Source organism: Colossoma macropomum, unplaced genomic scaffold (genome assembly GCF_904425465.1).
Source record: "Colossoma macropomum unplaced genomic scaffold, Colossoma_macropomum, whole genome shotgun sequence".
Lineage (NCBI taxonomy): Eukaryota > Metazoa > Chordata > Actinopteri > Characiformes > Serrasalmidae > Colossoma > Colossoma macropomum.
In genome coordinates, this window is record NW_023494790.1 from 36062934 (window position 1) to 36176318 (window position 113385).

Consider the following 113385-nt stretch of genomic DNA (forward strand, 5'->3'; position numbering starts at 1 on the left):
ACTTTAAACTTGGTCTTGTGCTTTAGGTATAGTACATATAAAACCTACGCAGTGGACAGAAACCTCTGTTCAAACATAATAGAGTGGAAAAACGGCTATAAAAGCGACTAAAAGAAATGACCCAGCATTTCAATGTAATCTCTATCTGCTGCAATGACTGCCTAGTGGCTTCTATTATGTTTGCTGAAGCGAGTGCCCATTGACTTCCATTATGAGTGAGATTCCAGTCACCTTAGTCTTCTGTTTTTCTCCAAATACAGGAAAATATCAAAAATATTATCCTTGGTATTTGATTGTGTGTTATACAAGCAGCAGTTAGAGATCAGGTTGAAAAACTCTGGGCTTTTCCTTTAACATGCCAGCTGTAGATTACAAGCTGATGAATCCTCCTCTTCATTTCCTGTTTCTTTTTGGACGCAGCACCCTCCTCCATCATGCTCGAAGTCTCTGCCTCGGGGCGACAAATAAGTCTCTCTTTCACGCGTTCCAATAATGGCCCAGCTGCTCTGGCTCGGCCTTTGATTGTGCCATTAGGTCACAGTGGATTATTCCATCTTGCCTGGAAATTCTAGTGTTGACGTCTCTAGGCTAGCTTCCCTGTCCGGAAGACTTGAACGACATAAGGTGATTGGACGTGAGAGGTAACAGGAGAAAAAAAACAGAAAGAAAATTAAATCTTTATAAAAAAGAAAAACAGGAATTATTCCCAGATACATCGTCCTGTCCAGTGTCGTTTGTTTGTTTTTTTTGTTTGTTTTTTTTTACATTCTTGTTCGTTTCGTTAAGGCTGAAACGTCTTTAAACATTCCTGTTCGCTCGTACCATGTTCGGCTTGCCTCCCGACGGTTTCCGTCCATTTTTTTGGAGAGTTCAAGCAGTTTCTCCAAGGTTTAGTGTTAAAAATCAAAATCTGAGTTCAAATGAAAGGCTGCCTCATTGTTTAAGTCCACGATAAAAGGATGCTACATTGGATTGTGGGCATGATTTGGAAGGAAATCGAGGAAATTGTGAGAGGTTTCCCTGTTAGGGTGGAACTTCCATCACCAAGAGTGTGCCCTTGAACAGTAAAGCACCAAATACTTGTCACTCAAATCATTCATACATTCATTTAAAAGCACTCATTCATACAGTAATGTACACACTCGAGCTGTCCTTCTCCTCAGGTGTATTCTCTCTGGCCGCTCCAGGTCTCCGCCAGCCCCAGATATTCGGGGTTTTCCGCCGTTGGGGTGACGTAGCCATTCAGCTGCCTATGATGTGGTGCACCGCCGCTTGCTGAAGCTCCGCCCACCGCCATGGCTTTAGCCACCATGTCCAGGTAATATGGATTGTCGAAGGCCGGTGATGCAGGTGAGGTGTTTACCATGGGCACCAGGTACTCCGGGTTCTCCACGCTGCGTCCGGCGCCGAGGCCGTTAGGAAGGCGCCTCTCGCCTGCCTTACGGGGCAGCGTGCTGGGCCGCTCAGGCTGGACCTCCTGATTCACATACTCTGAAAAGAGAAGAGAGAACATCTTTGGAAAACCTAGTGATAAACGTTACATACTGTTGGTTTATCGGCACAAATATCTTTGACATGACTTGAGGACGCCCCATAAAAGGACCCCAGTTAGGCTGGGGTCTTAGGCACATATATGGACAATTTTACCGAATTAGCCCAAACTGTGGTCCCACAGTTTTATTTTTTTTTAAGTTTTTTTTTAATCTTTTTTTTCTTTCATTTTTTCCTTCTGTTACGTGTCCCGCCTGGATAAGGGGTGTCTGGCCGGTGTTTCTCTCTCTCTCTCTCGCTTGCTCGCTCGTTCTCTCTCTTTCCCTCTGTCTGTACCGTATGTCTCTTTCCTCATTTGCTCCTCGTCTCTGCTATAGGTTGGTTGCGGCATCGGTCGTCATTAGAGGCTTGACGCTTACCATCTGACGACCAATCATCGCCCCTGGAGAAGGGACCTGAACTTTAAAAGCAGCCTGGCAACGTTTGTTGAGAGGCCTGCGTTCTCCCTGTGCTCCAAGCTGTTTTGTGTGCTTCTGGCTGTTGTTACTGTCATAGACACATAAGCTTTGTGTTCTTTTTGCTCATGCAGTTTTGTGTGTATCTGCGCTAGCTTTGTCTTCTCAGATGGAGTTTTGTCTAGTCCATGTCAGCTTGTGTTTTCATGCCTCACATTGTTAACGCTAGCTTTATTGCCTTGCTGTTTTACGGCTGTTTATGCTCTCTTCCTCTCTCTCTCTCTCTCATACGCTGCTGTGCTTTCTTGGGGTTCTGGACAGGTTAGATGGGTGCGCTCATACATTTTTACACCACGTAGCAGCCCAATGTATAGACACCTTAGGTAAGGGGGGGCGCCAACCTTTGTATTTATGTTCTGGAATAGGAAAGACCAGTGTAGATAGCTATTTTGTTTTGCTGGTAGGTGAGAACTTAAAATAAAGAGCTAGGGTAGTGTTTTTTTTTTCTTTCCGTTTGTTTTGATTATTTCTTTCCTTTAACGCCGTCCAGGTCCAGAATCAACAAGCATATTTGCCATTTTGTAAATATTGTAAATAGTCATGTTTTGGAGGTCTCAGTTTGGTCCTAGAGTGAGCGTACTTTACCCCTAGCGTGCAATAAATGAAAAAAAAAGCAGAATCCGATTCGTGTCCTGTTCCTTCCCGGTTTGTGCTCCAAACATCATATTTTAAACCATATGTTACTGACCCCATTATCCAGTAGGCTTTCCTGTGGGGTCATAACACATTTTTATAAATAAATAAAATGCACTCACCTGGCTGAGTATGTGTTTTCCGCGGTAGTGTGTGAGACAGGTATCCGACTGGCCCGTCCGTCTCCATGTCTCCGTCGATGCCGGTGGGGAAGGTGGGGTCTTTGCTGTAGCGGTCCGGGCTGGAGGGAGGGCCGCTCTCCTCTGCGCCACCGTCCAGAAACACTGAGTCTGAGTGGCCGCCAGCTGAGTGACGAGAGATGCTACGGACCAGAGAGGGGTACCCGGACCCTCCCCACATTCCGTTAGCAGTGGCCCCTACAGGAAGCGTGGGGTACTGGCTCCGCCCCAAAGTGCTGACTGACGAGTGCATGCTCCGCCCACTCGGCAGGCCGTCCACCTCCAGGCCCAGGTCTGTGCTCTGCTTGGGGGGTGGGAGGGGAGGGATAAGCAGATGTTTGCGAAAATAGCTTTGACTGTGGAAGGCTAGGGGTAACATTTTAATTGGAGTGGTGCTTTGTAGATGATTAATAAACTCTTAACAGGTCATCAGTAACACATCAACAACATAGTATCAGTAGTGAAGCATCTGAATACACTGACGTAAATATCTTGTAGATGTCCTGTTGATACATTACTTACGTTAAGTAGATGTGTTGTTGATATGTTACTCCCATTACGCAAAACCTAACCTTACCAACTTTACCCAACACCTAACCCTCACCCTGGCCCTAATCCTAACCTTAACCTCAATTAAAAACCTAATCCTAACCCTCACCCTGGCCCTAATCCTAACCTTAACCTCAATTAAAAACCTAATCCTAACCCTCACCCTGGCCCTAATCCTAACCCTAACCTTAACCTCAATTCAAAACCTAATCCTAACCCTCACCCTGGCCCCTAATCCCAACCCTAACTTTAACCTCAACCCACAACCTAATCCTAACCCTAACCCTGGCTCTAATCCTAATCCTAACCTTAACCTCAGCCCAAAATCTAGCCCTCATCCTGGAAAGTCTCCTGAAAAGAATGGAAGCTGGAATAAAGGTAAAGAGTGACTCACTAAATACTGAAAACATTGATAGTATATTTTATTTTTATAATTGTCAACAACAAGTTATTACTCATATTGTATATCGCTGTTGTCGGAAGAAAACCTCGTATCTCCAAAATGGTAACTTTACAGGAGAGGGAAAAAAACATACTTTACTTTTAATGTAAGTCAAAGGAATCAGACTCCCCTCCCCAAGTCATTTTGGGTCGTTTCTGTTAGTCCATTCATCATGAAATTAACATACACTGTAAAGATAAGTCATTTTCAGATTATGTCAAAAACTGAAAAACGACAAAAAATTGAGATACAAGGTTTTGTTCTGACAACAGCAATATGTTACTTATATCGCTTATTTATATTACTACTATCATTATATTATTTTACTACTTATATTGCTCATATTATACTTATGTAGTATAACTACTTAGAGGCCGTTTTGACTGAACACAAAATAACCGAAGGGTCGCCTCTGAGCTCTGCAGAGTACTGTAATAGTGCTTGCTATAGAAAAGAAGTGTGCTTTCCCTTTAACAGTCCTCCTTCAGCTCTTGTTAAATAGCTAATGTATTGACTTAAGCATGCTGTCGCAGTGTGGCGGAGTGTGGAGAGAGTAAAGAAAGAGAGAATGAGACAGAAGGACAGTAGAAAGGGACTGACCCTGTGGGAGTGGTGTCTGCTGGGCCCGTTGGCTGAACTCTCAGCCTGCGGGCTGAAAAAGCCTGGCTGGGGGACCAGATACTCCTCAGCGTCCAAAAGCTCTTTCACGTTTCCCCCCTCCTCTGCCAGCAGGGTGCGGAAAAACTGGCTGTCCACTGGACTCGAAAGACTCATCTTATCATCGTTCTGAAAGGTGCAGACAAAAAAAAAGAACAGGGTATTTGTACGAAGAGTACCAGTCAAAAGTTTGGACACACATACTCCTAGAAGTGGTTTTCCATATTTTTTATTATTTTCAATATAAAAACTATGGAGTAACACACAGAATTATGCAGTGACCCATAAAAGTGTGAACAAATCCAAGCTATGTTCTATTCTACGTTCTTTAAAGTAAGCCTGCTTTGTCTTGAAGCTGCTTTCCCCACTCTAGGCTTTGTCCTAAGCAGCTTCTTGAGGAGCTATCTGGAATGCTTTTCCAACAGGCTTAAAAAAGATTCAGGCGATACAGCCCTTGACCGCTCAAAATCACTTGTTTAGAGAATTTATTTTTGCTTTCCAAATACATCCATACATACACTATATGTTGATAAAGGTATTGGGACACCCCCGACATAAAGCACTCCGCCTCTGGACTCTGGAGCAGTGGAAACGTATTCTGTGGAGTGACGAATCACACTTCTCTATCTGTCAGTCTGATGGAGAGTCTGGGTTTGGCGAATGCCTTTAGTTACCTGCCTGACTGCACTGTGCCAGCTGTAGAGTTTGGTGGAGGAGGGATAATGATATGGTTTGTTATTCAGGGGTTGGTCTAGAACCCTCAGTTCCAGTGAAGGGAAATCTTAATGCGTCAGCACCAAGACATTCTGGACAATTCTTTGCTTCCAACTTTGTGGGAACAGTTTGGGGAAGAACCTTTTCTGTTCCAGCCTGACTGAGCCCCAGTGCACAAAGCAGCTCCATAAAGGCCTGGCTGGGTGAGTTTGGAGTGGAAGAACTTGACTGGCCCTCACAGAGCCCTGACCTCAACCCCATCAAACACCTTTGGGATGAACTAGAACGGAGATTGTGAGCCAGACCCTCTCGTCCAACATCAGCGTCTGACCTCACAAATGCTCTTCTGGATGAATGGGCAAAAATTCCCACAGACACTCTCCAACATCTTGTAGAAAGCTTCCCAGAAGAGTGGGAAGAATGGGATTCATAAAAGCTCCTGTAGGTGTGATGTGAAGGTGTCCCAATACCTTTGTCCATATAGTGTATGTACCACTATCTGTAACTCAGTCTGATGTGTTACAGGTGCTGTGCAACTTCCTGGACCTCAATTCTGTGCGGTCACTCTACAGTATACCGATCATGACCGTTTTCCAGCATGTGACTGAAGTTTTGGCATGAACGTGTACCTGGATGACCACGTAGCGTGTTGGATCTCGCGCCATGCCGCTGAAGTTAGTTACCAGCTCCTTAAACTTGGGTCGACTCTCAGGATCAATCATCCAACCTGTCAGTCAATCAATCAGATCAATTTTCCATCTTTTCAGTCAACCAGAACAATCAATTCTCCAACCTGTCAATCATTCAGATCAAGCAATCATCCAACCACTCAATCAGATCATGACCCATCCTGCTAATCAGCTTCATCTATCATCCAACTTCTCAAGCGATCAGATCAATTAATCATCCAAACTTTTGATCAGATATCATCGAACATTTCAATCATTCAATCTGACAAGCACCTCAATCATCAAGCATGTCAATCAGATCAATCATCCAACCACTCAATCAGATCAATGAATCATTCAACCTTTAGTCAGATCAATCTATCATATAAATCATTTAACCTTTTAATCAATGCAATCAATCAATCAATCATCCAACCTCAAGCTCAATTATCATGACCTCATTACTCAAATAGACATTACAGTGTTTTCAGTAGATGACGTGCTTTAAAATTACATATTCATATTAGACCATAATAATGCCGACGTCTGTGATACTTTCTACTGTAACCATTCAAAAACACTGAAGACTTACATTTGACCATGATCATGTAGACATCTATGGTGCAGATGATGGGCTGAGGGAGCCTCTCTCCGCCCTCTAGCAGCTCCGGGATATCCCGCGCCGGGATGAGGTCATACGGCTTCATGCCAAAGGTCATCAGCTCCCACACGGTCACTCCTGCGCAGTACACACGCGAGTCACACAGCTTATTTTAAACGCAAAGGCTTAAGACTGACCACAGTGTAATCTTAAACGCATACAGAAATACTGAGGCACGTACAGTCACAGAGAAAAGTTTGGACACGCCTTTAATAAGCAGTTTTTTTTTACTATTTTTAATCTATGAACGAACACAGATGAAGTCAGAAATACTGACCACTAACTACCTTTTAACGAGGCAGTAAATATGATATAATGACTGGTGTTCTTTTGTTTGTAAACAGAATGTAAATTTTATTAAAGTTCAAAATAAAAAAAAACTCTTGTAGGAGGAGAATTTCAAAATATTTTTTTTTTATTTTGTGATAAGGAAGTCCACAAACGTCGGTTTTGGAAATAATTTCATATACAGGTATTTCTATGTGTCTTGGCAACAAATTTCAAGCATTTAAGCATATTTCTTTAGACCAAAAGATTATGAAAAACATACATTCAGTAAAGAATGTCCAACCTTTAGACTGGTACTGACCGAACCTTCACATATACACATACAGTACTGAGCACAAGTCAGAGACCACCCTGCTTTTCCTTGATTTCCAGTAAAAACAGGTATTAAGTACAAGTTATTCATTTTAAAAATCAGGGAAAAAAAATTAGAAAAAATATTTAACAGAATTACACAGAAGCATCAACAACTACAGTATTTACTGTATATATTATATACAAATGCACTTACATAGATGTACAAATGTGTGTATATATATATATATATATATATATATATATATATATATATATATATATATACATATATATATATATAGTACTAAATGATTGTATCAGTACTTCAATTAGCACAAAAATTAGTATTAATAGCAAAGCAGTTAGCATTAATGATTCTATTCAGTGCCTTCACTTTAGATGCTTGTATCATATATATACACTTTCTTATGACAAAAAACATATTTGTATATTTGTATAAATCATATACATTATGAACAAAAATACTATGAATTAAATTACTTTAGAACTTAAACAAAAAAGGACATTACAAACTAAACACAAAACTGAAATAAATATTATTTATAAACTAAATCATCAAAATTTCTGACTTTCCCTTAAAATTAAGATGCCAAATTCTCCCTAAAAACTATTTACATCACAAGTGGGAAAGTATACTCTTTAACAGAAAGCAGAGGAAATAAAAAAGGCAATCATAAAAAAACTACATAAGGTCTGGTCATCGGTGTCTTATATAAACTAGCTATTTTGACCAAATCTGACAGAATTTGTCAGTCTGAATTCCCATCCCTCTATTGTATGCTCATTTTTCCCACTTTACAATGACATGATATGTATTGACTGATCATGAAAGGGTTAATACTTAAGGGAGGAGTTTGAACAAACCAATAAAAAGTCTGTACTTGGTCACATTATAATCTTTTTGGACACTTTGAGATAGCTGAAGCTTTTTTTTTTGGGATGGTGCAGCTTTTGGACGACACGCGTTACTGCACCAGACAATTTCCCTAGTAGAAATAGTAGAAATATGTTTGTTGCCTAAAAGCAACATTGCGCAGTGGATCTAGCTAGTCGTAAACAAAGCGTCACAGTTGCAAACAAAACAGTGCAGTCATTATATATTTTTTCTATTTAGAATTCCACCGCGACCCAGAAGGATAAGCGGTTTAGATGATGTATGTATTTAGAATTCTGTTTTATTTAGAATAATTTTGGGGGTTGTACTTATTTAGGAAACTGAAAAGGAAATTTGTATCATTTTTAGTATTTAAAGAAGTGTAGCTTTTCATTCTCATTCTAAATATTTACACAAAAAAAAAATTCTTGACACACTTTTTTTTCCATTGTTGCACAATGTTGCTTCAAGGCAACATATCCCAAAAAGATCCATTCACACATTATTATTATTATTTTTGTTGTTATTTTAATAATCAGGTCCATTTTATGCAAAAAAGGGAATAAAACATTTTTTAAACATTGCTCTCATAATACATGCAATAGAGGGTTAAGGAATAAGTTAGCTTTTCTATAGTCTACATTTCATGAACAACGTCATACCAATTGTTGAGTTTAAGGGGCTCAACAGACGGTCATTTTCTAGTGATTGATTTCTTACTTGCAGCTAGAAAGGCCTTCAACAATCTCTTATCGTTTTGACCTAAGTCTAAAGAATGATTTCCCAGATAAAGAGAACCAAAGTCAAAAAGGGTATATTCATCTGAAATATAGTACAGAGAGCCAGATGGACAGCCTTCCAATACCCAGACAGAACAGTACATTCCCAAAAGATTTGGAAATGATTTGCATTGGCTGAGTTACACATTCTCCAGCAGCTGGATCCTGAACCTTGGTGTCATTTCTGCTCAGGTGTAATAAAGAATCGAAGGGTTATCTTACATCTCCCCAGGAAATACCTCCGGAAAACATGAATAACTTGTATTTAATGGCTGTTCTGACTGGTAAATGAATAAATGAATGGTGGTCTCTGACTGTGCATGGTAACGTACATGCTAAGTAAACATGCTTCTACTGACCGTAACTCCATACATCACTCTGGTGAGTGAACCTCCTGTGTAGGATGGACTCCAACGCCATCCATTTAATGGGAACCTGTGATTTATAATCATTCATGGTTTGAGCTTTCATGAAAATGCATGCTTGACTAAAAAACTATGCTAAATATTATAATGAAAAAGGTAATGGTCCCAAAATAGTGTGGCACTATGAGTGTTGGTGAGTCTTAATGTTCCTCAATAAAGCCAGATACACAAACACAGACCTTCCCCCCGTCTGCGTGGTACTCTGTCTCGTCTATGTCCAGCAATCGAGCCAGGCCAAAATCTGTGATCTTCACGTGGTTCGGGCTTTTCACCAGAACGTTCCGGGCTGCAAGATCTCTGTGGACCAGTCTAACATCTTCAAGGTAACTCATACCCTGAGGATATTAAATCAAACACAGATAATGGTGAAGTACACTACATGTCCAAAAGTTTGTAGACACCAGCTCATCAGTGTTTCTTTTGAAATGAAGGGAATTAATAGGGAGTTTGTCCCTCTTTGCTGCAGTAACAGCCTCTACTCTTCTGGAAGGGTCTCATCTAGACTATGTTTTACAGTTTGGGGAGACTAATTATTTTTTCCATCCATTTTTTCAGGTTTGAGGTTTGAATGCTGAATGTAGTACGCCACAATGCCAGTTCACGAGTATATAGGCTGTATCTAACACTCCATCTCTTTCAATATATAAAACCAATTAACTATTCAGCCCTATGAAATTTCATTAACTTCTAGATCCTGATGAAATTCCACTTTGCGAGTAGTTCAGGTTTCTGGGTCCTTACTTGAGCTCGCTCAGATTTTGGTTCAATCATATATAACATCAGATGTACAGTCATATGCAAAACTTTGAACATCCCTAGTCAGATGAGATGCTCTGTTGATTTTCTAAGTGAAAATAAGTGAACACAGCCTGTACAGAGAACTTAAATCTGGAATTTTTCTACAGATTTTAGCGCATAATTTCTATTTATTTGAGTTTAACACATTGGAAAATAATAAAATACAGTGCCATAACTTTTGCACAGGCAACATTTTATGTTTTATTTTTTCCCCAATATGCTAAACTCAGCTATTAAACAGTAACTGTGCTTTAAAATGTGCAGCAGGTGTGAAGACGTGTTAACTTAGAACTTTTTCACAACAGAAATATGGCATTTGACCGGGGAGCCAAAACTTTTTCACACGGCCGCATGTGTGTTAAAATGCTGATGTTTAAAAATGATGGATGCATATAGAATTTCATGCTACTAAAAGTAGTTAAGGTCTCATTACCGAATTCTCGAGCGGTTTTTCAAATGCTATGTAGCCTCCAATGAAATTTACAAAACAATTTCCATTATTTACTTTTCTGCTATTTTCTAAAGCTGTTTATGTACAAAGAGCATTACTTAGTCAATAAGTGTGGCATAAGTGTGATGATTTAAACATGCAGCTTGCTGACCGGAGGGGTTCCATCTGTTGTGGCCTGTAAATATACTCACTTACAGCACCTCACGGTCATTTGTGGTTTAAGCCACACCCACTTTCAGCTTGTAATTTAAAAAAAAGGTATTGAAAAAAGTGTCAGTTGGACATCAAGGTCATATTATCTGTATTGGTATCGGTAAGTCCTGAACGATAGTCGGCTCTAGGTATAAGCTTCCATTACCCAGCTATATTAGCCTCATAGCTCCAGCGCAAAAATAAGAAGCAATTTTAGACGTCAAACATGGCTTGTCTGACTGACCACATTTGAGGTCAGAGGGAAAATAAATCGATTCACATGGTATGATGCAGTGCTGGTGCTATTAACTTACCTTAGCGATCTGCACACACCAGTTAAGCAGGTACTGGGAGCCGATGTGGTCCTTGTTCTCGCGGACGTAGTCCAGCAGGCAGCCATACGGCATCAGCTGAGTGACCAGCTGCACCGTGGAGGTCAGGCAGATACCCAGCAAGCGGCACACGTACGGACTAGCAACTCCTGCCATCACATAGGCCTCCTACACATACACAGAGATGTTAACATGTAAGCAAATGGACAGGACGTGATGGATTAGACCAGACCTTTTTCTCAATTTGATGATCTGAGACTCGACTCGAGAAAATCGAGAAAGACTTGCAACTCAACTCTGAGTTCAGCCTTATGACTCAGAAAGGCTCAAAATCCAAAGTGGAAGAAACACGGAGAGTCTGACTGCAGACTTCAGATTAACAGAGAATGTGCTGTAGATGGTTCTATTTAGCACCCAAAAGGGTTCTTCTATTGTTACAAGCTCTTTTTAAAAAGGTTCTATATAGAACCATCTACAGCACATTCTCCATCAATTAGCAGAACAATTTCATGATGCAAAGAACCCTTTAATCATGCAACTGGTTCTTTAAGTGTTCGTGGTTTGTTGTAGAAGAAACATCCTTTTTAAGAGTGTGGTTATCTGTGTCTCATGGATTTTGTATTTTAGTTGGAAGGGTAAAAACAATGTGTGTGTATATATATATATATATATATATATATATATATATATATATATATATATATATATATATATATATATATACACACATACACACAGCCACACACTACCAACATTAAAAGCTGTATTACTGTTTCCATTATTCAGTGTTATGGCCTTAAATTAGCTGAAGAATGCAGACTGACTTGTTTAGGACTCTTAGATATTGCCTTGGGACTCGACTTGGGACTCGTACTGACTCAGGACTTGAATTGAGACTCGACTCTCTTGACTTGGGACTTGACTCGGGACTTGAGTGTCAAGGCCTGAGACTTACTTGTTACTTGCTATGTTCACATTACCAGGCTGAAGTGGCACAAATCTGATTTTTTGCCCTAATGTGACTCAGATCTGATCTTTTCAGGGCTGTGTGGACACGCAAATCTGATCTTTTCAAATCCGACCTGAGCCACTTTCTAATGTGGTCCTAGATCCGACTGATGGCCATGCAATCTTAATGTGACGCTCAGATCAGAATTCATGTGCTTTTTTTCCACTGCGCCATCATTCAGCGTTACCATGGCAGCAGCGCCGAACAGAAGTTAAAGCCTGTAAACGGTGGAAAAGCAGCTCATCTCACCTTTTTCTCCTTCGTCTCGCTCTAATAATGAAGCTGAGAGCTGATCAGAGTTAATGATCTTCTCAGCGAAGCTCGTTCTGCTCGTTGGTTTGTGCTGATGATGAACGTGATTTATTCACGTGACGTTACTGAGTAGGATGAGCTCATGAGGGTCATTTTAGGACGCCGGTTCATCACATTAATGACAGATTTGAGTCACTTACCTAAACGAGTGTGAACCATCCTATCAGAGAGATCGGATCTGAGCAAAAAATTTAATTTGGGCAATGAGGCTTGTAATGTGAACGTAGCTTTAGTGACTTGTTCCCACCACTGGATTATACAGATAAAGATGCAACAGGTAGAAAGTATATATCAGCTAAATTACAGCCCCTGGCTCTGCTTAGGCTTTTAAAACAAAGATAAAGCCAGCATGGAGGACAGCAGGTAGGGTATAAATTCACTGCTCATGATTCTCAAAGACAAGCCCAATGTCCCCATTTGCTGGTTCCTGTAAATGATCACTTGCTACACAGAATCAGTTCTGTTCTTAGAACTTGCTTGAACAGCTGATACCAAATCTGACTCACATCCAGAATCTCTTTGTTGGCTTTGGGGGACGTGTTCTCACGCAAGACCTTGATGGCTACTGGAATCTTCACGTTTTCTCCATCAGGAGCCCAGATGCCCTATAGATGCAGAGACCAAAACACAGAGTGAGGGAACAGCACTGTTAGCCCTTGATTACGTTCTGTAGCGACACTTAACTTTTCCATATTTAAACCTTTCATTGCTCATTGCTAACAGTAATATCTAATATTGCAGTTTTCATCATGTTGCAATTTTGTAATAAACATTTCTTACTCATACTCATCAAAACAAACGGAATTTCAGTAGAAAGTGTCAATTCTAAACTTTTCTAAACTGTCAATCTTTATTACATCTCTGACTGTAAGTCAAAGAGAAGGTATTTAATGATGTTAATGTGATAACGGCATTGTTGTTGTTTATAATCTTGCTTTGTGTCCTTAATTATGTAACGCATTTCAAAGCAACAATAACTCTAGCTTTCTAAACAAAAACAATATTCTATTATCCACTAGCTAAACTCTTAGTAATTTCACCAGCAGTGCTTTTTCAGAAATTTCTGCATGGTTCAATCTTTATAATGTAATTAAAGTCATTCTGAGTGGTCTGATGTGGAATAGTGCACTGCAGAGAAACTTACCAGCATGCATTTCTTTAAAGTGTTGGTAATGGGAACCAGAAGTCGCAATGTGTAATACAACCATGACGCAAATATAGTCATTTTACTTGTTATCCAAAAACCTACACTTATCTTCTTAGTTTTAATATGTTAATGCTGATAATAGTGAAACTGTAATTAAAAGAAAATTTGCTTTGGGTTCTATTTTGCCTTAGTTCCTGTAATGTAGCATTTAGAGCGACTAAGGTGCTTCTGACGTCTGGTTCCTATCACCACCACTGTGAATTTCAACCCACTCTGGACGACTTTGTTTACATCTTAATGATTTAATCACGGAGAAAATGAGAAAAATCGGTGGAGTTCCCCTTAAACACTTATGCTGACCTTATAGACAGTGCCGAACGCTCCAGAGCCGAGCACTCTGAGCTTCTTGAGCTCCGTCTCCTTCAGGATGCGCATCTGAGCCTGGTTTGGCATAGCTCCACTCGGAGTCAGCGGCTCCACCAACTGCAGTACAAATAAATATGAAAACAACAGAAAAAATGAAAGCGAAAGTAGAACTTGTTATTCCTTAAGAGCATATCCAGTTCAACCAGTTTGTAAATTATGTTCAGAGAATGATGTTTACCCTCCTAGCAAAGTATAACTATATCCATGTATGAATGCATAATCAGCCATAGTATATAGAATCAGTGCTAAATATTGTGTTGACAGTGTACAGAGTTGTCAGCGTCGCTCAGATAAATCATCATAGTCATTTTTACTTGATACATTTTGATTACAAACAGCATATTATATGCAGTTTCCATGCACAATGTAGTCTACTGCTCCCAAATGTCTGCTTGGGGATTAATCAATCAAATTTTTAGAGGTATTATTAATATTATCATGATATTATTATAATATATTTAATATTGTTATTAGGTATTTGAGATACATCACAGCAGACAGTCCAGCTCAGGTGGATGAGCTGAGATTAACTTAAAATGGCTTATGATTTTGAAGCTAACTACTCAGAATCCAATGGCACAGTCACAACCACAGCCCCCATGATGCTTTGCATGTCTGACCTCGTGCTCCTGCAGGATCCTTCTCATGGTTTCCTTCTTCTTCAGGTGTTTCTGCCGACGCAGGTAGAAGACCAGTAGAGCGAGCAGGATGAGGAAGAGGACAACGCCACCCATCACGGCTGCTATGGTTGTGCCAGGTCTGCAGGATTAGCATGATGACAAGAACAACGACCTTTTCAGTCATGATAAACTGGGTAGAATATGCATTATGAGCAATGTCCAGGGGCGTCGGCGGGGCATGTAAAGATCTGGGGCTCAGCCCAGTTCACTGTACAACTGTTTCAGGATACGTTTTTCCCAGATTTTTTTTGATTAACCTGTAAAATGAGCAGTTGCTATTTTTTTATTCAATGTTGTCAACAAATCAAAACAATGTGCCTCCAATACTGATAGGTGTGTCTTATAAACGAAATCATAGAACAGCAAAAGCAAAAAAAAAAGTCAACATAACAGGAAATAAAAATGTGTCAAAAACACGTTTCCTCTATAATGCATTTCTTTAACGTTTGCTCCTCTTCTCCTCCTTTTTCATTTGTCCTGAATATTTTATCTGTAGCTTTACGTTTTAAAAGTTAAATAGTTATTCATGCAACACTTCTTGTTGAAAACCAAACAAGAGACAATATTTTCAATATATAACAAAGTATTCAGTCTGGGTAAATTTATGTCCCGATAATCACTGTTAGAGCTCTGAGTTCTGCTACCTGACCCAGTGACCCACTGAGCCCTACAAAATATCAGGTGCATAAATGTTTTCGTATAAACAGCATCGGGTGCGGCTCGGCTTCAAATGAGTGACTTATATGGACAATGTAAAACCTTTTTTTGGATTTTTTCCCAATTTTCTCCCCAATTTAGATGTTTTCAATTCCACCCACTAGTTAGGACCCCCCCCCGCCCCCATCACATGCCTTTAAATTCTAATGTTGTACTTCAAATAATGAGTTAACAGGATGTCATCGACATGGGGATTAATTAACTGTCATGTTAACTGATTATTTGATGTTCAGTGAGCTTGAATTTTTAAAACTGCCAGTTTAAACATTTATTTATACATTAATTTACATACAAGTTAAAATGATCATTGTTTCCCACTGGAGTAGATTTGCCTTTTTTATGGAAATTTCACTCTCATTTTTCCTCTTGTACTCTCATCGCGCGTTCTCTCTCTCTCTCTCTCTCTCTCCCTCTTCCTTTCTCTCCCTCTCCCTCTCCCTCTCTCTCCCTCTCCCTTCCACTCTCTCTCTCTCTCTCTCTCTCTCTCTCTCTCTCTAGGACTGGGTGAACGTGCCCCTGTGAAACATTTTAAGGTTTGGGGCTGGTTAAAGAAGCCCAGGCCAGGCAGCGTCCCTGGCAACGTCCAAGGTGCTGATTAAAAAAATGACCTAAAGTGACCTCATTCACACCCATGTCATGCTCATATTAAGAGTGTTTGAGCAATCTTACCCAGCTTTCTGGTGAATTGGACACCCTCTCTCATCCAGTGGACACCTGTGAAAAAAACAAACTTAATCAACACTAATGATAAGATCTGGAGTGTGAAATAAACACCTCTTCAACTCCTCACCTGCTTTAAAGTTCCCGCATGTTCATATTTAACATCCTGATGTTCCCTTCTTTTCTAACATCTTCTAGCATTTCATACGTCAACACCGAGTCTGAATGTCTGCAGTATTTTAAGGTGAAAACTTCTATTATCTGCAGTACCAGCAGTTAAGCTACTGGGCAACAGTTCAGACACAGTTAAACAATACAAAAGACTTCTGTTAAAGTCTGTATCGCTATGCATATGTCTGCAAATTGAGCGAATTTACTGCCAAATAGGCGGTAAAGTGATCAGATCGATCAAAATCTGTTTTTAACACTTTAAAACAATCATTTAAAGCTACACTATGAATGATTTTTTTATTTGAAAGAATGATCATTACTGAGTCGGGAAAAAGAACATGCTAAAATATGGTGTCCTGTAAAGTCTGAAATAATCATGTAAAAGTCAGCGGTGTAGGGTTGGGAGTATTCCGGACCACATCATACATCTTTATGTATTAGCATCACACTCACAAACTCAAAAAGAAGGTGCGGCTCGATGTTTAGGTCTCAAACGCAAAACCAACATTATACTGATGAAGATTATCACTGCAGTAGATAATTCACTCACAAAGTCTTGACTGGAGTTCCTTAAATACTCTTTCACTCAAAAACTGTATTTTCACATATTGAGTGCAATTACACATTTCTACCAGAGAGGTCTCCAAATCCCCAAAACTTACTCAGTGCAGCTTTAAAATAAGTATCTAGCCAATTAATCTTGTGGCCAGAATTAAGAATGTGTCACCAGAATTATAGAAACCTTTGCCGTATATAACAAACATGCTTCAGTTCCAGAAAGCAGTCGCGTGTGGCTTTGTTTTAAAATATTTGAAACTGTACATTAATAAGAACATTGCTGTGAAACTGTGAATTCCGGCAAAATCTGATTTGACGCGTTTAGTGTAGTTCATGACCAAAGTGTCTGGATCTCGTGGGGGAGGGTGAAAGGTTGTGGTTTTGAATGTGTAAAAATCGGACTGGTCTGGTTTGTTAAAAGGGAAAAAAATGTAAAAAAACTTCCAAGGCAAGTGACCACTTGGGCCACAGGCTCTGCATTTTTAGCGGCCAAGATGTGAAGTGCTGTGGTCAGAGGCACGCTGCCAAAACTTCAGCTTTAAGGACACCATATGTACATGTGTTACAGATACATTTTGGACCGTATTATTTGTTTTTATTTAAAATCTGAACAAAGTATTTGCTCCATTCAGGCTGTTGTATTTTAGAGCTGAAACTCAGTTACTGATGCTTACGACACAGAGCAGTTGTTGGGACATGGTATGCAGTGTCCACTCTCATTGCTGTATTTCCACACAGTGTGCTGGTCCTCCTTCACGCCGCTGGGACAACGCTCCACGCACACGTCTCCGTCCTGGAAGTGCAGGCACTCCATACACTGATCTGGACCCTGCCAGAAATAAAGGTCAATTCAGATCTTCGCTCGTGTATGACAGGATCCTCCACTGTGGGGTATATGATATATGACATATACATACAAATATATGATCTGTTTTTGTTATTGACCACAACTACGCAGCCAAACTGAACGAGTGAATAAAAAATAGTGAAAAGTGTGACGAATTAACAAGAAGCATGTGTGAAGATTCTTACTGGGCCAGAGCAGGACTCGGAGCCATTGACTGGTCGGCACTCAGGGTGACAGGGAACGCAGGAGAGGTCATCACTGAACTCCCTGATCAAACTACGAACACAGAAAGCTGAGTTTGACTCTCGGACCTTTTTAGCTCCATCAGTCATCTACCATCTACCTGATCTACCATCTGCAAAAGCACTGCAGCTTGAAATGTTTATCCCAGTCAAGCTTGGACAGGAGTTCGTCAGGCTACAGTTGAATTCAGACAGAATTGTATTGGGTTGCAGCTGGGTTCAAACAGAACTTTTTCAGGCTTTATTAGTTCTTGGTTAAGATTCAGGGCCGATTATTAAAGCACATCCTGCAGTCAAAACCAAAACGGTTCTAGCTGAACCCTCTGAGTTGCTCCACATTCACACAAGCTGAGAAGAAACCTGTATAAGCACATAAACAGCTTATGTAGAACATTAAACAGGACACTGTGCTGTCTACACAAGCTCACCCGTTCCTGATGTTGCACTCCTTCACACACTCTTTGCCACGCCGATAGGAAACGCACGACACGCACTGGCTCGGCCCGGGACCCCAGCAGGATCCATTCTTGCAAAGAGGGTCACAGACGTGCCCATCCGCCTCTGAAAAACACAGAGAGACGCTTCAGACACTATAAAGTTTAAGAGACATACACAGCACACATTTTCCCCCTTAATCCAAAGGTTGATCAGCCAAAACATGTTTAGATTTGCAGTAGAGCTTCAAGGCTAATGTGGCTAACAACTCATGGAAGCTTATAGCTCAACAGTTAGCACTGTGCTAATTGTGTACCTCAAACTGAGTCCATCAGATTCTCACTTTTAACCCCATGCATGAATGCGCAGCTCTTACCGCAGGCTTGTGGGTCTCGGTTGTTGTTGCTGATGAGGTTGGGCTCTTGGCTGAGGTACAGCAGGGAGGACCAGGGCAGTGAGGAGGTGTAACACAGCCGCGAGTTATTGTGGACCAGCACCAACCCGCCACTCACACTGCGCAGAGAACGCAGGCCCAGAGACTCAATCTGCAGAGACTGGATGCCCAGAGAGTATACACCTCTATGGAGAGAGAGAGAGAGAGAGAGAGTCATAAGGATTACAGACCACTTCCCTGAACCCTTTGGGTGTTACCATCCAGACTAGCAACCTTGTACTTCCACTCACTGCCCACTGTATAAGCCCCACTTTCCTTATAGGTCAGGGGTCGCAACCCAAATGTTAAGAAGAGCCATTTTGTCCTTTCAACAAAAATCAAACCACCATGAAAGCCACAACAGTTCATGTCCATTTTACCATATTGGCTGTAAATATGTCTCAGTATGTGCTGATGTGCTAGAATAGGCTAGAAAATATAATATAAATGATGCTCTGCTTTAAGCTTTAGCTCAGCTATAGCTGCTTTTCTCGCATCTCCAACAGGAAACTTTTCCACAAAAATTGGAATAATTGAAGAGATGGAAGAGATGGATGGATACAGTCAGAGGAGTAATAATGAAGCAGGCATGCAGAAGCCAGGATATTCTGGAGAAACCCTACAGGAGTCAGAATCAACTTGACAAGCGGTGTTGCTAGGTTTTTACACACATCAGCATCACTGCTACATTGAGAGTGGTCCACCACCCAAAAGTACATAGCCAAGAGCGGCTCTGAGCTCAGAAACTGACCACTGATGAAGGATTAGACACAAATAATGCATTAATAGACAGGCTACAGTCTCTAACTGTACACCAGCAGGGTGAGATTGTTAATAAAGTGGACAGTGAGTGGACCTCATCTGTGTGAGGTAAACATAACAGCTCATAGCGTTGTGTCATTCTGGCTAAACGCTGTTGGGTTAAACAGAAGGCAACCGTACAGGTGCAGAAGGATAATCATTAACTTTAATGACCGGTGGGTTTGATAAGCCTGACTGAGTCAGACAAACAGACAGACACAAATATCACAGGCTGAGGGAGACGGATGAAGGAAGAGATAAAGAAAAATACGCACGCTAAAGGAAGAAGGAAGAGGGCGGCAGGCTGAGAAATGTGTCTGGGGAAGAATAAAGTAATGAAGGGAAATAAAGAGACAGAGAGAGACGACAGGACTGGCTTACTTGTACAGCATCCGCCCTCGGATCACCTTCAGGTTTTCAAACACACCCAGGTCTGGGCTGTTTTCTGGCCATGCCTCAATGTACAGGTAACCTGGGGGCACACGCACAATTAATCAGACTATTGCGGTGAACTGGCTGACCTACGGAGCTGGCTGGACGGCCATGTTACCTGTGATTTCCTCCAACGTCCTGAACACCTCAAGGTCAGCGGCCTGCAGACTTGTCAAATTGGTCAGCGGGTCGCTGCAGGAGGAACACAGCAGTTGTTTGTAGTGAGAAAAGATAAAAAATTAAAAATGCACTACTTTGTAGTCAGTTAGACAAGAACGTTTGGTGTCTGGAGTTTCTGTTTAGCCCTGTATGCTAATGTAGCCACCAAGTCCACCCCAACAATTAGCATCATACAAACTGCAAGTCTAAGTCATCACACGCTCCTCAAACCGTGTGGAGCTGTTAAGTCATCACCCAATTATGTGGTTTGACACTGTATGACTATAAGCTTCCATTGTTAGCTCCATTAGCTATTCAGTCTAGGTTTTGGCCCAATCCCATTTCACCCCTCGCCCCCACCACTTAGCTCTTAGCCCTCTGTTTCACACGTTCACGTCTAGGGGTAGGGTGTACTGATTCTTGTTCAGATAGAGGGGGAGGGCAAAGTGTTAGGACTACATGACCCTCCAAACAGGGTTTTTTCAGAGACTCCAAATAGAGTGTTATGAGAAAACCAGCAAGGTGGCTGAGCAAGCGACCAAAGAAACACACAAATGTGAGAATTTTTTCAGGTAAAAAAAAATTACGATAACCATTGGATTATCTTACCTTATGGTCCTTTTCTGCATAATAAGCATAAAAAAATCACTAGTAGTATGCTAAGGTCTCAGTAGCTCGCTAAATTTCCCGTTCCACCTTAAATGGTGCAGCAGTTACATACCATTTAAGGTGGAACGGGAAAAATTCTAACAAGAAGCTGGCGAATATCTGACTTCAGCTTCATATCACTGAAGAATTAGGGGTGGGTGATTATAAATAATTGCCCCCCTCTTTGAAGTCATATGATTCCCTAAATGTAACTAAAGCCCAGCAGTGAGGAGCTGAACTTTACCCTCCTCTGCTGTCACTGCAGACTGGCAGCGTCGCCTACAGAGCAGCGCTGGTAGCTGTTAATGAAGTAATGCTCTTTTTATTTGAGGGTCCCATTTCAGAGGGAAGATTTCAACTACTACAACTTGCAACTCAGTTTCAAGGGGCAAGGAGACACTCGAAAACAAGGGGTAGGGGTAAAAACAAGAAATGGGATTGGGCCTTCGTCTGTATTCTTTTCCTTCATTTTTATAGATGTAAAAATGTCAAAAAAACACAAACAAGTCTATTCAACATGACCCTGTTTTAAAACTCCATTACTTGTTAGCCACATTAGCCTTGCAGTTCCAGTGCAAAACTAAAGAAGCAAACCTCAGTCACCAAACATGTCTTGGCTGATTGACCACATCTGGGGTAATTTGGGAGAGAAATTGTGTACATTTATTTTTTTTGCATAACTCTTCTTTTAGATCTCAGTGAATGCAGTGAGACTCAGTCTTACTCTTTAAAGGACTGGGGGAGGAAGGCCAGACTGCCGTAGATCTTCTTGCAACCTTCGAAGAAGCCGATGTTGGAGGAGTTCACCGCAGACACGCCCTGTAGATTCCCCATGCCTAAACCGTAACACACTGACAGAAAAACGAAGAGGAAATCCATAAACACACGTGCAAGTAGGATCACCGCTATCATGAAATTTTAGTTGATGATTAACTGCTACACTCAGAAATAAAGGTAATAAACTGTCACTGGGGCAGTTCCCCTCTTGTCACTGGGGTGGAACCCTCAAGGGTTCATCTCAGTACCTTTAGTCAGGGAACATAACTGAACCATAATCCACTGAAATGATATGTTCTAAGCTGTACTGACTCCACACACCCCGTCTCGTCTCCAGGCTTTTATCTTACTGTTCTGTTTAAAACATTTGGTTATGAAAAGGTACAAATACGAACTTTTCACCTGGAAAAACTTATTTAAGGTTCACAGTCAGACCTTAAAACCACTGTTGTACCTTTGAGGGAATATTTACATTGTTTGTACCTTGATGAACGAAAAATGTACCTGTACAGAACCTTTATTACTAACAGTGTATTTAAATAATAGACCTTGTTAATTGTATGCAACTATAAAAGTACAAGCCCAAAGCCTAAACATTACTGAACAGTGAAAACCTCTGTAGTATAAAATTTCATAAGACTGATGAAATCTCCATAAATGCGTTTTCTGCTTTCTTTTATTTCCATTATTTGTCTCAGTTCAATGGATTATAACGCACCTGATTCACACTGTTGTGATGTAAACACATCAATTTGAAGGAGAACAAATGTGTGAAATAACTGTGATCAGACAGTTATCCAGTAACTGTGACGGGCAATGTAGAACAGTTTTGGTCAAGTGTGCATCATACGTCTCACAAGTCCTCGCCCACCTCTCACTGTCACGTTTCACAGAGGTGTTCCACCGACCAAACGTACAAAACCAATACTACCTTTGTAAAAGGGTCATTCTACAGAAACGACATGTTTGTGTCCCCAGCGTTTACAGATATATTAATCTTGAAAAACACGCCAGGGATATAATTTATTTATATTTTAAAATAAAACAATAAGTTACTTTAACAATTACACCTTCTTGATCCATCAATTTAGCAATATTGGTTTTTAAATCAATTATAAAGAAATCCAGTTTCCAAAGAACGTGTAAAGGCTGAGGCCATATTTTGAAGTAAAAAACACGTTTTTCTGCTATTTTAACTGCTATAATCTAAACATGACTATGGAATATATAAATTAAAATGACAAAGAAAACAAACGGCAAATGAAATATTATAAAATTTATAATGAAAGTTCCCCAGTACTTCCTTTTCCCTGTTTTCTGAGGATCTATGAAGAAAAGCACATGGTGAGTCCACTGTGTCTTTCAGTTATCAGAGATTTTCTCATTCAGCTCATGGTTTCATATGAAGCTTTTAGCTGAAGTCACTAGTGTGACCGACTTTATTCTGAGGTAACTGTGAAAAAATAGAATAGAAATGGATTAAATTACATATTTTAGTGGACATTCCATTATTGATGATATGTGGTTTGATGCTCTGCAGAAGCCGTTGTGTAAAATGCATTTTTCATTATAAACGTCTCTGGTGTTCCCTTTATTATGTGTAACACCAATGAGGATCAGTAACACCAGGGACTCCCATGGAGAGATAGAAAAGTGGACGTTTCTGTAGAATGACCCAAAAACAAGCATGAGGTTGAGGTTAAATAATGAAGACTTGTGCGTCCCCAGCTACTCTTGAGAAAATCAACAACCTCCCTTTAGCTGCAGCAGATCGTGCTAAAGAGGCAAGTCTGCTCTTGAACCTCCTGTCGATAAACTCTCCACACTCAGAACAACACCCACCTTTAGGACACTCTCCTTCACACTTTTCACATTTCTGCGTCTCCTGTCCATCCGGTTGGACGGTGATGACTTCCTGGTTTGCTTTGGGGCAGACCATCGTGCATGCCACATCCATGGCCAGATAGTTATCTACAGATGGAGGGAGGGAGGGAGGAAGGGAGAGGGGGAGAGGGAGAGAGGGAGAGAGAGAGAGACAGGGAGAGAGAGAGAGTGAATATAAGGAAGAAAAAGAAATGTGTGGTTGTCTAGGAGAATTTTCTAGAATATTACAAAACATGTTTGCTTATTTGAGACATAAAAGGGCATGGCTGGACAAACGAGCTTGGCAGGCTTGATAAGGTCTGTGCAACTAACAGGCTATAACTTATTATAACTTATTTATAACTTATTTATAACTTATTATTTTTCAATTAATCAATAATTAAACAACGCTCCATAAATAATGCTGTCAGTGACTAATTGAGTACGTCACATAATCCCTGCGATCCTATTTGTGCCAGAAAATCCTCTGTAATTTGTATTTTTTCCTCAATTCTTCTTCTGCTCACTCGTCTCTTCAGGTTACTGCTGCCAGTTTCCAACTGCTGATCACCTTATTCGTCACGAGTACTGCAGCACTGCTAAATCAATGTCAAAGCTTGTTTTCAATTGTTTTTAAATTTGTTTTATTCTCTTAAAATGACACCAACAGGAACCTTTCAGTAGAGACCACTGTAGAGAGAAAGTCTAACTTTTCATTTCAGAACCATCTGAAGTGCCCAAACAACACAACCTGCAGTTAAAGTCAAACCAAAACTGACCTTTTTAACCTTGTTCATTCATGTTGAGTCGTATTCAGCACTATCCATCATGCCATTTTCATTCTCCTGTAATTGTTGAGCAACTTCTGAAAACACTTAGCTAATGTTTTATTTAGAAATAGGTCACCTTACAGAAGGAAAAAGAGTCACATTTTCCGATCCACACTGACTGTAAACTTTTATCTCCTCGTTAAACACTGCAAAGGCTAAAAATGATTCTTTTTAGCTATTTATTTCTATTTTTAACCCCATTCCAAGAAGTTGGAGCAGCAGATAAAAGCAAATGCGAACAGAACACTTATAAACTTTCATTATCGTGATATAATAATACTATACAATATGCTTTTCTAAAAATATCTTAAATATTGCATGTATTCATATAACACTGTCTGTGTTTACATGCAAAGATTTTTGCCAATCCGATTGAATACATTCCAATTAAGACTGAGGTGTTTATTCTCAATCTACTCAACAATCTGATGGAAATCTCTGTCTACATGCTCACTACAAGTAATCAGATCCAAAATTACACGCATGTGTAGAGAACCACTTAGTGTAGACGTTACCATGACAACCAGCATCACGTGAGTCCAGTGAGAGTGAGATGAGCAGCAGTGAGCAGTGCTTGTGTTTTAATAGCTTTAAAATGATGTCAGACTCAGGAAAACGTCCTTCACATGTCCTTATTAAAGAAGGCCGAGAGGAAGACGTCGTGTTCTGAGACACATAAGCTGGACGTCCGTCCCACCGCCGTCTTTTAAAGATCAGAGCATAAACTTCGTCTCCTCTGCAGACCAGTTTCTGCTCCGCCATGTTGAACGGTGTAAACTTTCACTATGACGTGACGAACATGATCAGAACGGACTTAAACTTTCCGATAGGGAATGTAATCAGATACAGGCGTTTACACGGATACTATTCTTCTATTTAACAGATTATTTACAGGATTACCCACCTCGTTCAATCAGATAGAAACTGTTTTCCGAATGGCCTCAGTCGGACTAGTCTATTCCGATTGAGCTATTAGTCAGATTATTAACAGATTATTAGGCTGCATGTAAACGTGGCTACTGACCAACTGCACGTTTAATTACAAAGAGAGTAAAGTTAGTCCTGTTTAACTGGATTTAGTGCAACATAGTGTGGCAAATATTCTATAAAAGTCATTTTCACAGTTTTTCATAGTATTTTTTTAAATGTGGCACTACTGATTCTTTCTTCTCTGTTCCAACTGATTAGATGTCTGCAGAAATAAATATTATGACATAATGTGTATGATAAAGTACTGTAGTACTGTGTTGTGTTTTGCCATCTATTTTTGCTGTATTTACAATTTAATCCATGTCTAACACGATTTTCTAATCACTCCTTTCTGTTTTCATAGGCATTTCAAACACTGTCCCAACTTTTTCGGAATCGTGTTTGTACATAAATCCAGGCACTAGATAAATATATTCGTCCAAAAATCATACCAGGTGTTCAACTGATACTAAAGTGGACGTACGTGGACACTGTTTTACACAGGTGGCTCCAAAGCTGAACTTCTTGTTGGGGTTGGGTTTGGACTGAAAGACCATGGAATCGTAGATGCTGGGTGGGGGGCAGTTTTCTTTACACGTCCCACTGTCGTTAAAGTGACGGCAAGCCTGTGTAGAACAAAGACACGTAAATACACTTTCAGAAATCAACACTTTCTGACCAAAGACGTATATACACCAATCAGGCATAACATTCTGACCACCTCCTTGTTTCTACGCTCATTGTCCATTTTATCAGCTCCACTTACTATATAGGTGCACTTTGTAGTTCTACAGTTACAGACTGTAGTCCATCTGTTTCTCTGCATACTTTGTTAGCCCCCTTTTACCCTGTTCTTCAGTGGTCAGGACCCCCATGGACCCTCACAGAGCAGGTACTATTTGGGTGGTGGATCATTCTCAGCACTGCAGTAACACTGACGTGGTGGTGGTGTGTTAGTGTGTGTTGTGCTGGTCTGAGTAGATCAGACACAGCAGTGCTGCTGGAGTTTTTAAACACCTCAGTGTCACTGTCCACTCACTGTCCACTCTATTAGACACTCCCACCTAACAAAGTATGCAGAGAAACAGATGGACTACAGTCTGTAACTGTAGAACTACAAAGTGCACCTATATAGTAAGTGGAGCTGATAAAATGGACAATGAGCGTAGAAACAAGGAGGTGGTCAGAATGTTATGACAGATCGGTGTATTTCACAACGCTGACATATAGTGAGCAAAACAGATAAGACTTTCTATTTATAACACAAACATAACTCACTCATAAATCATATGGACTGTTATGAATGCTTATGTCAACAAATGCAGGCTTCATCCTGCCTGCGTTTATCTCTATTGCCTGTGTTTGCCTTCAGTGAGCAACAACAAATGTCTACATGACTTATTATATTGTACGTATGAGTTATGTAAGTGTTACCTAAAATACATAGAAAACATAATTACATTCTACCAACTCATAATACGTGAGAACTGGAACAAACCTTAATCTGAATGGAAATATCAGATGATATTTTGTTTATTAATTGCAGTATAATTTGGAAATGAAAATTAATCTGAAAATCCATCCATTTATATTTATATATGGTTTTTGAATATAATTTCTCAGCTTTTGTATGGTTCTATAGTTACAGTCACAAAACCTACATAACGTCAACCCATGTCCATATCTAAAACTTTTTCATTTCTTCGTACCAAATGTTCTCCGAGTTAGCCTGAGCACAAATCTGAGGCTGTAAAGTGTGATTTTTTTTATCAATTCATAAATGTATCAAATACATATTTGGGTCATTCTACAGAAACGTCCACTTTTGTTTATCTCTCCATCCCTGGTGTTACCGATCTTCATTGGTGTTACACATAATAAAGGAACACCAGAGACATTTTTAATGAAAAATGCATTTTACTAAACGGCTGCTACAGAGCATCAAACCACATGTCAATCATGGAATATCCACTAAAATATGGAATTTAATCCATTTCTATTCTATTTTTTCACAATTACCTCAGAATAAAGTCGGTCACACCAGTGACTTCAGCTAAAAGCTTCATATGAAATCATGAGCTGAATGAGAAAATCTCTGATAACTGAAAGACACAGTGGACTCACCATGTGCTTTTCGTCATAGATCCTCAGAAAACAGGTAAAAGGAAGTCAAGTGATGTCATCAGTGTGACTTTTATTTCAAAATAAGAGATTTTTTTGTTACGCGGTAACACCAGTGACACGACTCCTGGAGAACTTTAATTATATATTTTATAATATTTATTTGCCATTTGTTTTCTTTATGTCATGTAAATCATATATTTCATAGTCATGTATAGATTATAGCAGATAAAATGGCAGAAAAACAAGTTTTTTTACCTCAAAATATGGCCTCAGCCTTTACACATGACTGAGGACGAGCTCCACTGTGGTGCTTGGAATTCTATACAATTTATTTAAAAACCAATATTGCTAAATTGATGGATCAAGAAGGTGAAATATGAATAAAAGTATGTAAACTACAATTAATACAAAAATGGATCCTGTTATATGTTCATTCATTACTTTGTCAATCAGAACAGGTCCGGTGGCATTTGTCATTGTTCTACTAAAGGACTAGCTGGACATGAACGGGTCCGAACACATCAGCAACAACAGACTGAAAGAAATCACACACCAGACAGTCCGAGTCTTTGGGTCCGGAACATCCTGCGGCGCACTGGACATGACAGCAGTCACTGGCCTGAGAACCCTTACAGCGCGAACAGCCAGACGTACACTGGACGTGGGTCACTGCACACACACACACAATCACAGTCATGACTAAATCTGACTGACTGTCTGAACTGTAACTTGTTCTGTCTGTTTTGTAAAAATGACAGTAGCTGAAAACACAAGCGCTGCTCACGTGTTTGGCAGTCGTCCTCAGTTTGTCCCCAGCATCCTCTGGAGCGACAGGCTGCTGGACAAGGTCGACCTGAAGCAGCGACAAAAACATCACACTGCAGAACGAGCTATACACACATTAAGCCTCAGAGGCTGCAGTTACTGCTTCCTGTAACAAATTTATTATTTTATATGACTCATTTCTCACTCGTAGCTCATTAAAACAAGCTGAGTAAATCAGCTGAAACTGCAGGAATCCATACCACATTTATGTTTGTAAGCAGAAAAGGAGATATTTCATTATGATTTAAATTTATAGTGAAGTTATTGTTCTGTACAGTCCTGTTTTGAGAAAAGGAAAAAAAAATCCATTTTTGACATCAAAACAATGCAAAAAGTCGTAAGTGCAGACTCAAAACTTTCTATACTGAATATGAACTGAACATCTATCATTTATACATGTTTTACATGATATTAATATGGACTACTATGTCATTTTACCAAGATACATTTTTTTCAAATTAAAAGTCCTCATTTTTATTTAGAAAAAGTATATTATTTTCAGTAAAACGCCTCATTACTGGACAGCCTAAATAAAAGTGACCTTGACATAGACAGTAAATTACTCATAAATATGCTTAGGAACAATCATTCGACTGAACCTTAGTGTGATGGTGTGCATAAGTGTCAAAGCACTTAATGACCAAAGGGGTAAAGCGAGGTCATTTTTATTTCGGCTGTCCAGAAATGAGGCGTTTCACTGAAAATAATATAGATTTCCAAAATAAAAAATGAGAACTTTTATTTTGAAAACTGTCTCACAGTAAAATGGCATAGTAGTCCATATTAATATCATGTAAAACGTGTATGCTTTATGAATGTTGATTTAAACATTCATGAACATGTTATGAAGTGTTTATATAAGACGTTATGAACATGTTATGTAGACACCCTTTAAGTAAAGTGTTACCGAGGTTTTTGAGTAAAATAACGTTGGACCGAACCCCTGTTTCAATATCAGGTTTAGTAAGCCGTCGTCCACCTCACCTCACCATTTCCCCTCTCGGGATCCCAACACCTTCATAACGGCCGTCCCATTAGTGTACTACCTCAAATGATGAAACATGGTAATCAAAGCTGTTTATAAGCCAATTATCTACCAATTAAACATTTTAAAATACTGAATATTTCCAATCTATAACATTCAACTTGCTGTGCTTGCGGCTGCAAACGACTCCATCTGTCCTACACGACTGTTGACCCTTCATCACATTACTCAGCAGACTGAAGGCTACACAGGTAGTAACAACAAAGATAAAGGCACTACACTATGACTGTAAAACAAAGCTCACAGCCAATTATTCACAAAATGTATGTATATTATGTTCAAACTTCTCAAACAAACGTTGGCACCCGAGGCTAACTTAGCTGAGCGGCGAATGCATTCAGCTCGTATGATTTGCTCCTCGCTGTACCCCCCCCTGTCTTGTCCTGTGAATGACCACTTAAGTGGTGAACTGAAGTTAGAGAGCATGTTAAAACAGGACTGAACCGTGGCCCCTAGTCCACTGCTTTGACCCAGCTCGTCACGGTTGTACTTACAGTAAGGTGCTGCCGACTGCAGGCGTGTTAACTTGCCGTCTGTTTGTTGTTCACCCAGAACGTCCTTCCAGTTGATCTTCTGCGGGTCGGGGTAACAGAGCTGGGGGTTCCCCGAAATATATACGCCACCCAGCAAAATCTCTGAGACAGAGCGACATAGCAGCAGTTAGCGACGTACGCTTTAGTAATTCTTCAGTATAACCTGTATACATCGGAATGAAATACCATTCTTCAGGCCCCAAACACACAACAGCAGCACATCACGCAGGAGTACGTAGAGTGCAGATATACAACAGTGTGAAACAGTGCAAACACACACACACACACACACATATATATATGTGTGTGTGTGTGTGTGTGTGTGTGTGTGTGTGTGTATGTATATATATCACTGTTGTTGAAAGAAAGATACCTCGTATCTCCAAAATGGTAACTTTACAGGAGAAGGGAAAAATCTACTCTACTTTTAATGTAAGTCAATGGAACCAGACTTCTTTCCAAGTCATTTTGGGTTGTTTCTTTTGGTCCATTCATCATGAAATTAACAAACAATGTAAAGGACAACAGGCATTTTCAAATTATGTCAAAAACTAAAAAATTGCAAAAGTGGAGATATGAGGTATAGATTTGAAAGAGAAAATCATTAAATTAAAAAAATCAAAGTAGAAATTAAATTAGGATATTTAAAAATATAATTTAAATTTCAATTAGCACAATAAACTGCGCGCACACACACACACACACACACACACACACACACACACACACACATACACATTATATATATATATATAAGCTTTTTAAAGTGCATGAGGTAGGTGGGTGTGTATGGTAAATGGATCAGTCTATAGCGGACATTAGAAAGCCACACACATATTCAATACTGATTTAAAGACAGATGTTAAAGTTGAGTCTGGGTGTCAAGCTCATGTTGACGGCAGCACCACATTCCGGTTTCAAGGCATTTGAAATGACGGACCGTTTTCATATGCATAGGTCTTCACCTGTGAGGCTCCTGAGCTGGAGCTCCTTGACGCCGGTGTTTTCCAGAACAGCCAGCGCGTAGCTGGAGTTGTACAGCTGGCTGCCTCTGATGATGCGCAGGTTCTTCAGGGGTATCACAGACACGGAGACGCGGGCAATCAGCACATAGCCCTGAACCTCCACTATACCCTGCAGAGCCAGAGAGATTCTCCATATTTTGCATTTGTCTTGCATTTTTAATTCCATTCACAAAAACAGTTCATTCAAAACGGGCTGCAGCTTAGTTTCCACAAACGGCACGTTCTGAAACAATGTTTACAAAGGCCGCTTTTCCACTATGGAGGCAAATGGTTCTCAGGGCCGTTCTGGGCCAGTCTCTCTCTCGGCATAACCTCAGATTCTTTTTCCTCTAAATGGGTGTTATTTGATCATCTGTTACTGAAACAGCCTGTACTGTGGTGGGTTCACCTGCAGCCAGATAACAAGCTGCATTAGCATTAGCGTTGCCTGTAGGGGTACAACTCAAAACACCACAGAACAAGTCTATTTCTAAATTTCTGTCACTTCAACATTGGTCATTCGAATTTGTGCTCTCAGATACGAGTCTTTATCCTCTAAACAGGTGTTTTTAATCATCAGTTCTCTAGAACCGAGCCCGTTCTGCAGTGGTAGGACCCTGCACTCGCGTTAGCTTAGCCTAGCAGGCTACAGCTTAAAGCTCTAACAGTACAGGTCTGATTTCAGCTCTCTGTCACTCCAACACCGATCAGTCGACTTTGCTCTCGCTGTTATACGTTTTTTATCACCTATACTTGTGACAGCAGAGCAGGTATTTGAATCGAACCTGCACTGAGGTGTTTGGATCTCTTTAGCTAAGTTAGCTAGGAGAGAGGAGCCGGCTAGCATTAGCTTAGCTAGGAGACACCACAGAAGAGGTTAATTTCAGCTTTCTGTCCCTCTAATATCAGCTGCTTGACTTCAGTTCGTCAAATATGAGTCGTTATCATCTAAATTTGTGTCAGTAAAGCTTTTGTTAGTCAGAACTGAACCTGTTCTGTGGCGAGCGGAGCTGGCAGCATGCTAGCTAAGCTAACGCTAAACAATCACGCTCTCCTGGTTATCAGCGCTGTTTAATATTTAGAAATTAGTGTTAGAACTTATTTGATTGTCTCTGGGTTTGAAATAGCGCAGCAGGATGCGGCGGCACAATAACGACATGAACACAGAACCAAGCAGTGAACAGCTACATCATCATTTCATCCCACAAACGGTTCTGTGGCCCCGAGTACAGGTAGCTAACCGTGCCGAAAAAGCCAGGCTGAGCCCGGTTTTTTAAGAGTTCCGTGTCGAACCGTGTCCGTGTGGAAACGCCACTGGAACGGTTACCCTCCGTGCTCAGAACCGTTCAGCCCTGCAGTGGAAAAGAGGCCAATATCTACTACACCAAACTGTTGTATTGCAAAAAAACATGGGAAATTTGGCTTTTCACAGCTCTTCCAGGTCCATTTGTTGTCAGAGGCAGTAACGGTGGAGGACGTTGAGACGACAACACAGTGAAATCCTCTTAAAATACCTACAATCACAGCCACACTGACCTGCAGGAAGGAAAGGTCCGGCGTCCCTTGTAAGTGTGTGATTTCCAGGTTGCCGTGGACGACCTGGCAGCCGGTGTAAAGGAGTCGGAGCATTTCATAGTGGTTCTCCAGACTGGAGGGCAAGGCCAGCTTCATATCCGTCCCCAGACACACTGCAGAACACACAAACAATAATCATCAGAACGAGTGAGCAACTATATGTCGCTGCTGACGGAACAAAACCTCCTATCTCCAAAATGGTGACTTTACAGGAGAAGGAAAAAACATACTTTACTTTTAATGGAAGTCAATGGAACCAGACGTCTTTTCACGTCATTTTGGGCCGTTTCTTTTGGTCCATTCATCATGAAATTTACACACAGTGTAAAGAGCAACAGGCATTTTCAGATTATGTCAAAAAGTGAAAAACGACAAAAATGGAGATACGAGGTTTTGTTCCGACAGCAGCGATATATTTGTGTAATAAACTTTTTTTATATCTTTGGAACTTTTTGGACATTGTTAGTACAAACACATGCATTCGTTACAACGAAACAACGAAATCATTATACTTTTATAATTTAAAAGCATAAATAAAACAGCAAAATACATATAAAATAACTCTCTTTCGGTTTCTGGTTTGTCCTGAATTTCGCTTTAGGTTTTGGCTGAGGATTTTCATTTTGGTGCATCACTAATAGTAACACAGCTACTGCTTCACACCCTCCGGCATGACATCCAGAGACTGTTTGAACTGCACTGAATCAGCATTGAAATTGTACTGACAAATTCTTCATTTCGGCCACAAGACTCTCCGGCCTGCTGGACTGAGTGGCTGGAGTAAATGTTAGATCTGTCTAACAGCTTTAAGCAACATAATCACCCCACACACTGTGGGGAAACTGCTCCAGTGCAGGGAGGCAGGAGTCGGGACTTATCAAGCAGACGTTTCAGACCCTCTTACAGCCCTGAGACCACAATGCACAAGAAGATACGACGCCACTCTTATCATGAGAGTGTGTGGGTGGGTTTTTGTGCACGTATGCATGCTTGTCCTTCCTAAGAGCCGTGAACTGATTATCGTCAGAAGGAGGCTGAGAGCCAGACCTGCCTCTGTCTGTGCTCCTTTAGTACCACCCCATATTCACCATGGACATGAATGACCTGTTTTAGGGCCATTTTGCTGGAGGAGACTGAAACAGCTTAGCAGTTTAAGCCTAATATTGCCCAGTATCGAAACATCAATAGTGGCTCTAAAGTGGCTCTGAAGTTCTAGATCTTCTGTACATTTGCACAGCATTTGAAATTTCTATTATATATCATAAATAACAATAATAATAATAATTAATACACACTATTAAATATTAAGTCTGACATTTTACCCAGGAAAGTGTCATGACAATCTAACGCCACCTGTCATAGAACGTCAACTTGACATTAAATGCAGCCTTTATGACAGATGATGTCTACTGGAATAAGTGTTTATAAATGTTCATGCAGGTTTATGTCAGTTGTCATAAAGTTGTCACGTAGGTGCCAAGTAGCCTTATGAACGCTGCCACACAGTAAAACAAATCCAGCTCGAGCAGGGTTTTAGAACTGTGAACCTTAGGGCTGGGCAATATGACAACATTTTATCGTTATCGTGATAAATAATGTCACAATACGCTTTTCTGAAAGTATCGTGGACATCATCATTACACTGACTAACTACACGTTTCACTGCAAAGTGAGCATAATTAGGCCTGTTTAACTGGATTTAGTGCAGTGAAGTTTGTAGGAGACTGAATAAAAATCTATGTATTTGTAGGTTTATTATTATTATTATTATTATTACTGTATATGTGGCAGGTTCAATTTTGTCTGTTCTAACTTGTCAAATTTCAGAAAAACTAAATATCGTGACACATATTGTGTATCGTGAAAACGTATTCTGATATATATTTTTTGGCCATATCGCCCACCCCTAGCGAACATACCAAAGGCAGGGCTGGGTGATATGACACTATGTATCATTATTGAGATACATTTTGTCAAAAAACAGTACAAAATGCTTTTCTGAGCGTCTTGTGGACCTCGTCAGTACTTGTAGACACTGACCAACTGCATGTTTTATTATAAAGAGAGCAAAATTAGAATTTAGTGCAGCACAGTATACCAAATATTAAATAAAAATCACTGTGTTCAGTTTTTTATTTTATTTTTTTTTAATGTAGCTCCACTGGGTTTATGTTCTCTATGTTCCAACTAATCAGATATCTGAAAAAATAAATATTGTGACATACTGTTTCTTGTGAAAATTACTTGGAAGTATTGCAAGATTATATTTTTGCCACCTTTAATCGCCCACCTTTAATCAAAAGTAATGTCCTTCTGAGGGATTTAGACCTGCCCTACCAAACTCATTAAAGAAGACACACGATCTATTAATTAACTTCTAACGAGGCACACAGAGTAATCAAGATGTTATAATGACTACCATTCAACATTTTCCAGCTCTAAAGTTGAAAACTACTTCTTGGGTGTTTTTTTAATGAAATTGTTTTGGAAATAAATGCATTGATAAGCATTAATTCCACTTTATTTGCATTAGGAACAAATTGCCAGCATTTAAGTTCTTATATCTAATTATTATTAGTTATTAGATCAGATCCACGTTTATGAAGGACACCCACTCAGGACAAGCGTCTGGTTTTCGTGCATCAGCTTCACTAAAATGAAAGTGCAGCATTTGAATTTTTACCAAGTTCTTAGAGAAGTTTAACATTGTCTTGTGAGCGTTGGACCAGCTGTCTGAGAGAAAAGAAAAAGTGTCTGTGCTCCCTCCTGTCCACACTTCCTGTCCAATATCCACCCCCCACCCCTCCTTTCTGTCCTGCATGAATTCCCTCACAGGCCTATCTGTGAGTGTGTGTGAAGGGGCCGGCTGGTGGCCTTGAATAGAATCCAGCTTACTTCCTCTCTCGCTCTTTGTCTCTCTCTTTTTCTGTCCACCCCTCCATCTCATTTCACTCTCTCTTTCCATCCGTCTCTCTCTGAGACAAAGAAGCATTGGTATCGATATTACATAGGTTATACATGTGCAATCTGTATTATAAGTCAGTACCTACATATAACTGTAGTAATAACAATAATATTAATAACAATATTGTCCTATATGTCCTGTATATTATATACAGTGCTGTACATAAGTCAGAGACCACCCTTCACTTATTTCTAGTCGAAACAACCACTCAGTAAAAGTTTATTTGCTCCTGAAATTAATTTTATTTCTGAGAAGATTAGATATAAGATAATCCACTTCCATAATGAGGGAAAGTCAAAAGAATATAAGTGAAAAAACAGGAGTGTTGTGCTGGTACGAGTGGATCAGACACAGTGCTGCTGGAGCTCGATAGCTCATCTGCTGCTGCAGAGTTTGTGTTGGTCATCCTCCAGTCCTTCATCAGTGGTCACAGGACGCTGTTGGCTGGATATTTTTGGTTGGTGGACTATTCTCAGTCCAGCAGTGACACTGAGGTGTTTAAAAACTCCAGCAGCACTGCTGTGTCTGATCCACTCAGACCAGCGCAACACACACTAACACACCACCACCACGTCAGTGTTACTGCAGTGCTGAGAATGACCCACCACCCAAATAATACCGGGCTCTGTGGGGGTCCTGTGGGGGTCCTGACCACTGAAGAACAGGGTAACAAAGTATGCAGAGAAACAGATGGACTACAGTCTGTAACTGTAGAACTACAGAGTGCCCCTATATGGTCAGTGGAGCTGATGAAATGGACAGAGTAGAAACAAGTAGGCGTACCTAATAAAGTGCTCAGTATTTTTTCCCTGAAATTGTGTGAAAACACACACACATGCACACACACACACACAACCATACACACACACTCACACACACACACACACACACACACACACACACACACACACAACCATGCACACACACACACTCAGTTCGACTCTGGTACATTCCACATCTGATATGGAAAATAATTAGTACATTCACAGTCACTGCAGTTCTGTTCTCAAACACACGCGCACACACACACACACACACACACACACATACACACACACATACACACACACGTTTGTCTTGCTATACATATGAGGACGTCCATAGGTTTCTACTGATTTTTGTGTTACTGTAGCTAAATAATACTACACCTAAACCTAAACCTAACCTTAACCGTAACCTCAGCACGCAAAAGGCCATTTCTCTGCTCTTTTAGTTTTCCAAAAAAAGATATTGTGGTGAAAACAACACATGCTCAAGTAAGGACCAGCAAAATATCCTCACCTGAGCAAAAATTTCATTTAGTCCTATCATAGCGAGGACATGGGGTCCTCACAAGTATAGCAATGCAAGAACAGACACACACACACACACACACACACACAGCTTGTTACTAAAACTTTATTATGTCTAGTTCGCTGAATCTGCAACAGAGAGTAAAAGTCTGAGAGAGAACTCAGGACCAGCAGCTGAACCAGCAGCTCCAATCAGACTCATCTTTAACCCTTATGAGTCTTAGGTTAGTGTTGTTTCGCCATAAATTCAGCATGTGTCCAGTAACGGCTAACCAAGTTACTACAGCAACAGCCCCCAGTGATGGTAAAAATACACTGACCACCTGTTTAAACCTGTCATTCATTTATCAGTTTAATTCACGCAAATCACAGCAAGACACTAGTTTTCCCACACAAACTTAAATGGAGATTTTGGGAATATTTTACCCAATTTTCTCCTCAATTTACTCTCTGCCAGCTCCACCCATTAGCTCAGTCTCCCCCTTTCACACAAATCTGCCAGGCTGGGAGGGTGAAGGCTGGCATGTGCTCCCACCAAGAGAAGTGAAGAACCACTGCATGATTCAGAACTGCTGAGAGTCACCGAACAGCTCAACACGCTTGGAGGAGAACACTAACTGCCAGTTCTGTTATCGGCTAACAGACGTCCACAGGAGTGATGGGGAGAGGGAGGACCATCATACCCACCCAGAGAGAGAGAGAACAATCATGCTCTCCTGGACCTCACTGCATCTCACTGCAGAAAATCCCATTTTGTCAGTAATCCGATTAACACGTTTACATGCGCTTGAGTAATCAGATAATGGGAAAACTCCAGGTCGACATGAGTCAGACAGTAATCAGATTCCTGCTTTACAACCAGCCAATGAACTCACAGAAGAAGACGCGACGTAAACGTAAAGTAAAACTCAAACTTCATGTGCAGCTTTTTTTTTAAACATCGAGTCACTTTACCTGAAAACTTAATCTAGAAGACAAATAAAATTTATTTCCTTTATTTCATCAAGAACGTAGTTGGTTTCAGTGTCGCTCCAAAAGTGTTTTGCTGCGTCTCGCGGTGACGCTGCTCACTTATTTCCGGTACCGGCGTCTGTTTTGCACACGCGCAGACTGAGAAATCCGAAAGAAATCAGAGTAAGTGTTCACATGCACTGAGATATCTGATTACTGAGTTAAAATCCAGCCTCTTTATCAGATTTCTTAATCAGATTTCTAGACCTTACTCCGATCTAAGAAATACAGGCCTTACTCCGATCTTTGAATAATCAGGTAACTGCAGAAATCTGATTATGATCGGATTATGTACGCACTCAATGGTAGGGCTGAGGCTTAGATGGTTGCCAGTGTTAAAAATTTACTTCAAACCCCTTTATTTAAGTAAAAAGCGAAGGGAACTGGTCAATTACACAGGCCCTGTAAAATAATTAAATTATTTTAATGACGTTTCAACCTCCCCACGTACCCGTTTGTCTAAAGGTCAAAAGTTCAATGAAATAATGAGATCTTTTTCCTTCATCTTAAAACATCAGTAATCAGAATTAGGCAACCAGAAAAGGCTTTCAAGTCATTTTTCCATCCGTAAAATGACGTATTTGACATCAATGTGAAGAAAAGTCAGAGAAAAAAAGCAGCAAAAGTCACTTCAGTCTGATGGAAATACAGAAAACAATGATCTTGTCTTTTAAACGATATGATATGATGAACTGCGTTTGACATTTGACCAAAGATTGAACTAACAAGGTCATCAAGGTTTTGATCTGAGTTTAATGTTTTTTTTTGTGAGTGAATCTTATCATAATAAATCAAAGCGCATTGTATTGTTTGAACAGCACTGTGGAAAAAAACCTGCACAACCGACGTTCCTGATTACTCTTAACTCCCGTCTTTTCTCTGGAAGCTCACCAAGTATGACAGGCGGGTTGTTGACAAAGTAGCGCGGGAGAGCGAGTGAGCGAGCGAGAGAGAGAGAGAGAGACAGAGAGAGAAACACGCCGTATGTAAATCGCCACTATTTACCTGCGCTGAAAGCCAAAGCCGCCACACCTGCACTTGGCAGGAGGCCAGACAGGAAGCAGTCTCAGGCCGCTGACCTCACCTGCCGATATCATCACGGCTGTCAATTACCGCAAACTGCTGGCAGAGATTGAGCTCACGGATGACGATTAGGGCCTGGATTTTCCGTCTTGTGCTGATCTGGGACCAGCGTTCCTCTGTTCCGTACAAGAGGAACCACAGATCTTTTTCAATTCTGAAACACGCTTAACGTAGTTCAACAACAACCCAGCGAAACCTAATTCCTCTCACATTTCTCAGGTCATAAACGCCTCCATCACCAAAGGGATGAACATGTAACCTTAAAAACAAAGATTACATTAAAACTCCATTCAACATTTTCCATAAACTAAAAAATGAAATGTGGATATGAAAGCGATCCTTGCAAAAAAGAAGGATACTTAAGTATGGGTGGGTAATATGACAAAATCATTATCGTGATAAATTTGGTTATTTGTGATAAACATCATGCTTCTCTAAGAATATCATGGATCCCATCAGCACTTTAAGGGCACAAAGTATCAAGATGTACTAGTTTCTCTATATCGCCTAACCCTACTTAAGTACATCAACAGTACACTTGAGATATGGAGAATATTAAAGGTATTTTTCTTCATGTATTTTATGGAGAAAAAACACTTAACATGTACTTAAGAGTACATTTTAAAGTAACACATTTTAAATGATACTTTTGTATCCTGTAACGAAATACGTTTAATAATAATAATAATAATAATAATAATAATAATAATATGTGTGTTTCTTAATATGCTTAAGCATACTTAAACAGAAATACACCAATCAGGCATAACATTATGACCACCTCCTTGTTTCTACACTCATTGTCCATTTTATCAGCTCCACTTACTATATAGGTGCACTTTGTAGTTCTACAGTTACAGACTGTAGTCCATCTGTTTCTCTGATACTTTGTTACCCTGTTCTTCAGTGGTCAGGACCCCCATGGACCCTCACAGAGCAGGTACTATTTGGGTGGTGGATCATTCTCAGCACTGCAGTAACACTGACAGGGTGGTGGTGTGTTAGTGTGTGTTGTGCTGGTCTGAGTGGATCAGACACAGCAGTGCTGCTGGAGTGTTTAAACACCTCAGTGTCACTGCTGGACTGAGAATAGTCCACCAACCAAAAACATCTGTGTCTGATCCACTCGTACCAGCACAACACACACTAACACACCACCACCAGTGTTACTGCAGTGCTGAGAATGACCCACCACCCAATTAGTACCTGCTCTGTGAGGGTCCATAGGGGTCCTGATACATGTTTTATTTGTTAAAAGCATTTTAAGTGTGTTTAGTAATTCTGAACTATAATTTAAGATGCATTTCATTGCAGTATGACTCAATAAGCAGCACTGAAGTGTTTCAGTATATCCATAGTACATGTATAACATATTCCAAGTGTAATAAGTTATGTCTACAAATAATATACTCAAAACTGCTTAAGTTCATCAATTAAAGCACTTAAAAGCACAACTAAACAAAATGAACATATAGTTAGTCATTGATGAATTCACTTCTCATAAATCATTTAAAAATAATACATTTAGTTTTAAGTACGCTATTTAAAAAAGATGGTTCTTCAAGGGTTCTTTACTAGAAGAAAATGGTTCTACATAGCATTGCATCATGAAAAGGTTCTCCAGACTGATGGAAAATGTGCTATAGACGGTTCTATAGAAAACCTTTTCAAAAAAGGGTTCTATATAGCACCAAAAAGGGTTCTTCTATTGTTATAAGCTTGACATCGAAACATTAGAAGAACTCTTTTGGGTGCTATGCAGAACCATTTTCAAAAAAGGTTCTATATAGAACCATCTACAGCAAAGGGCAAAACAGCCCCCAAAGAAAACAGACCCATCCAATTGGCGACAGACAGCGTTCATGACCAGCAATAACAGAGAAATTTGGTCATTGTTTTAGTACATTTTTCACCTCCTACCGGCAACCAGTGACCAGCTGAGCAAAGCTTTTCTTTCGGTTGTCCACAGCTTCGAAGGGGACCACTTTATGTCCTCGCTTCAACCAATCGACCGACCATAAATTGGGAATTTAACAGGTCAGTGCACCAGTGTCCATAAAACGTCCATTAACACTAGAACTGTTCAACCAGCAGAGACAGAAAGCAGCACGCAGTGATTTTCACTCAGCTCAGATACAGCAGTGTCAGAGACGCCCCTGCATTTATCTGATCTCCAGCTAAAGTCATTCGTTTTTCAGCTTTAGAGGAAAAAAGACTGAAAACATATAAGAAGAACAATTCAGTTTATAAAACGGATAGTTCTGGTTAGGGCTGGGCGATAAAACGATAACGATAAGTATCGCGATGTAACTTTTCCTCGATAGAGCGATAAGACAGGTTCGATAAATGTTCGATATTATACACCACTCTCACACTTCCACATTTTAGCGAAAGCCCTGGTGGCGTTTTCTACAGCAAGGAAAGCGACACTACTCTGCTGTCGCCAGGAGAGGGCGCACTTCCGAGTTTTTCGACTTGATTAGAGAGGGAGGGGGCCACGAGTAAAAAAAGGGTCGCCAAATATACTTTAGCAACGGCTGAAACACGGAGTTATACATTCCCTATCTGAGTGGAGCGACCGGCGATCTGTTCTCCTGTGACCGAGTGTGAGTGACGAGGTCAGTGGTGTAACTGTACTGTCCTACAGCGAACTCACCTCTTTCCGTGCCTCCTAACACCTTTAGCGGTGTTAAATCACGTCTGCAGCGCCGTGTTACAGCGCCAAACCGTCATATTTTAGTATTAGTGCATTCTCGAGCAACGAAAGTGAAAGAAAGAAGTGGGTTAATGTTCGAAAGTAAACTGAAGAAGCTGTGAGGCATCGGAGAGCAGGAGAGCGCTGTCTTTCCAGGCTAGCTGTTTTTAGCTGCTGGCTAACTTGAAGCGGCGCTCCGGCAAAACACGGTGAATTGATGATACTGTAGATCAAACAAGACACAAAATCACCACTTTCAGTTTAAACATGCCTAAAAGGAGGACTCTGTGTCTGGTGTGAGAGATTCACACTGCAGATAATGCTTTTACACAGCGAGCGTCAGATACACTGCGGTTCACCCCTTAAACTACTGCGATAGCATAGAGAAACCCAGCCGTCTAGCTGGTGTCTGAATACTGCGATCTGCTCTGACATGGATGTGGTAGGAGTGACCGCAGTGACCTACCCGAACCGAGCTGAAGTTGTTGAGAAACTAAAGAGTTTAGCACTGTTGTTGGCCACTTGTTTAGCGTTTGTAGCGGGGTAGCCGAGCGCTCGTCACCAGACCGCTAAAATAATCTGTTTTCTTTCTTAAATCATGACTATTACAAAAATTGCAGCTGTGCTTTCCCAGCTGATAAAAACAGCTCAGAAACTTTCTCCCACTGTCCCAAGACAGATCAGTGAAATGTTCCACTGTTTGCCGAGTGTTTGTCATGATCGGATCACAATTAACCACCCAGGAGCAAAATCAGCCTTCAAACGTGAAAGAAATCATGATTAGACATTTATCGCTATATGTATCGATATCGAACGATATGAATTTTGTTTATCGTGATAACGTTTTTGGCCGTATCGCCCAGCTCTAGTTCTGGTCCTAAACTCTGATTGGCTGAGCCGCATTCAAAGCCATCGTAAAATCCACGATATACCCCTCCTATGACGCCTCACAACGGCTGAATTGTGTGTTGTAACAAGCTTGACATCATAACAATAGAAGAACCCGTTTTGATGCTACATAGAACGCTCTTCAAAAAGGTTCTATATAGAACCATGAACACTCCAAGAACCCTTGGCATGATTAAATGGTTATTTGCATCGTGAAAGGGTTCTTCAGATCGACGGAGAATGTGCTGTAGATGGTTCTGTATAGAACCTTTTTGAAAAGGGCTCTATGTCGCACCAAAAAAAGGTTCTTCTACTGTAACAAGCTTGACATTGTAACAGTAGAAGAACCTTTTAGGTGCTATATAGAACCATCTTCAAAATGGTTCTACATAGAACCTTGAACAACAGCCCTTTGCATGATGAGGGTTCTTTGCATTGTGAAAACGTTCTTCAGATTGAGGGAGAATGTGCTGTAAATGGTTCTATATAGAACCTTTTGGAAAAGGGTTCTTCTACTGTTACAAGCTTGACATCGTAACAATAGAACAAGCCTTTTTTGGTGCTATATATAACCCTCTTCAAAAAGGTTCTACATAGAACCATGAACATTTAAAGAACCTTGATTAAAGGGTTCTTTGCATCGTGAAATGTTTTTTCAGCTTGATGAAGAATGTGCTGTAATGGTTCTATATGGAACTTTTGAGGAAAGGGTTCTCTATGCACCAAAAAAGGCTTTTTCTACTGTAACAACCTTGACATCATAACAATAGAACTTTTAGCACCTTTTTGGTGCTATATAGAACCCTTTTTTTTTTAAATGGTTCTATATATAGAACCGTCTACAGCACATTCTCCATCAAACTGAAGAGCCCTTTCATGATGCAAAGAACCCTTTAATCATGCAAAGGGTTCTTCAAGTGTTCAGTGTTCTACATACTACTTCTTAACTAAAGAACCCTTGAAGAACCATCTTTTTGAACTTTCCTTGTCTCCAACCTCCTCAGAATGATCACGTGAAAAATAAAAGGGTTCTATGTTCTAAATAAACGAAGGGTGTTCTCTGATTTCTGCACAGTGCTGCACACGATCCATAATCGTCCATATCTATAGCAACCAGTCCAACCTTCTCATGTGACCTCCCTCACGATTGTCTAGAACCAATACTTTTGCAATTACTCCTCTTCTCACTTACGTGCTTAAGCGCCCGAGTGTTAAAAGGTCTCGGACTGGCCCTGAATTGAATCCCCACGTTCAGCACACACACAAAAACACACACACAATCGTTGAACAAACGAGTATTGCTCAACCGACAGGAAGAACAGGATCTGGACCGGCCGCCGAGTTTGCAAGCGATGCATTCAAGCACACAAGAGCACACGCAGACAAAGCGTGACCGACCATAAATAATGCAGTAATACATACATACCTGAGCCATGACTGGCTCACGCAGCCAGTCTAGAACACTGATTCTGTTTGGGCTTTATTTACAGTAGCAGGACAAAAAGTATTCAGAAACGAACGACACTGCAAAAACATTACACCTGGGCGAATTACAGGCTTTAATGATTTTCTAAAGGAAAATAAGTTAGCACACCCTTGGGAACACACGGATGGTATCTTTCTTCATATTTTGCTTAAGTTTAACATGTTGGAAATAATAAACATAACATATAAAATGTGCCAGGACTTTTGCACAGGCCACATTTTATGTTTTATTTCCTTCCCAATATGTTCCATATCATGCATAGTCACGCAGTAAAATGTGCAGAAGTAGGTTCTCCGCAGAGGCTGTGTTCACTTATTATCACACAGAAAATCAAGGAAACGGAATTTGAGCAAACTTGCTTTCAGTTTCTCAAAGAAATCTGCAGACACACCTCCAAGGTTCAGTCTTGGTTTAGAAGTTGGTTTAGCCCAGAGGTCACTACAAGGCGGACCGGGGTCCGAGTCTGGACCCAGACGCTGTCCTATGCGGACCTGGACCTGTAACCGATAAACTATGAGAATTCTTTCATTTCGACAGGGTGGTCCTATTTTAATCGGCGGAGCTTTTCTAGCCTTTACGGTAGCTTTAGCGGCCCGGCAGACTCGCAGACCAATCGCATGAGTTGTAAATATCGCACGTGATGCTACTCGGCCAATCAGATCTGTGCATTACGATGAGCACTGAGACTCGAGTGAGTGACGCACAGACAGGGGAGGGACGAGGCTGGAAACAGCAGTCAGAGAAGAAAGTGAGTCAGAGGGAGGTTATTCCACATGACGTGATCTAAAAAGAGAAAACTGACGATAAATGTTGTTGAAATGTTACTGAACTGTACTTTATTTGATTGGACATTCAGTTGTTGACTGTATAAGATGTTGATATACCTACTAGGCTACTTCAGTAAACAGTGTATGACACTGAATCATGATGCAAGTTAGACATTATGATGTTCTGGACCTTTGCTTGAGGATATTTCCTCTAACTGGACTTATGAATTTTAATTAAAGACCCCTGGTTTAAAGTTTGTTTTTATGGTCCCACTTTATATTAAGTGTCTCTAATAACTGTGTAGTTACATGTGAACAACATACGCAACAACACTGTAACTACTAATGATTTAGTCACCGTTACAGATGGATTGCCTCATGTAATTACACAAGTGTATCTTAATAGATGTAACAGCCTATTCTCTCATGTTATTACACAAGAGTAATAATATAAATGTAATTACATTTGTAATCAGAACACCAGTTTTTTTCAGCAGTAAAAGGAAGTATGTAATAACTTACATTAAGACATTACTTACACTGAATCTGCCAGCTTTCCTAACATTTAGCGAGCACTTATGTTTCTAGCGCTGCGACACTGTAACCAGTTTCAGCTTTAAACCACTCTGTAATGTGACAGAACAGCAGACGCCCCCTTATAAATGTGTTGCATTAAACCCTAAGCAATGTCTATATTACCACAACATTATTACACAGTAACTACATTATTACACACAACTACACAGGAACTGTCCACTTATTATAAAGTGTAACTAACACTACACTACAGGAAAGTTCCTGTGTTGTTATAAAGTTACAGTGTAATTACACAATGGTATAATCAATGTGACGGGATTAGGTTACCTTGTTACAACACAGTTATTTAACAGTAATTGTGTAATTACATGAGGCAAAAAACTGAAGTTGTTACACACGTGTAATTACATAGGCTGTACCTCTGTAACCCATTTGTAACATTGGCTAAATCATCAGTACAGTGTTGTTGCATGTTATTCATGTGTAACTACACAGTTATTAGAGACACTTAATATAAAGTGGGACCGTTTTTACTGCTACACTGCGCAGCTGTGTCACAGAAACAGTTAATGCCGAACTCTACTACACATCTGCAGCGCTCTGCCTAGCATTGTTAACCAGGTGAAGAGTCTTGATTCAATGTTGGCGGTTAAACAGGCTATCAAAACTAAGAACCGGGCAGGAAGGTGTTTGATTTAGGGTCACATTGATTTTTTATCAGCATACCGTCATGGTATTTGTTTGGCATCCATGAAATCATGGCAACTAACAGTCAGCTCCAGGTCAGACACGCCCATAGGCGATGAGTGACCAGCATTTGGCCGACAGGAGGCGAAAAGTCGCTGCAGGTTTGAACACGGTGTGAATCTGCTGAATAGAGTGTTTAACCTCTTCAACTCCTTGAGACCACCGGTGGTTCCAAAACACACTTCGTCATATTCTTCATAACTTTCATATTTCATAAGCTACATTCTAAAGGTGGGGGTCATATGAGAGCTGTAACTGTCTTCTTTCCAGTCAAATAGATGGGTGATGTAATTTTAAGACCTTATAATAAAAGAAGCTGAGTCACAATTTTTTTTCTACTGAAAGTCGACCCATTTTTCCACAAATCTGGGCTACAAACTATAAACAGATGGCGTCTCTTCAGTGATCTGCTCTGTAAACATTATTTTTATAAAATAATACAAAGAGCGTCTAAGATTTTTGGCTTTCAGCAGTAAATTGTAAGCATATAGCAATATGTGTATCATAAAACACGTGTTCTGTTAATTGGAGGGGAGCTTTTACAAAAAAAAATAAATAAATAAGTAAAATAAAAAAGTACATTTATTTCATGCAGTTACTGAATAATTTGCCTTACGATTGGTCATGTAAATTCAGATGGACAAACCAAAATATACCCTGGAGAATAAGAGGTTAATGTGATTGCTCTGAGAAGTTATAATTAAGGGAAAATGTGTTTCGTGCTGTTCGAGGTGTGCTGTAAAGATCGCAGCCTCAGGGCTGTTTGAAATGATTTGTGCCCAAACAGCAGTCAGTCCGGCTCTATTCAGAATGTCAGATCAATCATTCAAGATTCAGTTCGCCAACATGAAACAACTCCTTCAGCTGCCAAACAGCTCTTCATGCGGAAGCACTGACACTTTTTTAAATCAAACAAAAACAACTGTACTATATGATGAAATTCTGTTCTAACACATTTGAGACTATCAAGACATTAGTAAGTATTGGCTGTCCGGCAAACAGGCTTGCAGGTCAGTCTGAAAGTCCTGCTAGTTTCAAGTAGGGATGTGCATTCTGACTAATTCTGATATTCAAGTATCTGCAAGACTTGGGCCCAGTCCCATTTCTTATTTTGACCCCTACCGCTTGTTTTTGAGTGTCTCCTTGCCCCTTTGGAACTGAGTTACAAGTTGTAGTGGTTGAAATCTTCCTTCTGAAATGGGACCCTCAAATAAAAAGAGCATCACTTCATTAACAGCTACTAGCGCTGCTCTGTAGGCGACCCTGCCAGTCGGCAGTGACAGCAGAGGAGGGTAAAGTTCAGCTCCTCACTGCTGGGCTTTAGTTACATTTAGGGCATCATATGCCTTCAAAGAGGGGGGCAATTATTTATTATCACCCACCCCTAATTCTTCAGTGATACGGAGCTGAAGTCAGATATTCACCAGCTTCCTGTTCAAATTTTCTCGTTCCACCTTAAATGGAGCAGCAGTTCTGACCATTTAAGGTGGAATGGGAAATTTAACTAGCTAGCTACCGAGACATCAGCATAGTACTACCGATTTTTACGCTTTTTATGAAGAAAAGGACCAAAATACACTGAAACGATGTTAAACTTAGATAATACAGTGGTTATCGTCATTTTTAACAGAGAAAATACCACCGGTGGTTCCAAAACGCACTTCGTCATATTCTTCATAACTTTCATATTTCATAAGCCACATTGAAAAGGTGGGGGTCGTATGAGAGCTGTAACTGTCTTCTTTCCAGTCAAATAGATGGGTGATGTAATTTTAAACCCTTATAATAAAAGAAGCTGAGTCACAATTTTTTTTTTCTACTGAAAGTCGACCCATTTTTCCACAAATCTGGGCTATAAACTATAAACAGATGGCGTTTCTTCAGTGATCTGCTCTGTACAAATCATTTTTATAAAATAATACAAAGAGCGTCTAAGATTTTTGGCTTTCAGCAGGAAATTGTAAGCATATAGCAATATGTGTGATCATAAAACATGTGTTCTGTTAATTTGAGGGGAGCTTTTACAATAAATAATAAATAAATAAATAAAATAAAAATTTACATTTATTTCATGCAGTTACTGAATAATTTGCCTTATGGTTTGGTCATGTAAATTCAGATGGACAAACCAAAATATACCCTGGAGAATAAGAGGTTACAAAAGCTGATGAAAGTCATTCGTTACATAAGTGACTTCAGAGGAGCTAAACCGATCATCTCACACGGGGTCTTCACTCCACTCTGCCAACATTTTGTCAGAGAAACATATTTCCACTGTTTCTGGATCTAACTAACATCAGCTAGAGTAGTTAGCCTAGTTAGCAGAACAGCTGTGCCACATCTGCTTTCTTAGTCACGTCTTTAACAGCGTATCACGCTCATATTCAGGCGCTCTGAGTGATAAACGTACTTACTCACAAATATGAGTTTCACTGAACTGGAAGTCATTATACAGGGTGTCCCAAAAAAACTGACATCATTTGAGATGTGAATGTCTGAGTAACTACATGTCCTGGCAAACGAAATTAAATAGTCTTCATGTTGAACAATACAAGATTTATTTATCAAAATTCAAACAAGAAATTCAGAGAAATGTAGATTTTATAACCGATTTCACAGCTTCACGAATGTAATACCTTCCGATACTGGTGGTCGGCCAGACCCCTTTGTCCTTCACAGACAGCCTTCCTCTTTGAATTGTTTGTGCCGTGTCCAAATCTGCTTTCCAGTTGGTTCATTTTTATTGAATCTTTTTGAAAATGCGCGCTGCACTCTCGTTTGACTGTGTTCGAGCTTATTTTAACACACTAAACGCCTTTTCGTTTCTAGTGAACGCCGTTCTTCAACCTGAAAAACCATCAAAAATTAAACTTGGTTAGTTTTTACACATTTTGTTAAAATTTGAGATCATTTGAGGGAGAACTGGCTGTTATTAGACTACGAAATGATGTCACTTTTTTTGGGACACCCTGTACATTCAGTGTTCGTGATGAAACAGAACGAGTACCTGAAGTGGGATTTGAGTTCTCATATACAGGCACTTTGAACGGTTATCCGAGCACTCGAGTACCCGTGTACATCCCTGGTTTGAAGACATACTTTGGGTTAATTAGATAAAAGACGGCAACACAGATGGAATGAAAGAAACAATAAATAAAATAAAAATTAATGTGACTGCTGGATTAGACAGCAGAGGGAAAACAACGGTCCTATCAGCCATGTTTACATGCAGCCTGATAATCCGTTAATAATCCGACTAATAGCTCAGTCAGAATAGAATACGTCCATGTAAACACCTCAATCAGAACAGTCTAGTCCGATTGAGGCCATTCGGAATACGGTTTCTATATGATTGATCGAGGTGAGTAATCCTGTAAATAATCCGTTAAATAGAAGAATAATATCCGTGTAAACGCCTGTATCTGATTACATTCCCTATCGGAAAGGTTAAGTCCGTTCTGATCATGTTCGTAACGTCATAGTGAAAGTTTATACCGTTCAACATGGCGGAGCAGAAACTGGTCTGCAGAGGAGACGAAGTTTATGCTCTGATCTTTAAAAGACGGCGGTGGGACGGACGTCCAGCTTATGTGTCTCAGAACACGACGTCTTCCTCTCGGCCTTCTTTAATAAGGACATGTGAAGGACGTTTTCCTGAGTCTGACATCATTTTAAAGCTATTAAAACACAAGCACTGCTCACTGCTGCTCATCTCACTCTGACTGGACTCACGTGATGCTGGTTGTCATGGTAACGTCTACACTAAGCCGTTCTACACATGCGCGTCATTCTGGGTCTGATTACTTGTAGTGAGCATGTAAACAGAGATTTTCATCAGATTGTTGAGTGAGAATAAACACCTCAGTCTTAATCTGTAATCGGAATGTATTCAATCGGATCAGTGAAAATCTTTGCATGTAAACAGAGACAGAGCTCACTGGGAAAAGCTTACTGTGGAACTCTGGTTCTGGTTCAGTCCAGTCCTGAGCTGTTACTGCACTGTTATTGGGCACAACTGGCTGAAAACACACTGCGATCTCAGATTAGACACAGTCTGTGTGCAGAGCACACAACAGCATTACTCGGTGACAGAGCACGGCAAGGAATTCCAGAAATTTCCCACTACGTGCTGACCGATCCTGAGACGGTCCGGCGGAGCGTCCAGCGAGAGGTCTGACCAATCACACGAATTCACGTGAACTCTGTTTGCACTTGTTACGCTCCATTAACCCTATAAGAACAAGCCAACACTGGAGTTACCAATTTAGTAGAACCTGTTCTTTATGGAATTTACTATCATATATGAAATATAATATCTATAATTAGGATCATTCAATACATTCACCTGTTTATCACTCAATATATTGATTTTTACACACATTTAATTCACATTAATGCACTGATTCCTTCACGCTTAAAAATGATGGTTCTTCAAGGGTTCTTAAGTAAAGAAAATGGTTCTATATAGAACCATGAACACTCAAAGAACATTCTTCATGGTGAAACAGTTCTTCAAACTGATGGAAACTAAACTGAAAAGGGTTCTATACAGCACCAAAAAGGGTTCTTCTATTGTACGACATATAGCTTGTAACAAAAGAAGAACCCTCCCTTTTTGGTGCTATATAGAACCCGTTTCAAAAGGTTCTCTATAGAACCACCTACAATGTAAAGAACACTTTCATGGTGCAATGAACTCTTTAATCATGCAAAGTGTTCTTTGAGTGTTCATGGTATCTATATAGAACCATTTTATTTACTAAAGAACCCTTGAAGAACCATCTTTTTTAAGTGCGTATGATACCTACACTCTTAGCAAAAAGGGTTCTGTACAGTACCAAAAAAAGGTTCTTTGTCTTGTAACAATAGTGGGCCCCTTTTTGGTGCTATACAGAACCCTTTTCAAAAAGGTTCTATATAGAACCATCTACAGCACATTCTCCATCAATCTGAAGAACCTTTCACAATGCAAAGAACCCTTTAATTATGCAAAGATTTCTTTGTGTTCATGGTTCTATATACACACTTAAAAAAGATAGTTCTTCAAAGGTTCTACAGCAAAGAAAACTGTTCTATATGGAACCATTGCATGATTAAAAGGGTTCTTTGCATCATGAAAGAGTTCTTCTACTGTTACGATACCTAGCCTGTAACAAGAGAAGACCCCTTTTTGGTGCTAAATAGAACTCTTTTCAAAAGGTTTATCAAGCTGAAGAACCATTTAAAGATGGAATGAACCCTTTAATCATGCAAAGGGTTCTTTAGGTGTTCACGGTCCTATACAGAACCATTTTCTTTACTAAAGAACCCTTAATGAACCTTTATTTTTAAGAGTGCAGCTTCCTTCAGAGTCTAGTTCCAACCACAACCTTATACACACGCTCTAGACACGATACCTAGCCTGTAACAACAGAAGAGCTCTTTTCAAAAAGGTTCTATCAATCTGAAGAACCATTTAAAGATGGAATGAACCCTTTTATCATAGAAAGGGTTCTTTGAGTGTTCAAAAATATGAACCATCATTTTTAAGAGTGTACCTTCCTTAAGAGTCTAGTTCCAACCATAGTATGATACACACGCTCTAGATAACGAACTATCTTCAGTTCTTTGTTGGCTGAATCAGATGCAGTAGCATCAGGTAAGAAGCAGCATTTCAGATGCAGGTTGGAACCACAATCTACAGGTAACCAGATCTCTGAGGGTGATAAGGGAGGCGATATGGTGGAAAGTCATCATAATACCTGATGATATTTTCACGATGCACAATGTTTATCACAATATTTAGTTTTTCTGTGGTTTGATAAGTTGAACTGAAAAAAAAAAACAGAACCAGTAGCGCCAAATTTTAAAAGAAAAACTATGAACACTGATTTTGTTCAATGTTTCACAAGCTCTGTTGCACTAAGTACAATTAAACAGGGCTAATTATGCCCTCCTTGTGGTGAAACATGGAGTCGGTCTGTGTTCTTTAAGTACCGATGTTCCCCACAATATGCTCTGATAAGCACGCTGTGGCATAATGTATCATGATAACGATACAATATTTTAATTGCCCACCCCTAACTGGTGCAGTAGAGGATTTTTGTGTATTTTTAGGATCCCCTTTAGCTGCTAAGATAGCTGCTATTCTTCCTGGGGTCCAGTAGACCCACTATATATTACAAAAACAGTGCAATAACAATCAACGAAACAAGTCATACAAAACATGAGTAAAAAATAAAAGTCAAACAAAAAGAAAGTGAGAGAAAACAAAACGCACGAAAAATGGAAAATAACACAGCAGGACGATTTAAAACGGACGACTGAAAACGGAAAAATCACACTGAAAGAAAAGGTCGTCTGGTGCTTGACTTTATTTTGGTGTTAACTTATTTTCTCTTAGCAAATAACATGCCATTTGACCGGGGCGCCAAAACTTTTGCACAGTGGATACTGGAGGTGCGCGATATGCCAAACATGTTATATCACGATACTTCAAGAACTCGATACACTTTTTTTTTTATATAATATTCCTTTTTTCTGACATCTGACTGTCAAAAAACTATGAATCTAATGATTCGTATTCAACATTTAACTGCACCCAATTAAACTGGACAAAATGTCCACTCTTCGTAATCAAACGTGCAGTTATGAAGTGTTTTAAGTGCTGACGATGTTCACGATATACTCAGAAAAGCATACTGTGACATATTGTGACGTAATATATCACGATAATGATGAATGATGTCATTTATAGCCATACTGGACCCTGTAAAGGTTCTGTACAGGTACATTTTTCATTCATCAAGGTACAAACAGTGTAAATGTTCCCTCAAAGCTCCAACAGTGGTTTTAAGGTCTGATTGTGAACCTTAAATAAGTTTTTCCAGGTGAAAAGTTCGTATTTGTATCTTTTCATAACTGAATGTTTTAAAACAGAACAGTAAAATAAAAGCCTGGAGGCGAGACGGGGTGTGTGGAGTCAGTACAGCTTAGAACATATCATTTCAGTGGATTATGGTTCAGTTATGTTCCCTGACTAAAGGTACTGAGATGGACCCTTGAGGGTTCTGCCCCAGTGACGGTTCAGTACCTGATATATAATGTGAAAACATCTAGTATCGTTACGTTTCTGCCCCTCAGTGGAACCTGCAAAGTGTTCCGGACTCAGAGAGGGTGAGCAGTGGCCTAAAGGCATCATATGCAAAGCCCTGAATCATTGTTTACTGGTCAGCGCTCGTCAACAACTCGTCACGCACTTCAGCACAGCGCTGACCAGACGAGCCTCTCAAGGACGCTGAGCGCGGGTCAGTTGACCGCATGCCGAAAATACTTTGCCCGCACAATGAGCAGCCAAGCTTTAGCCCTTTTCTTCCTTTCCTAACTCAATACCACACAGGCAACCGAGAGCACCAGCATAATCAGTGAGCGAGTAATCAAAACCCTGACAGTCAGACGCAGCCTTTAAACTAACGACCTTTGAAACACCTTCCACTGAACCAGCAGGGCGTGTGACGCCGGCTATGAGTGAGCGTTTCTGAGACGCACTTCAATTTGATTTGCGTTTCGCCGTAACAGGTAGTGCCTGTTAACTGATCCGTACAGAAACTCTCACAAATCAAAACAAAACTTAAAGTGCTTTAAGTTTCATTTTGGATTTGTAGGAGTTTTTAAAGAAATTATTTAGCAAATAGCAAATCTTAACCCAATTGTAGTCGACCAGCCAGGACATATTTAGGCCCAGTCTCATTTCACCCCTCGCCCCTACCACTGAGCCCTTAGCCCTCCGTTTTGCGAGTTCATGCCTAGGATTAGGGTGGCCCAGTTGTTGTTGAGATAGAGGGGTAGGGTGAAGTGTTAGGGCTGCATGACCTCCAAACAGAGGTTTTTCAGAGACTCCAAACAGAGAGTTATGAGAAAAAAAGAAAAACCGGCAAGACGGCTGAACAAGAGACCAAAGAAACCCACAAATGTGAGAATTTACTCTGTTAAAAATTACAATAACCATCATATTATCTTAGTTTAATGTTGTTTCAGTGTATTTTTGTCGTTTTCTTCATAATAAGCATAAAGAAAGAATCTCTAACTGTATGCTAATGTCTCGGTAGCTAGCTAGCTAACTTTTCCGTTCCACCTTAAATAGTCCAGTAGTTCTGACGCCTGAAGCGACAGAATGTAACTGCTGCTCCATTTAAGGTGGAACGGGAAAATTCGAACAAGAAGCTGGTGAATATCTGACTTCAGCTTCATATCACTGAAGAATTAGGGGTGGGTGATAATAAATAATTGCCCCCCTCTTTGAAGGCATATGATGCCCTAAATGTAACTAAAGCCCAGCAGTGAGGAGCTGAACTTTGCCCTCCTCTGCTGTCACTGCAGACTGGCAGGGTCGCCTACAGAGCAGCGCTGGTAGCTGTTAATGAAGTGATGCTCTTTTTATTTGAGGGTCCCATTCAGAGGGAAGATTTCAACCACTACGCCTTGTAACTCAGTTCCAAGGGGTTTAGGGTGACACTCGAAAACAAGGGGTAGGGGTAAAGAAATGGGATTGGGCCTTAGTGTCTGAAGTAAGTTCTACACAGGAAATATGAGGCTAATGTGGCTAACAGTTAATGGACACTTATAGCCACCAGTTAGCATTGTGCAAACTGCATGCCTAAATCATCACACACTGGCCTCAAACTGTGCCAAGTATCTCAATCATTTAAATAAGTGCTGATATAATGCAAAATATTGTTCATCTGTTCTCTTCACCTTTTAATCATTCCTTTTGTACAGTCGTTCTAATATATGGTCACTTCAAAAATGTATACCAGGGGTCGGCAACCCAAATATCCTTTCAACAAAAATCAGACCACCTTGGGAGCCACAACATTTTATGTCCTTTCTTGGCTGTAAATATGTCTCAGTATGTGTTAACAAGACTTACTTTGCTCTGCTTTAAGCTTTAGCTCAGCTATAGCAGCTTTTCTCGCATCTCCAGCAGGAAACTTTTCCTTAAAAGTAGAACAGTTTCTTGTAAAATGTCTCTCAACGTTCAACTTTTTACAAGGCTGAAGTCGCTTTTCTTTCGCCAGCTTTTTGTCCGAAGGTGGAACGGGAAAATTGAAGCTGGTGAATGAGAAACTGACTACAGAGTTGCAACTTTGTAGTGTTGGACAGTTTCTCGTTGCAGATTAAACGTATCAGGAAACCAGCTGGAGTGATTATAAATGCAAATAAGTCCATTTTTTGCGTTTTCGTTAGCTACTAGCTAGGTGAGACTGTTGTCTGTGTTGCTATGGTGACCAGCAGTCTGCGCTGATCTTCAGGGTTGAAGGGTGAATTAGCAGTTCTACATTAACTCCAGAGTTTAAGACCATTTATTGTTAAAACTGTGTTGAACGATCAGCAGAGCTTTATTTTACTGTAAAGGAGGATTATTTTATTTTTACCTACAAATCTAATTCTGCTGTGGAGCCACAACAGAGCGGTAAAAGAGCCGCATGGTTCCGATTCCTGAACTATAACTATTAACCATACAGCATTTTGCAACAGTCAGGAACTTTTATTTATTTCATTTGCAGTCAAAACGGCCATTAAGTACAAGTTATTCATTTTTCAGCATCTGGAAAAAAAGCAGAAAAACAAAAATGATGCAGAAGCCTCAACGGCTAAACATAACTTCCAATTTGTCAGTTTTAATTGTGTCCACCACTTTTTCAGGGGACGCATTTTCCACTTCTCACAATCCAAATAATCCCGATTACAAATTTAAACTCATCAGTCCATAAAATCTCCACATCTCAGAGATCCAGTTTCAGTGCTTCAGTGCAAAATTTCTTTTTTTATCTGTTTCCTTTTCTCAGTAACAGCTACACATCCTTTCAGACCCACAGTGCTGAGTCGTCTTCTCACAGTGGAAGGATGGACAGAAACACCTGTGGATGTTTTCAGATCTGAAGCAGCTTGATTTTCTCCTCTCTCTCAGAGATGAAAGCTTTAAGTGCTGTTTATCTGATGGGGGCAGTTTTGGGGTCGACCAGGTCTTCCAGGTGGTTGTTAGGAGCCCACATTTTCTCTGTAGCTTTTAATCCGTTTTTGAGCTCCAGTTTTGGAAACTCCTGTTTTTTCCTTTGACTTTCTTCTTTCTCATGCAAGTGGACTATCTTATATCTAATCTCCCCAGAAATACCTCCAGGAAAAATGAGCAATTTGTAATTAATGGCTGTTTTAACTGGAAGTAAGGGTGGTCTCTGACTGGTGCGCAGTATTGCACATACTTTGAGCGCCACATGAAAAGACGACAACATAGATGTTCACTCCGGTGAAGAACGCTGGGGTAAACGCAGACGAAACCAAGACACTCTGGTATGTGAGATCTGCTCCAGTAGAGAGCAAAATGGACGAGCTTGTCCGGTAGAAGAGAGTCAACATGCCAGTTTGGCAAAACAAACTTGAAGAACACTGGATGTTAATAGTGTTGCATGCTGTCTGTGCAGGATACAGTTATAAATTATCATTATAAACTATTAAATAATATTAAAAGCAAGGACAGTTGGTAATTATATAGTAATTACACAACCATCGGGGAAAATGCAAACAGGGTTAAGCTCTATAATGATAACATAGTTTATGATGATAGTTCTGCAGACAATATTCACAAAGGCAGGCTTATTTACATGTTTTATGACACTGCGGTCTATAAAAATGGCAAAAATAAACCATTCATTTTTATAAAGAACAGTCCGTCATGCACATTTCAGTCTTGGCTGTTTGACCACATTTGGATATAACTGTGTTATTAAACGTTTCCTTTAATTAACACAAAAGAAGCTGCTCATTTTTTCATTGCATTTCATTTCAGACCAAAGAAGAGGAGGAAAGCACTAAAACTGACACCCTAAACAGAGAAAGGAACGTTCACGCTAATCTGATTTTCCTCACTGAGTCCACGTTTCTCGGAAAAGTCAGTCAAGGCCGAGTTTCGCTCTTTCCACTGTTTGCGCTCCAGCCTGCTCACCTCTTACCGATCATTACATCTGTGTGATTCACAACAGCCCACACTGGAGAGCACAGAGGAATCAGTGGAAGGTGATGATGAGGTGTGTTATGCAGATGTTTGTGGTGTTGAACTGCGTCCACACAGTTCTGTATGTTTTGCTGGAGACGGCAGGTGCAGCGCGAACGCCGCCAGCTCTGAGTCGCATTATGCAAAAACCAAAAGCACCAAAATGAAACAATCTGATTTGTAGCTGATTATGACTGACGGCCTTCGAGTTCTCTCCCCTCCCAGCTCTTTCTATTCAGAAAGTGTGGACATCCGCTAAATCACCATTTTGACCTCATTCACATTCATGACTAAAGCCTAATGCTTGAGTTTCGTTCTGTTTCTTACCTTTTTCTATTCTAAAAGTGCAGATATCCACACTAAATTGCCATGGATTCATTTTATTTACATGTATGCTAATGTGAAAAGCCTAAAGCTTGAGTTTTGCTCCACAAGTGAGGATTTTTAAAACTTTTTCTATTCTAAAAGCACAAATATCTTCATCAAAACCATTTATTCACATGCATGTTAATGACTAAAGCTTAAAGCTTGAGTTTTTTCCCCACAAATGAGGATTTTCCCAACTTTTTCTATTTGAAAAGTGTAGATATCCACACCTAATCACCAATTATTCACATATATGTCAACATTAAAAGCCTAAAGCTTGAGTTTTTTGCTCCACAGGTGAGGATTTTTAAAACTTCTTCTATTCTAAAAGCACAAAAATCTTCATCAAATCACCATTTATTCACATTTATGTTCATGACTGAAGCCTTATGCTTGATTTTTCTCCACAAATGAGGATTTTCTGAACTTTTTCTGTTCTAAAAGTGCAGATACCAACACAAAAATCACCATTTAAGCTCATGACTGAAGCCTAATTGTTGAGTTCTGCTCGACAGAGCAGGTTTTCTGAGTTTGCTGATGTCTGTCCGTCACCTTTCAGTGCCTTTTCTGTCAGTCAGAAAGTGGCAAAGCCAGTTTGCTGCGGACACACTTGAGTAAAACCTCTGGAACTCAGATTGAGGCAGGAATGTCCTCGGAAAGTCAGTCAAAGCTGTTTCTTATGGTCTAAAACCGTGCTGTTGTGCTCTGAGAGCCTGTTTTGGAGCCGGAGCCCGAAGCTGGTGGACTATTTTGGTGAGGAATGTGTCGGTTTGACCCACCTTCTCTCCCCGCTGCTCTCGCCGCGGCCCCGACCAGCAGCAGCCACACCAACCGAAAACTTCTCACCGCCTCCATCGCTGCTCTCCTCCGCCGCTTTAGTCCATAATCTCTCCCCCGTTTAGCTCCTCAGCGAGTCCCCGAGAGGCGCGTCGACCCCACGGCCCGGTAATCACAGTGAAAATCGCTTTTAAAACGGTATCCCAGCGGTGTTTTTCCTCCTCGCCCCGTTTCCAAGCTCTACAACTTCCTGTGAGGGACTGTGAGTAAGCTCGACTTTGGCAGCTCGGGAACGCGCTTCCCTCAGGCGCGCTCGCGGGCACGGGAGGGGAGGGGCGGGGCACATCGTTAGTACTCGGGGAAAGCCACGCCCACTGTGCTGGGATTGGCTAGTGGCTCTTTCACGCTGTAGTTCAGGGCCTCTCGGCGGACTACTTGAGCCTATTGCTAGCCAATCATAGAGCAGGAGGCTGAGTATCAGCCAATACCACAGGAGACGGTCGAGTATTAGCCAATCACAGAGCAGGAGGCGGGGTTTGACTCCAGCCGCTGCCTTGGGTCATTCAGTTCTGGGCTCCATTGTGATTGTGCATCGCACTGATTGAGTGGGAAATTAAAGCTGGACCGGTCAGTTATTCACGGGCAGCTGCACAGATTGTTTTCAGACACCGGAGAAGCCTAGTTTTGACATGTTTGTCCGACGTTTGAGGCACACAGTACACAGTCACCTGCTAGTACATGGGGTTATCATATGTCATTTGGGGGGGGGGTCCAACAGCGACGACGTGTAACAATAATATATCCCATATATATAGTGTATAGATTTAAGCACCCACCCCCCCACACACACACATAAATGTACATTTCTTATTGATTTTATAAGTGAAAATAAAGTTTAAATGTGCTATTTTCTGTACATCTTCCACAATTTCTATTTAAAATAGTTTAAAATTTAGGGTAAAAAACATAACATAAAATAATAACATAAAACAATAACAACATAAAAACATAAAAAATGTCCCATCAACATTCACACAGGCCACATTTTCTGTTGTCTTTTCCCCCATTATGTAAAATTCAGCAGTAATTATGTTCAGAAGTGTCCTCTGTATGAATCTGTCTCTTATGTATTATTTAAGCATTATATGCATTTCTAACCACTTCTTAATGCATATAAAGCTTATATAATACATATGGGATATACAAGGTGTCCCAAAAAAACTGACATCATTTGAGATGTGAATGTCTGAGTAACTACATGTCCTGGCAAACTAAATTAAATAGGCTTCATGTTGACCAATACAAGATTTATTTATCAAAATTCAAACAAGAAATTCAGAGAAATGTAGATTTTATAACCGATTTCACAGCTTCACAAATGTAATATCTTCCGATACTGGTGGTCGTCCAGATCGCTTTGTCCTGCACAGACAGCCTTCCTCTTTGAATTGTTTGTGCCATGTCCAAATCTGCTTTCCAGTTGGTGCATTTTTACTAAATCTTCTTGTCGTTTGACTGTGTTTGAGCATATTCTAACACACAAAATGCCTTTTCATTTCTAGTGAACGCCGTTCTTCAACCTGGAAAAACACATTAAGAATTAAACTTGGTTAGTTTAAATTCTGTTAAAATTTAAGATCATTTGAGGGAGAATTGGCTGTTATTAGACTACGAAATGATGTCAGTTTTTTTGGGACACCCTGGATATACATATATATATATGTATATATATATATTATATATATATATATGTATATATATACATATATACATGTGTGTGTGTGTGTGTGTATGTATGTATATATTTTTTAAATGTGTATATATGTATGTACGTGTATAAATATGTGCATGTATGTATATATATATATATATATATATATACACATATATATATATTCTGGAGCTATTCGGTCCCTACAGAGAGATAAATACACACACAAGGCCGATCTGACTATGAACTGCAGTAAACTCCACGCACTCACTGATCACAAGCGTGTTTGTATCCCAGGCTTTCAGTACGAGACGGAGGGAAGAGGAGGAAGAATAAGCTCCATTCACACAAAACTGTCCAGCCTCCTCCCACGCTCCTGCTGACCACAGTCCAGCCCACTGTGTGTGTGTGTGTGCTTTTGCCTATAATGTGTCTTTATTGTCTGAAGTGTGAAGCGCTTTGAGCTACACTGACTCCATTCCACGGACTTCAGTACAGTTATGACTGGACAGGAATTTTCTGAGTCTTCTCCCATACTTTTACTTTTACTTCAGTGTATTTGTGAGGATAGAAATGTACTTTTTCTCCCAGTTCCATTTCAGCCATTCACACTGATTTAGGACCAGCAGCTGGATTCAAAAACTTTTTCACACAACAACAACAACAACAACAACAACAGTACAGAAGTACAGAAAAGATTTAAAAAACAGTTCTTAAATACAATTCTCAAAAAAAACAACACACACTTATATTATATATTTAAATAAATACATAAACATATATATATTTTTAGGCTTATAAACTTATAAACTAATGTATAGGTTTTGTAGAGAGAAGTGTGAGATCACCAGGGAGGAGTACTCAGGGCCTTCTAGGCCTTCAGGCTGCCTGATATCTGAGACATCGTTTGAATACAGTTTTGAGACATGATTGTGGCCTAAAATGCATTTTTTAAAAAATCCATTCATAGTGAAGAAGTAAGTGTAAAATAGTTCCTATAGTAAACTTACATTATGATCATACAACATTACATGCAACGTCCATGTATGAACTGTAATGGCCACAAAATGTTCATGTGCACCAGTATAAGCTTAGTGCTAACCTACTATTAGAAATCCCAAAGGAGCGCTAAGAGAAATGAGCATCATCAGAGTGTTTGACTCGAGTTTTGACATTTTTCTACCTCGCTCAGCCGTCTTCATCACGGCAATGAGAAACTGATCCAGGGTCAGCAGGCTGAGGCTGAGGTTCTTCTGGTGTCACCCTGCAGGCCTTTTTATTTGTGATTCTGAAGTCTAGACCTTCTGTCATCACAGACTGGTGATGAATTTCAGCCTACAGTATTTCCTTCTCTTCTCCTCGTCTCACACAGCAGTTTGGAGTTAGCAGTTTCTTTACTACAGTAGAAAACAACAGTAGATATGAAGGCCTGAGTATGAAATTTTGTGGCTGATTTATGTTTCATTTTTTTAACCCAATTTTCTCTGAGGTCAGTTAAGCTTTTCTGGACATCTGATTACAGATGGCTGTGGTAGCGCCTGGGATCAATCTCCCCACAACAGGGCCAACAATATATAACCAGAGAGATAATCAGCTCTGCATTGTCACACCTTCTAAAATTAAACAGCAGAAACTAACAGTGTCTTTATATATATATGTATATATATACACTGATCAGGCATAACATTATGACCACCTCCTTGTTTCTACACTCATTGTCCATTTTATCAGCTCCACTTACTATATAGGTGCACTTTGTAGTTCTACAGTTACAGACTGTAGTCCATCTGTTTCTCTGATACTTTGTTAGCCCCCTTTTACCCTGTTCTTCAGTGGTCAGGACCCCCATGGACCCTCACAGAGCAGGTACTGTTTGGGTGCTGGATCTTTCTCAGCACTGCAGTAACACTGACGTGGTGGTGGTGTGTTAGTGTGTGTTGCGCTGGTATGAGTGGATCAGACACAGCAGTGCTGCTGGAGTTTTTAAACACCTCAGTGTCACTGCTGGACTGAGAATAGTCCACCAACCAAAAATATCCAGCCAACAGCATCCTGTGGGCAGCGTCCTGTGACCACTGATGAAGGACTAGAGGATGACCAACACAAACTGTGCAGCAGCAGATGAGCTATCGTCTCTGACTTTACATCTGCAAGGTGGACTGACAAGGTAGAGTGTCCAATAGAGTGGACAGTGAGTGGGCACAGTGTTTAAAAACTCCAGCAGCACTGCTGTGTCTGATCCACTCAGACCAGCACAACACACACTAACACACCACCACCACGTCAGTGTCACTGCAGTGCTGAGAATGATCCACCACCCAAATAGTACCTGCTCTGTGAGGCTCCATGGGGGTCCTGACCACTGAAGAACACAGTATGAAGTTGTGCGTGGTTCTGTAGTGAGCATCATGCCACCATGGGGACTCTCAGCAGGTTTTCTCTATGGGAAAAATGAGTGGCATTTTCAGAAATCATTGCTATCTGACCCTGTGGGAAACTACAATGTTCCAAACCTGATATGTAAGTCTAGAACTACACTTCCTCATTAATATATAATATCAGCTGCTCAAACTACAGGCTACCACTGCCAAAGCAACTACTACGTTTGGCCAAGCTTGGTGGTTAGCGTGGGGCATTTTGGGGGAGCTGCCAGTCTTATGATGTCAGCTCACAGGAAAAATGTACCCAGGACAAAATGTACCAGGTTGGTTTGAAACATGTTTGGTTACAGGGTGCCATAGCGGAGGTTACTGAAGACGCCGTTCATTTTTCCCCATAGAGAAATACTACTAAGGCCCAGAGCTCCTAATACAGGCGTGACATTGACTATAGAATGATGCACAACTTTAGAGGCCTGTTTCAGCCCTGGGGGCGGAGCCACCCAGACCAAATAGAAATAAAAATAAAAAAACAAATAAAAAATTAGAAACTGCAACTACAGAGCCCTGCTCTGTGACGTCCTGTTTAAATAAAAGTAACGCACCACCACGAGTTAGTAAGGCGTGGGAACAAGATAATTAAGTCGAGGCCACGACTTAGTAAGGCATGGGAATGAGATCCTAATGCGTGGCCACAACTTAGTAAGGCATGGGAACAAGATTATTAAGTCACCACAACTTAGTAAGGCATGGGAATAAGATCCTAATGCGTGGCCACGACTTAGTGAGGCATGATCTTGTTCCCACACCTTACTAAGTCGTGGCCACAACTTAATTATCTCGATCCCACGTCTTACTAAGTCGTGGCCATGCATTAGGATCTTGTTCCCATGTCTTACTAAGTCATGGCCACGCATTAGGATCTCGTTTCCATGCCTTACTAAGTCGTGGCGACTTAATTATCTTGTTTCCACGCCTTACTAAGTCGTGGCCACGCATTAGGATCTCGTTCCCACATCTTACTAAGTTGTGGCCACGCATTAGGATCTCGTTCCTACGCCTTACTAAGTTGTGGCAACTTAAATGTCTTGTTTCCATGCCTTGCTAAGTCGTGGCCATGCATTAGGATCTCGTTCCCGTGCCTTACTAAGTTAATAAGGCGTGGCCACGCATTATGTTTATTTATATGGGATGTCACCAGCAGGGCTCCGTACGCAACCGATATATCAGTCAGGCTTTTATAATCATCATTCCTCGGAATTCCACACTAGAGTTCTTGTGGCCCAGTCAAACGTTAAACTGGGCCACAAGAACTCTGTGAGGAGGCCACGAAACAAAGGACGAAGATACAAACGTTAATAGAGAACAACTTTATTAATTTTCCTTCTTAAAGCTTCTTTTACACACATCTAGGTGTGGTGCAGTAGAAGGGAGAGAAATGTGCATCACCATTCAGAGAAGAGAGAGAGAAAGAGAGAAAGAAAGAGCGACAGAAGAAGAGAGAAAGAGAGCAGGATGTATGTGCTACACGCTTTAAAACCCTTAAACTGCAGTGACTGCAAATTGCCTGGTATGAATTATTCAGCAACTACTATTATGTCAGTCTGAAGGGTCCAAATCATGGAACTGAATGTTCTTCACTCATTTGAAATAAAACTGACTTGTATTGATCTCACTGTATTTATGATGTCACAAAAATGTTCAGCAGTTTAGCCCCGCCCACTCCCCCCACTGAAGTTATGAGTGTTGCAACATGGACTGCTTTTTGAATGAGGCACAACACAGGGCAGCCAATCAGAACAGACATCATTCACATTACGCCAGTTTTAAAGGCATTAGGGGCTCAATTAACATTTTACAGGCTTGGAATAAATACAGCTCAGGAGAATGTTCCAGAGCAGGGGTGTCAAACTCAACCACTAAAAGGGGTATTATATAAAAAAATCTCAACAAATCTGTGGGCCAGCTGTGTTTTTGGTTCATTTTTACTTAATATTTTGCCACGACCCCAACTGGCCGTTGTTTGTTCAAAATATGCCAAAACTACAACGGCAAAAAAAAGACTGAATACTTGAACAATTCAAAAATCATTTTAAATAAAAAACAAACTGGTTTAGATTAAATAATAGATTAAATGGCATCGTTTTGTTTTTGTGGTGCTGTCCCATAGATTGTTGTTGGGGAGGGGGTGGGAGCACACATTATGTTGCAGTGCATGCTGGGAGTTGTAGTGCAGCTCATGGTGAAATGGGCCAATATTAATAGAAAATTAACATAATTTTGCAGGCCATATAGGATTGTGCCACAGGCCTGACTCAGTGTTTGACACATGGGTTCTAGAGTGTTCAATTATTCGGTCCAGCTCTAACAGATACAGTAATAAAACAGCCTGTTTAATTCTAAGGGATTAACAGAGGTCAGATGGTCATGTATAAATGAATCATGACTCCTTTTGGTAAATAAAAACCACACAAATGTCACAAGTAGACCTCGAGGACATACATTAAAATGAAACATGTAGGACGGGCCTTTAATAGTAGTTGCTAAACGATCTGTAGCCGTTACTGAGCAGTGAGTCTGAATGTTTATGGGATGCCTGCAGTTTAAGGGGTTAAACACATCTGAGATTCCCTCCGAGCCTTTCCACTGTCCCGTTTATGAATACCCTCGGAGCCCCGCTTCTAAACATCTATCGCCTCTTCTACCCTTTTTAGCCTCTCGAAGAGGCTATATTTACCCACCACCGAGCATGCTTACTCACACACACACACACACTCACACACACACACACACTCACACACACACACACACACACTCACACACACTCAAACACACACACACACACACACTCACTCACACACACACACACTCTCACACACACACACACACACACACTCAAACACACACACACACACACTCACTCACACACACTCACACACACACACACACACACCACACTCACACACACACACACACACTCACTCACACACACACACACACACTCACACACACACACACACACACAACACACTCTCACATACACTCAAACACACACACACACTCACATACACACACACACACACTCTCACACACACTCAAACACACACACACACTCACACACACACACACACACACTCTCACACACACTCAAACACACACACTCACACACACTCACATACACACACTCACACACATACACACACACACACTCACACACACACTCACACACCACACACACACTCACACACACACACACACAAAAGTGCACAAGTGGCAATTTGGAACAAAGACAGGCGGCCAAACGTTCACGTCTTTCCGACAGATCAGAGAAGAAGGCAGAGAAGCTACGCGGCACCAGAAAGTGGCGGTTTGCGCTGTGCTGTCAATGGAGAGACGAGACACAGGGCACCAACGCAGAGCCGCGTGTGACCAGACGAGATAAGGCAGAGGCGGAAAGAAGACATTCTGTTGATGATGAGTATTAGAGTTGGCCTATCCAAGCTCCGCCCACAAACACGTTCCTTAATAGACCTCTCAAGTCGTGACGTCATTCTGCAGTCGGCGTCACCCGTATTAGCAGCTCTGGGCCAAAGCTGGTTTTCCCTTTCAGGAAAATGAACGGTGTTCCGCTAACATGGTAAACAAAAACGTTCCAAGGCTAAAACATACGGTTTGTCGTTAGTTTGCAGTGGATTTTTGCTGACGTTTCAGAATGATTGACCAGTAGCTACAGCAGAGTGCATTTGTGGGCGGAGCTCGGTCAGGTTACTTAGCTTAGTTAAGCCCCAGCCGGTTTATGAGGAGCCTGGCCACTTCCTATTTCCCCCGTTATATCAAAAACACGGCTGCAAAACAGCAGAGGGCGCCCATGAGTGAGTCCTCAATGAACGGGAGTAAATGGAGCTCAACGGCTAAAAACGAAAAGTTAAAATAGTTTCTAATCTCTCGCCCAGAACTTTCCTTTAGTTTTAAAAAGTAGAAGGATGTATTTCACTAAAAAAGCAAAGAAAACTCACCTGTATGTTTCCTTTTTCTACAGCAAACGGGTTTTGCGCAGCAGAACGCTGGCATTACTGCTACCGAATGCTGATTGGTTGGCGAGCGGAGCAGCTCATTGGATGTACATGAGGTGCCGTTTTAATCTCCTATAACTCGAGTTTAAAAGCTCTTAAAAATATAACAGTGGTGCTAAAATGTTTTATGATGTTCAGGATATGAATGTATTCTTTTACATTAAAAATGTTTGAGCATTTATAAACTAAGATTTTGCTTAAATGCTCCATATCAACCAATTCATTTTGGACTCACTCGAGAGCGCCCTCTAGCGTTTGAGAAACCCAGAAGACAGAGTGGTAATTTTCCTCTCAACACATTCTCTGACGGCACCTCATGTACATCCATGACGTCTGTCAGTGCGAACAGCCAATGAGCTGCTCCACTCGCCAACCAATCAGCACTCAGTAGCAGTAATGCCTGCGTCCTGCTGCCGAAACCCGTTTGCTGTAGAGAAAAGGAAACATACAGGTCAGGTTTCTTTGTTTTTTTAGTGAAATACATCCTTCTACCGTCTAAAATGAAAGAAAAGTTCTGGGCGAGAGATTAGAAACTGTTTTAACTTTTTGTTTTTAGCCGTTTAGCTCCATTCATCCCCATTCATTGAAGACTCGCTCGCGGGCGCCCTTTGCTGTTTAGTAGTCCTGTTTTTGATATAAGGGGGGAAATAGGAAGTGGCCAGGCTCCTCATAAACCGGCTGTGGCTTAGTTAGGCCTCAGTTACTGTGAGTGAGTAGAGAGTAGTGAGTAGTAGTGCCTACACACCAGATGCCCCCCATGTATTCCAGTTAGGACGCTGCATCAGCTCTGTCGGACTACAAATGCGACTGTATACAGTAAAAAGACGCTCCACTGAGCGCTGAATAAAGTTCAAACCATTTCAATTTTTTTTTGCAACGGATTCTGACCTGGAGGCACGTTAACCAATAGAAGCACGTATGGAGGGCCCAGGCAGAAGACCGATGAAAATCCAAGACGGAGGACAAGCCCATCAGTAACAACACTGTCTGTGTTTACATGCAAAGATTTTTGCCGATCTGATCAAATACATTCTGATTCTGATGAAGACTGAGGTGTTTATTTGCTCACTCTCCTCAACAATCTGATTAAATTCTCAGTTTACATCCACATTACAAGCAATCAGATCAAAACTATGCGCATGCGTAGAGAACCACTTAGCGTAGACGTTACCATCACAACAAGCATCATGTGAGTTTTTGGCAAAACCTCAGTGCCTTTATTGATCATAATATTGATGTGAAGTATTGTTTATTGTGGGAACATGTATTATTTGGTCTTTTGGAAAATCATAGTGCCAAATACACATGTATATTTGATAAATCTTATACTTTTAATGGCAAAGTTTTATATTCATAAGTTTACATTCTCAGGAAAAAGGCCCATTTTTGTTGCCTCTAAAAAGAAGATGGAACATTATATTGACTTAATATGACTCTCTTTAAAACTAAAAGCTATTAAAACTGTTATTTTTATGTAGTTGTGTATATGCCCCAGGACTATGTACACTGTTATATGTATTTTTTGTATGCAAATGATGTTGTGTACTATGTTTTGCTTTAATTAAAAAAATAAATAAATAAAAAAAAACTCTGTCTCACCAGGAGAAGAACTCTTCTCCCCTCTACTGGTCGTTGCCGGTACTGCACCCTGAGGGCATCCAAAACGCACAGGGGGCCTCAGACCCCAAAGACACTACACTGGACTTTTCACTCAAAACCCGCCCCCCCTGAATTCAAACATCCAGCAACACTGAACCATAAACCGCTAAAATTAGACCACATTAGCCGTCATAACGCTTCGAATCAAGGCTAAGCTTGGCAGATGGAGACGTCAATCAAGTTCCTATCAGGAGGCAGATGGAGAAAGAACATAAACTAACACATTTTCTTCCATTCACAGCAGAAATTCAGTAAAACTGCTCGAATTCAGCAAAAAGTGAACTGTAAACAAACAAATAAACTGGTGGAGTTCACAAAATGGGCCACGGGCGTCATGCAGGCGCGTCATCAGCCCATTTGAAGCGGAAACCCGGTTTGGACTATCTCGGTTTATCTGCAGTTCTCGGGTAAAACGATATTGGAGTGACGTACCTTTGCTGCGCATGCGCAGTCGAACCGGTACACTCACGGGAAGATTCAGAACCATAGATAGCAGAGATATACTTTTTTATTATTATTATGATTTTTTTATTGTAGAAGTACAGAAGGACAGTTACAATAATGTCAGTTAACAAACTGCATGAAAATAAAATATTGTAAAAATATATTAAAATAAAAAAATAAAAATATATTAAATGAGGCGCTTAAACTCTGTGTTGACGCTGCGTTGACAGCTTTTTTGGAGGGGGTAGTAGAAGATATGATTTGTTTAGCTTCTATTTCTGGTTTGGAATGATTAAATTCACATTTATGAATATGAAAAGGATAATCAAATTAATCACGAAGGATTCTTTAATTTTATTGTTTTTTATAATGACTGAAGCCAAACAATACATTATCCAGGCAAAGATTAAATTCAGGGCTGATACAATCTTTGAAAGATCTACATACATCTTTCCAGAGCTTTTTGTGTGAGTGCAGTGCCAGAACAGGGCCCAATCCCGTTTCTCCCTTTACCACTTAGCCCTTTGTTTTGTGCGTTCACGTCTAGGGGTAGGGTGTCCCGACTTTTGTTGAGATAGAGGGGGAGGGTGAAGTGTTGCGGCTACATGGCCCTCCAAACTGAGGTGTTTCAGAGACTCCAAACAGAGTGTTATTAGAAAAAAAGAAAAAACGCCAAGACGGCTGAACAGGAGACCAAAGAAACCCACAAATGTGAGAATTTTCTCTCTTAAAATGACGAAAATCATTGTATTATCTTGGTTTAATGTTTCAATGTATTATGGTCCTTTTCTTCATAACAAGCATAAAAAATTGCTAATTGTATGCTAATGTCTTGGTACTAAGCTGGCTAAATTGCCCATTCCACCTTAAATAGTCCAGCAGTTCTGACGTCTGAAGCGACAGAATGTAGCTGCCACTCTATTTAAGGTGGAACGGGAAAATTTGAACGAGAAGCTGGTGAATATCTGACTTCAGCTTCATATCACTGAAGAATTAGGGGTGGGTGATAATAAATAATTGCCCCCCTCTTTGAAGATCATATGAGTCCCTAAATGTAACTAAAGCCCAGCAGTGAGGAGCTGAACTTTACCCTCCTCTGCTGTCACTGCAGACTGGCAGGGTCGCCTACAGACCAGTGCCAGTAGCAGTTAATGAAGTGATGCTCTTTTTATTTGAGGGTCCCATTTCAGAGGGAAGATTTCAACGACTACAACTTGCAACTCAGTTCTAAAGGGGCAAGGAGACCCTCGAAAACATTATTTTGACTACATTTTAATCACCTAGCCATTAAAACACACAACACTAGTGACACAGAGAAGTTCTGAGCTGCCTGATAAACAAAATTGTTAGTAAATTAATGAAATATAGTGAGCAAGTCTGACTCGCCTTCTCAGGCCTTGAGGTGCTTCCTCTCTGATGAGCCTCGACCCAAAGAAGCAGTTTAACAGAGCTAAAAAAAACTGTATTCAAATGTAGAATAAGAGTCCTGAAAACACCAGTGACCACAATAAAATACATATTTTTTTAATGTAGTATAATATTAATGATATAAAAAGTAAACATGAATCTGTTTTATATAAATTCCTGAGTTAAAACTCTTAAAAATGTTGTTTTATATTAAAAAAATGTTTTGAAAATTGGTTTTGTGATGAGCTGTTTTACAGATGCAGAGCGACTGTGAAACAGGATAAACAAGGAAAATCAGAGAATCAGAAGAGAAAAGTGTTATTTAATCTGAGGTCAACTGTGTATATGTACATACTGACTTCTGGAGCTGAGCCTCATATTTTAAGCATCTTTTTTAAGTCCTGCAGCCTTTTTGACATGGTTTTCCATTCCACATGGAGAGTGCCTCATATTCTTTAGGAGTTACAGTACCTTATAATATAATATAATATAAAATGAACTTGTTATTCCAAATAAAGTATGCATGCAGTGAAAAGTTATGCTTCTCTATGAAGGACCAAGCCAGTAGAACCTGTTGAGGAAAGTGTTTTTCAGTCTTATAATCACAAAGTCAAATGAAACCGAGACCACCAGATCATAGATACACACACATATGTATGTGTATCTGTTCAAAAGATAAGGACAGAGGAAAAACACCGCTGGGACACCGTTTTAAAGGCGATTTTCACTGTGATTACCGGGCCGTGGGGTCGACGCGCCTCTCGGGGACTCGCTGAGGAGCTACTTACATGCTTTTCAAGCATTCGCTGATTAAATGAAACCCTTTACTGGAAATCATATAAATACTTCTGATATTTCTTTGGTAGTTTTTTTTTTTACCTCTGGTTTTGAACGTTGTTTCTGCAAAAAAGCCATGCATTTGTTAGATCTTGCTGAGATTTATAGCTCTTTCTTCTCTAAATGATGAACACGTAAGTGACCTGCGTGCTAAAAGCGCCCCCTGCTGGAGGAGCTTCACACTGCTGGACTGGAGTTCCAAAACCGTCCATGTGCTTTACATTCTGAAAAAAACAAGGTGATTCCATCGATATAGTGGAGGCATTCTGAAATTCAGCTTTAGATGTTTTTGAGAAACCATGAAGTTACATTTTGATGCGTGTACAACTTTTGATATTTCATATTATGTATTATTATGTATTATTTATAATATCATTTGCAAATGCTATGCAAGTGTACAAGTAGTCACATCTTTCTGTCACATCACAGATTTGTTTAGTCCATAGAAGTCCATAGAAGGTTTACATAATCATTTCTTCCCAAAAGAAGAAGATCTAGAACTTTAGAGCCACTTTAGAGCACTATTGATGTTTCGATACTGGGCAATATTAGGCTTAAACTGCGTAGCTACTTTAGTCTCCTCCAGCAAAATGGCCCTAAGACAGGTCATTCATGTCCATGGTGAATATGGGGTGGTACTAAAGGAGCACAGACGGAGGCAGGTCTGGCTCTCAGCCTCCTTCTGACGATAATCAGTTCACGGCTCTTAGGAAGCACAAGCATGCATACGTGCACAAAAACCCACCCACACACTCTCATGATAAGAGTGGCGTCGTATCTTCTTGTGCATTGTGGTCTCAGGGCTGTAAGAGGGTCTGAAACGTCTGCTTGATAAGTCCCGACTCCTGCCTCCCTGCACTGGAGCAGTTTCCCCGCAGTGTGTGGGGTGATTATGTTGCTTAAAGCTGTTAGACAGATCTAACATTTACTCCAGCCACTCAGTCCAGCAGGCCGGAGAGTCCTGTGGCCGAAATGAAGAATTTGTCAGTACAGTTTCAACGCTGATTCAGTGCAGTTCAAACAGTCTCTGGATGTCATGCCGGAGGGTGTGAAGCAGTAGCTTTGTTATTATTAGTGATGCACCGAAATGAAAATCCTCAGCCAAAACCTAAAGCGAAATTCAGGACACTCTCAGTTGAAAACCGGGAATTGAAAGAAAGAGTTATTTTATATGTATTTTGCTGTTTTATTTATGCTTTTAAATGATAAAAATATAATGATTTCTTGATTTCTTACATGGAAACTTAACTTACAATTTCCAAAAAAATTCTAAAGAGGTAAAAAAATATTTATTACCAAATATACATGTAGTTACTTACGTATGTCATTATGTGTGTCATTTCCATTAAATTCATTTCATTTATCAATCGATGCCAAAAGAATATAACAGTGTTGCACTGATATCGATACTGTATCAGTATTGGTGCTGATACTGGCACTTAAATGCAGTATCGGTATCGGTGATGTGGTACCGATACAATGACCATTACCACAAAGCAATGTCTGCCGCGTGTGTGTGCCAGACGGAACTTAACAACACGTTGGCGGTGTGGGACGACAAGCAGCAGTAAAAATGCTTATGGCAGAATCTGTAACGGCAGTTTTTGGTGTTAAAAACACGTTAACTGAGCTGCTGACCTGAACGGCTGAGCTGCTTCTTTCAGTAATCACTCGTCCGTCGCTGTGTGGTCACTTACAGTCTGAGGTAATGTTATTGAGAACGGAAGGAACCGCCAAACCCTAAAAGCATTTAGCCTCGATTTAGCCATTAGCATAGCAGCCCACTACCCCCGCTTGCGGTGCGCCTCCGTCGGTCAGCTGTATTACTCAGCAGCGGGGTTTCGCGGCCCGTCGCTTCAACCAAGCCAGAAAAACACCGAAAGTCGCTGATAGCGAGAATGAGGGTGATATTTACTGAACTGACGCTTAGAGATGCAGCACGAGTGAACAAGATGCTCGTATGAGACAAACGAATTTGGATGTGAAACAACATTCAGCTCCGTTTTTGAGCCAGAGAAGCTGCTGTGTACTGATGTGTAAACACCACAGGTTTATCTGAACACTGTTCAGCTCTGTTTTTAACTGTTTTCCCAATAAAGATGTTTTACATTTACTTAAGTTGTTAAACATTGTTCTTATTACTAATTATATAATAGTAAATACCAAAAATTTACGGTAAATAAACAGAAATAAGTATTCTGAAGCATCTAATAAATATAATCCAACAAGTAAATGCCATCTAGACAAGCTGAGTGTGTTTTATTTGTGATTTTACCAAATAAATGTAATTGTATAATTATCAGGGTTTTTATGTGACTAAGGTTAGATAGAGTTAGTACCGGTATCGGCCGATACTAAAGGAAAAAGTGGTATCGGTGCATGTCTAGAATATAAACTAAAGACTTGGGCTAAATGTAAGAGACCTTGTTATCCTTCCTATGGCTGAATTTCGCTATTGATCCTCCATTGAAAGTATCATATAAATGTTAATGTTGGTCCAGGATTAGCCTGAGTCCAGGACCCCAGCGTTTGTATTGAGTTCAGGATTAGTCGTTGTGTGGGACAGAGGCTGGGGTTCACTCTACGTTTTGATGATTGTTTGTGTGTTCTGTGTTCTGCAGTGTGTCTGGGGACGGATATGAAGCTGGCCTTGCCCTCCAGTCTGGAGAACCACTATGAAATGCTCCGACTCCTTTACACCGGCTGCCAGGTCGTCCACGGCAACTTGGAAATCACACACTTAAAATGGACGCTGGACCTTTCCTTCCTGCAGGTCAGTGTGGCTGTGATTGTAGGTATTTTAAGAGGATTTCATTTTGTGCTGTCGTCTCACCGTCTTCCACCACTACTGTCTATGCCAGGGGTCGGCAACACGTGGCTCTGGAGCTGCATGCGGTTTTTTTACTGCCCTGTTGTGGCTCCACAGCAGAATCAGATTTGTAGGTAAAAATAAAATAATCCTCCTTTACAGTAAAATAAAGCTCTGCTGATCGTTCAACACAGTTTAACAATAAATGGTCTTAAACTCTGGAGTTAATGTAGAACTGCTAATTCACCCTTTAACCCTGAAGATCAGCGCAGACTGCTGGTCACCATAGCAACGCAGACAACAGTCTCGTCTAGCTAGTAGCTAACGAAACGGCAAAGAGAAGGATTTAAGACGAACATCGATAATTTAGAGACGAATGGACTTATTTGCGTTTATAATCACTCCAGCTGGTTTCCTGATACGTTTAATCTGCAGTGAAAAACTGTCAAACACTAAAAAGTCACGAAGCTGAAGTCAGTTTCTTGTAAGAATTAAATGGTGTAGCAGGTACATATATTTCGGGGAACCCCCAGCTCTGTTACCCCGACCCGCAGAAGATCAACTGGAAGGACGTTCTGGGTGAACAACAAACAGACGGCAAGTTAACACGCCTGCAGTCGGCAGCACCTTACTGTAAGTACAACCGTGACGAGCTGGGTCAAAGCAGTGGACTAGGGGCCACGGTTCAGTCCTGTTTTAACATGCTCTCTAACTTCACTTCACCACTTAAGTGGTCATTCACAGGACAAGACAGGGGGGGGTACAGCGAGGAGCAAATCATACGAGCTGAATGCATTCGCCGCTCAGCTAGGTTAGATTCGGGGGCCAACGTTTGTTTGAGAAGTTTGAACATAATATACATACATTTTGTGAATAATTGGCTGTGAGCTTTGTTTTACAGTCATAGTGTAGTGCCTTTATCTTTGTTGTTACTATCTGTGTAGCCTTCAGTCTGCTGAGTAATGTGATGAAGGGTCAACAGTCGTGTAGGACAGATGGAGTCGTTAGCAGCCGCAAGCACAGCAAGTTGAATGTTATAGTTTGGAAATATTCAGTATTTTAAAACGTTTAATTGGCAGATAATTGGCTTATAAACAGGTTTCATCACCATGTTTCATCATTTGAGGTAGTACACTAATGGAATGGACATCATGAAGGTGTTGGGATTCCCGAGAGGGGAAATGGTGAGGTGAGGTGGACGATGGCACATCAAATTTCGTTATTAAAACAGGGGTTCAGTTTAAATGTAGTTGCGTAATTACATATGAAAGGTTTCGTTCCAAAAAGAATTATAGACCACTTTCGAAAAATTTCTCTTTTTTTTCCATGATATTCCTTATTGGGAGTGCATGTTACACATCCAAGAAATATCAGTGCTGTATCATGGTTAAGACCATGCGGATCAGATTCTCAATCAGCCGTTACCATGAAAACGGTGCTGTTGCAAAATGACATTCAGGCTAATTTGGCAACAGCTGAAAAGGCTGAGCTGAACTTGATATTTCTACAGTTCTGTGACTCTCTCTGTACCACATAAGGTGAGCCTTAAGTGCTAAAGTACTAGTATAGGATAAAAAAAATAAATTACACGAAAACACAGACTAACTTTGCTCTGCTTTAAGCTTTAGCTCAGCTATAGCTGCTTTTCTCGCATCTCCAGCAGGAAACTTTTCCTCAAAAGTAGAACAGTTTCTTGTAAAATGTCTCTCCAACATTTAACTTTTTACGAGGCTGAAGTCGCTTCTAATTCGCCAGCTTCATGTTCTAATTTACCTTTCCACCTTAAATGGTGCCTGAGCTGCCAGAATGTAACCACTGCGCCATTTAAGGTGGAACGGGACAAAATCGAACGAGAAACTGACTTCAGTTTCACAACTTTTTAGTGTTTGACAGTTTCTCGTTGCAGATTAAACGTATCAGGAAACCAGCTGGAGTGATTATACACCAATCAGGCATAACATTATGACCACCTCCTTGTTTCTACACTCATTGTCCATTTTATCAGCTCCACTTACTATATAGGTGCACTTTGTAGTTCTACAGTTACAGACTGTAGTTCATCTGTTTCTCTGCATACTTTGTTAGCCCCCTTTTACCCTGTTCTTCAGTGGTCAGGACCCCCATGGACCCCATAGCAGGTACTATTTGGGTGGTGGATCATTCTCAGCACTGCAGTAACACTGATTTGGTGGTGGTGTGTTAGTGTGTGTTGTGCTGGTACGAGTGGATCAGACACAGCAGTGCTGCTGGAGTTTTTAAACACTGTGTCCACTCACTGTCCACTCTATTAGACACTCCTACCTTGTCAGTCCACCTTGTAGATGTAAAGTCAGAGACGATAGCTCATCTACTGCTGCACAGTTTGTGTTGGTCATCCTCTAGTCCTTCATCAGTGGTCACAGGGCGCTGCCCACAGGACGCTGTTGGCTAGATATTTTTGGTTGGTGGACGATTCTCAGTCCAGCAGTGACACTGAGGTGTTTAAAAACTCCAGCAGCACTGCTGTGTCTGATCCACTCAGACCAGCGCAACACACACTAACACACCACCACCACGTCAGTGTTACTGCAGTGCTGAGAATGATCCACCACCCCAATAGTACCTGCTCTGTGAGGGTCCATGGGGGTCCTGACCACTGAAGAACAGGGTAAAAGGGGGCTAACAAAGTATGCAGAGAAACAGATGGACTACAGTCTGTAACTGTAGAACTACAAAGTGCACCTATATAGTAAGTGGAGCTGATAAAATGGACAATGAGAGTAGAAACAAGGAGGTGGTCATAATGTTATGTCTGATCAGTGTAAATGCAAATAAGTCCATTTGTCACCAAATTATCGATGTTCGTCTTAAATCTCTCTCTTTGCCGTTTCGTTAGCTACTAGCTAGGCGAGACTGTTGTCTGTGTTGCTGTGGTGACCAGCAGTCTGCGCTGATCTTCAGGGTTAAAGGGTGAATTAGCAGTTCTACATTAACTCCAGAGTTTAAGACCATTTATTGTTAAACTGTGTTGAACGTCAGCAGAGCTTTATTTTACTGTAAAGGAGGATTATTTTATTTTTACCTACAAATCTGATTCTGGAGCCACAACAGGGCAGTAAAAGAGCCGCACGGCCGACCCCTGGGCTAACTCATTTGTTGTGGAACTACTTTTTGGCAGAAGGTATTGTCAGTATTAAAGCATATTCAGTATGAAATTAAGGGCTTCTTTGATTTATTTTGTTTCTTTATTTTGTAAAAACTGTTGTATAAAAGCAGTAGAACACTCGAGGTCTGTGATGTTGTTCTTGGTAACACACTCCTTCTCGTGTTCTGTTGCTTAAATAGCTCGTTCTGCAGTGTGATGTTTTGGTCGCTGCTTCAGGTCAACCTTGTCCAGCAGCCTGTCGCTCCAGAGGATGCTGGGGACAAACTGAGGACGACTGCCAAACATGTGAGCAGCGCTTGTGTTTTCAGCTACTGTCATTTTTACAAAACAGACAGAACAAGTTACAGTTCAGACAGTCAGTCAGATGTAGTCATGACTGTGATTGTGTGTGTGTGTGTGTGCAGTGACCCACGTCCAGTGTACGTCCAGCTGTTTGCGCTGTAAGGGTCCTCAGGCCAGCGACTGCTGTCATGTCCAGTGCGCCGCAGGATGTTCCGGACCCAAAGACTCGGACTGTCTGGTGTGTGATTTCTTTCAGGATCTGCTCTGATTGACTTAAAGTAATAGAACTGGATAAACATATAACAGGATCCATTAGAACTTCATTAATGTGGTGTAGTTTACATACTTTTACTCATAATTACATTAAGATTTTCTATTGTTAAAAGTTAGTAGTCCTGTTTCACCAAATATGTGTGTTGATACATTTATGAAGTGATAAAAATCTCACTTTACCGCCTCAGATTTGTACTCAGGCTAACTCAGAGAACATCTGGAGTGAAGGAATTCTAAATTTTAGATATGGACATGGGTTGACGTTATGAAGATTTTGTGACTGTAACTATAGAACCATACAAAAGCTGTGCACCACCTGAGAAATTCTGTTTAAATATTATACATAAATGTAAGTGTTATGTTTAGATTTAAATGAAGTGTGAAATCATAGTTAGATTTTCAGATTCATTTTCATTTCCGAAGTGTACTGCAAATAAATAGACAAATAAACAAAATATCAGCTGATATTTCCATTCAGATTAAGGTTTGTTCCAGTTCTCACGTATTATGAGTTGGTAGAATGTAATTATGTTTTCTATGTATTTTAGGTAACACTTATATAACTCATACGTACAATATAATAAGTCATGTAGACACTTGTTGTTGTTCACTGTAGGCAAACATAGGCAATAGAGATAAACGCAGGCAGGATGAAGCCTGCATTTGTTGACATAAGCATTCATAACAGTCTATATGATTTACGAGCAATATGAACAGAGAATAATAAAATATCATCAGTATAAAATGTTAAAGTATAGAAAAGGGGAAAAGCAGGTAAAGCAATGGCTGTGATCAGGAGGGTCAGTTCATGCAGGTGAGGTTTACACTGTGTTGTACAGCAGGAAGCTCCATGGTCCAGAAGGCTGGTGGGCAGTGGGCAGCGTCAGACTGCACAGGATGGGCAGTTATTCAGCTCGGCAAAGAAAACACACAGAAAGCTAGTTCTGTTAAAAGTGACTGATCACAGTTTACAGTGTTAACAGAGCAGCTGAGACTCCGACAGGTCTAGAGTTTACAGCGTAACTAAAGGGAGAGCCAAAAAGGTACCAGAGACATGAGGCTCCCTGAGATGTCAGCGCCCCTCCACTCCACTGTCAACAAACCTGAGTGAGTGCGTGAGAGCAGCGGGACGACAGCACCAACACTCCCAGTTTACCATAATACTCTATGACCATGAACCCCCAGATGTGCAAGCTGGTTTTTAGCCTAGACTTGAGAACAGGCTGTGTCTGAGTCTGACTGGAACATTGTTCCAAAGCTGGGGGGCTTTGTATGAGAAGGCTCTACACCCTGATGTAACTTTATTAATTCTAGGTACTAATAATGACCCCGCACCTTGTGCTCTAAGGAGGCACGATGGTTCATAATAAGAGACGTTCACTCAGGTACTGAGGGGCGAGGCCTTTTAGAGCTATGTCAGCGCTGTGAAATTTACATGTCAGTGATCAGAAAGTGTTGATTTCTAAAAGTGTTCGGTATTTATGTGTCTTTGTTCCACACAGGCTTGCCGTTACTTTAACGACAGTGAGATGCGTAAAGACAACTGCCCCCGACTCATGGTCTCCCACCACATAACCTTTCAGCTCACTCCCAACCCCTACGGGAAGTTCAGCTTTGGAGCCACCTGCGTAAAACAGAGTGTGACTCATTTTCCTTTTGTAACGTGACTTATTTCTAAATAAAACATTAGCTGAGTGTTTTCAAAATTCACTCAACAATTACAGGAGAACAAAAAAGACTGGCCTTCTAGCTACAGGCAGAAGCGATTGGAAACCGGAAACAGAACCCTGGGCAGACGAGTGAGCAGAAGAAGAAACTGAAAAAAAAAAAACTACGGAGGATTTTCTAGCATCAATCGGATCGCAGGGATTACATGATGTAGTCGATTAGTCACTGACAGCATTATTTATGCCAGCCATGCCCTTCATGTTTCAACTGAGCAAACATATTTTGTAATATTCTAGAAAATTCTGCTAGACAAGCACACGTTTACTTTTTTCCTTCTTGTATACTCTCTCTCTCTCTCTCTCTCTCTCTCTCTCTCACTGCAGATAACTATCTGGCCATGGATGTGGCATGTATGATGGTCTGTCCCAAAGCAAACCAGGAAGTCATCACCGTCCAACCGGATGGACAGGAGACGCAGAAATGTGAAAAGTGTGAAGGAGAGTGTCCTAAAGGTGGGTGTTGTTCTGAGTGTGGAGAGTTTATCGACAGGAGGTTCAAGAGCAGACTTGCCTCTTTAGCACGATCTGCTGCAGCTAAAGGGATCCAGAAGCTCAGGCCTCATCACAGCTGGACTTAGCATGCCACTGTATGTAGGGTGGATTTACATGGTCACTCAGCTTGTTGCGGGTTGCATGGTGCGTAATTTCTGTGCACTTTGATATTTACACAAAGCAGATAAAAAACATCAAAATGACATGCAACAAATTTGTTAAAATCCATTAGGTAGCATAATTAATGCTAGTACCTTTAATACTGTACTGTGGAAATGTCACACACCACCCTTTATTATGTTTAATTTCCAGTCAAAATAGCCATTAAGTATGAAGTTATTCATGTTATCAGCACTTGGCGGCCCCGCTCTGTGGGTTTGCATGTTGTACTGCTTCATGGCTGAGATGTTTTTGGTCCTAGATGCTTTCTTTTCACAAAAATAGCACTTACCATTGACATGGGGAGATCTAGCTGGACAGAAAGTTTACTAAGTGACTGGTGACAAAAGTGGCATCCTGTGTCATTGAGCTCTTCATTAAAACCTATTCTACTGAAATTATTTGTTTATTCATGGAGATTGCATGGCTATGTAAGCTCTCTGGACAAAAAATTAGTCACCTTGCATGTTTAAGGTGATAGTAACGTCAGGCTCCTGTAGATGACGCTGCACAAGGATGATTGGACCATAAATACCTGCGGGGTGTGCGATGAGATTCATAGATTGAGAAAAGGTGGTACAGTGTAGTGAATGTCTCATTCGGTGTGTGGAAAATGGGCCACAAAGCAGATGTTAATGATTGGCAAAAAAAGACTGATTGCATTTGGGCTGCAAGAGGCCACAGTGTGAAGTAAGTAGCTGAATCTGAAGGTGTGTCGAATCGTCCGGTCATACGGGTCAACCAGCAGTGGCAAAAATCCCAGTCTACAGGAAGTTCTCATCAGAATAGGGACCGAAAGACGAAAATGACTGACAAGGACTGCCGGCATGTTTCACGGCTTCACTTCCAGACAAGAATTGCTTCTAGAAGTCAACGCTGGTTCTTCACAACCAATTTCTGAAAGAACTCTCCACAGAGATCTGCATGCCATGAACATATGGAGCAGAGTGGCACGCAGGAGGCCTTTGCTAACTTCTGCTCACAGAGTTGTCCGCTTACAGTGGGCGAAGAGACACAAAAACTGGACCGGTCATGACTGGAAACGTGTTATCTGGTGAGATGAATCTTGTTTCTGCCTGTATGTGAATGATGCTTGGCATCGTGTTCATCGTAGACTTTAGGAAGCCTTCAATGAGGACTGTGTGCAGGTGTGGTTCAAGCTGGAGGAGCTCTGTGATGTCGCCTACATTTAGAAACTTGTCCAGTCCAGGCCGAATCGAATCACAGCTGTTAAAACCATCACATCTGACCACCACACTGTGTGGAAATACAGCAATGAGAGTGGACACTGCATACCGTGTCCCAACAACTGCTCTGTGTCGTAAGCATCAGTAACAGAGCTTCAGCTCTAAAATACAACAGCCTGAATGGAGCAAGTGCCTCAACATTAAAGCTGGTTTATAATGGGCATTTTGCAAACTTTGGGCGATGCTTATCAAATTCCACGTTTAGTTCGTTCTCTAAATAAACACTAAGTTACACTTTCCTCTACAAAGAACACACCAGCTCATTTTATTGCACAATTACTGTTTATTTGCTGAATTTAACATATCTGGAGAAATTAGAACATAAAGTGTGGCCTGTGTAAATGTTATGGCACTATGTTTTGTTTTTCCAGGATGTCAAACTAAACTACAGATTGTGCAGTAAAAAAATAAGAAGATAAGATGTTCAAATGCTTCTATACAACTGTACTTGTGTTAAACCTGTTCTATTAATGTATTATTTTATTTGATATTACAAATACTGAACAAATACTTAGTTCAGACTTTAAATAAAAACAAATAATACAGTCCAAAATGTATCTGTAACACGTGTACATATAATGTCCTTGAGGCTGAAGTTTTGGCAGGGTGCCTTTAACCACAGCACTTCACATCTTGGCCACTAAAAATGCAGAGCCTGTGGCCCAAGTGGTCACTTGCCTTGGAAGTTTTTTTGCATTTTTTTCCCTTTTAACAAACCAGACCAGTCAGATTTTTACACATTCAAAACCACAACCTTTCACCCTCCCCCACGAGATCCAGACACTTTGGTCATGAACGACACTAAACGCATCAAATCAGATTTTGCCGGAATTCACAGTTTCACAGCAATGTTCTTATTAATGTACAGTTTCAAATATTTTAAAACAAAGCCACACTCGACTGCTTTCTGGAACTGAAGCATGTTTGTTATATACGGCAAAGGTTTCTATAATTCTGGTGACACATTCTTAACTCTGGCCACGAGATTAATTGGCTAGATACTTATTTTAAAGCTGCACTGAGTACGTTTTGCGGATTTGGAGACCTCTCTGGTAGAAATGTGTAATTGCACTCAATATATGGAAATACAGTTTTTGAGTGAAAGAGTATTTAAGGAACTCCAGTCAAGACTTTGTGAGTGAATTATCTACTGCAGTGATAATCTTCATCAGTATAATGTTGGTTTTGCCTCTGAAGCCTAAACATCAAGCCGGACCTTCTTTTTGAGTTTGTGGGTGTGATGTAACACGTAAAGACGTGTGATGTGGTCCAAAATACTCCCAGCCCGACACGGCTGACTTTTAAATGATTATTTCAGACTTTACAGGACACCATATTTTAGCATGTTCTTTTTCCCGACTCAGTAATGATCATTCTTTCAGTTAAAAAAATTGTACGTAGTGCAGCTTTAAATGACTGTTTTAAAGTATTAAAAACTGACTTTGATCAATCTGATCACTTTACTGCCAGTTACTTTAAAATGCGGCAGTAAATTCACTCAGTTTGCGTAGCAGTATAGACTTTAACTGATATCTTTTGTATTGTTGAACTGTGTCTGAACTGTCGCCCAGTAGTTTAATTTGCAGGCAAAATACTGCAGATATTAGAAGTTTTTTATTTTTCACCTTAAAATAGTTCCGCACTGCAGACATTCAGACCCCTTTGTTGATTCTGAAATGCGCCTCACTGCTACACTTGTCCTTACAGCAAAAGAATGAGTGGAATAACTAGAGCACAAAAAAGTATGATGGTTTGGAATCAGGCGTCCACAGCGCACGATGCTAGAAATGTAAGGAAACATCAGGACGTTAAATATGAACATGCGGGAACTTTAAAGCAGGTGAGGAGTTGAAGAGGTGTTTATTTCACACTCCAGATCTTATCATTAGTGTTAACGAAGTCTTTGTTTCTTCACAGGTGTCCACTGGATGAGAGAGGGTGTCCAATTCATCAGAAAGCTGGGTAAGACGGCCTAAATACTCTTAATATAAGCATGATGTGTGTATCAGGTCAGGGTTTCTCAACTTGTAGGCCGTGAAGCACCCCCCAGTGTTCCGTGGGCCTGTACTCAAGGGGAGGCAGTAATTTGTACACTCTCAGAAATAAAGGTACTAAACTGTCATTGGGGCAGTTCCCCTCTTGTCACTGGGGCTCTCAGTACCTTTAGTCAGGAAACATAACTGCACTATAATCCACTGAAATGATATGTTCTAAGCTGTACTGACTCCACACACCCCGTCTCGCCTCCAGGACTTTTATTTTGTTGTTCTGTTTTAAAACATTAAATACGAACTTTTCACCTGGAAAAACTTATTTAAGGTTCACAATCAGACCTTAAAACCACTGTTGTACCTTTGAGGGAACATTTACATTGTTTGTACCTTGATGAATTAAAAAATATACCTCCACTGTACCTTTATTTCTAACAGTGTGGTTGGTCGGTAATGGCACTTGAAGTGGAAAAAAGATTAACTTGGGCCTAATAATTAAAAATTGAAGAATTTCCAAATTATAGCCAATATAAATGTGAACAGAGATGTAAAAACATTGAATTTGCTAATTATACATCATCAGTTTAAGGTAGAGATATAGATGTTCCTCAGGGAAGGAAACTTGATTTTATTTTTTTCTATGGGCTGCTAAGCTTTATAGTTAGAAACAGGTGGGCCTTGGGGTGCAAAATGTTGAGAACCCCTGTATTAGGTCATTTTAGATTATTATTTTAATCACCCCACATTTCCAGGAGAGCAGCATGGCCTGGCCTTCCAGGGCCATAGCCTCAATATTTTTTAACCAGCCCCGAAACTTATAACGTTACACAGGGGCACCTACACCTTAAGAGACAGAGACAGAGAGAGAGGGAGGGAGGGAGGGAGGGAGGGAGGGAGGTAGGGAAAGAGGGAGAGAGAGAGAGAGGGAGGGAGGGAGGGACGGAGGGAAAGAGGGGACGCGTGATGAGAGTACAAGAGGGAAAATGCAATGTGTTTGAAATTTCCATAAAAAAAGGCAAATCTACTCCACTGTGAAACAATAATCATTTCAACTTGTATGTAAATTAATGTATAAATAAACGTATAAACTGGCAGTTTTAAAAATTAAAGCTCACTGAACATCCAATGATTAGTTAAGAGAACAGTTACCGTGTTTGTGCCATTGTGTCAAAATGAAAATGAAAAGCCAGGTTACCTACATTTTAAAATCAGATTTTACATCATCCGTAAAAGTCAACTGAGCCCGGCCCGATGCTGTTTACGCTAAAACATTTAGGCACCTGATATTTTGTAGGGCTCAGTGGACTCAGTGGGTCAGTGGGTCAGGTAGCAGAGCTCCGGCTCTAACAGTGATTATCGGGGCATAAATTTACCCAGACAGAATACTTTGTTTTAGCTGCTCTTTCACGTGTAAAATATTGTATTTTATATTTGGTTTTAGGCAAGAAAAGTTCCACAGATAACTACTTAACTTTTAACATATGTAAAAAAGCTACAGATAAAATGTTCTGTTAGCAGGACAAATTAGAGAGGAGACGTATAGAAGAGGAAATGTGGAGGGAACTTTAGGAAAGGCATTACAGGGGCAACAGTTTCTGTTTCTGACACATTTTTATTTCCTGTTATGTTCACTTTTTTATTATTTTTTTTGCTTTTCTATGATTTTGTTTATAAGACACACCGATCAATATTGCCTAATGGATGCGTAGCGGCCCTGATGGGTGGCGTGGTCCTCTTCCTCATCCTGCTGCGCTCTGCTGGTCTTCTACCTGCGTTGGCAGAAACACTTGAAGAAGAAGGAAACCATGACAAGGATCCTGCAGGAGCACGAGGTCAGACGTGACTGTGCCATTGAATTCTGAGTATACATACATACATACATCATCTAAACCGCTTATCCTTCTGGGTCACGGTGGGGTACTGGAGCCTATCCCAGCTGTCTTTGGGCGGAAGGCAGGATACACCCTGGACAGGTCACCAGTCCATCACAGGGCAGACAGACAGACATACACCTTCACACACTCACTCACACCTAGGGGCAATTTTAGCATGTCCAATCGGCCTGACTGCATGTCTTTGAAATGTGGGAGGAAACCGGAGTACCCGGAGAAAACCCACGCAGACACGGGGAGAACAGGCAAACTCTACACAGAAATGACCCTGGTCACCCGGCCAGGAATCGAACCCAGGCCATTCTTGCTGTGAGGCAACAGCTCTACCCACTGCGTCACTGAATTCTGAGTAGTTAGCTTCAAAATCATAAGCCATTCTAAGTTAATCTCAGCTCATCCACCTGAGCTGGACTATCTGCTGTGATGCATCTCAAATACCTAATAACAATATTAAATATATTATAATAATATCATAATAATATTAATAATACCTCTGAATTTGGTTGATTAATCCCCAAGCAGACATTTGGAAGCAGTAGACTACACGAGAATAAATGCTGATGTTTTGATACTTGTGCTTCTGGATTTCACTGCTGAATTTGATACTATAGACCACAGAATACTTTCAAATCAGCTTGAGAACTCGGCTTGTCTTTCTGGAACTGTATTAAGCTGGTTCTGCACATATTTAACCAGAAGACAGTATTTTGTAAGCATTGGTAAACATATCTCAGATAAGCTTGATATTCTCTGTGGTGTACCCCAGGGCTCTGTACTTGGCCCACTCCTATTTTTTTTTTTGTATATGGTGTCACTTGGTCAGATTATTAAGAAGCATGGCATCAATTTTCATAGTTATGCAGATGATACACAACTGTATGTATCCGTAGCTCCAGACAATGTCACTACAGTTTTTATGAGCGGTAATATGTCTGTCCAGCATTGTTAGCTGGTGAATAACAATTTTCTAAAACTAATTTATAAATATTTATAATGGGCAGTGAAGCAAAGAGGAAAAAGATGTATGAAAGATGTGGAAATCTGGCTCTACAAATAAAACATTAATAATATATTAATATTACATATTAATAATATTACCAAAACAGCTTTTTATCATTTAAGGAAATATAACATGAGTTCAACCTTAGCTCTGTTTGCAGGATGCTAAGATTTTGATCCATGCTTTTGTTTTTTTCTTGACTTGACTGCTGTAATGCTTTGTTCATAAGACGTCCTGCAAGTATAACAAACAAACTACAAGTTGTGCAAAATGCAGCAGCAAGAATTTAAACACGGACTAGAAAACAGGATCGTATTAGAGCAGTTTTAGCATCACTGCACCGGCTGCCTGTTTCCTTTAGAATCGACCATAAAATTTTACTACTATTTATTAAATCGCTTAATGCTTTAGCAGCTTCATACATTTCTGAGTGCTGATAGATGATGAGATTTAAGATCGACTAGTGCTGCTTCTCCATATTCCACGTATGAAGCTTCAAAAGAGCAGAGAGGTTCTGTTTTTATGTACTAAAGATCTGGAACACATTACCAAGAACATCCGTCAGACTCCTTCTGTCAGTGTTTTAAAAAATATTTAAAAACGTATTTCTTTACTTTAGCGTTAACTAGTTTTTTATTGTTTCCCTTGTTTTTACTGGAATATTACTTTTACTTTCTTGTTAGCTGTATTTATATTGTATTTTTATTTCTACTCTATTGCTTTTATTTGTTGCATTTTTATTATTGATTTATTTTATTTATATCTTTTTTCTCTTCTCCCTCTGTTGTTTTTATTATGTATTGTCAAGCACGTTGAGCTGCATTTGTAATGTATGAAATATGCTATGTAAGTAAAGATTATTAGGGGTCCAAGCACCATAGGTCATATATTGTCACATATTTTTGACTTTTTGTCAAAACTCTTTGCATGTTAAACAAACCTCTGTGCATGTAAACTTTAACGTAATGTTAAAAGACCTCTGCTCATCATTTGTGGCAAATGAAGGCCTTTTGATAAACTCTGACTTGTTTTCAGTTTTTCTTCTCTCTATCTGTAAATGAGGCTCAAACTGTATTAGGCTTGTAAGTCTACGTTCACATTACCAGGCTGAAGTGGCACAAATCCAATTTTTTGCCCTAATGTGACTCAGATCTGATGTTTTCAGAGCTGTGTGGACACGCAAATCTGACCTTTTCAAATCCGACCCGAGCCACTTTCATATGTGGTCCTAGATCGGATACGTATCCGATTCATGGCCATGCGACCTTAATGAGACGCTCAGATCGGAATTCAGATGCTTTTTTTCCACCATCATTCAGCGTTACCATGGCAACAGCGCCGAACAGAAGTTAAAGCCTGTAAACGGTGAAAAAGCAGCTCATCTCACCTTTTTCTCCTTCGTCTCGCTCTAATAATGAAGCTGAGAGCTGATCAGAGTTAATTATCTTCTCAGCGAAGCTCGTTCTGCTCGTTAGTTTGTGCTGATGATGAACGTGATTCACTCACGTGACGTTACTGAGTAGGATGAGCTCATGAGGGTCATTTCAGGACGCCGGTTCATCACATTAATGACAGATTTGAGTCACTTACCTAAACAAGTGTGAACCATCGAGAAGTTTAGAAGTTATCCTACGGCTATACCCGTAAATATGCGCAACAGTTGATCAGTTCAATAAGGCAGCACAGCTCGTCAGAGCACCGCCACAGCCCGCCTTAGTTTCGTGTAGTTTAGTGACATCAAATTGATGCGCAGTAGCTTTAGCTCGCATGTAGAAATATTAGTATTAAAGCTCTTTATTGAGCTCGTAATTCAGAGGATCCAGTGGTATTTGGGAGAAGAATGTACACAGGACAAAACGTTTCAGGTTCTGGACATTATTATTTAACACAGGGGGCGCTAGAGGCGATTTTTCGAAAACCCTATTCATTCTGGCCATAGAGAAATGCAGCTCAGACCCCGGAGTTCCTAATATGGGCATAATGAGGACTACAGAATGACGCACGACTACAGTGGACTATTAGTTCTTATGTTTCATCGGTTCTCCACATAGAAATGATCTTGTGTTCTAACATGTTATTCTGTTGTCTTATTTTAAATATGATGGTTTTTAGTGTTCAGAGTTACCACATCACCTTGAATGGCTGTGTTTTGCATTGCTTATTGAAAATAAAAATGATTGCCTGTTGTCAGTTGGCCGATAACATCAGCTAACCGATATATCAGTCAGGCTCTTATCATTCCTCGGAATTCCACACTTTGGTTCTCAAACGTTAAACTGGGCCACAAGAACTCTGTGAGGAGGCCACGAAACAAAGGACGAAGACACAAACGTTAATAGAGAACAACTTTATTCATTTTCCTTCTTAAAGCTTCTTTTACACACATCTAGGTGTGGTGCAGTAGAAGGGAGAGAAATGTGCATCACCATTCAGAGAAGAGAGAGAGAAAGAGAGAAAGAAAGAGCGACAGAAGAAGAGAGAAAGAGAGCAGGATGTATGTGCACAGGGCAAAACGACATGGAGCCTTCGGGTGGTCTCACTAAACAGATGGGCTGGTGAAGAGGGAGGTGAATCTGATTGGTCACTGAAGCGATAATTCAACATTTTAGCAGTGAATTCCTCTTTTTCTACGTACACAAAGTCATCTGAACCCATTTTCTGTCTCAGTGCAGTTTAAACTGCCAGCACCATTGATGATTAACGTCGGTGTAGCCAACAAACGTGTAGCACAGCAGCTAACAAACAGCAGCAGCTAACAGGAGCTAACTAACGCCGGTTAGCTAATCACAGCTAGCTAACAGGAGCTAACCATCGCCGGTTAGCTAGCTACAGCTAGTTAACAGCAGCTAACCAACGCCGGTTAGCTAATCACAGCTAGCTAACAGGAGCTAACCATCGCCAGTTAGCTAGCTACAGCTAGTTAACAGCAGCTAACCAACGCCGGTTAGCTAATCACAGCTAGCTAACAGGAGCTAACCATCGCCGGTTAGCTAGCTACAGCTAGTTAACAGCAGCTAACCAACGCCAGTTAGCTAATCACAGCTAGCTAACAGGAGCTAACCATCGCCGGTTAGCTAGCTACAGTTAGTTAACAGCAGCTAACCAACGCCGGTTAGCTAATCACAGCTAGCTAACAGGAGCTAACCATCGCCGGTTAGCTAGCTACAGCTAGTTAACAGCAGCTAACCAACGCCAGTTAGCTAATCACAGCTAGCTAACAGGAGCTAACAATCGCCGGTTAGCTAACCACAGCTAGCTAACAGCAGCTGACCATCGCCGGTTGGCTAACCAATAATTTAAATTCAAAACAGTGTCAACTTTAAAAAAAAACATTTTATATCAGGCCTAACCATTTTTTTCTCTCAGTAGTTTGTAATATTTGTCTTAGCTGATTTTCCAAAATAAAAGTCTGAGTGCATTTAAATTCTGTTTGGGGAGATTAAAAAATACTAAGACCTTGTACGCAGGACAGTAATCTGGGTGGTTCACCAGTGGCATACAGTCAGCAGGGTGCTAAAAAACAAATTAGCATAAACCAACATGACTGGTCACCAGCAAAACCAGTATATCTTGCACTAGACCAGTATAAACCAACACAAACCAGCTTAGACCAGCATGGAACTGATGCTGGTCTGTGTTGTTTTTTCAGCAGGGTCACCATGTGTCCACCTTTTCTGAGAGAAACAAGAAGATTCAAGCTGGTAGCTTGAATAAGAACAAAAAAAGTAGGAAAGGATTTAAAAACGATTTTCTTTTGTGTTGCTGTTGGTTGGTTTTCAGTCTGTGACAAACAATTCAGGACTGATGATCCAAAAATGTAAAATATTTGTACTTTTAATGGACCAAATGTTGAACTACTGCCGTAAAATGACCATTAAATCAACAATATCCATTCATTTCATTCAACATGGCAATATATATCTGACAAAATGTAATTAAAAAGGCAAGAAAAATATATATTCATATATATATATATATATTTAAACAAAAGAGAACCCAAAAAAACCTTATCCCCATAGCACGTCTTGCTCATTTTCAGATTATAACCAGCGGTCACTCTCCCTCTCCTTGTTTCACCTGGCCAACACACGAAGCGAGGTTGAAGAAGTTCAGCATGCACAATGTAAAAAGGTGGTGACCCCACCCGAGACCAGAGTCAAGATGATCCCCTCCCACCCACCCACCCCGTTTAAGACAGAAGGAATATGTGGCAGTCTCAGTGAGCTTGATTGTTAAAACAAGACCATAATAAAAATAATAATAACAGTAAAAATAAAAACAACAACATCCTCACCGTTGGTTCCTATGATCAATATTACAGTGCTACCTGCTGAAAAACCCTTAAACTGCAGTGACTGCAAATTATCTGGTATGAATTATTCAGTAACTACTATTACATTATAGTGTGAAAGGCCCAAATCATGGAACTCATTTGAAATAAAATACATTTTTGTAGTTTTAAAAAGTTATCATTCACTCTTTAGCCTATACAGTCTATATACACCGGTCAGGCGTAACATTATGACCACCTCCTTGTTTCTACACTCATTGTCCATTTTATCAGCTCCACTTACTATATAGGTGCACTTTGTAGTTCTACAGTTACAGACTGTAGTCCATCTGTTTCTCTGATACTTTGTTAGCCCCCTTTTACCCTGTTCTTCAGTGGTCAGGAGCCCCATGGACCCTCACAGAGCAGGTACTATTTGGGTGGTGGATCATTCTCAGCACTGCAGTAACACTGACGTGATGGTGGTGTGTTAGTGTGTGTTGCGCTGGTCTGAGTGGATCAGACACAGCAGTGCTGCTGGAGTTTTTAAACACCTCAGTGTCACTGCTGGACTGAGAATAGTCCACCATCCAAAAATATCCAGCCAACAGCGTCCTGTGGGCAGCGTCCTGTGACCACTGATGAATGACTAGAGGATGACCAACACAAACTGTGCAGCAGCAGATGGGCTTTTATGATGTCACAAAAATGTTCAGCAGTTTAGCCCCGCCCATTTCCATGAGGCATAATACAGGGCAGCCAATCGGAACAGAAATCATTCACATTATTTTAGTTTTAAAGTCATTCGGGCCGGCCCGAATAGCATTTTACAGGCTTGGAATACTCGGCGGGGTTTCTGAACAAGTAGCTGAACAAGTTCTCAATTCCACCCTTAAAAACGACAATATTTCTGTATCATAATGAACCATAATTAGTTGAATAGCAAGTAAACAAGCACAGGGCAAGTAAAATGTTTGGTTTAAAACAGCCTCCGACTCCATAAACTCATGAGAATGTTCTAGAGTATTCAATCTATTCGGGCCAGCCCTAAAACTAACTAACTAAAACAGCCTGTTTAATTCTAAGGGATTAACAGAGGTCAGATGGTCATGTATAAATGAATCATGACTCCTTTTGGTAAATAAAAACCACACAAATGTCACAAGTAGACCTCGAGGACATAAATTAAAATGAAACATGTAGGACGGGCCTTTAATAGTAGTTGCTAAATGATCTGTAGCCGCTACTGAGCAGTGAGTCTGAATGTTTATGTGATGCCTGCAGTTTAAGGGGTTAAACACATCTGAGATTCCCTCCGAGCCTTTCCACTGTCCCGTTTATGAATACCCTCGGAGCCCCCCCCCCGCTTCTAAACATCTATCGCCTCTTCTACCCTTTTTAGCCTCTCGAAGAGGCTATATTTACCCACCAGCCGAGCATGCTTACTCACACACACACACACATACACACACACACACACACTCTCTCACACACACACTCACACACACACACTCACACACACAAAAGTGCACAAGTGGCAATTTGGAACAAAGACAGGCGGCCAAACGTTCACGTCTTTCCGACAGATCAGAGAAGAAGGCAGAGAAGCTACGCGGCACCAGAAAGTGGTGGTTTGCGCTGCGCTGTCAATGAAGAGACGAGACACAGGGCACCAACGCAGAGCCGCGTGTGACCAGACGAGATAAGGCAGAGGCGGAAAGAAGACATTCTGTTGATGATGAGTATTAGAGTTGGCCTATCCAAGCTCTGCCCACAAACACGTTCCTTAATAGACCTCTCAAGTCGTGACGTCGTTCTGCAGTCGGCGTCACCCGTAGCAGCTCTGGGCCAAAGCTAGTTTTCCCTTTCAGGAAAATGAACGGTGTTCCGCTAACGTGGTAAACAAAAACGTTCCAACACTGACATCACAAGATTAGCCATCTCACCAAAATACCCCAGGCTAACCACCAAGCTCTGTGAAATGCTAGTTGATTTGGCAGTTCTAGGCTGAATTGAAATAGAATGGAAACGTTCCAAAGCTGATATGATTTGCCGTACTAACATTTTTCCTCAGAACGTTGCCGAATTTTTGGAATTTTGAGGTCATTAAGGAAGCTGAAATACGACTTACGCTACATGCAACCTAGCATTGACCGACACATGCGCTAAACTGACATAAGACCTCACCAAAATACTCCAAGTTAACCACCAAGCTTTGTCAAATGTTGCTTCTACCAGTTTTAGGCTACACTTGTAGATATGCCGTTATGTCAGTGCGCAGGAGCGCCAGCTTGTTTGTAGTACGTATGTAGCATTATTCATGTTTTGACTACTGAACAGCCGCGTAATTCAGAGGATCCAGCGATAGCCGCCATTCTTTTGTTCTCATAGAGGAAACCTGCTTAGGCCCGGATTTGCTAATATGGTTAAGACACACAACTTACAAAGCTTTACAAGTTAAATTATAAAAAATCTTTTCAACCTAACGATAAACGGTAACGCATGGCTCGGTTTTGGTCAAAATCTGTCAACTCAGAACGTGTTAATATGTGTTAATATTTCTAAAAATATTAACATTTCAAAACAGGTTTATATTGAGATGGAAACGTTCTAGGCTAGATCGGGCGTTTATGTTTTTTATGAAAAATAATCATTTGATAGACAGGTTAAGCAGAAACTTCAGGCGCTTTTGCTGCTTTTTAACATTGCTAGCTAAGTTAGCATAGTAGCCTACTCAATTAGCTACTGTCATCTTACATTTGAATCGTGTTACAGAGGTAGTAGGCGAATATAGCGTTAGGGGTCTAGCCTAAGGACTCTTATTGGTGCTGTTCTGGCCAGGACAGGAATTCTGAGGTATTTTAAAGTTTCAGGGAAAACTAAAAGTTAATTTAAACATCCAGCAAAGTCTGGAAAAAACAAGACAGAAATATAATAAAAGCACCAATCAGACCTATCTGAGAGTGTCCGAGCGTGGTCCTGCGTGAGTGACCAAAGTCCAACACTCCCAACCTGCTATGCCACTGAAGCAGACCTGAACACAACAGCATGAATGAAGACATATGATTGAAACCGGCACTACAGGTAGTGCAGTAGGTCCAGCGACGTCTTAAAGTAGGTTCTTATTCACTTCACTGCTGGATGTGCATCCAGGGAACGCTGGTGTGGCCGGCTGAATGAATGAACGGACGAGTGGGCAGCAGTACAGTTATGCGTGCTAGGTTAGCTTTCGCATGGTAAGTGTTTCTTTGACTCAGGCACAGAGACTGTAAGGGAATGAGGTTTTGTTAAAGCTGTGTGGGCCCGACAACCAACACCGACCTTGTGACTGGTGAGGATACTGCTTGTGTCCCCAAGATTATAGCTGCGTCCCAATTCAGGGGCTGCGTCCTTCGGAGGCTGCATTTGAAGGCCGATTGCGTCACAGCAGTGCGACTAGGCTGTCCCATTTCGAAGGCTCCTTCACATGCGGCCGAGAAACGTGTCCTTCTTTCCCATGGCAACGAAGGGTCCAACGGGTGGACCAGCCAACATATACCGAGGTTCACTGTGTGGCGGCGAGGATTCGAGAACATGGCGGCGGGAGTCACTTTAAATGTAAGTACTGGGTTTAAACTGAGTCGAATTGCTAACAATAGATATGTTAAAAAAAGCCAGTGTGGTCAAACATTTCGTTTTGTTTTAGGGAGCAAGGAACAGACAGAAGCATCTCCAACTCTAATAAATTAAAAATAATAAAAAGTTAAAATAAAAAAACTAAAATCAAAGTTTCTGTCTCCAATTTAAAGAACTTTAAAAGAACTTAAAAGGAGCTGCATTACATGACGCAGCGTTAAGGGTGAGAACAGCGGTGCTGTGACACAAACAGGATATCCGCCGTAGAGCAGATCGTCTCATTTCAGTTCAGCCTCCATGGGTCAACACAGCCTTCGGGGACACACCTTCATAGACCACATCATTCAAAGGATGCAGCCCCTGAATTGGGACACAGCCTTTGACCGCCCAGATTACACTGAAGGAGAACACTGAACACATCGGACATCAGCTACGGTTTGTCATCAGTTTGCTGACGCTTGTCCAGTAGTTACAAAGGAGTGCATTTGTGGGCGGAGCTTGGAAGGGTTATTTAGCTTAGTTAGGGCTCAGTCACTGTGAATGGTAGAGCAAAAAAAAACTAGAGGTAAGAGTGCAGTGTTACACTGACACACAAAAAAGGCTAAAACCACACAGGTACACATCCGCACACACACACACACACACACACACACCCCAACACCCCACACCTCACTACTGATCCCTCTTTTACCACCCCCCACTCAAATACACTCCTCCAAAGGCATCCCAGGTGAACAAATGAAACCACTTAATGGTCAAATAACCTGAAGGAAAATGCAAAATAAAAGCACCTCGTGATCAGCAATGTGAAACCAAAGTTACACAGCAAAATAAAATAACAAATGGAATGAAAAAAAGGGTAAAATGTATCCGAGATAAAGCAGCAATGAGATAAACCCACCAACAAGTGGCAAAGCAAATTAAAATTAAAGGCAAAAAGTTACAGGCAAAGCAAAATGGCAAACTTCTCGTTCACGCTCATCGCAGATTAGACTCTCTCGCCATCCCATCTCTTTTTACCTACGTTAGCACTCCAGTTTTCAACTTATAATGAAGGGCACAAGTAGAAGAGCCACAAGCACTACATATATACACTCCATCCCACACTTAGTCTTAAGAAGATTTCAAGTTTCCCCTCAGATCAACAAAAAAAGCTTCAGGGGTCCTTTTAGCTACATCTACATAATCAAATCTTTGCTTGTGGTCTGCAGACATTTGGATTTAGTAGAACTCTGTGTCTCACCAGGAGAAGAACTCTTCTCCCCTCTGCTGGTCGTTGCCGGTACTGCAACCTGAGGACATCCAAAACGCACAGGGGGCCTCAGACCCCAAAGACACTACACTGGACTTTTCACTTAAAAACCCCTCCTGAATTCAAACATCCAGCAAAACGTAATCATAAAACGCTAAAATTAGACCACATAACTGAGCCGTCGTCGCGCTTCGAATCAAGGCAAAGCTTGGCAGATGCAGACGTCAATCAAGTTCCTAACAGGAGGCAGATGGGGGAGAAAACAAATAAAAGAAGAAATTCTCTTCCGTCCATAGCAGAATACAGAAATTCAGTAAAAAGTGAACTGTAAACAAACAAACAAACAAACAAACTCAGATGGAATTCACAAAGTTGGCCACGGGAGTCATGCAGGCGACCACAGAGACTGAGACCCATCCCACTCCGGCTCCCGCTTGCCCTGATTGGAGGGAGATGAGAGGAGGGGGCGGGGCTCTGAGACCGGCTCCTCCTATTCCAGCTTGACTCCGATCTTCTCTGTGTTGAGGAGGTGGAGGCTGTCGTCTATCAGGAAACTAAGAACGCAGGGCAGTGGAGGTCAAAACAGGTGAACAGTTCTAATTAATGCAACAGTTTAGACAAAAAAACAGAAACACCAAATGCTGTCAATCAGCCAAGACATGTCTGGTGTCTGAAGTTTGCTTCTTTAGTTTTGCACTGGAGCAAATATCACTAAATTTATCAAATATTGTGGAATCAAAATATCTGAGAACAGAAAAGCCACTTGAATAACTGACACGGTTACTACTTTTATTAAGCCACACACTGGCAGAGAAAACAAATGTCTGTTTATAAGGCCACATTTTAGCTTATTACCAGCAGAAATGGAGATGTTTGGCACAGCTTGCTAGACTCTTACATTTCGAGAAAACTTTTGAAGGGGAATTTAACAGATTTTTCAAAATTTCTGTATAATTCAGTCACTGAGATGTAAACAAAGTCATTCAGAGTGGTTTGATGTTAAGGGTAGAGAACCTTGCCAACTTAAGTTACGTTCACACAGCAGGTAAAAGTGGCCCAAATCTGATTTTCTCACCAAATCCAATTTTTTTTGTTTGGCCTTCACACTATCTTTTAAATGTGATCTGTATGCGACATCAGTCTGAACAGATCAGCTCCTAAAGAGCAGAGCGTCACGCTGCTTCACGGCTCATCCAGAGGTAAACAATCACAACTGCCAACGAACGTCAGTCGCTCCCGGAGGATCAGCTTCATCTTCGCCAGCATCACAGGAGCCATCATGAAGCTTCACTGACTGACAGCTGGGCTCATCACCCAGAATGTGTTCAAGCTGAAAAAGGGCACGGTCACTTCTTTGGTTCGCGTCCTCGGATTCTTTAAACTCTGCTTTAAGACTTTTAACTGTTCTGTGACGCTGCAGCCTCGTTCTCCTACGACCGTGTTCGGTATTTCTTTCAAAATCTCTTCAAACACGAAGGGTTTTGATGAGTCTCTTCTAGTTTTTTGTACAGAAACATCAGCCCAGATGTTTATGAGTCTCAGCAGCTCAAAATGATGACGAATGTCGAGTTGGATTGACGTAAAAGTTGCATGAATTCCAATCTGACTGTTCAGACTGAGTTGCATTGCCGCAGATCGGATGCGGATCGGATTTCAGTACCACATATGAAAGCGTCTCAAATCGGAAATGAAATTGTCAGATTCAGTGTGTTTATCTGTTCACACTGACACACAGACACACATCTGTGTCACATATGAAGAAAAAGATCGGATTTGGGCCACTTTTACCTGCTGTGTGAACAAAACCTTAGATTTCTTTATAGTGGTGCTGAATGGAACCAGGAGTCACAATGTCGACATGTTGGGTGATTGACCACACCTAGCATGTGTTGGGTGACTGACCACACCAAGCATGTGTTTGGGGATTGACCACACTAAACATATGCTGGGTGAATGACCACACCAAACATTTGCTGGGTGAACGACGACGCCAAATGTGTTATCTACTGTAAAGGAGAGTGAGACGTGGTACCTGTAGAAGAGGAAGTGGACGGGTACAGTGCTGAGGTGCCAGACGGCATGGGCGTCCAGCACCCAGAAGAGTGGCGGGAAATCGAGGAGCTCCAGCAGGGCCAGGCCGTGCAGCAGCACCACCACCACTCCACACTTCCACCAGTAGGGCAGTGTCCTCCGGTTCTGCCAGCACCAGCCCAGCCACCACAGCAGGTTTATCATGCCTGGAGGAAACGGACACAGTAAGACCAGGTACATTGTCCACTACAAGGTCAGAACACGTAATCTGAGAAATCAGTAAGCAAAAAAATATAGGGCTGGCCACTTTATTAGAAACTTTATAGGTCCACTACATAGGTGTGCAATTACATAGACTGTAGATGGCTTCACCATTGGTCAGTTTCTGACCACAGGACTGCTGTCTCAGCACAACAGTGACACTGGTAGCCACAGTGGTGCTGCTGGGGGCTTCCCACCAATGTCAATGCTGGGCTGAGAGTGGTCCACCACTCAAAATGTCCAGCAAAGAGCGGCTCTGTGGTCAGATGAAGGGCTAGAGAATGGCTAGCTCAAATTTTGCACGTCAACATGTACTTCAAGCAATAATTTCCCATTAGCAAACAACTGTTAAATGGCTCCTAACAGTTTACTTCAAACATGACAAGGAATAACTGCAGTTTTCATAATAAAATGTAAGGATTTCCAATTTTGAAATACACAGTTATGCCAAAATGAAAAAAACGCATAGGCATTTTCAGAAAAAGTGCAAAGGCAGATGCCTTCAAAACTGAACCCAGGAGGTGTAGAGTAGAAAGACTTAACGGTTCAAAGCTCATTATCTTAAGCACTCTGTCTCATAAGAGGATTAGATGGGCTTACAAACTGCAAAACAATGACCAAAGTGCCAGCAGAGTTACAGTACTTACAGATAAGCGTCAGAGAATCAGAGTGTCACTTCTACACATGGTTCTTGAAGGAAAGGCTCTACATACGGACGGTCAATATGGCCAAAACATAACATCCCAAAGCTTGACGATGTTTTCATGATACACAATCTGTATCATTTGCAAACAAGCTGGAATAAACAAATCGCACCAGCAAAACAGCAGTGCGTCATTTAAAAACGGCTGGGAAAAACTATGAGTAAAATGATTTTATTACTCAGCATTTGCAAAAAAACAAAGGACCAGGTGGAGGAGGTGCAAAATCAAACACGATAAAACCATTAGCATTACACGGGTGACAAAGCTCTGTCATGTGTAGTTTTTACTGTACTAAGCATTGACTGACTGGTAGTTTCCACTAGTTTTACTAGAATGTGTGAGCAAGTGTGCCAGCATACAACTGTAACTGTACTAAATATGGGTGCAATGGTAGTTTTACATCAGCCAGTGTTCCTCCTGGACTAGCTAGAGTATTAGACAGTGTTCTTCCTGGACTAGTTAGAGTATTAGCAAGTCTTCTTCCTGGACTAGTTAGAGTATTAGCAAGTCTTCTTCCTAGACTAGTTAGAGTATTAGCAAGTCTTCTTCCTGGACTAGTTAGCGTATTAGCAAGTCTTCTTCCTGGACTAGTTAGAGTATTAGTGAGTCTTCTTCCTGGACTAGTTAGAGTATTAGCGAGTCTTCTTCCTGGACTAGTTAGCGTATTAGCGAGTCTTCTTCCTGGACTGGTTAGAGTATTAGTGAGTCTTCTTCCTGGACTAGTTAGCGTATTAGCGAGTCTTCTTCCTGAACTAGTTAGAGTATTAGTGAGTCTTCTTCCTGGACTAGTTAGCGTATTAGCGAGTCTTCTTCCTGGACTAGTTAGAGTATTAGCGACTGTTCTTCCTGGACCAGGCTGAGTATTAGCGAGTCTTCTTCCTGGACTAGTTAGAGTATTAGCGACTGTTCTTCCTGGACCAGGCTGTGTATTAGCCAGTGTTCTTACTCAACTATCCAGTACCTCAGTATGGACAATGCAAGTCTGCCAAACAAAGAGCTGCTCTGAGATCAGATTCACTCTTATAACACCCAACTGGTGTAAGACTAACATCCCTCACAGACATGAAAAGGGACACCAACAACAAAACGAGCCAAAAACAACAGATGAACAGAGAGAGGAAGGACAGAGCGAGCGCTTCCGGCTGCACAGCCATGTGGTGTTTCAGAATGTCTGACCTATAGTGGCGTTGGCCGCCATGTTGTATCCGTAGTCGAAGCTGACGAAGGTGAGATAGGAGACGTGGGAGGTGAAAGCCAGGATGAGCAGAACTCCCACCATGCTGGAAACTCCCGGCCGCCGCAAACCCAGCGTCCTGTAATACACACACAAAACTCCGTCACTGATGGACCCAATTATAAACTTCCTTATTCACTGCTGTGCACATATGTAAATCATTCATTTATAATACACACTTACAGTACTGTGCAAAAGTCAGAGACCACCCTTAATTTATTGAATATCCAATCAAAATGGCTATTAAGTACAAGTTATTTTTCAGGTTTTCAGGTTATTTTGAACAGATTTTCAGTCAAGAAACCTCCAAAGTTCAGTCTTAGAAGTTGTTTCAGCATTTTCTGCTTCTCACCAACCAAATAATCCCAAACATATCCAGTGATGTTGAGGTCTGGACTCTTAAACACTCTGTACTCTTAAAAATGACGGTTCTTCAATGGTTCTTTCGGTCTGTTTGGGTGACTATTGAATTCTAGTGTTTGTTAGCGACATTAGCCTCGCCGCCCCAGTGCTAAACTAAATTGCTAAGTAAAATTTGGACTCCAAACATGTCTTTGCTCATCGACTACATCCACACACTTAATAAAGATGGTTCTTCAAGGGTTCTTTTGTAAAGAAAACGGTTCTATATAGAGCCATGAACACTCAAAGAACCCTTGGCATGACTAAAGGGTTCTTTCCATCATGAAAGCGTTCTTCAGATTGATGAAGAATGTGCTGTAGATGGTTCTATATAGAACTTTTTCGAAAAAGTTCTATATAGCACCCAAAAGAGTTCTTCTATTATTACAAGCTTGACACCGTAACAACAGCAGAACCTTTCTGGTGCCACATAGAACCATTTTTAAAAGGGACCATTAATCTATAGAGCCCTTTCGCATGAACCCTTCAGTCATGCAAGTGTTCATGGTTCTATACAGAACCATTTTCTTTACTAAAGAACCCTTTAAGAACCATCATTTTTTAAGAGTCTGGGGTGGTCAGTCCATTGTTCAGCTTCTTTGTTTGATGTGTCCGTCTCCTTTTCTCAGTGAGGTTCTTCACATCCTTTCAGACCCACAGCGCTGAGTCGTCTTCTCACAGTGGAAGGATGGACAGAAACACCTGTGGATGTTTTCAGATCTGAAGCAGCTTGATTTTCTCCTCTCTCTCAGAGATGAAAGCTTTAAGTGCTGTTTATCTGATGGGGGCTGTTTTGGGGTCTACCAGCTCTTCCAGGTGGTTGTTAGGAGCCCCATTTTGTGTGTAGCTTTTAATCAGTTTTTGAGCTCCAGTTTTGGAAACTCCTGTTTTTTTTCACTTATTTTACTTTGACTTTCTCCTTCATTCTGCCAGTGGATTATCTTCTATCTGATCTCCTCAGACATATCTTTATGTACATATGTCCCATATTTCAAGATTATATCAATATATTTATATAAAATATATAATTCACTGATGAAATCTCTTTGTACTATTATGATTTCCTGCACTAACTTTCTTATTGCTTTACAGCATGGTGATGCCCTCCTCTTATTTATGTCTTTAACAGAACCTCAGTCCTTGACTTGTTTTTTTGACTTCCCTCACCTGACGCAGCACAGGTAGATGGAGTAGAGGATGACCGCTGATGCACAGAAATAGTCCATCTTCTGCAAAACGACAACAGGAAATATCACAGTCAGATATTTCAGTGTTTGTTCTGGGTTATGAAAGCTTTTATCAAAGCTGGGTTTATCACTGCTGATAGTTCACGCTGGTATTACAGCTTATTGCATTGTAAAGGTCCAACATATGAATTTTGCTCAGTTTGTCGTTTAGGAAATAATACAATACAAGACAATTAAAGGATGAGGGCCTTTAATCCTTTCACTGAAGTGATGAAGCCTCCAGTACCTCAGTCAGATACGTGTCTCTAGTGTGGAACACTGTAGACCAAAACCAGGCATTCAGGGACACCTACAGGAGACGGACAGACAGACAGACAGACAGAAATGCTGCTGAAGATGAATTTACGTTTATGATTATAATATGTCAGTACTATGTTACTTGAAAGGGTTCAAATAATTCACAGAAAAACGTTCGATGTGTCCAGAACGATGAACAGTAGCAGAACTGTAGATCAAGAACGTTCTAATAATGTTTTACGTCTAGAATTAAATAACATATAGAACTAAAAACATTACCCATTAATATGCAGGATGCAGCTGTAATTACATTAAGATTCAGAATGAAGCTTTAATAAAACTAATATCCAGAAAGCAAAAATGACAAATTAATTTCATTAAATTTAAGAAAATTAAGTTCTAAAGTTCATATCCAGTAATCAGTTATTAAGAAATAAACACTCAAAACAAAGGTTTAATAAAGTTAATATCTAGAATTAAATTATTATAAAATATCCAGAATGCAGCTGTAATAACATTAATATTCAGAATTAATCTTTAATAAAACTAATATCCAGAAAGCAATAAAAACATTTATATTCAGAATGAAGTTATAATAAATTTAACATAGGGAATTAAGTTCTAATAAAGTTAATATCCAATATTCAGTTATTAAGAAACAAGCACTCAAGATGAAAGTTTAATAAAGTTAATATCTAGAATTAAATTATCACAAAATAAATATCCAGAATGTAGTTGTAATTAGATTAATATTAAGAATGAATCTAATCTTAAGAAAAAAACTAAATGTCCAAAATTAATAATAACATTTATATTCAGAATTAAGTCATAATAAATTTTATTAAATGTAATTAACTGTATTAAATTTAAGAGAATTAAGTTCTAAAAGTTCTAAAAAAAATATCCAGTAATCAGTTATTAAGAAATAAACACTCAAAATGAAGGTTTAATAAAATTAATATCTAGAATTAAATTATTAAATAATATCCAGAATACAGATGTAATTACATTAATATTTAGAATTAAATGATCATAAAATAAATATCCAGAATGCAGCTGTAATAACATTAATATTCAGAATGAATCTTTAATAAAACTAATATCCAGAAAGCAATAAAAACATATATTCAGAATGAAGTTATAATAAATTTAATGTAGAGAATAAAGTTCTAATAAAGCTCATTACCTAGAATTCAGTTATTTAGAAACAAACACCCAAAATAAAATGTTAATAAAATTAATATCTAGAATTCAATCGTTATAAAATGAATACCCAGAATAGAGTTTAAAACTTTTAATTTATATTCAGAAAAATGTTATAATAAATATAATATCTATAAATAAATACATTTAACATTCAGATTAAGGTTACATAAAACGTTACATCCTGAATTAAGTCTGAATAATATCCAGCATGAATTTCTAATAAAATTTCTATCTAGAATGATGTTCTAATAACATTAATATTTACATTGAAGTTTTAATAAAATTAATATCCAGAATGAAAACATAATAAAATTAATATCTTATAATAATATTAACATACAGAAAGCCTCATATCTCTATAATGATGATCACATCTTAAGATTAATATCTTAAGTATAATATTTACTATATTATTTACCATTTAATACCTAATTGCAGTTGAAGTACTCAATAAAGCATCTAAGAACACTTTGTGGTATCAAGCTTATAATACTTTAACTACACAGTACAAACTATAAACATCCAACTGATTCCAAACTTTTGAACGGAGCTCTGATTCTGGCGCTCGCTCCAAACTCAAACGGACACAGGCTGGTGGTCTCACCAGTGAGAAGGCGGTGATGGTGTGGTACATGGGGCTCTGGCGGGGGACGGCGCTGCGGTAGCGGAGCAGCATGAGCAGGCAGGCCAGGCCGTTCAGCAGAGACGCCAAGGCCGACGCCGGCTCCTCAAAACACAGGAACCGCGCAAACGGCCACTACACAGAGAGAGAGGACGAAGAGACACAGTGACCACACAATAAAGAAACTGGCAGAAACGCCATACTGTTACCTGTAAAGATGGATAATATTAATATTAATTAATTAAGCTTCCACATAATTCTAGCTATTAAACAGCTTGGAGTGTGAGATGATTTACACTGTTAGAAATAAAGGTTCATTTTTAATTAATCAAGGTACAAACAGTGTAAATGTTCCCTCAAAGCTCCAACAGTGGTTTTAAGGTCTGATTGTGAACCTTAAATAAGTTTTTCCAGGTGAAAAGTTCGTATTTGTACCTTTTCATAACTGAATGTTTTAAAACAGAACAGTAAAATAAAAGCCTGGAGACGAGACGGGGTGTGTGGAGTCAGTACAGCTTAGAACTTATCATTTCAGTGGATTATGGTTCAGTTATGTTCCCTGACTAAAGGTACTGAGATGGACCCTTGAGGGTTCCACCCCAGTGACAAGAGGGGCACTGCCCCAGAGACAGTTTACTACCTTTATTTCTGAGAGGGTAGAGATGGTGTTTGTACAATGCTAACTGGTGTACATACGCTTCCATTACTTGTTAGCTACATTAGCCTCAGAGTGCTAAAATGTCAGATGCAAACTTCAGACACCAAACGTGTCCTGAATGATGAACTACATTTAGGGTCAGGAGGTAAAACTGCGTACTTTTCACCAGACTATTCCTTTAAAGTCATCTCATCCTGTTTAAAAGGTCCATATCCTACATTTTCCTTTTTATTTAAAACTTTCCCAGAAATTCACTTACAACATTTGTGTGGTTTTATGCGCCAAAACAGTCATAATTCATATTTGCATGACCATTTCTAACCTTTCTTTATCCCCCCCTCAGAATTAAACAAGCATATTTTGTTACTGCCCCTTTAAGAATGGCATATGCAAATGAGCTGTTCTGCCCTGTATTGAAGCTCATTAAAAAAAGCAGTCTAAGCTGAAACACTCAATGTAACTTCAAAGTGAATGGGCGGAGCTAAACCGCTGTAGGCTGACTAGGCGAATACACATTGTTTTTTTGACGTCACAAAAACTATGAAATGAAATTATAAAATTAGTTTTTGTATATGGACTGTATGGACTGCAGAGTGAAACAGTAGGTCTTAAAACTTTAACAGCAGCCACGTTTACATGCAGCCTGATAATCCATTAATAATCCGACTAATAGCTCAATCGGAAAAGAATATGTCCATGTAAACACCTTAAAAGGCCTTTCGGAATGCAGTTTCTATCTGATTGATCGAGGTGGGTAATCCTGTAAATAATCTGTTAAATAGAAGAATAACATCCGTGTAAACGTCTGTATCTGATTACATTCCCTATCGGAAAGTTTAATTTCTGATCATGTTCGTCACGTCATAGTGAAAGTTTATACCGTTCAACACGGCGGAGCAGAAACTGGTCTGCAGAGGAGACGAAGTTTATGCTCTGATCTTTAAAAGACGGCGGTGGGACGGACGTCCAGCTTATGTGTCTCAGAACACGACGTCTTCCTCTCGGCCTTCTTTAATAGGGACATGTGAAGGACGTTTTCCTGAGTCTGACATCATTTTAAAGCAGTTAAAAACACAAGCACTGCTCACTGCTGCTCATCTTGCTCTGGCTGGACTCACGTGATGCTGGTTGTCATGGTAACGTCTACACTAAGTGGTGCACGTAATTTTGGATCTGATTACTTGTAGTGAGCATGTAAACAGAGATTTTCATCAGATTGTTAAGTAGAGAGAATAAACACCTCAGTCTTCAACTATAATCGAAATGTATTCAATCGGATTGGCAAAAATCTTTGTATGTAAACACAGACAGTGATTACCAGTTCAAACTCATCATAAAAGTGAGGAAAACTCAGTTTTCCTTGATACGGGCCCTTTAAAGGCGCTGTCACCAACCTTCCCGTGGAACTGAGGTACTCTGTAGCCTTCGGCCTGGTACAGGCCCACTGTGGTCCACATGCACTGGTACCGGCAGTCATCGCGACACGTCCAGCCTGAAAGAGCAACAAGCTTTGGTCAGACACATTCTTAATGACCGTTTCTTAATGACAGCTTATGTGTGCAGTAAAACCTATACAGGCTTTTCTGGACAACTATAACCATTCATAACCCAAATACTACACTAAATATTAAAGAAATATAAAATATTGAACACTATGGCCCAAACCTTAAACCACATAATGATCCGAACCTTCACGCTTGTTGGGTCTTACATATGTATTTTCACTTTAAATTGAAAAAATATATATGTATATATATAGACCAAAGAGAAAAACAATTGAAAGAAGAAGCTGCTGGTGTTCTCCATGTTTCCATGATTAAAGGGTTCTTTGCCTCGTGAAATGGTTCCTCAGATTGATGAAGAATGTGCTGTAGATGGTTCTATATAGAACCTTTATGAAAAGCATTCTATATAGCACCAAAAAGGGTGCTTCTATTGTTACAATGTCAGGATTATTACAATCAAAGAACCCCATTTTTAAAAAGGTTCTATATAGAACCATATAAAACACACTAATAATAACACAATCACGTAAAGGGCTCTTTGAATGTTCAAGGTTCTATCTAGAACTATTTTCTTTACAAAAGAACCCTTGAAGAACGAACTTTTAAGTGTGTTGTCGATGAACAAAGACATGTTTGCTTCTTTAGTTTAGCACTGGAGCGGCGAGGCTAATGTTGCTAACAAACACTAGAATTCATTAGTCACCCAAATAGCCAAAATTGTTTCTGTAATAATCTCTTGAAACACTATATAGACTAAAAGAAGAACATCTGAAATCAAACAAAGAAGCTGCTGGTGTTCTCAGAACAATGGACTGGCCACCCCAGAGTCCAGACCTCAACATCACTGAATGTGTTTGATTAGTTCAGAAAATGATCAACCAACTTCTAAGACTGAACTTTGGAGGTGTGGAAAATGATCCCTGCATTGGAATCGAAGCTGTAAAGATTGGACACAATAAATAATGAAAAATTTGATATTATATTTGAAAATTCAACGTAATTTTACATTAAATATATGTGCTTTCTGCAGGTGATGGTGAAAAATGAACGTTATTAAAGGACTGTAAATAATATACATGCACATGTATATCATGTACATGAATGCTATTATATACTAATTTAAATATGTAGTTAAAATCAGAGAGGATTTTTAATGTGAACATTTACACTTTTTTATTTTTATGCCTCTTCAGTCTGTGCCTCACTTTGAAACAGAAGGCCCAAAACAGACTGAGGTCGCTGTTGGACACGCCCGTCAGGAAAAACCAGAAATTCAGCAAAGGTGAGGACGTGCTGTCCATCCTCAGCTCACCTGCACCATCTACACTCTTAAAGAGGACCTATTATGCTTTTCTGTTTTCCTCTTTCCTTCAGTGTGGTGCAGATTTTTGTGCATGTAAACGTTCTGCAAAACCACAAAGCTCAAAGTTACTCCAGAGGGAGAAACTCAGTCCTACAGAAACCACTTTTCTCAGCTGCCTGTAACGCCTCGTTGGAATTCCAGCCCTTTTCCTTTGTTACAAGATGACGCAATCCCGTAACACAGTCCGTACTGCCCGCCCACGGGCCAGCTCGGCCCGCCCGCACACAAGAGAGCTGCAACGTAGATGTTGTTGATGAGCAAAGACACACCTGGAAACCAAATTTTGTGCCTATAGTTTAGCATTAGAGCGACGAGGCTAATGTCGCTAACAATCACTAGAATTCAATAGTCACCCAAATAGCCCAAATCATTTCTGTAAAAATACATCACCACAACACCTCCCAACCTGCCCGCCCGTTTGTTAAGGTGGCCCGTTTGTTAAGGTTTGTTAAGGTGGCGCAGGCTTGTCGATGTGGTTAATGAAACAGTATAAATAGGTGTAGGCAGGATTTCGCTGCTGTCAGATCAAAACCTTGTATCTCGGTTTTTGTCGTTTTTCAGGTTTTGACATAATTTGAACAGACTTGTTGCCTTTTACATTGTGTGTAAATTTCATGATGAACGGACTAAAAGAAACGGCCCAAAGCTACTTGAAAAAAAGTCTGGTTCCATTGACTTACATTAAAAGTAAAGTATGTTTTTCCTTCTCCTGTAAAGTTACCAGTTAGGAGATACGAGGTTTTGTTGCGACATCAGCGACTTATATAAAGCGTTTTAGTGTCTGTGTTTTGGTGATTTATGTCTGTTGACTCCTCATTTCTCATTTTTAGGTGTTGTTTTTCTTTTGAATTGTCTTTAGTGTATTCATTGTGCTGATTTTACGCCTCGTTGGAATTCCAGCCCTTTTCCTTTGTTACAAGATGACGCAATCCCATAACACAGTCCGTAGTGCCCGCCCACTGGCCAGCTCGGCCCGCTCACCGGCCAGCTCGGCCTGTCCACGCACACAGAGCTACAAAGTAAAAGGTTCCGCTCTGGAACGTCCAGCTCCTGTCTCGCTTGCAAAGGTAGATCGTCTCTACCGACTGGTTCTACATGACTTTCAGGATCGGACTTTGGCTCAAACTGATATAGCTCTTGTATTGTTATGACGTCAGGCTTGTTACAATAAAAGAACCCTTTTTGGTTCTATATAGAACATTTTTTAGAAAGGTTCTATATAGAACCATTTAAAACACACTATCAATCTGAAGAACCCTTTTTATGACGCAAAGAACCCTTTAATCACGCAAAGGGTTCTTTGAATGTTCATGGTTCTATCTAGAACCATTTTCTTTTTTAAAGAACCCTTGAAGAACCATCTTTTTCAAGTGTGTAGATGTAGTCGATGAGCAAAGACATGTTTGTAGACCAAATTTTGCGTCTTTAGTTTAGCACTGGAGCGGCAAGGCTAATGTCGCTAACAAACACTAGAAATCAATAGTCACCCAAATAGCCAAAATCATTTCTGTAAAAATACATCACCAAAATGTCTTTCAAACAGCTCGGAGGGCTTCATTAAGGCGGCGCAGGCTTGTGTTTGTGGTTTAGGGAGCAGTATAATGTAGTGTAGCGGTATATATTTGGTGTTTTAGTGTTTTAGTGACTCTTGTTTTTCTTTTGAATTGTCTTATGAAGTGTATTTTTGTGTCTCATATGTATTTATTGTGCTAATTTTATGGACAGCACTTTGGTCAATGTAGGGTGTGTTAAAACTGCTTTATAAAATTAATTTACCGTGAAATGTAAACACTCAGAGTCTTGAGGCGGTTTGTGAACACAAGCCCTGTTGTTTAAAGCGGCCGCCAACAGGTTTTATTCATTTTCATAGCCAACAGTGAATCATACTGTGTTCTAAACTACATCAACAAGTCTGCACAACATCACTTAAGACCTGGATGTGGTCTGAGTGAGCAGAGAGAAGGTTTAGTGATTATTTTTACACAAACAGTCTGAGATATTTGGGTGACTATTGATGTCTAATGTTTGTTAGCAGCGTTAGCCTGCAGTGTTGCCAAACAGTTCCTTTAAATGGGGAAATTTCTGCATAATTCAGTGGCTGAGGTGGAAATAAAGTCATTCAGAGTGGCTTGATGTGAAATGATTAGTGGTAGAGAAACTTACGGACCGACAGTGGTGGTGAATGAAACCAGGCGTCATAATGTCTACAAATACAGCCATTTTATTTACCATCCAAAACCACTACTGAACCTGTCTTCTGAGTTTTATAATAAATGTTGATGATGGTAAAATAGGGTAAATCTGAAAAAATATTTTTTTGGGGGGGACTATTTTGCCTTAGAACACCCTGCATGTATCCATCCACCATGAATGGGTTAACAAGACATTTTTGGCTAAAACATTATCACAAAACTATCATAATTCAGTGTCTCAGTCATCAGGCAGTGAATTTATAACCATGTCATGTAGTAACTTTCTGTGAGGGAGCTTTTAGAGGTGGACGTCTGGTTCCTATCACCACCACTGTGAACAATTCTGACTCATTAGGTTTCTCTAAAAACTGAGCGTTTCAGACCAAACCACTCTGAATGACTGTGTTTACATCTTAATGAGTGAATTATGCAGAAATTTTGAAAATTCAGTGGAGTTCCCCTTTAAGAGAGAACCTGCCTGCGTTAGTGTTGAACACTTTTCCGAGCAAACCGATGAGCTTCAGCTGCAACAGTCCACTCACAGAAATACAAACCACAGCTTTCAAAAACATCTGAAAAGACCCCCGACACTGGCCCCCCTTTGTTGGCCCCCTCACCTGGCTGTACTGTTTATGTCAGTGCTTCCAGCTTCAGTCCTGCACTGACCACACTGACCATTAGCTAAAGATTACACCCTTCTAGACCTCTCTGCATACTTTGTCACCCTGTTCTTCAGTGGTCAGGACCCCCCAGGACCCCCACAGAGCAGGTATTATTTGGGTGGTGGGTCATTCTCAGCACTGCAGTTACACTGATGTGTGTTGTGATGGTACGAGTGGATCAGACACAGCAGTGCTGCTGGACCGAGAATAGTCCACCAACCAAAAATATCCAGCCAACAGCGTCCTGTGACCACTGATGAAGGACTAGAGGATGACCAACACCAATTGTGCAGCAGCAGATGAGCTATCGTCTCTGACTTTACATCTACAAGGTGGACCAACAAGGTAGGAGTGTCTAATAGAGTGGACAGTGAGTGGACACAGTGTTTAAACACTCCAGCAGCACTGCTGTGTCTGATCCACTCAGACCAGCACAACACACACTAACACACCACCACCACGTCAGTGTTACTGCAGTGCTGAGAATGATCCACCACCCAAATAGTACCTGCTTGTGAGGGTCAATGGGGGTCCTGACCACTGAAGAACAGGGTAAAAGGGGGCTAACATAGTATGCAGAGAAACAGATGGACTACAAAGTGCTCCTATATGGTCAGTGGAGCTGATAAAATGGACAGTGAGTGTATATATAAGGTTTACCTGTCTTTTAGTAAAATGTGGACAGTATAATTAAACATGCATAGATAAATAAATCATAGTAAATTAACTATAGTATAAAACAATACATGAAATTAAATTATTATACATTAAAAACAAAATAAACCCTCACCTGTGAGCGCCATGTACGGAGGCTGCGCGGACTGGAAGCCTCTCAGCCGGGCTCCAGTGCAGTTGGTTCGGCTGCACTGCTTCACGCAGTCCCGGTAAACCGGCTCCTTATCGCCCTGCGAGGCGCCGCCGGGGCCCGCCAGCAGCAGCAGCAGCGCGGCGGCCGCCACGGCCCATAGTCCCGGAGCCATGCTGGAGCTGGAGCAGCAGCCGCTGGAGCTGTCAGGCCTCTGTCAACTACAAGGCACGGCGAGGCGAATATCCGCTCTGTCAAGCCATTGGAGCGAAACACGACACGAACGGGCGCTTAGCGACTCCTGAGAGCCGGTCAGTGCTTTAGTGGCGGACACGGGACTATGGAGCCGCAGATGTTCGTGTTTATTTCGGCTTTATTCGGGTCTCTGTAGCGTTACACAAACAGCAGCACCGAGACAGTGAGAGAGTGACGAGAGCAGCGAGATGGATCACTCCGCTTCAAACCGAACACCCGGAAGTTCACTTCACTCTCGCTCTTTTCCTCACCAGAGAGAGGAGAACTGCCACTCTGCATTGTTATCCGGGTTTCTCAAACGCTAGAGGGCGCCCCGAGCGAGTCCAAAATGAATGGGTTAATATGGACCATTTGAGCAAAATCATAGTTTATAAATGCTGAAACATTTTTAATGTAAAAGAATAGATTCACTTCCTGAACACAGAACAGCATAAAACATTTTAACACTGCTGTTATATTTTTAAGAGCTTTTGAACTCCTGAGTTATAAGAGTTTAAAACGGCACCTCATGTACGTTATGACGTCAGTGAGCGTGAACAGCCAATGAGCTGCTCCGCTCACCAACCAATCAGCACTCAGTAGCAGTAATGCTAATCAATCAGCACTCAGTAACAGTAATACTAATCAATCAGCACTCAGTAACAGTAATGCTAATCAATCAGCACTCAGTAGCAGTAATGCTAACCAACGAGCACTCACTAGCAGTAATGTTAACCAATCAGCGGTCAGTAGCGCTCAGCGGTCAGTAGCACTCAGTAGCAGTAATGCTAACCAACGAGCACTCACTAGCAGTAATGTTAACCAATCAGCGGTCAGTAGCAGTAATGCTAATCAATCAGCACTCAGTAACAGTAATGTTAACCAATCAGCACTCAGTAGCAGTAATGCTAATCAATCAGCACTCAGTAGCAGTAATGCTAACCAACGAGCACTCAGTAGCAGTAATGTTAACCAATCAGCGGTCAGTAGCACTCAGCGGTCAGTAGCACTCAGTAGCAGTAATGCTAACCAATCAGCGGTCAGTAGCAGTAATGCTAATCAATCAGCACTCAGTAGCAGTAATGTTAACCAATCAGCACTCAGTAGCAGTAATGCTAATCAATCAGCACTCAGTAGCAGTAATGCTAACCAACGAGCACTCAGTAGCAGTAATGTTAACCAATCAGCACTCAGTAGCAGTAATGCTAACCAATCAGCACTCAGTAGCAGTAATGTTAACCAATCAGCACTCAGTAGTAGTAATGTTAATCAATCAGCACTCAGTAGCAGTAATGCTAACTAATCAGCACTCAGTAACAGTAATGCTAATCAATCAGCACTCAGTAGCAGTAATGCTAACCGATCAGCACTCAGTAGCAGTAATGCTAACCAATCAGCACTCAGTAGCAGTAATGCTAACCAATCAGCACTCACTAGCAGTAATGCTAACCAATCAGCACTCACTAGCAGTAATGTTAACCAATCAGCGGTCAGTAGCAGCCATATTAGCGTCTTGCTGCCTAAAACCTGTTTGCTGTAGAAAAAAGGAAAAACACAGGTAAGTTTTCACTTCCCAAGGACCCTCAGCCAGAGTTACAGTTAGCACGTTTTGGTCATCATGCAAGTCAGTACTGTTAACTGTAAAACGCGTCACTGTTTTAGTTCAGTTGTGTGCGAGATTTGTTGCGTTTGTTTATGAATATATTGAAGTTTACAAGAAGTCAGGCAACAAATTTCTATTAACATCTTTTAATTACTTTTTTAATAGAATTGAGTTCAAAGCATTTGTGAAAGAGTTAGCAACACATTTTTGTTAGTAAAATTAAATATACATTAAACTAAAAATAAAATAGTAACATTAATAAACAGACAGTAAACATTATAAACCACTGATTAATCACAGCAACATGTAAACAATTATAAAATTAGAACAGCAAAAATTCATATTAATTATATATATATATATATATATATATGTGTGTGTGTGTGTATATATATATATATATTCCTCTCTGATGATATATTCCTCTCTGATGAGCCTCGACCCAAAGAAGCAGTTTTATAGAGCTGAAAATACTGTGTTAAACTGTAGAATAAGAGTCCTGATAACATCAGTGACTAAAATCTCTGTGACAAATGAATTTTTAAATTAAAATACATATTTTTTTAATGCAGTATAATATTAATGATATAAAAAGTAAACATGAATCAGTTTTATATAAACCTCTTAAAATTATTGTTTTATATTAAAACATGTTTTGAAAATTGGTTTTGTGATGAGCTGTTTTACAGATGCAGAGCGACTATGAAACAGGATAAACAAGGAAAATCAGAGAATCAGAAGGGAAAAGTGTTATTTAATCTGAGCTCAACTGTGTAAAAGTACATACTGACTTTTGGAGCTGTGGTTAATATTTTAATCATCTGATTACTGAGCTAAAATCCAGGTCTCTTTATCGGATTTCTTAAAAAGATTTCTAGGCCTTACTCTGATCTAAGAAATCAGAGTGTGCTGTTTACATGACCATTTAAATAATCAGATAACTGCAGAAATCTGATTATGATCAGATTATGAACTGCATGTAAACACACTCATTGACATGTCATTTAGTTCCCAGAAATCACCAGGCCTTCTCTGAACACCTAGAAGGCCCTGAGGGTCCCCACTGTGTTACTGTAGCCTCATCTCGAGGTTGTGAAGGCATTAACTCATTTCTCAGCATCTTGTGAGTTTTGTTTTGTTTATATTACTTATATGGGACTCAACCACGGTCGTTGACTGTAGCCTGCACCGAAAAACCACTTAAACCAAGGATAAAATCTGCGGCCTCATTCTGAGTGTCATTCCGCTGACCGCTGGTTGCTAAGTAATAACAATGGTTTGTTTTTTGCAGTAAGAAATGGTTAATAATAAAAAACGGAATTTCTTTGCTTTACTTATTGTTCTTGTGTTTTATAGCTTTAGATTTTCCACAAAACATTCTTCGGCGTACTTAAATACACAATATGTTTATCTGAATTCAACATATTGGAAAAAAAAAACAAAATGTGGCCTTCGCAAACATTATTGCAAATTTAATATTTTATTTTTTATTTATATTCTGATATGTTACCAACTCAGCAAGTTAGTAGAAATTGCACTAACATTTGCAGAAAAATGCCATATTTAAATTAAGAAAATCAACAAAACGTAATTTGACTGGGGGTGTTCAAACTTTTGTATACGACTGTATGTATGAGTTATACAGGGTTGTCCTCTATTGTTGTTTATTGTCCTTTTTCTAAAGATGTAATGCAAAGTTTGTTGCTTCGGTGCCATTCAAAATTAGGTCAATACTAGCCCCCTGCTGTTGAAAAGTAGTAATGTCTTGAGATATTGCACACATCAGGAAAGCAATATTTAAAAAAGATATATTTTTGGTTCACTTGGTTTGCAGAAAATGGGCCTGATAACTAAAATAAAAAATAATAATAATAATAAAAAAACGGACGGACAGGGGTCCTTCTGGGGTACGTTGCCTTGAGGCAACA

General features: G+C 40.5%; 2 protein-coding genes and 1 long non-coding RNA gene across 3 annotated transcripts; 1 reads left to right on the forward strand and 2 right to left on the reverse strand.

Moving 5' to 3' along the window:
• Nucleotides 1-726: 726 nt before the first annotated feature.
• Nucleotides 727-58131, reverse strand: erbb2 (erb-b2 receptor tyrosine kinase 2). Its single transcript, XM_036573232.1, has 27 exons — nucleotides 57831-58131; nucleotides 32147-32298; nucleotides 30572-30740; nucleotides 29568-29708; nucleotides 27988-28056; nucleotides 27757-27872; nucleotides 25564-25705; nucleotides 23260-23388; nucleotides 21365-21491; nucleotides 19952-20025; nucleotides 19783-19873; nucleotides 18544-18746; nucleotides 18161-18293; nucleotides 17676-17766; nucleotides 17318-17472; nucleotides 15924-15968; nucleotides 14478-14616; nucleotides 13792-13914; nucleotides 12791-12889; nucleotides 10946-11131; nucleotides 9370-9525; nucleotides 9125-9200; nucleotides 6441-6587; nucleotides 5810-5907; nucleotides 4410-4595; nucleotides 2762-3119; nucleotides 727-1491 (listed from the first exon to the last, which is right to left on the reverse strand). The coding sequence occupies exons 1-27, from the start codon at nucleotides 57904-57906 to the stop codon at nucleotides 1160-1162; spliced, it is 3813 nt and encodes a 1270-aa protein (XP_036429125.1). The 5' UTR covers nucleotides 57907-58131; the 3' UTR covers nucleotides 727-1159.
• Nucleotides 58132-73664: 15533 nt separating this feature from the next.
• LOC118809705 lies at nucleotides 73665-76730 on the forward strand. Its single transcript, XR_005007380.1, has 3 exons — nucleotides 73665-73779; nucleotides 76508-76576; nucleotides 76696-76730. It is a non-coding gene; the product is annotated as an uncharacterized LOC118809705 (long non-coding RNA).
• A 14708-nt stretch (nucleotides 76731-91438) lies between these two features.
• Nucleotides 91439-110082, reverse strand: pgap3 (post-GPI attachment to proteins phospholipase 3). Its single transcript, XM_036573233.1, has 8 exons — nucleotides 109606-110082; nucleotides 104488-104585; nucleotides 102418-102570; nucleotides 100597-100659; nucleotides 100291-100352; nucleotides 98664-98800; nucleotides 96524-96728; nucleotides 91439-95045 (listed from the first exon to the last, which is right to left on the reverse strand). Exons 1-8 carry the CDS (start codon nucleotides 109793-109795, stop codon nucleotides 94982-94984), a joined length of 972 nt encoding a protein of 323 aa, XP_036429126.1. The 5' UTR covers nucleotides 109796-110082; the 3' UTR covers nucleotides 91439-94981.
• Nucleotides 110083-113385: the final 3303 nt, after the last annotated feature.

What these genes read in the sequence shown, in the direction of transcription:
- erbb2 (XM_036573232.1), bottom strand. Translation starts at nt 57,906, where the DNA reads ATGGAGGCGGTGAGAAGTTTTCGGTTGGTGTGGCTGCTGCTGGTCGGG. An exon ending in CCAAAGACTCGGACTGTCTG is followed by an intron (nt 25,706 to 27,756) that starts GTGTGTGATTTC and finishes TGTTCTACACAG; the next exon opens with GCTTGCCGTCACTTTAACGA. An exon ending in GAGTGATGTATGGAGTTACG is followed by an intron (nt 6,588 to 9,124) that starts GTCAGTAGAAGC and finishes TGTACTGCGCAG; the next exon opens with GAGTGACCGTGTGGGAGCTG.
- pgap3 (XM_036573233.1), bottom strand. Translation starts at nt 109,795, where the DNA reads ATGGCTCCGGGACTATGGGCCGTGGCGGCCGCCGCGCTGCTGCTGCTG. An exon ending in TCCGTACATGGCGCTCACAG is followed by an intron (nt 104,586 to 109,605) that starts GTGAGGGTTTAT and finishes TTGCTCTTTCAG; the next exon opens with GCTGGACGTGTCGCGATGAC. An exon ending in CCATCACCGCCTTCTCACTG is followed by an intron (nt 100,660 to 102,417) that starts GTGAGACCACCA and finishes CGTCTCCTGTAG; the next exon opens with GTGTCCCTGAATGCCTGGTT.